Genomic DNA, 117,525 nt, shown 5'->3' with positions numbered 1-117,525 from the left:
ATAAAGAAGATCAGTTGTTTTATATTTTGTATCTATTTTGGAGCTATTGATATTTCTTTTATTTTTATTAGTTGCTTCTCTTTATGTATAATCTCAAAAGATCTTTGTAGAAATAATACATTTGACATAAGTACTTTTTTAATTTTATTTTTCAATTGCACAAATTTTAAAAGATTCTAAAAAGTAAATTTTTAGATACTTGCTCTTAAAAAATAGCTTTGCTGGTATACAAATGCCAGTTTCTTTAATTTATTATTATTATTTTTGTAACTTATTAGATGGCTTTTTGGCACACTTTACAAAAATTATCTTATTAGCTATCTTTACAACTATCTTTGTAATCTTTTCAATAAACTTTCAAATTAGAATTTCAACATGTGTTTTAGAAGACTCCTTGATAATGTTATTAATAGAAATATGGAAAGAATAAAAATAACAATAGGTTTAATAATTATTATGATATTCTTTGATATTGATTGCAATTATTTATTATCTAACTCAAGTAGGGTATTTGTAATATTATAAGATGCTCAAAAGAAGATGTCCCTAGTATATGCCCTTTTAAGATATTTAAAGAATCTATTACAAATATACTTTTATTTTATTTTTTCTTAAATTTCTAAATCCATATATCTTATCTTAATTACTTATATATTGTAATTAATAATTAGTGCCATATCCAATAACTCATAGATTGCTACAAAAGAATAATTAAATTAAATTTTAATTAAAATTTAAATTAATATTAATCAAATATTTAAAAATATAGTATAGATATATTCACAAAGTATTACAAGATCATAATACAAGTTAATATCATCTATCAACCAAACACTACACAATAAGGCTTTATAATATATATATATGTGTGGTTGGTGATTCATAGATATCTATTCTACTATAAATTTTATTAATTGATATTGCACATATTAATAAAATATTTGATAAAATTTTAATTCTTTGGATAAATTTGCACACTTTTCATAATTTACAAGCTTGTTGTTAACATATTTTTTACAAAGTATCAATATATAGATGTAACACCTCTCTACATGTACATTGTACTCTATCTACTTATAATTTATTCTATATATAATTAAAGATAGTTTGTAATTTTTTTTTCTTTAATTTGATAATAATAATAATATTTTTTAATATATTTTTTGTAATAGTGGATTTTCTAATACCATTAAAATATTAAATGCCAATATAAATGTGTTCTCAATAGTAGATAAGAAAAATATTGAAAATGATATTAATAAAGCCTCTTATATTATTAATCTTTGATTCTTAACATGCATCATTATTTAATATTTTGTACTTCATTAAAGTTAAAGATTCTATATTGGATCTTCTTAGCAAAGGCTATACTAGTGAATTCTAAAAAAAAATTGTCTACTTAATTTTTTATATATAATTGGATTATTTATTTATTTATTTTGATAGACATTATTTTAGAAGACAAATTCTTAGCAATCTACATCCTATTGGCAAAGGATTAGATTAGATGTCTCAACATTATTGCCAACTTTCTTCTTGATGGTCCTTTTATTATAAGTTTATCTTTGATATTAACATCAACATTGTTGTAGAATTATTAATGAAGAATAAAATTTTAGTAATTATACTAATAAATATAAAATAAAATTTTTACATATTTATTTTATTAATAAAAATTATAGAAACTTGGATATTATATGCCTTATAAGAATCATGGTTATATGTGATTATGTTAATGTTGTAGATAGGTTCTTTTTATCATTGTGCTTGACCTCTTAGTAATACTCTCTAATTTATTAATTGAAGCTTCTTTAATATACATAGTTCTTTTTTTTACTCTTCTAAGCTATCTTTACTTTTATCCTCTAAATATCAAAGTAAATCCTCTCCATCATACAAGTCTTAGCCTCTTTAAAAATCTACAAATATTTATTAATATCTTTAAATAAAAATTATAATAATTCACCAAATCCATATATTTTTCTTTTAAATACAATTTATGGTATAAATCAAGGTTTAATATGTATATATGGTGCTTTGTAATATATATATTTTTACTTATAATTTTATTTTTTATTTTATAGATATCTATAGAAATAAATATATACTTTATTCAATAAATTTTTAGTAGGAGATTTCTAAATTAGACAAAATTTCACTATTAAATCTAGTAGTAATCTTCTTTAATATTAAATATCTCTTTTTTTAATATTAATATCTTCTATATATCTTTGTACGATGTTCATTTTTATTACTACTATTAAAACATCAAGAGCCTCCATGTATTTGAAATCCAAATATTTTAACATTATTAACTTAGTTTATATATTAATAAAGATATTTTAATAATATATATAATTACTTATAATTATAATTAGTACCAACATCTATTATAGATATTTTAAAAAATAAATTTTATTATTTTTAAATATTCTTTAATAATTAAAAAAAACTAAAAAATAAAATTATAATCTTGAAAAATAATCTTAAAATTTTTAAGTTCTAGAAATTGCTAAAATATAATTTTTCTAAAGAATCTAATGGTGGATCTTTAATATATATATATATATATATATATATATATTAGTTATTTAATATATATATATATATATATATATATTAGTTATTTAATATATATATATATATATATATATATATATTAGTTATTTAATATATATATATATATATATTATTTATTTAATATATATATATTAGTTATTTTAATATATATATATTAGTTATTTTAATATATATATATTAAACAAATAGTTTAAATATCTAATATATATATAACTAATAACTAATATATATATATATATATATATATATTAAACAAATATTTTAAATATCTAGTTTATCTTTAATATATATATTCATTAATAATCTGATTTTTAAAATATTAGTGCATTAAAAATAAATAGGACAAGATTAATTTAGCAATAGTTGGTAGTTGCTTTATGCAACAATGATTAAATCTCATCTAGTTTATCTTAAATAATATACATATAATTTTAACTTTGATGAAAATAATAGTTACTTATAATTCCTATATAATGTAATTATAAAATCAAGCATTTTAATTTATAATTGTATTTCAAAAAATATTTTTTTGTATAATTTTTGTTAAAATTAATAAAAGAAAGCAAAAATAATTAAGGATCTACAAATATATAGATTTTTTTTATTAGAAGAGATTACATTATTTTTTAGCAACTATATTTGATGCATGTGCCTTAGTAAATTAACATGCATTATATATTTTTTTAATATAATCTATCTTTATATCACACTAAAGAATAATGTTTTTGAAATTGATATTATTATAAATCACATTTCTTCTAAATTAATACTAATATCAATCATATGTTCATTTTTTCATCAATTGAATAAATTAATAAAATTATTATTTGTTAATTTAAAACTTGTTGTTTATTGAAGAAATAGAACTTTGAAGTAATAATATATAGTATCAACAAGGTTGGATACAAAAAGAATATGGAACAAGATAAATCTCACTTCTAATATTTATTATTTATATATGCTGGTTGCTACTTTAATAGATACCTTTGATTTTTTGATGAATACATTCATCCAACATTCTATTAAGACTATCCATAGATATCTTATTCATTATAAAGATATGTCTTTAGCATATCTTTTATACCTCTAAGATCTTTTGTTCATTCATTTATCTTATTTCTTATTCTTATCACATACCAAGAGCCAACTCTTTGAACATTAGTAACTTACATAAGATAATATCTTCTATAAGATAATTTATTTTTCTTTTATTTTTACTTATTTATTTTAATACTTTCACTTTGGTATTAATCAAAGTATTTCAATCCTGATGCCTTTGTCAACATACAATGTCTATCATTTATTAATGTCTTTTTTAACAAATTAGCAAGCATGTCTTCTATTATACAATACTTCATATCAATCATTTTCATTCAATCTTCTCTCTATGAAAAGACAAATGTCAATATTTTTGATCCTTGAATAATAATTTGGATTCTTTACAAAAGCAAGACATCTTTAATTGTCACACTGCATTGGAGTTGCTTCTAATTGCATTACTCTAATGTCCTCTCATAATTTTCTTAGCTACATTGCTTTTATTACATCATGGCTTGCTATCATGTACTTTATATCTATTATAGACTTTACAATTGTTGGTTGTTTCTTGTAATTTTGTAAAATAATTCCTCTTCCAATAAAAAACACATATCTCATTGTTGACCTTTTATCATTTGCATGTCCAGTCCAATCCACAATACAATAATTATGTAAAATAATGTTATCACTTCTAAGGCACAACTTGAAATACAAAATATTTTTTAAATACTTCATGATCTTTTTAATAGTTGCTCAGTAGATTGATCAAATCTTTGATATGTATTGATTCACAATACTTACTACATATACAACATCCATCCATTGTACTAACCATTATATATATATATATATATATATATATATATATATAAAATGAACCTACTATTGCCTTATATGGAACACCTTATATTTCACATTTGAGTTGAATAAATTCTTCATTTGTGAGCTTCATCAATCTCAAATTAGCCTCCAAAGGTGTCCTAACATTCTTAAATTTCTTTATGTTGAATCGTTTCAATATATCTTTAATGTACTTGCTTTGGCTCATTGCAATAGTCTTTTCAATATAATTTCTCATAAATTCTACTTCTAAATAATAGTGAAGCTTTTCCAAATCACTCATCTTATATTCTTTTTTTTACTTTGCTTTCAACCAATCTATCATCTTTAAGGTAGAGTGTAAAGAATAGAGGTTTATTTTATAATGACTTGAATCTTCAAGAATCCATTAAAATACTTTGACATATACTCACTTCTATTTTTTGTGTATAATATTTTGATCTTGCGCTCATATTGTTACTTTAGAAGTACCTTAAACTCCTTAAACCTTGAAAAATACTCATTCTTGGCTTCAAAAATATAAATCCATATTTTTCTTAAGAAATCATCAATAAATATGAAAAATTAGCTTATTCATCTACTTATTGGCATCTTCATTAGTCTACAATCATTAGAATACATAATCTCCAATAATTTATTAATATATATTGTAAGTCCTCTTGGAATTGAAGCCTTTTGTTGTTTATCTTGTATACAACCTTCACAAACAAATAGCATGACATTGTAGCTGAATTGACTAAAATCCAAGTTATTTATTATAGATTAATGCTTCTTCATACTTTTGATATTCAAATGACTAAATTATTGATGCCAAATTCCAAACTTATCTTCAACTTATGCAAATTCAACAAATGCTGCTACTTCAACTCTATTGATTTTTTTTTCAATTGATGAAATAAATGTTGCCATCTCTAAAGCCTTTAATAATATTTGATTTGCTCAATATCTTTATAAAATATTTATTCATATCAAATTGAACCTTATAACCATGTGATATAAGTTTATTCATTGAAAGGAGGTTTTTCTTCATTTTTGGTATATATAAGATTTTTTTCAATCTAATCTTCTTGATTTAATCCTTTACAACAATTTCTACTACAATGGACCTAATTTTAATAGCTTGTACTATGCCATCATTTCTAAGCCTAATTTTTGTTATTGAAATTACTTCATAAGCGTCTAATAAAAAATTATATGATATCATGTATTTAATAGCACTCAAATCTATAATCTACTTAGCAATGGCATCTATAGAGGTTCTTTTACTTATTATAAAAGTATAATTTTTTCATTTCTACTAAAATTATTATAAGTATTATTTACATTCTTTCTATCTTTTTTCTCAACTTTGTAGCATTTTTTTACAAAACAACTTGATTTTCTATAAATATAGTAATTTGTTATATAATTTTTTGAACTATTATATTAATAAAAAAACTATTTTTATCTTATCTTAAAAATAGAGCCAATTCATTGATTTGAAGCTTCTTACCTTTTTTCTTAATTACTTCGTGGACAAATCTTGATGTGACATAATCCAATGTAAGTTCTATCATTTTGATGGATTCTTTAAACAAGATTGGATTATTTCTAAGATCTAAGATCTTTCTAATCTATAGCAATGTAAATTCTATCACAATGTAGAATCACGTACATCAAAATAAAATTGAAAAAAACTAAATAAAATGGAACATAAAAGATAGAATAAAGTAAAAAAAAATAGAAAAAAATTTAACAAAAAATTCAAAATCAAACTTTATTAAGAAAATAGTGACCAAAACCATACTTAATTAGATATCCAAATGGCCTTGGCCAATCCTATTTATACTTTGTCTAACCATCTTAGAATTTTTTAAAATGTTTTTAATAATGAATCTTACTTAGATAACTATCTTAAATCTTTTTTTAGAATATTCTATAATAGATTCTATATAGACCACCAACCTAGATTCAATTCTAAAAACCTTTTAAATATAGCTCCTATTACCTATTTCTATACATCAACACTACAAATATCTTATATATACCATGTTACAATTAATCTCCTTCTATTAATACAAAATAATCTCATTTTGCTGTTGTAGTATTTCCAAATTATTTCTTGATAATAAGTGAGGCTCTTTGCAGGTTTTTACGTTGTATCATAGATGAGATAAACTTTTCAAAGGACTTTGTACTGAAATTGTGGATGTCTATTGCCAAAATGAAGGTAATAATGCTCCAAAATGTTGTCCACTTCATACTCTTATTGGTCATCAATCATAATTGATGGTGGTGGTGGTAGTTGATATTGATTCAAAAAGTACTTTGACTCAATATGAAACTCCTTAAATTACAAAATTTAAAAGATCAGATGGATTTGAATGTGTGGTAAAAGCTTGAAGGGATATGCAACATCATAAACTAATACAAAAATTAGGAAAGGTCCAACCCACCAAAGTGCCAACTCATAGATTTGAATTGATGTAGTAAATGGAAGGTTGACATTAGAAAATAATACTTGATCACCTTCTTAGAAGATCCTATGTTATTAGTGGTTATCTGCATAATGCTTCTATTGATTTTGAGCAATCAAAAAATAGTACCATTGTCATATTATAACACGACTATATGGTGAAAGATGATAATATGGATCTTATTATAGAAGAGCCAAGTTAAAATAAAAGGTAGAAAAATATGGATAAAAGATAGGAAGGTAGTAAAACTTTTAGTAGTAATGCTGCCTTTTTTTAAAAAATAGCTTCTACTTACTTTGTAGGGCCAAAAATAAGGCAAAATAAGATAGATTGGAAAAGTAAATGATGTAGACATCTTTAAGAGAAATTTGAAAGTAAATTCTAATAAAAATTACTTAAAAAAACTAGATGTTGATACCCAGAGAGGGCCGGTTATGAACCAGGGTCGAAATCAGACCCTAAGGCATAAAACCAAGTCTCAACGACGACTTCGGGACTCTTTGGCAGATTAGAGAATGGAATTTGAGAGAAGATTGAATAAAATTCCTATGGACGTTGATTTTGGATGATTTGGAGTTGATATGACTTTGTAAGAGCTTTGCAAAGTCAAGGTTTGTTTTAGATGACTTGGGTTTTATGAAATAAAATAGGGTTTACGTTTTGGATGATTTCAAGAGTTTTGTAGTAGATCTACATGTGAAATTTTGTGGATTTATGGTTTTAGTTGTCTTTAATATGTATTGTAAATTTGAGCTCGATCTAACAATTCAATTGAGGAATATTGAGGTTTAAGTGGGTCAAGATCTCAGAAAGTAGAATTTTAGGTCTAGTGGGGATTTTTAAGATTTCTTACAATCTACTAGTTGGATTGGAGTGAAACTTATGTGAGAGGATATTAGACTTGGTTTTCTATATGTATGAGAATTTTGAGATCAATCGAATGATGCAAAGGAGAGATATTGGCTTTGAAAGATTGGCATTAAGATTAGAGAAGGAGATCGGCCAATATGCGAGCACATTTTTGAGGTTATCGTCAATTTTGTAACTCCGATCCTTATCAAATTTTTTTTTCTTGTTTTTAACTTATTTTTTTAGAAGTGCGCATAATTTGAGTTAAGATCAATGGTTAATTCATTAGTTATTGAGGTTTAAATCTGTTATAGGAATTACTAGGGTTTGGTTTAGGGTTTGGTTAAGATTTGGTTTAGGATTTAGGATTTGGATTAGGATTTGGTTTAGGATTTAGGATTTGGATTAGGATTTGATTTAGGATTTAGGGTTTAATTTAGGGTTTAGAGTTTAGAATTTATTTAAGATTTAGGATTTTGATAAGGATTTGATTTAGAATTTTGGATTTGATTAGGATTTGGTTTAGGATTTAAGGTTTGGTTAGGGTTTAATTTAGGGTTTAGGATTTGATTAGGTTTTGATTTAGAATTTGGTTGGGATTTGGTTTAAGGTTTGTTTAGGGTTTGATTTAGGATTTAGGATTTTATTAGGATTTAAGATCTAATTAGTTTTGGCCTAAAGTTTAAATGAAGTTTAATAGGATTTTAATTAGAATTAAATTAAGATTGAATTGAGATGTATTTGAGTGATATTTGTGATCTTTCTAATATTTCTTTAAGAATTCTTATTATTTGTTTGAAATTTCTTTGAGGTTTTTTTTGAATTTGATTAATCTTGCTTAACATTATTATGATCTAATTAGAGCATTATTAGTATTTTATTAGAATTAGGATTTTGTTATTGCAATTTCCATTCTTCCTTCCTTAGCGAGGTGCGCGAAGCATTCTCAAGCAAGACTTCATGTATTACGACATAGTTCATCCTATAAGGTTGTTGTAAGCTATTGTATAAACTTTTTTATTATCGAGTTGTTAGTATCAATGGGACAATAGGAAGTTGTTGGCATAATCAGATGATGACTGATATTAAAGAAGAATGATGAATGATCAATATTTATTTAAATATTATCATTATAAGCAAGCTCTAAAAACATCAAATATTTATCTTAATCATTATAATGAACTACCACAAATGCATATAACATATTATCTTAGATTTAATTTATACATTCTATTTGTCCATTTGTTTGAAAGTAGAAGGTTGTGAACATCACAAGCCATGTAGTAGCTTGAACAAAGCTTGTCAGAAACTTTTCCTAAAAAACAAATTCTAATTTGAAACAATGACATGAGACAATTCATGGTAATAAAAGACAATATTGAAGACCCATACAACTACAAGGGCATGAATATTAGAGTACATTACAACTAAGTGAAGTTGTTTCAAGAGTCAATCTACAAAGACACCAACCATGGTGAGATTGTGAGGTGTCTATGGCAAACATATATTGAGATGTATAGTCACATACTTTCAACATGCCATAGGTAGTAGAATTGGCTTCAATAATCTAGGAAGTGCTATGTTGAGTGCTTTATTATGTTGGCATGACTTACAAGAGCACACAAAAGCTCAAATATCATGATCCAAACTTACCAAAAATCATGTCCTTGAGATTCATTAGAGGTCTTCTCATGCCCTAGATGTTTAGATATTGGAATGTGATGTCTTTCTTCAAGTATACATGTTTGGAATATAGCATCATTAGATATATAAATATGCTTCTTGAAATAGAGCAAGCCATCATGAAAATAATAATCTCAATGTTATATATTGTTGTCCACCTCCAATCAATCAATAATCATCTTAAAATAAGCATCCCAATGCATAGCATCTTTTCATTTCACTCTTCTAATTAAATTTGAAATAACATTATTAATAGTAGTGACTTCTATCTTATCTTTTAATTTGAGCTTCAAATCTAGTCTACATGATAAGGTGTCTAACATAGTGTGTTATTGCCTTTGCTTGTATTTAAGCTATATGTCAAAGAACCATAATTATTCGTTCCAACAATGATATCTTGATTTCATATTTTCTAAATATAAATTATGTAATAAGGACCGATAGTCAGTTTGAATAATTACTAGCTTCTCCAATAGATAGTATTGCCACACCTTTGTAGCATATACAATTACTTCTTGTTCTTGATCATATGCACAATAATTGTACTTTGTCCTTCTGAGCTTATGTAATTTATATGCCATAAGTTAAAAGCCCCTACCATAGTCTTAATAAAAAACCATGCCAATAGCAAAGTCAAAAGCATCAATATTAAGTGTACATAGAAGATTGAGATCATATAATTACAATATTGGAGCAGTAATGTGTGCTTCCTTCAACTGATCAAAGGCCCTTTTTTGTTCTAGTTTCTATTCAAATAGAACATTCATCTCGAATAGGCTTTTCAGTGAGGCAGTAATGTGTGCAAATTACCAAACAAAATGATAATAATATGCAACAAGGCCTAAGAATGAGTAGACTTTAAAAGCATTCTTGAAAGTTGGCCAATCTTCTACCACTTTTATCTTATATTATTCTATACACATGCCTTCAAAAGATACAACATGCTCCAAAAACGTGACCTTTGTCTTCTAAAATTTATACTTTGATTGCTTATAATAAAATCAACTATCTTCTAGCTAGTGCAACACTTTCTATAGATGTTGCTCATGCTCCTCAGAAGTTTTACTATATACTAAGATATCATTGATGAAGATAACGACATATTTATTCAAAAGATCTTGAAATAATTTGTTCATGTGATCGATAAAAGAGGCTAGAGTATTGATGAGGCCAAAAGATAAAACAAGCCATTCAAAATGTCCATAGTGTTTACAAAAGACTGTCTTTTTTATATCTTCTTTTACAATAGATGCTTGCTAGTAGCTACTCCAAAGATCCAATTTCTTGAAGATAATTGCACCTTGAAGTTGGTCAAAAAGATCATCTATATGTAAAAGTAGATATGTATTCTTGACAGTTTGCTTATTGAAGCCTTGATAGTTAATGCAAAGCTAAAATCTACCATCTTTTTTAAGTGTAAAGAATATAAGTGCTTTTCATGGTGACATGTTTTTTTGAATGAGGTCTTTTTTTAAGAATTTGTCTAATGATTTTTGTAGCTCTTTAAGTTCATTTGTTGCTAGGCAATAAATTGACTAACTTGCTAGTTTGGTCCCATGTAATAATTCTATTTGGAAAGAGGTACCTCAATTAGATGGCATGATATTAGATAAGTCGATTGAAAAGACATCCTAATATTCATGTATAGAGTAGCTCTGTCTTTTTTATTCCTATGACTATCTTTCCTACCACTAAGGTAAGATTTGAAACTACTATATATACGAGTTGCTTATGCTATATTTTCTTTTTTATAAAGGCCATCACTATAAGTATATCTTTAATTATAGATCATTTTTTATCTTAGATAATGTGAAGGTACAAAGAGTCACCTTGCATCTATTATTTTTGAAGGAGATTGTCCTTGCTAGCTAATTAACTTGCTTATTTTCTACCTTTAGTCCTGGCATACTAAAGATAATGTCATATTTTAGCTTTTATTTATTTTAAACTTCTTTCTTAAGGCATATGTGTCACTCAACTTCAAGGTTTCTTCTTCAGATATCTCATCAATATGTTCTTTTGGTCATTTGTTAGGTATATATTCTCACTTTTGATCACTTTAGTTTTAATCCTAAGTTGATTGGTAAACTTAATCAAAATGCAATTTTTTATAGAATTCCAATCCATAAGTACTTGATATGAATGTCCTCTTAATCGACTCGTTAGATATATCAGTCGATTTTTTTGATAGTTATCCAAAGCCATGCTATTTATCTTTGAGAGACAATGGCTATTCTTAATACTGTGTCAAGGATAAGAACTCGATGAAAAAGTAATTCAGACAAGTGAGCCTTCACTCAAAGAAAGGTAACAAAATATAAATAAACAAGTATGTATATTGAAAGAGAAACTGGAATGGCTATTGTCAAAGACTAGAAAATATGAAGACTCTTGAAACTAGACTGGAAACAAGAAAGGAGTTGACAAGAGTGAAGAAGGCTTCACTCTTGTTTCTATATATACTATCTAACTAGAGGCTATATGGCGACATTCTATAAGACTTCCAATATGTGTTGACTTTGTAAAACACATGCCTTGACTTACAAGGCAAGTTTTTCTATGTGTGGGCCATATTGTTAGCTTGGTCTTCAAGCTAACAACATGTGTAGCACATGGCCAACTTATTGACCACGTTTCTAATCCAAAAAGTCAATTAAAGACACATATAAAGTTAAAGTAGTGTCTATGAAGCTTCTAGGAAGCTATCATATTAAATACTATAGAATTAACTTACTTTTATCTACTTTTACTTACTTCTATTTATTTATGTATGTAATTACTGGCTTACATGAGTATGTCCGTGATATTATCTCCCTTTTTAGGGAAGAGTTCCACGAGGAGCGGTCATCATATGTTGAGAAAATCTATGATGTCACGAATTGTATTCACCACATACTCTAATCTTTGTTCTCTTCAAAGATGGTTGATAGGGCCTCTCAACCATCGGTAGTGTCCCATACCAGGGTAGAAAGACCACCCAATTATTTGATCATTGTTGAGACCTTTATAACTTCCTTCGAATAGAACATTTGGAACACCATCAGGAGTTGTTCCTATCTCTAACAAAATCACCAAACATCGGGAGTCCCTTCCCAAGTCGTGATACCAAATGCATTGTATCTCGCCATCTATTCGAGGAAGAACATGTCATTCTTGAAGATCTTCATCTTGATTGCATTGACTTGAAGGCTGTGACAATTATAATATCTCGTCCAATAGGTCAACAAATGAAGGTTCTTTAGTTGAATCCATTGGTTGTTGGTTTTCCATCTCTTGAGCGTCACAACTACAAAGAAGCTACAAAAAAGGATTGAAAGTAGAATATTATCTTGCCTAGATGTTCTTTCTTTTATAAAGAAAGTTTTCATGTTGATTTTGATGGATGTCGTCAATGAAAAGCCTCCACTGCCTTTGCTGCATTTGTAAGATTATTTACTGGCTCTCATGTGCATTCACTAATATCATATCCGCACCAATGGACAAGATATTCTAATTTATTTTGGCGTCGCCTTGAATCTAAGACTTCTTCTACTTCAAATTCTTCATTATTGTCCACTTTTATAGGAGGAGGTGGAGCTTGTCATCTTCTTGGTATGTCCACTTTTATATGAGGAGATGGAGCTTGTTGTCTTCTTTGTATGCCTACTGTCTTGTATGGTTCAAGAAGAGACATGTGGAATACTAGATGGATTTTCATTGACTCTGATAGATGTAAACGATATGCAACTGGATTGATTTGTACAGAAATAGAAAATGGTCCAAGCCTTCGATAGTCCAACTTGTCACAAGAACAAGTGGTCTTGATATTACGATGAAGTAGCCATACTTTTTCACCTAAGTGGAATGGTGGTTGTTCCTTTCGATAGACATCCGCATTGACCTTTTGTTATTCTTGAGCTTCTTTTAACTGTGCCTTCATCATTGCATGTAGCTCTAAAAAATGAATTGCCAAATCTTTCGCAGTAGGATTATCAATTTTTGAAAAGTCAAAAGTATCATGTCGTAGATGATAACCATAATTAGCAAAGAAAGGTGTTTGTTTTGTAGAAAAATGTACTGTGTTATTGTAAGCAAACTTTGCCAATGGTAAAAGAGTTGTCCAATCATCTTGTTGGTAATTAATGATACATCTTAAATATTACTCCAAAACTTGATTAACATGCCCCGTTTGTCCATCAGTTTGAGGATGGAATATCAAAGATAGTTTTATATCCACTTTTAGAATCTTGAAAAGAATCCGCCAAAATCTTGATACAAATTGAGTTTCGCTATCTGATATAATATCCTTGGGTAATCCATGATAGCGATAAATATTGTTAAGAAAGAGATTAACTATTTCTTTACCAGTGATACATTTTGTACATAGTACAAAATGTGCCATTTTAGTAAAATGATCTACTATCACAAATATAGAGTCATAAGAGCCTGAAATTGGAAGATCTATCATGAAGTCCATAGAAGCAGAAGACCATGGTTCTTCTGGAATGGGTAATAGCTGAAGAAGTCCAAAAAGTCCATGATGAGGAGTTTTTAATCTTGAGCAAACATCACATGATTGTACAAAATCTTTGACTGCCTTCCACATTTGAGGCCACCAAAAATCCATAGATATCAGCTCTAAAGTCTTATTGTATCTAAAATGTCCTGCTATCGAAAAATCGTGATGAGCTTGAAGAACACGTAAACGTGTTTCTCGTTCTAGAACATATAGGCGTCCTTCGAAATAGAATAGGTTGTTTTTGAACTTGAATTTAGAGGGATCATGAAATTTAAAAGAATTATTCTTAATATCATGAATAAGAGGCTTTGAAGCCATACTTAACTAGATTTGCTTGAGAAAAGTAGAATCAACAGTCAATGTTGATTTTATTGCTCGAAGATGAAATTGCTCTAAATTCAAGAGAACCATTCTTTGTTGCACAAAAGCTCTATCTCCTTCTTTTGGTGCAAGATAAGAACGTTTAGACAAGGCATCAAACAAATTTTGTTGTTTTCTTGGCCGATAAGTGATGTTGAACTCAAATCTTGATAAAGATATTTTCCAACGAGCTTGACGATAATTTAATACACATGTTGATATCAAATACTCGAGGTTCTTGTGATCCGTATATACAGTGACTGGATTGGAAGCGCCTTCTAGATAATATTGCCATTCTAGAAAAGAATCCACAATTGTAAGAAGTTCTTTGTCATGGATCTCATAATTGATTTCTACTGTTGAGAATTTTTTTGAATGAAAGGCTACTGGATGAAGTTTATCATTTATTCCTATTTGTAACAAAACTGCACCCAGAGCAAAGTCTGATGCATTTGTTTCCATAAAGAACGCTTTGGAAAAATCAACACGATACAAGATTGGTGCAGAAACAAACCCTGTCTTCAAAGATTCAAAAGCAACTTCCACTTCTTCATTCCATTGGAGTTTGTCTTTTATAAGTCAAACATATAAGTGGAGTTGCAACTCGAGAGAAGTCTTTGATGAAGATTCGATAGTAGTTGGCAAATCCCAAAAAGCATTAGACATCTTTTATCGTTTTTGGGATCTTCCAATCTATAATAGTTTGAACTTTCTTAAGATCCATCATAAGTCCATCATTTAAAATGATATAACCTAAGAAATCGACTTGAGTAGTATGAAATACACACTTTTCCAAACTTGGCATAGAGTCTTGCATCTCTTAATTTTTGTAACACATGACGAACATGAAGTTCATGTTCTTTTGGATTCTTAGAATAGATGAAGATATCGTCTAGATAACAGACCACAAAATTATCCAAAAACTCTCAAAAAATATCATTCATTAGATGTTGAAAAGCTGCCAGTGCATTTGTAAGTCCAAAAGGCTTGATGTTGTATTCAAAATGTCCATACCTAGTTTGAAACAAAGTCTTCCATTCATCTCTTTCTTTGATACGTACTTGATTGTATGCTCTTCAGAGATCTATTTTTGTATAGATCTTAGCATGATTCAACTCATTAAGAAGTCCAGATATTAAAGGTAGTAGATACCTGTTCTTGATGGTAATCTTGTTGAATCCTCGATAATCAACACACATCCGTAATGATTTATCTTTTTTCTTTACAAATAGAATTGGAGCTCCTGCCGAAGATTTAGAATGGTGTATGAAATTATTGGCTAGATTTTACTCCTTGAGTCAATCATCTCATTTTGTGATAAACTTTAGATTGGTCCGAATGGTGATTGTGCTCCTTCTTGAAGGTCAATTGAGCAATCATAGGAACGATGTTTCGGAATGTATCCGCATTCTTTTTATCAAATACATCTTGAAATTCTTGATATTGACTTGGAATGCCACGGGAAGTCTTTGCATTGTTAGAAACAGGTGTGGCATAAATAATATATGGTGATTCTTTTATAGCAGCATGCAAGAAAGCTTTTGCACCTATAAACACGAATTTATTTGAATTAGACTTATGACTCTCTACTTGATTAACTACACTGGTAGTTATACTTTTAGAGAAAGTAAGAGTTCGAGAAATCCAATCTATTTGAGGGTTATATTTTTCTAACCACGAAAAAACTAAAATGATTGGATTAGAGGGAGATCTAATGATATTAAATACTACACTTTTGGCTGACCATTGTAAGCAAGCTCGGATTCAAATACAATCACCAGTGAACGGTTATTCGATATCCTTCGTCGTCATCGTGGTGTAGGCGGTTCTTCATCTTGGGGTCGCCTTTGTGAGCTAGTCGGTTGAGATAATCTGACTGGCATAGTATCTATCTCTTGGCTATCCATATTAGAAGACCAAACTATGGCTACTGAAAAAATTCTATTTTATCTTGGAAAAAATAACTACATCAACTACGAATTTTGGTGTTGCTCTCCCCCTTTTTTATATTCTTGGGTGAGCAAGCTTCTGAAGGAAGCTATCGTCAAACCGGCTTAGGTTTATGAGGATGTTGTTGATGAAACTCCTGTACCTTTTATGATGCATTTGCGAGATTTTCAGCTAGCTCCCATGTTCGCTCATTAATGTCATAGCCGCACCAATGAACAAGATACTCCAACTTGCTCCACCTTCACCGTGAATCCAGTACCTTTTCAACCTCGTATTCCTTGTGGTTCTTGATCTCAATACTAGGTGGCAGACATTGTACTCTTCCAAGAAAAGATGACTCTCAATAAGGCTCCAATAGAGAAACATGAAAGACTGAATGTACCTTCATAGAAGCCGATAATTTCAGATGGTATGCCTCTGGATTGATTTGCTTCTGGATGATAAATGGTCCCAATCTTCGATAGTCCAACTTATCATATGGTCGCTTGGTCTTGATATTCCGTCGAAGAAGCCATACTTTATCTCCAATTTTGAAAGTAGGTACTTGATTCCGAAATCTATCTACAGACACCTTGTAGGATTATTGAGCGGATTGTAATTGAAGCTTCAATGTATTTTGAAGCTTTGATAGTTGTTTCGTAAATCCTTCAGCTGCTGGATTGTTATTTGTTGACGGACTCAATAAATCAAGCTTCGGATGATACCCATAGTTGGAAAAGAATGGTGTATATTGAGTGGACACATGGAGGATGTTGTTATATGCAAAATCGGCTAGCGACAGATATGTGGTCCAATCGTCTTGCTGATAGTTGATACTGCATCGTAAGTATTGTTCCAAGACTTGGTTCATCCATTCCATTTGGTCGTCAGTTTGAGGATGAAAAGTCAAAGAAAGCTTGATGTCCACCTTCAGTATCCCAAAGAGAGATCTCCAAAACTTTGACACGAACTGGGTTCCTCGATCTGATATGATATCATCTGGTAGTCCATGATATCGATACACATTATCGAGAAAGAGTCTTACTGTGACTTCACTGGATGATGTCTTCTTGCAAGGGACAAAGTGCACCATCTTTGTAAGCCGATCTACTACGACAAAGATGCTGTCAAATGAGTTCGATGATGGCAGGTCCATGATGAAGTCCATGGAAACTGAAGACCATGGTCGACGTGGAATTGGCAATGGCTGTAGGAGTCCATAAGGGCAATGCCGAGGATTCTTAGATCTTGAACAGATGTCGTAGGAGAGGACAAAATCTTTCACATCCTTCCACATTTGGGGCCACCAAAAATCTCGAGAAATAAGCTCCAAGGTCTTGTTGAATCCAAAATATCCAGCAGTTGGAAAATCGTGGCGAGATTGAAGAACTCGGAGTTGAGTTGGTCCTTTTGGGATATACAACCGCTCCTCAAAGTATAAAAGATCTCCCTCTACCTTGAATTTGTCGTCATTGGCACGTTGCTTGATATCAATGGCTATTGAATCTTTAATGGTCGCGGCACATACCTGATTTAAGAAGTCAGCATCAATTGGCACAATAGTAACGTAAAGCTGAAATTGCCTTGGCTTCAACAACGTTGTACATTATTGATCAAACGCTGCTTCTCCAGCCTTTGGTACAAGATACGATCTCCTCGATAAGGCATCAGATAGTCCTTCCTGCTTTCTAGGTCGATAAGTGATAACAAAATCAAACTTAGATAGCAACATACTCCATCGAGCTTGACGTCGATTTAAAACTCGAGCCGACATGAAATACTCCAAATTCTTGTGATCTATATATACGATCACTGGATATGCAGCTTCTTCAAGAAAATGATGCCATTCTTGGAAAGAATCCACTATAGCAAGAAGTTCCTTATTGTGGATCTCATAATTGATTTCGATAATAGAGAACTTTCGAGAATAGAATACAACCGGATGGAGCTTCTTGTCTTCTATCATTTGTAAAAGTACAGCTCCCAAAGCAAAATTCGAAGCATCAATTTTTAAATAAAAGGCCTTTGTAAAGTCTGGATGTGCCAAGATTGGAGCCGTAGTAAATGTGATTTTTAGGTCTTCAAATGCCTTCTCCGCTAGAGGTCCCCATTCCAGCTTATCCTTGCATGTCAACCGAGTGAGAGGAGCAGCAACTTGAGAGTAATTCTTGATGAAGATCCGATAGAAGTTGACAAAGCCAAGAAAGCATTGTACGTCTCTCACCGTCTTCGGAACCTCCCAAGACACGATTGCTTCCACCTTCTTGGAGTCCATCTTCAAGCCTTCCGTAGTCGCAACGAGCCTCAAAAACTCCATTTCTATTTAATGAAATAAATACTTCTCTAACTTGGCATATAGTCCTTACTCGTGTAGTTTCTCCAAGTCCAAACGAACGTGCTTTTCATGCTCTTCCTCATTTTTGGAGAATATTAGAATATCATCCTAATAGATGATAACAAAATCGTCAAGGTACTCTCGGAAAATATCATTCATCATATGTTGAAAGACCGTTGGAGCATTGATAAGACCAAAGGGCATGACATTATACTCAAAATGGCCATACCTTGTACGGAACGCTATCTTCCACTCATCTCCTTCCTTGATTCGTACGAGGTTGTAAGCTCCACTTAGATCAATTTTTGTAAAGATCCTTGCACGTCCAAGTTGTTCTAAGAGATCAGAAATCAAGGGTAATGGGTAACGATTCTTCTTTGTTACCTTGTTGAGGCCTCGATAGTCCACGCACATCCGCAACGAGCCATCTTTTTTCTTCACAAATAAGATGGGTGCTCCAGCTAACGATTTTGAATGATGGATGAAGTTCTTGGCTAGATTCTTGTCAATGTACTTCTGCAACTCCACCAACTCCATTTGCGATAGACTGTAGATTGGGCCAAAAGGCGGTTGTGCTCCTTCTTGCAAGTCTATGGCACAATCATATGGTCGGTGTTCCGGTAGCATGTCGACATTCTTCTTTTGAAACACATCTTTAAAATCCTTATATTGCTCAGGTATACTTGCTGTCGAGATCTTCTCCCTAGTAGTTGGAGTCATATAAATGACAAATGGTGTACCTTCCTTGGACGATCTTATAAATGCTCTTGCTCCAATGAATAAGGATTTTTCTATTCGAGATTTTCTACTAGGCTTGCTCTTGGGTGATTTTGTGGGAAAGGTCATCTTTTGCAACCTCCAATCTATGGATGGGTTATGCTTTTCCAACCCGGAAAGACCAAGAATAACAGGATTTGATGGGATTCTAATAATATTGAAAATAATATGACTACTATGGCCCTTAAACGTCACTTCTATAGGTTCTGATTTATGGGTGACACTACCAGACAATAAAGGTCCACCATCTATGACCTCAATGTGAACAGGTTTGGATTTTTGTACTAAAGGGATCTTATGATGCTTCGTAAATTCTTCGTCTAAGAAACAAGCAAATGCTCCTAAATCTAATAATGCTAATGTTCTCAGTTTCTGAGGGCCAATAAGCAAAGGGATTGTAAAACAAAGGGCAGGTTGAGCGGAAAGAAAGGAACCTGGTTGTTGTTGCGATGTTTCACTGTCCAGCCGTACGGTTCCTATTGTGGCTGGGCATCCTCGTTTTCCTGAATAAACGTGCCTTAGTCTTGATAATATGTCAATTTTGCTTCTTGGGACAGTTTCCAACTTTGTGGCCTTCTTCACCGCAATACAAGCATAGACCTTCCTCCATATGCTACTTTTTTTCTTTTAGAGTAAGGAATTTGACACGTACTGCATCAATTTGCATGTCTTTTACCTCTGAATGTGAATTCACGCTGCTTGCCGACATAGTTGGGGCGTGGCAAACCGTATGTTGTCTTGAACGTTGGTCTTGGCGGCGTTGGAATAGGTGGTTATCGTACTTCACAGCTTGGCTAATAGCTTCGTTGAACGTTTGTGGATCAGGAAGAGTTAACAGCAAATCCTTCACATCGTCTCTTAAATCTCAATAGAATTGATTCATCAACGCTTCTTCGTCCCAATTGATGTCGCATACTAATTTCTTGAAGTCCGATGTATAGACTGGTGTAGAGCGCATCCCTTTTCGTAGTGACCAGATCTTTGTTGTAGTCCATCAAACCTTATCGTGTTTACCAAATGCTTCCGCAAACGCCTCCAAAAAGGTTTCAAAGTTGTTTAGTATTGACGATCGTTTCTCAAACAAAGGAGCAAACCATGATAGAGCTTGCCCTGTAAGTAAGGTTCCAACAAGCCCAACACGTGACTCCTCCGTTGGATAGCGTTCGGACTGTAAAACTATTATCAACCTGATTTGGTTGAAGAATCCTCGAAACTTGGAACACGTACCATCGAACTTGTCCGGAAGGCTAACTTGGAGCTCCTTATGTTGTAGAACCAGCGGTGCTTCTCGAACCTGAGGCAAAGTTGCTTCTCCAAGTGCAGAAATTTGAGGCTGGTACAACCTAGATTGTGCCATCCCAAATGCTCCATCATTATGAAGCCTTGCCATGACTCCTTCAATCTCTGCAGTTCTTTGCGATAACGTAGTGAGGGTGTTCATGATAGCATCCAACTTGGACCCTGAACTTTTTGTCATGCTAATGTCTTGACCCTCGGCCATTCTAAGAGAAGGACAGAAATGACTCTACAAGAAGACAATATTGGTTTAGAAGAGGGTACTCCGCAACCTCTAAAATGCCTTAAGAGCTTTAAGAAAAGGGATAATCCACTCTCTCCAAGAAGAATAAGACTCCAATATTGTAACAAAAGAAATATCAGTTTAGAAGAGAATAATCCGCAACCTCTAAAATGCTAATACACTTCCAAGCAGAGGGGTAATCCACGCTCTAACAAAGAAGAAACTAGCTCTTATATCTAAAGTGAGTGAAATCTCGACAAACTATCACAGACACAGAAATACACACTTGAGATCTAACAAGAAGTTCAAGAAGAATTGACAAGAACTAGATTAATCAAATGAGAACAACTCCAGAGAGGTGAGCTAGAGCTCCAAGAGATGTATTATCTAGACTGAAGAACTCTTCAGCCTCGATTCCAATATATACTTCTATTTAGGAAGCTTCTCAAGTAACTTCTACCAACTAGGAAGCTTCTAAAAGATTCCAGAGACTTGTTTCTAGAAGGTTCTAGAAACTTATCTCTAGAAGATTCTAAGGACTATGTCCCTAATATCTTCTACCAACTAAGAAGCTTCTAGAAGGTTCCAGAGACTTGCTTCTAGAAGGTTCTAAAAACTTGTCTCTAGAAGGTTCTAAGGATTATGTCCCTAACATGTTGAGGTAGCTCTGATCATCTCTACATCTCCATTTTCTGTTATTCTTGTTCCTACTTCTGTTGGTGAATTAAGTTGATGCATCACAAGCATTAATTGCCTCAGTTGTTCTTGCATTTGTATCATTGTACTCTCCAATTTGATAATCTCTACTCTGGTAACACTTAGAAAAAAAAAATGTCTAATATTACTCAAGACGAGTAAGAGAACGAACTTGAGAACAAAGAAAAAACTAAAAATAATATATTTTTAAAAGAGGGTAATCCGCAACTCTTAATACGCTTATGTCTTATCAAGAAAAAAGGGTAATCCACTCTTAATCAAGAAAAGATAAAGCTGTAATATTGTAAGTGTACTCTTGTCAATCTATCAAGGACAAGAACTCGATGAAAAACAATTCATACAAGTGAGCCTTCACTCTAAGAAAGGTACCAAAATATAAATAAATAAGTATGTATATTGAAAGAGAAACTGGAATGGCTATTGCCAAAGACTAAAAAATATGAAGACTCTTGAAACTAGACTGGAAACAAGAAAGGAGTTGACAAGAGTGAAGAAGGCTTCACTCTTGTCTCTATATATACTATCTAACTAGGAGCTACCTGGCGACGTTCTATAGGACCTTCAATATGTGTTGACTTTGTAGGACATATGCCTTGACTTACAAGGAAAATTTTTCTACGTGTGGGCCACATTGTTAGCTTGATCTTCAAGCTAACAATATGTGTGGCACATGGCCAACTTGTTGACGATGTTTCTAATCCAAAAAGTCAATTAAAGACACGTATAAAGTCAAAGCAACGTCTATGAAGCTTCTAGAAAGCTTGTATACTAAATACTATAGAATTAATTTACTTTTATCTACTTTTACTTACTTTTACTTATTTGTATATGTAATTATTGGCTTACATAACTATGTCCTTGACATACTGACCCTCAGTACTTTTATTAAGAAGCCTTCTTTTCTTATTTCATTTTATTATCAACTTGACAAGTCTTAAGATTGTGAATCTACCTTAATTTGTTGGTGACTGAATTTTGGCATTTCAAAAAACTTCTAATTTAGTAGCCTTATTTTCAGAGATAGAAATATAATATCTTTTGTGCCAATATTTAACATCTTTGTGGTATTAGTGATCCTTGTAGGCCATCAATCTCTATCGGCATTGGTTATTGTGCCATAGTCTTAGATAGCAACATAAAACTTTGTGTGATAGATATGGCTCTATAATTTTTGAAATCTATAGCATTGATCTTCTCTGCAAACTTTATTGCCTCTTCAAATGTTCATAGATTTTTTAATTCCATCTTTTGCTAAACCACAAGTTTTAATTCTTGTACAAATCGATCTATCATCTTTACCTCTAAAACATTGTCAATTTAGAGACATAAGAATTTGAATTGAGAGACATAAACATGCACTAAACTAGATTGTATAACTTAGCCAACTAGTTGCTTAGTATCTTCTCTGCATTGATGGGCCAAAATTGACTCCTAAACTTTGCCTCAAACTCCTCTGAATGGCAAAATCTACCTTGAGCTCCATAGCTTTGAACTTCATATTGCCACCAAATAGCTACTACACCTCTCAAATAGTTAGTAGCACATATAATTTCTTTGGTGGTATTTGCCTAAGATAGTTGGAAGTATTGTCACATATTGAAGAGCCATTGGCATACATCTTCTTGCCTTGAAGTCCTAGAATATGTATTGGACTTACCTAATTTCAGTCTAGTAAATGTCAATCACCTTATTCTAGAGGCTTCTATTTGTCCTTGTAAAGTAGCTATCTACTCTAAGAGGTATTGTATTTGAATCTCCATCTAGCATTGCTTTGCCATATCTTCCATGTTCCAATTTCCTTACTGAACTCTACTACTATAATATCTTCTCTCTTTCTAGCTGATTTCTTAAAAGTAGCTTGTGATAGCTCCAAAATAATACTTAATGTGATCATAAAAATTAACCTTCAACTAAACGGTGGCTATCAACACACTACTAAAGAATAGACTAATACTTGCTATAATACTAATAAAATGGGATTGGATTATTTCTAAGATCTAAGATCCTTCTAATCTATAGAAATATAAATCCTATTATAGTATAGAATCATGTAGACCAAAACAAAATCAAATAAAATTAAATATAATAAAACATGAAAGGCAAAATAAAATAAAAGAAAATAGAATAAAATTGAATACAAAAGTAAAAAATTAAACTTTATTAAGAGAAAGAAACCAAAACCATACTTGATCAAATATCCAAGTGGCCTTGGTGAATCCTATTTATACTTTGTTCAACTACCTTAAAACTTTCTAGAATGTTTTTAATGGTAGATATTATCTAAATAACTAGCCTAAATCCTTTCTTGAATGTTCCATGGTGGATCCTTTATAAACTACTAATTTAGTTTCAATTTTGGAAACTTCTCAAACATAGCTCTCACTACCTATCTCTATATGTCAACACTACAAATATCTTATTCATATCCTCTCACAACTCCAATGCTATAATGAAATAGTTCTACAACTCTAGAAGGCTCCTGAGCAAAGTCAACACAGTGTCATTATCATCAATTGACTTAACAACAACTACTAGTTGATTTATAAGTGTTTTTATTTTATTTAAATGAGCCATAAAGTAATTTCTTTCTTTCATCTTTATTCTTAAGAACTCCCTTCTTTTTTATAAAATATAAGCAAAGTTTTTGTTTTGTAGATATTGCAAAAGTCTTCCATGCTTTTTTTGGTCAATTACAAGTAATTATATGTAAAAAGTTGGTATCATCAAGATTTATTGTGATTAATCTAAAAGCCTTTTTTTCATAATATTTTTAGTCTTTCTTTACCTTAATATCAACATTGTTGTTTGGAGGCTTGTCACTTTCATCAATAATATTTTAGATATCCAATGAAGCCAATAAAAAAAAATATTTTCTTCTTCCAATGGTAGAAGTTATAATCTTTAAAATTTTCAGTCACTCTCAAGGCCCCACCTTCAATTGAAGCCATGTCTTAAGAAAATAATATTAAAAAAAATCAAGAAAAGATGAGATAGAGCTTCCAAAATTAAGATAAAGATGTTGCTAATTTAAAAACCTAAAATACCTTCTTTAAGAATAAATCAATGATTTTACTCTTGAATCACTCTCAACTTCACTTATAAGACTACTCACAAGTCTTATATTTTATCTAAATCTCTTTTATAAGATTTATCACTTTTTAATCATATTTAATCTCACAAAACACCTCTTATTACTATAAGAAGATCTTTTAAGAACTTTAGTATATAAAAATATAATATTAGTATACAAATGATGTTATTTAATAAAAAAAGACAAAACTAGTATTCTAAAACAACATTCAAAGATATTTTATAATCTCCAAGATCATGTATATTGAAAGAAGACTAGACTATATCAAATACCCAAGACCCTTCTAATCCACAACAACATAAAGCTTCATCACAAAATATGACAAAACAGACTAGAACAAAATTAAACGGAATTAAACGAAATAAGATATGAAGGACAAAACTTGATAAATAGAAATAAAATAGAACAAAATTAAACAAAAAGATGTAAAATAAAATTTAACTTAGAGAAAAGATCTGAAGCCATACTTGATCAATTGTCCAAAAGGCCCTGGCCGATCCTATTTATATCTTGTCATACTGCCATGGACTTTTTGGAGTATTTTTAGGTGGTGGATTCCACCTAGATAACCACCTTGAGCCTTTTTAGAAGGTTCTTTGGTGGATCCCACCTAAATAACCATCTTAAACTCTTTCTAGAATGTTCCACAATAGATCCTACTTGGTCCACTAACTTAATCCCTATTTTGGCAACTTCCATGATTATAACTATCTATATAATTATCTTAGCTATACCCTATTATAGTTAATTCTTATCTACTAATACAAAATAACCTCGTTTTACTTTCGATGGTATCTTTGAATTGTCTCTTGATAATAAGTGAGATTTTGTACAGGTTCCTATGTTGCATTATGAATGGGATAACCTTTCCAAAGAACTTTGTACTAAAGTTGTGGATGTCCACTAGCACGACGAAAGAAGCAATGCTCTAAAATACTATCTATTTCATATTCTTGTTGGTTATCAATTACAATTGGTAGTGGTGGTGGTTGATGTCAATCTAAAAAGTGCTTTGGCTTGGTATGGAATTCCTTCAATTACAAAACATGGAAGAGTAGATAGACCTAAATATATGGCGGAAGCTTGAGGCGGTATGCAATATCAAAAATCATGGCATAAATGTAGAAAGATCTAAGCTGCTGAGGTATTAGTTTATGGATATAGATTGATGTAGCAAGTGGCAAGTTGGCATTGGAGAATAATATCTAATTATTCTTCCAAAAGGTCTTGTATTGCAAATGATTATTTACATATTTCTTTTATCAATTCTGTGTAGTAAAGATGTGATGTCGTACTTCTTATAAGGCCATTGTAAACTATTGTATAAATTCTTCCATAGTCTGATTATTTGTATCAATGGAACAATAGAGAGTTGTTAGCATAATCAAATATTGACGAATATTAAAAAAAAATAGTAAATGATCGGTACTTGCTTGAATACTATTATTATAAGTAAATTCGAAGGGCATTAAGTATTCATTTCAATCATTATAATGAATTGCCACAAATGCCCATAGCATATCCTCTAAGGTCCGATTTGTACACTTTGTTTGCCCATTTGTTTGGAGATGGAAGGCTATAGATATGATAAGTCGTTGTCATGATGTAACACGACTAATAGGTGAAAGAGTGTGGAAATTATTGTAATGTAGGAGATCTTAGTTCAAAGTATTAGAACAAATTATCTTAGAAATATAGTTAATAGTCAAAGGGGTAGTAAAACAAAAAGGTACCAATACTGCCTTTTAGAAAGGTGACTTCTGCTTACTTTGTAGGACCATAAATAAAGCAAAACAAAGTAGATTGAAAAAATAAATGATATTGGCATCTTTAGAAGAAAGTGAAGAGTAAATTCTAGTAATCTTTACTAAGAAAAATTGGATATTGATACTCGGAGAAGGCCGGTTATGAACCAAGGTCGAAATCAGACCCTGAGGCACAAAACTGAGTCTTGAAGACGACTTTGGGATTCTTTTGCAGATCGGAGAGTAGAATTTGATAGCAGATTGGATAAAGTTTCTATGAGCATTAATTTTGGATGATTTGGAGTTGTTATGACTTTGTAATAGCTTTAAAAAGTCAAGGTTTGTTTCAAATGACTTGGATTTTATGAAATAATATAGAATTTACGTTTTGGGTGATTTCAAGAGTTCTGTAATAGGTCTACAAATGAAATTTTGTGGGTTCATGGTTATAATTAAGTTTAATATGTATTGTGAATTTGAGTTTGATCTAACAATTGAATTGAGGGTTATTGAAGTTTAAGTAGGTCAAGGTCTCAAAAAGTAGAATTTTAGGTCTTGTGAGGATTTTTAAGATTTCTTGTAATTTAAAAGTTGGATTGGAATAAAATTTATTAGAATTACTATATATATGAAAAATTTGAAATCAATCGAATGGTGAAAAGGAGAGATATTGGCTCTGGAAGATTGGCATCAAGGTTGGAGAAGGAGGCCAGCCAATAATTGAGCACATTTTTGAGATTATCGTCAATTTGGTAATTTTGATCCCTTTCAAATTTTTTGTGCTTGTTTTTAACTTATTTTTTAAGAAGTATGCCAAATTTGAGTTAAGATCAACAGTTTATTCATTGATTATTGAGGTTTAAATCTGTTATAGGAATTACTAGGATTTGATTAGGGATTGGTTTAGGATTTAGAGTTTGGTTAGGATTTAATTTAGGATTAGGATTTTGTTAGCGTTTGATTTAGAGTTTAGGATTTGATTGAGGATTTGATTAGGATTTGGTTTAGGATTAGGATTTGATTTAGGTTTAGGATTTAGGGTTTGGTTTAGGGTTTGATTAGGGTTTGATTTAAGGTTTAGGATTTGGTTAGGATTTGGTTAGGATTTGATTTAGGATTTAGGATTTAGATTAGGATTTGATTTAGGATTTAGGATTTGATTTAGGATTTAGGATTTGATTAGGATTTGGTTTAGGATTTGGTTAGGATTTGATTTAGGATTTAGGATTTGGATTAGGATTTGATTTAGGATTTAGGATTTGATTAGGGTTTGATTTAGGATTTGGTTAGGATTTGATTTAGGATTTAAAATTTGGTTAGGATTTGATTTAGGATTTAGGATTTGGATTAGGGTTTGGTTAGGATTTAGTTAGGGTTTAATGTAGGATTTAGGATTTGATTTAGGATTTGGTTAGGATTTGGTTAGGGTTTAGTTTAGGATTTGATTTAAGTTTAGGATTTGGTTAGGGTTTGGTTTAGGATTTGGTTTAAGTTTAGGATTTGGTTAGGGTTTGGTTTAGGATTTAGTTGGAATTTGATTTAAGATTTATTTAGGATTTGGTTTAGGATTTAAGATTTGATTTAGGATTTAGGATTTTATTAGGATTTAGGATTTTATTAGGATTTAAGATTTAATTAATTTTGGCCAAAAGTTTGAATGAAATTCAATATGATTTTAACTAGAATTAAATTAATATTGAATTTAGATGTATTTGAGTGATATTTGTGATCATTCTAATATTTCTTTAAGAATTTTTATTATTTGTTTGAAATTTCTTTGAGTTTTTTTTTTTAATCTTGTTTAGCATTATTATGGTCTAATTAGAGTTTAGTTAGTATTCTATTATGGTTAGGATTTTGTTGTTGTAATTTCTATTCTACCTTCCACAACGAGATGTCTGAAGCATTCTCAAGCAAGACTTTATGTATTACGACATTGTGTGCTTAACATTTAGAACAAGGCTTGCAAAAAACTTCTTGTGAAGTGTGGATCTCAATTTGAAATGAGGACATAAGATAATCCATGGTGAAAAAATATGGTATCAAAGAAAACTCCTACAAGCATTGAGACATTAATATCCAAATGCATTGTGGCCAAGTGGAGTTGCTTCTAGAGTCGATTTAGAAAGACAACAACCACAATATGATTATGAGGCATCTGCAACTAATACGTAATGAGATCCATAGTCACCTACTCTCAATATGTCATAGGTAGCAGATTTGCCTGCAATAGTTAAGAGACACTGTATTGCATGTTTTGTTACGTTAACATGACTTGTAAGAGTATACAAAGGCTCAAATATCACAATCCAATCTTATCCAAAATCATGTCCTTGAGATCCATTCTAGAGTCTTCTCTTGTCTTAGATGTCTAGATATTGGGATATCATATCCTCTTGAAGTATGGGCATTTAAAGTTTAGCATTTTTGGGTACATAAATTTACTTTTTGAAATAGAGCAAGCCATTACTAAAAGTGTAATCTTAATATTGTGTATTGCCCACCTTTAGTCGATTGCTAACCATCTTAAAGTAAGCATCCTATTACATAGCTTCTTTCTATTCTACCTCTTTAGTTAGATTTGAAAGGATATTATTAATGGTAGCAACTTTTGTCTTTTCTTTTGATTTGTCTTTGAAGTCTGGTCTCCATAATAAATTCTCTAGTACAATATGTTGTTGCCCTTACTTATACTCAAGCTGGATATCAAAAAACAACAATTATTCTTTTTAATGATGATGCTACATCTTCATATTTTCTAGATGCAAATCATGTAGCAAGGATCGATGGTCAGTTCGAATAACCACTGATTTTTTCAATAGATAATGTCACCACATCTTTTTGGCATGTATAATTGTCAATTGCTCTCGATCACATGCAGAGTCATTACGCTCTGCTCTTTTGAGCTTGTGTAATTCATATGCCACAAATTGAAGGCCCCTACCAAAGTCTTGTTGAAGGACCACTCCAATAGCAAAGTCATAAGTATCAATGTCAAGCATATAAGGAAGGTTGGATTCATAGGATTGCGATATTGGAGCATTAATGTGTGCCTCTTTCAACTTATCAAAGGTATTTTGGTGCTCCAATTTCCATTCAAATAGGGCACTCTCTTCCAATAAGTTTATCAATGATCCAACAATGAGGGCAAATCGTTGAACAAAATGACAATAATATTTAGTAAGGCCTTAAAATGAGTAAATTTCGTAAGCATCATTGATTGTTGGCCAATCTTCCACTGCTTTTATCTTATCTTATTCTATATGCATGCCTTCAAAAGACACCACATGCCCCAAAAAGGTGACTTTTGATTTTTAAAGTTTACATTTTAATTGCTTGCAATAGAAGCGATTATCTTATAGCCAACACAATACTTCTCATAGGTGTTGCTTATGCTCTTCAGGGGTTTTACTATATACAAAGATATCATCAATAAAGATGACTATGTACTTATTTGAAAGGTCTTAAAAAAATCTATTTATTTAATCTATAAAAGAGGTTGGAGCATTAATAAGGCCAAAGGATAAAATCAGCCATTCAAAACATCCATAGCATATACAAAATGCCATGTTTTCTACATCTTTTTTTGCAATAGGTGCTTATCAATAGATATTCCAAAGATCCAATTTACTAAAGAAGGTCACATCTCAAAGTTGGTCAAAAAGATCATCCATGCATGGAAGTGGATATGCATTTTTAACAGTTTATTTATTGAGGCCTTAATAGTTGATGCAAATGCAAAGTCTACCATCTTTTTTGTGTGCAAAGAGTACAGGTGCTTCCCATGGTGATGTACTTTCTTGAATGATGATTTTATCTAATGTCTTTCATAGCTCTTCAAGTTCTTTTGGTGATAGGAGATAAATCGGTCGACTTATTACTTTGGCTCCAAGCAATAGTTCTATTTGAAAAGAGGCACCTCGATCAAGAGATATGCCACTAGATAGATTGATTGAAAAGACATCCTGATATTCTTGTATGAATTGTCCTACCTATTTTACTCCTTTGGCTATCTTTCCTACCACTGACGTAAGGTTTGGAACCACCAAATATATTGGTTGCTCATACTACAATTGCTTCTTCATGAGGGTTGTCTCTGTAAGTAAATCTTTGGTTGTAAATTTTCTTTCTTTTTCACTTAATGTGGAGGTACAAAGAGTCACTTTGAATCCTCTATTTTTAAAAGAAATTGACTTTATTATCCAATCAACTTGCTTATTTCTCATCTCTAGCCATAACAAATCAAAGATAACATCATACCTTAGCTTTATCACCTTGAATCTCTTTCTTAAGATGTAGGTGTTTGGCAATCTCAATGTTTCTTCTTCACGCATTTCATTCAATATGTTTTATTAGTCATTTGCAAGATATATATACTTCTTTCCTTGATTTTAATTTGAAATCGGCCGACAATTTCAATTGAGATGTAATTTTTTTGTAGAGCCATAATCTACAAGCACTCACTATGATTGCCCTCTTAATATCCCATTAAATGCTCCAGTCGACTCTTTTTATAGTTTTTTGAGGCTATGCCATTTGCCTCTGAAAGATAGTAATTATTCCGTATTACTTGGTAGTAGTCTTTGGTGCCTTTATTGGGGAGCTTTATTTTTCTTCTCTGACTCATTATTGGCTTGGTGAATTTTGAGACTATGAACTTGTTTTGTCTTACCAATATTTACAGTTTGATATTTTGAATAACTTCCAATTTTATAGCCTAGCTCCTAATAATAGAAATATAATCCTTTTTATACTAATATTTATCATCTTTGTAGTATCAATGATCCTTGTAAGGCATCAATCTCTATTTGTGTTGATTATTGTGTTGTAATATTAGATAGTGGCATAGGACTTCGTGATATAGGTCGTGCTCCTTGTTTTTTGAAGTCTGTAGTATTGACCCTCTCTACAATCCAAATTGCCTCTTCAAATATTTGTGGATTCTTTAGTTCTACTTCTCGTTGGATTCGAGGTTTCAAACCTCATAGAAATCAATCCATCATCTCTGCCTTTGAAACATTGCTAATTTGAAAATATAAGAACTTGAATCGGGAGATATAGTCTTGTATTGACCTAGCTTGTGTAAGATTTGCTAATTGATTGTATGTTATCTTTTCCATATTGATAGGCCAAAATTGATTCCTAAACTCACTCTTAAATTCCTTTCAGTCACAAAATCCACCTTGAGCTCCATAACTTTGAACTTGATGTCACTAGTAAATAGCTGTTGCATCTCTCAAATAGTTAGCTTTATATAATTCCTTCAATAATATTTGCCCCAGATAGTTGGAGGTATTGTCATATATTAAAGAGCCACTAATATACATCTTCTTGTCTTGAATTTCAAGAGTCTGTACTAGGCTTATTCAATTTCAACATAGTAGATATCAACTCTCTTATCCTCGAGGCTTCTATTTGCCATTGCAAAGTAGCTATCTGGCCTAAGAGGTATTGTATTTGAGCCTCGATATGAGATTGCTTTGCCATATCTCCCATACTATAATTTCTCCAATAGATCCCACTATAATAATACCCTTTCACCTCCTAATTATAAATATTGTAATATCCTTTCACCTCCTAATTATAAATATTGTAATATCCTTTCACCTCCTAATTATGAGAGAAGATTAGAGCCTAAATATAAAAATTTTAACTAGTAGGAGGCTTATTGGAAGAGATGAAAGCAATGCATAATTGGATGAAGGCAAGGAATGGGGATCTTTATTCCTATTGATCGAAAGCCATGCCCAATGGACTTCAAGGAGGTTGCCGGAGGCCTTATTAAAGATTAGGATTTTTCTTCTGAGGTAATTCGAGCTTTGGAGACTAAGGTCAGCAAGTTTAGGATTTTGGATATAATTTGGATGAAGATTTTAAGTGATTTTGAGTTTTTATGAAGAAGATATAGGTATTCAAAGTTAAGATATGAAAATTGTACCTACTATCATTCTTTGAAGCATAACATATGCGTATGGAAAGAAATGAAAGATCGACAACTAGAGTTGAAGAGAGAACTTTTTCAACTACACTTTTCATATACTATTTGATAACTTTGGAGTTTGGATGAAGAAGTTATAGAGGGTTGAAGTCAGTGCATCCAAATCAAAGGCAATAAGTAAGTGATTTTGTTCATAGTAATGGTTGGAGCCATATCTTGACTTTTTGAATGAATTTTGGGCTCAAATCCTTTAAAGAACGTAGATTATTGTATCAAGAAGCTATACATATAAATTTTGTGGTATTTTAGTTTTTAATTTGTGTAATATGAAGAAAATAGCATGCGAGAGTAAAAACTAGGATTTAAAGCTACTGTTAGGATTTTGGTGATATCTCAAGATCCGTAATGAATTTGTAGTTGAATTTTTTTATGGTAGTCTTTGAAAGTATATGAGTACTTCATGTAAAATTTTAGATTGTTTGGACTATCCGATCGTGAGATATAAGGTGTTGAAGCTCAAGAAATATTTTTGACAAGTATATATAAGGTTTTAAGATACTTTATCTTACATTTGGGTGTTTTTTTTTATACTTGGGCATATGTATTGATATAATTTTCCTAAAAGGGAAAATATTATATATATAAACTTGGTGCTTTTATATCTTAGATTTGATTGAACATTTAGTGGCAGCCAGAAGCTCAGCGCTTTCTTGAGGCAAATTCGGTCTACCTCAACAATGGTAATTGTTGCTCTAATAGATAACTTCTACACTTTGATGAATACATCCATTTAAGATTCTATTGAGACTATCCATAAATATCTTATCTACTATGACAATATACCTTGAGCATATCTTGTATATTCCTAAAATCTTTTATCCATTCATCTATCTTGTCTTTTGGTTGTATCACATACTAAAAACCAACTCTTTGGTTATTAACAATATATCTAAAATAATATCTTCCACAAAGTAATTTATTCTATTATTATTTCTATTTTCTTACTTTAATATTGTTGATATTATACATCTTCACAAACAATGTCTTCACACAATATTACCAATATACTAAAACATAATACATGATACAAAATATCTCATCAATCAAGCAAAAAACTTTGTACATATAACTTATTGTCCAAATGTGAAAAGGTGTAAAAAGAAACCAACAATGATGAATGAATTCTGATTTTTCTCAAATATTGAAAAGATAAGTGGAATTGCTATTTAAATAAGTGGGAGAAACAAGAAGCATGGACAACTAACAATTGATTACTTAGCAAGTGTCAAATAATAAATTATATACAAGCCAACTTTTTTGGAGTGAAGTTGCAATGTATACTTGGACCTTATGTTAATTTCTGGATTCTCCCTTAGGATTTCGATCACGTTGTTGCCTTAAGGCTCACCTAACCAAGATATTAATTTGATTAATAATCGAATGGTTTTGAAGTTGCCTCTGAAGGAAGAGCGAGCGCCACTGACGATTAAGATTACATGTCCTCTGCCCGAATCATCAGAGAGATGCTTAAGTCAACTGGCCTTCAAACACCAGAGGGCATGACTGTAAGATACCCACAATTCGAAATCAAGTTGCAAATCTAAGTCACAGGACTGTAAGTACCCTCAGCGATGCATTAAGTTGGTTACAATTTCTTTCGAAGTTGTAAGCCAAGTTAGATTCCAGTTTGGCTCAAGTTCCGCCTGCAGTGAAAGCATGCATTGCTGGGCAAGAATTTGCACACCACATGTACCTTGCCCAGCTCGTGAAAATATTCTGCTAGATTAATGGTTGAATACCACTCGAGTCTAGGTGCACAACTACAACTAGAAACGTACCTTGCAGAACCCAGCTGTGAACAAGTAGTGAGCACATTCAATCTCGTCTTCGGAAGCACTCTAATTTACCAGGTGCAGTGATTTGAGATTTTCTATCGAGGAACTTCACATCGTAGAAGTAGATTGTGAATCAATGCTGACAATGCAGGTCTGCTCGTACTGCTTGTTATCAACATTGGACCTCTGGGAGCTCTGTGCAGGCCTTGACGATGCTTCGGTAATTCTATTGCCGAGTAGATTGTAGATTCCGCTTGCATCCAAGGCTACAGTGTCCTCAGCCAAGGCTGCTTTTATTGCAGGATGCAAATATGCTCTTTCAAGAAAGCTTCTCACATCCAGGTTAGGTTCTAAAGTCCTTTCTAAATTATCCTTGGCTCGTGCTTCCTGACCAATATCAAATGGCAGAGTTTTAGAACCTTCGCATCGTGAGCAGAAAATGGCTTAAGTCATCACATAAGTACCTAAATTAAGTGTAACAGGACAAACTTTGAGCAGACACATATCAGAATACTGTAATGCCTTGAAAGTAAACCTATCAAGAAGAATTTAAAATGTAACTGTAGAATGCACCTGAAGTGGGTATTGGTCGAATGCAGGTCCATATCTATCCGTGCAGTACCAATGAAAGAATAAAGTCAGTACAGGCAAGGGTAGCAAGAGAGGTGTAGACGCTGCAGATCTTTTGATTGAGAAAAGACCTATCAGAGTGATATGGGTTATCAGAAGAGCCACGATTATGAATCGGTGTGCGAGCGGCCAAAATGCAGCAGAGCTTTCAAATTTTGGCACGTAAACGTTTATCACCTGCGGCGATAAGGAAGCTGGACTTAGTTGGTTCGAACGCAGAGTAGTAGAGTACAGATTAGTTCCTCAACAGTTGCAAGTAGTGAAAAACACTGGATATTCTATGAAACCTTTGACAGCGAAACATACATAGAACATGTTAAATAGAGTAGAAAATTCAGTGAAGAGAACATCCATTGTTAGAATTCTCCTGTAATGGTCCTCAAACAGAAGGCAAAAGTAATTTTGTCTATTAAATCAGGTTCTGATGAACTTTGTGTAATTTTCAACACCTAATAATGAAAATTTCTCCAAATGAAATGTGCAAATTATTAAAAATAAAATAAATAAAATAAAAAACATTCGAAGTCTAGTACATGTGACAGCTTCAGCATCAATGCAACATCCTAAAAATAGTAAAAACAGATCTTGAAGAAGGCAAGAACTCAGCATTCGCGTTCAATTTGCACCCTAGAAAATACGAGGTACCTGGTTCCGATATATGATGTATCCGAAGGCATAGAACACAATAATAAACGGCAGGATGAGAGGTGAAATGACCGAATATACGAGGCCAAGGAGAAAGTAAAGTCCCAATTTCGGAAGGACTGCATTGTATTGAAGTGTTGAAAATGCCATAGCATTATTTCTGTCCCTCTCTGTTTTTACTATCACCATATTCTGCAGATGATACCACATAAATGCCCCAAGTCGCAGTGCTTCAGCTGCAACAGTCGACCAACCGTCCACCATGATGTAAGTAATGAAAAATGTCGACTTCATTGGTATGGAACTTCCAAATGCCTTCGGGACCCTGGAAAAAGAAACTGTAAAATACTCCGATCAGTGTGAGCGTGTTACTCTGCAATCACCATGTGCTATATCTTCACATGAATAGTGAAGGGTAAAGCAAATTGCATAATTTTATCTAGAAGTAGATCTGTTCACTGTACAAAGAACAACTCATCAAGGAGACTGCAAAGATTCTGCACCTTATTGGAGAGTTTATGTACTGCTTCAGCTGCACAAATACAGAACCCACAATAACATTGCCGAAAAAAACGTTGACGACCATGACAATGAAGTACTTTGTAGCAGCACTCCTCATAATCTTAGAATATGAAACGCGGCCTTCAAATTTAGAGAGAAACATCATCAATTGGGGAAGAAAATGAAGCGACAGATTCAGTGAGAGGCCTGGTAAAAAGCCTTGGAGAACAGACCTTATAAAACTCCTGTGAGAATGACAGCATTGAGTTAATACTACGTTCTGAGCATAACCATTTATGACTTGCAGGATGAGGCAGAGAGGCAACTATATGATATTCATAATCTTAATACACGCTTCCGATTTACATTTCTTGTCCAGAAAACATGAAAGAGTGAGTAGATTACTGGTCGATGAGAGGCTTCAGAAAGTGAAAGTTCTTGTCCAAGGCATCCAAATTCGCCAGTGATTGAACGAATGTAATTGGGATCATGAAAAAGAACGCTATGAAGAATATAAGAAATCCAACGAGTAGACGTCGTGAGTTAAGCGCCATGTATGGTATGGATAAATTATCCCAACAGACATCCCGTGCTTCTGGAGCCCAATCCGTCAACCAGCAAGTTGAATCCTTGCTTTGTTGCGTTTGAGCACACACTGCAGCACCCCATCGTGAGTTGAACGACACGAAACCCGCCTTCATGACAAACTTCTCACTTGATAAAATGTGGCATTGCACTGTCTTTATCTGCCAAAGCGTATTGTATAACAAAAAGCACTTTATACCGTCTTGTGCATTGTATACTTATCTTTACTCAAATATTTGGTGCAGTAGTGTAAGATTCGAAAACAGGCACATATATGTTGGAAGCACCTAGAGCCGACACTATGAAATAAATTTCTTGCACAAAAATAGTATGCCACAAGTGATATCAGGGAGCAAGAGTGTGGAACCTCTTCAATAAGCCGATTATATTTAGAAGTGTAGAAGTCAATTGAATTTACTTTCTCTCCAACTATCCGAAGAAATCCTTTCTGGGTCACAGCATTCATAGATTTTTGTCAGAATTATTTTGCTTTGGAGAACATGGGCAATTGTCGTAGAAGCTGTTTATTTTGATAGGCTAATATCACATTATTCATTTAATCACGAGTAAAATACCAAGAAAATCAAAGATTTCGACCGGCAAAATTGTAGAAGATGTTACCCGAGTAGTTGGACACTGGGAACTTTGACTGCCGCCCTGCTGCTTCTGAAGATACTCAATCGTGTCCAAACATTTTTCCTTATCTTCTACTAGTAAAGATAAGTAATTTGCATCGTAAACAACCTGCAAAGGCCTAATATTGACAGACATCATGCTAATAATTTAAGGAGATCACCTTGCATTGGTACTAACGGCAACGAAAAATGTATGCTGCTCTTTAATCAGGAAAGACTTTAATTGTAAAAGACTTCCAACTCCAAGATGTGATGTAAGGAGGACCTGGTGGGTGATATAATGTTCTGAGTGATTTTCCTTGAAGAAGTTCTCGATCTGTTGACTGACTTTGATCTGTCCCACTCTAGGAACTTGCCTCACCAAAATCTGCATAATGTGCGCAGCTCATCAAAACAAGTTCTTCAAAAATCAAGAACACGAAGTCTTGTGCATGTTGCCAACCATTGTCTTACAGAAGATTGGGTTTTGAAGAGCATAACATTTTACGGACTGGCCAAGATCCAGAAACAGTAGAAATTGAACCAACAAAAGTGAATGATGACTAGCGCATTCAGGATATTGACATTACTGAAGAGAGTTTACTGTGAATTGATCAGGACGCCGTTTCTGAGCAGCAAGAAACTTGAATCGTAAACTTTCGACTTGTTCATATTCTTTGAAGAGCATCAAGCACGTCCAAGCAGTGTACATATAGGCTGCTAATAAGTGAGCCCAAAGCCTGCCCTGCGTGGGAACGATTTATCATTTTTCCGATGGCCTTCAATGAATTCTACCACGAGATTGTGAATATGGGCTTTCATCTGAAGCTCGGATGCCACAAATTTCCAAAGTGATGATGAGAACACAACATTCAACCACATTTCAAATACGTACCGTTTTGATTTGTCGTGGACATTTGCGATGGACATCATGTCGACAGTACTGTAGGCGAAGTTGGGATTGGATTTCTGATAGGACATGAGCTCATTATCTGTTTTGTTGATAGGAATCAACACGAAGCAACCCCACACCAACATCGGCGCAAACATCTTCAACCTGCACGAACCCATGGCGAACCTTGGCCAAAAGAGGCAACATTCTGTTCATTTACTTCGAATACAAATTATCCTTCTGTTAAATGTGAAAGCTTATTGTTACGCAATTGAAGCCAGAATCACTACTGTAACTACATCACTTAGGTTCTCATGACTTAAACCTGTCCAAAGTAACAGGCCAATGCTTGCACCTGTGTGTAGGCGTAATGTAGGCATTTGAGGTGACCGCCTTACGGCAAACTCTTTTTTAAAGACGAATTTGGAAAGGAGACAGTAGTTGTACCCTAAAAGAAACACTCGCAGAAGAACGGCAGAATCCAGGCCAGCATGCTCTATTAGTTCCATCTCTGGCATGCGGAGGGTCGTCCATATCCAATCCATGACATGAGCGTAGCTCTTAACGTTCAAATTCAAAAATCTACCAATAGGATTGGTGGTGCGACTAGCGGGATCGAACCCTCCTGCTGAACCAGCGCTTCGTTTATGAAGCTCTAAAAACCACTTTGGAAAGTACACACGAGCGTTCATAGGCTGATTCTTCAAAACAGCAAATGCAAGCAAGATTACAATTGAAGTAACAACATTGATCCATGCTGATGTCACCACATCCAGAGTATTTCCAGCCATCGATATACTATTCAGAGAGATTTTGATTCAATTTGAAGCATGTAAAAGAGGACAAGTGATGTCGACATCGGAATGCTTTCAGATATGATTCTTCTTATTGCAGTATAGGAGCTCCAATAGTGCTGACGCTTTGTGGTATTCTTTAATGTTGATGTTTTCAAAAGCCACTTCTGCAGCCTTTTGCGCCATTTTCCTCAAGAGGAGTAGAAGAATTTGTAACAGTGCCAGAAAACCATGAGTAATTGAATCGGACGCTCTGAGAGTTCATCGACATGTGATCTCTAAAGCCCCCTCCAATATCGTTAAGTCTCGAATCTATGCTGCCAGCATTCCCAGCAGAATCAAATGGAAGATTCAGAATCTGCGCTTCACCTGGTCAGAAAAAGCTCTAACCCCTACCAAAATCAACAATCAGAACCATACGCATACGATTCAATATGATCCCATGGAGAGCTCACCTGACGTTGGCCGAGACATTAACAGCACTAATAATCACACGCAACGTAATTACTGATCGTTCTGCCCTCTGTAAAAAACCGAACGGTATTACACCCTTGCGAATAAACATTTTGTAATTTACTGAGACACCAAATGACACTTCCTAACAAACACAAAAAAACAGGGAACACATCAAATAAGATAGATATCGCATTCTCACAAGCGATGCAACACCTTCGACAAGCATTTCAACGCCTATCCTATCCAACGCTGAGCAAGCAACGAAGCCTACACCCGATTATAATTACGAACATCATGGCTGCGATTTGCGATCACAGTTTGCTGCACAAAACGTCCTGTTCCAAATCAACGACGCTTGCTTAAGAAGACATAAAAAATTGCAGCCTGGACGGTTTCTTACGAACTCTCGTTTGTCTTGGTGAGTGAAGACATGCCGAATTCGAATCCATGACAAAGGTATGAACGAGAGGCAGGATTATGGCTGGCATTGTAACAAACATGACGAAGCAGAAAAAGAAGACGAAGAAAGGAGGCTGCTGCCCTAAACCAAGTGATACCGGGACTGGACGTTACCGAACCAAAACGTGGACGAACGTATACGTTCGTTCGTTAGTTTGACGGAGGTGCACGTTGTCAATATTGTCAACGAGAATCGTTGGCTGACTTCAAACGACGTTGACGAGAACTTGAGGACCGCCATGCCGGTTCTGCTCAGAATTTGTCGAGTTAGCTAGTTTGCTGGTGGACCTCATGTTGAAACACTTCCGATAGAATAGTAGTTTTCTTTGTTAAAGAAGAATATGTAAATAAATACATTATTTTAAAAATTATTATACATTATTATTATTTTTCATTCCACATCCACATGAATCCTTTAAAAAAACATGTTCCTTGACACCAGGTGGATACAAATTCGCACCATCAATCACCCTTTGAATCACTAGATAGTCCACATGCGATTTTTCTAGAGGTTTCCTCCATCCAAACTGTCTAATGCTCCCAATTGTTGGTGGATTTGGCAACAAAATAAACATCAGTTCAACATAAATACCCATTTCTAGTTCCTCTCAAAAGGAAGCGATCGATCGAACGAACGAACGACATTCCCAAGGTCATTCTAAAAGTTGAGCGCAGACGACAGTCCCGAGGTGATTTCGAAAAGGAGAGAGCGGCATTGCATCTCTCACCGATCTCTGGCAACAGGACTTGGATTCCAGCATTCCAGCGGGAACCGGAATCTCGCGAGGGTGGTCTTCGATGTTGCGGTGACAAACTCGTCGATGCTGTTTAGGAAGGCCAAAAGGGGATGCAATGTGTTGCGAACGTGTTGGAGTGGATGCGCGCCACAGTCTTGTGATCGCATGCGGTCTCCGAGGCCTGCTTCTGGCGGCGCCTCTCTGGGTCGGCCAGGGTGAGCGCTTCTGCTGCTGCTGCAAGTGTGGAAACAGCGCCGCCTCTCGTAACTGTCGGTCTGTACCGAAGTCAGTCCGCTCGGCTGATCCTAGAACCAGCTATGTGGCGACGACATGAACAATTATCCTCTTACTCTTCAACGAACCCACGCCCAGACATGCACTCCTCTTCAAGGTGCCCAGGGTACGGCGAAACGACAAGACGGTAAGAGAAGCTGCAGGTAGCAGATAGCAAACTGCACGAGTGCTAGGCTTGCACCAGCTCAAGGCACAATCCTGAGCCCACAAAATTCTTAGAATCACCTCTTCCCATCATATTTCTTTCTCCTTTCCACTACAACCAAGACTGCAGCTACGATTTTATCCCATCTCTTCTTCCCCACACCCTTATTCATTTTCACGCTCCCGAACTAAACTGTTGGGTTACAACACTCCATGGACTGCTGGAGCTAGGACCATGGTGGAAAATTGAAAAGCATACGGTCGTTGGTGGTGGAAGAACTGCATGCCATGTCGGCAGGCTGTGCTGGATGGACAGGGGTCCAATGCAACTACTTCCAGTTACAGGCAACGGCGAGTGGATGAACACCAGTTCAACGTAGATACATAGAAAACAGCAAACAAGGAAAGTATACGATAGGGAAATACGGAGAGTAATACGATACATAAACTTTTTCCTGCCTATTAAGTTCAGTTTGCAGGGTTTTGACAGAGGTTTAGAGGGGAGGGGGCGTGCCTGCGCGTCCGAATTAGGTTAGGCCCAAGGATTTTACAGATTCTCGCGTGTTTGTCACGTTGTGGAGCGATGGAGCGGTAGCGAGGACGTGTTAGTGATTGTGGACTGCGAGGAGTTGGGTGGGGTTATTCAGTTGTGGGGCGGGGGGCCGAAATCGGAGAAAAGATGCGGAATTTGGTGGTGATCAATGAGGTGCATGGGGTGGTGGAGGGTGACGATGACTCCAAGCTGCAAATCGCAGCTGCGGCTGTTGATGTTGACAATGGGCTCTTCTTTGTCGTTTCGCAATCTTCCGCACTCTTATGCTACTCTCTTTCTTCCTCCAAGGTACTCGTTTCTCTCCGTTGATTCACAATATTCGCGTACTTCGGGCAATTTCTTCACCTGATTCTGGGGTCTATGAAGTGTCCGGCTGGTTGTGCATCGTCATGTCAATTCTAAGGGTTAGGCAACTGTAGAACGTCGATCGGGCGCTAGACGTGACCTCCGTTAATGCAGCTTTAAGGGTTGATCAATGTGTTCTATTGGTGTGCGTGCTCGTTGGTTGACTTCAATTTGCGCAATCCAATCTCAATTTTGGAAACTAGATCATGCTTGTGTCTCCGCGTGTGACAATCGAAAGTAATCCACTTTACTTGGAATCTGGAGAAATCGTTTATTTATTTATTTATTTATTTTTATCTTCCTATCCCTCGTAGTAGTTCCTTACGTTAGGGTAGCTTATTTAGGGTTAAAGATTTTTATGCTTCAGTTTTACTGAATCTGTCTTAAGTTTTATTCCTGTAATTTCCCAACAGGTTGAATGGATTGTCACCTTGGACGAGGAGGGTGGACCTGTGGTAGCTATGGACTGGAGGGTGGAGGTCGAATCCGTTGTTATTGGCCGTTCCAGCGGACAGGTAAGTAAGGAGCATATTTTTCTTACAACAGATAATTTCGAGATTAATCCAGGTTGCCAATTTTTAGGCCTGATGTCAACTCTTCCATTCATGTCCCTGAAATTCAACTTGTTCATATCTCGAGTTTGGCTCAGATTCTAGCTTTTTCGGAACGCAGGTTGTTGAGGTTAGTGATTCTGGTCAAGAAGTGCAAGAGGTGGGTTCCTTAAAGGGAGGACTTCTGGCTATGGCAGCTAGTCCGGATGGTGAGCTCTTGCTTCTCGCTACTGGGTTTGGTCAACTCCTGGTTATGACTCAAGACTGGGATCTTCTGTATGAAGTCACTCTTGACGAGGGCCTCGCTGCTTCAGTAAGTTTTTGTCATTTTGATCCGTTCTTTTTTCGTGCACGTCCTTTTGGATTTTGGTCTCCTCTGTAGTCATGGCAAGAAACGCGCGAGCTTTCTGGAACACCTGTTTGCTAAACGTAGGTACCGTGTTAAATTTCATGGTTGCATGTAGGGTAGCGTGCAGCTAAGCTGGCGAGGGGATGGCAAATATTTTGCCACACTTGTGACAGGGAGCGGTGCCTCCACTGATTCGAGTCCGTTGAAGATCTGGGAAAGAGACACCGGAGCCTTGTACGCATCTGGAGAGAGCATTCCCTATTTGCAAACAGCGATGTCTTGGTGTCCCTCAGGGGCTCGCATTGGCACTGCGTGTATACAACCGAACAGCACAAGCCAACCCCTCATAATGTCTTTCGAGAAGAACGGTCTCAAGCGCGACAAATTTCAGCTGGAAGGTCCTCTGGACACGCATGTAAATTATCTCAAGTGGAACAGCAATTCTGAGCTTCTGGCTATGGTGATTACTACTAAAGATTGGACTGGCGTCCAGATCTGGAGCTGCAGCAATTTCCACTGGTACTTGAAACAGGAGCTACGGTTTCCAAGCACAGATGAACTGAACGTGTTGTGGGATCCTGAGGATCCAATGACACTAGTCTGCTGGACAGCCAGTGGGACCATCCGCACTCTTAAACTTGGATGGAAATCTGCAGTTCTAGACTCGAGCATTGCTCTGGTTATTAATGGCCTTAGCTTACTCGTGTCACCCCTTTCTCTTGCCCTCATCCCTCCGCCTATGTCACTCTTTACAATTACTTTCCAGGCCCCGGTACAGGTTGTGGCATTTTTGCAAGACCATGAACGCTGCTGTTTCATAGCTGCACGGCTCTCGGATAGCACGCTGAGTGTTGTGACTTTACCTGAGCTCAATGATTGGTTAGATCTTGATGGAATCAATCACACAGCGCATTCTATCTCTGTTCTCTCCGACTTGAAACAGAGCATAAGCGAGCTCCGGCACCTTACGTGGTTAAGTTCTGGGGCGCTACTGGGCGCCCTCTCAGTTCAACCGGGGTCTGACAAGGTTGGCATTTCCGGAAACTTCTCAGGAACTCAAAATGGGGTGTTTTTCCAAACTTATCCAGGAAGTAAGGAGATACTCGTCGAAGTTGATCTTGACATGGTAGCCTACAATCCTAGTCCAATTATGTCAGACGGTGTTCAAATACAGGGAGTACAGGAAACACCTGTAAAACAGGCGGTGATTAGTATCATCAAGAACAAGGCTCCTCTGTCGGATCAGAACGGAGACGCTTTTGTCCAACTAGGGGATGGCTCGATGTTGTTGTATTCTGAATCACAAGGGGCGTCGCAGTTCGGTAAAACTGTGATTGGGAAGTTTGCGAGGCCTTGTCCATGGACGAGTGTGCTGCAATCTGAGAATGGAGAAACTCTTCTCCTTGGACTCGATCAGAAGGGGAGTTTGGAGCTTCTGGGTCGCTGTGTTCTCTGCAGAGATTGCTCAAGCTTTGTTGTTCATACAGCAGCTGATTCTCGATCTCATCTTTTGTACACCACGCAGAGAGACTCAATGCATGTTGTCAGTTTGTCTGACCTCTCGTCCCTCTCGGAGGTGCAGTCTAAGCAGGAAGTTAACATGAAACCTGAAATTTCAGATGGGAGGAAGCCAAAAGGGGTTGGTTTCCAAGAAGAGAATCTGAAAGTGCGTCCCCTGTGGGAACGAGGGGCGAGGTTGGTTACAGCGTTAGGAGGTCATGACGTGGCTGTGATAGTGCAGACCATAAGGGGTAATTTGGAGACAGTATATCCACGGGGTCTTGTGCTAGGTGCAATCGCAGAAGCCTTGAAGAAAGGCGATTTTCGTGAGGCTATGGGATTAACTCGGAGGCATCATATTAATCTGAATGTATTAGTTGATTATGGAGGTTGGCGAAACTTTTGCGTGAAAGCTTCTGAGTTTGTCAAACAGGTGAGTTTTTCATTTTCATTTTTATTTTGATTTTTTTGCTCATATCAAGTCATTATGTCAAGTTTTGACGATGATGTGTCAGTGATAAGCATCGACCACAACTTAGTTATAAGTTTCATATTTCTTTGCTCTTTTGTGTTGATTTGTTACTGGTTCTCTGTTATGGTTTGCAGGTGGGTAAGTTAAACCACATCACTGAACTAGTGTACGCTCTAAATGAGGAAAACATCGTCGAAACCACGTACAAAAACTTACTACCTCCCTTCCCAGAACCACTAAGCCCTGCGGATGCTGCAACTGAATTGATGAAGTCTCAATTCACAGCCAACAAGGTGCAGACTGTTCTGAAATCTTTGAGATTAGGTGTAGAAAAAGAGATTCCTGTTAGTCCTGGAAAAGAGCTTTGCATCCTGGCCACGCTAGCTAAGAGCCGCCCACCAGAATTGAAAGAAGCTTTGCAACGAATCAAAAGTTTGCGTGAAGCAGAGCTGCAGGGAGAAGTTGCTGTAGAGCTGGAGGCAGTCGAAGAGACGGGAGAAAAGGGGAAGGTCATACTGAGTGCTGAGGCTGCATTGAAGCATTTGCTTTGGCTATCAGACGCAGATATTGTCTTTAAAGAAGCTCTAGGATTGTACGACTTGCACCTGGCGGCAATGGTTGCTTCTCATGCGCAAAGAGATCCAAAAGAATTCATTCCTCTTTTGAAAGAGTTAGAGGAAATGCCACCACACTTAATGCAATACAGCATTGACGTAAGGTATGTATTTACTATATCTACATTGATGTAGGGCATCGTAGATCTCTTCCGCTGCTGATTTGTTGGAATGTCGATTCGAAGGAGAATTGCCAGAGCTGTTTTGCTTATGGCAGCTTATTACGTTACCTACTTTCTGTACATTGTTTAGAAGTGCAAGAGTCTATCTGTTTCAGTAGAACCACAGGATGAGTCATGATGATTGCCAGTTAACGTACATGGTCCCGTCCATTTTGAAGATTGTTCTGATTTATTTGTAGGTTGGGTCATTATGAGAGCGCTCTGCAAAACCTTGCTCAAGGAGGGGAAGCCAACTTCAATGAATGCCTACAGTTGATGATGGATCATGCTGAGCTATTTCCACTTGGATTACATATTTTTAGAGAATCTAAAAATAGGCTTCCTGTTTTGGAAGCATGGGGAGATCATCTAATGCAACAAGAAAAGTTTGAGGATGCTGCGGCTGCTTACTGCTCTTGTAACAATCTTCAAAAGGCTCTGGGTTCATATAGAGCTGGTGGCTTATGGCGAGGAGTGATGACTATCGCAGGCCGGATGAACCTTTCTCGTGAGGAATGGACCTCACTTGCAAGTGATTTGGGAGAAGAGCTGCAGGCTATGGGCATGCCAGCTGAAGCTGCTTGCGTTGCCTTAGAGTATATCCATGATGTAGATTCTGGGGTTAGATTATTGCTAGAGGCCAGGGAGTGGATGGAAGCTGTCAGAGTATCTTCGTTATATGCTCGTGAAGATCTTTTATCCTCACTCATTGAATCAGCCGCTTTGGAGTGTGCAAGTGCCCTGATTGAAGAGTTTACAGAAGGTCTTGACAAGGTGAGGAAGTATCTTTTGCGTTATCAGACCGTCAGGCAGCGGCGGCTGGCGTTAGCAGCAAAGTTGAAAGCAGAGGAAGATGGAGAATGGGTGGATGATGATACAATTTCAGAAGCAAGCAGCCACCTTAGTAGTATGAGTGCATACTCCCATGGGTACAAACTGATACCTTTCTCTTGTTCCTGAAATTTTTACTCGGGAGGTTTATGATTATTTCAAGTCATTCACGAAGTCAAAAAGTACATGATCACGATTACGAGGTTTACATTTTGCGGCGAGTCTGGTAGTATTTACTTCTGTCATTCTTGTACAAAATTGAAGTCTCTCAATTGTTTGGTGTACTAATACTTGGAGCCTACCATTTACTCTCCAGGACGGCTGCTACAAGCAGTGTCACTACAGGGTCAGGGCGAGGAAGAAAGCAAAGTGTTCGATCCCAGAAAAAGGTCAAAGGGGGCCGAATTCGAGCTGGCAGGTGGGATACTTTACAAGGACTACTGCTAAGCATTACAAATGCTATAATTGTGATATTTGTACACTGCTTTCGTGCATGGTTGATTGTATCATGCTATTATTTTCATGAGTTCTTTTCAGATGGCATATGAAATCATTGCCATTTTATCTGGTATCTGACTCCTGTTTTTTCTAAATTTAACATGTTTTGAAAGGTGGGTGTTTCTATTGTACTTCGCATTCCTTGCGACATTATTTCTTCTGTTTTGGTTCAACGAGGTTGAGAAGAGTGCTGAATGGGGCTTCTTTTGCAGTGCTGGAGAGGAAGGAGGTCTTGTTGACTACATCAGAGGCATGGCAGTAAGTCCTCGGATGCTAGATGAAGTACGGAGGTTGCTGAGTGTGCTCGTTCTTCAAGGGCATTATTCTGTTGCACATCATGTTCAATCGTCATTAGTCGCATACCAAAATGATCAGAAGGTAGCGTTAGAGACAATGGAAAAGGATGCCGCAGATGACAATTTGCAAGCGGGGAATCCACCGTCTGCAAGTACTGCAGCAGTGAGCAAATCCTCGTCCCCAGCAATATGGAGATTGGCGGTGTTGGAGCCTCCAGATGGCGTTTGTATATAATGAGGTGTTAATTGGGTTCAGTTTGATTCTTGGCTTGTTAACCATTGTAATCCACCTCAACCTTAATTTAAGCATTTCTTTTCAGCGATGCTGCATTATCAAACAATGTCTCAGCTTCCTAACTCACGATTAAGCGCTCGTTTCATTGTTATAAACATTTCCAATCAAAGTTACTTGTAAGAATCTTATTGTTGTAGCACTACAGCGCTGGTGGGCATATTAAAAGCCTTTTGTCTGAATATATCACGTGATAAATCAGGACAACGTTGCTGATGAACTGGTCAGTAATGTCTCCGATACTCATCACGCTGTTGGCTATAAACAAACACCGGGAAAGATTCTTGAAATGGTACAGGCTGGAGAAAGTAGCATCGCGTACAATTTTGCACTTTTGATAGAAGAAACAGAAGTCCATGCATGGTTAGCTGTCTTAAAATGACATAAATAATCTTCTTCCTTCATTTATATTTACAACTGAACATTGAATTGTTACCATATTTGATCAAGCTTGAACCTGGCGCATTCAGAGTGCTCAATGGCCAACAACCCATACCCACGGTCGAAAGTCACACTAACGATCAGCCGCATGGTCACTTGTTGGAGGATTCCAAGTACGTCCTGCAGTTGCTGTCGATCAGATCAATGCATATTTTTGCCCGAAACAGTTTACAATTCTGATTAACTTGATCCAAAACTGGTCGCTCTACTGGCTTGCAGCTTCTACGTGGCGATGATACTGCATCAGTCAAGCATTCCGACCTCGTCAAACCAGTGCCTCTCGTCTGCACTGATCGTATTCCAATTACTAGGATGTTCACAGGTTAGACTACTGACTGACAAAAATTCCGCAAAAATCCGCAAAAATCCACACTTTATTCTTGAGATTTCCGACATATCTCAGTAATCAAATGATAAACTATGCTGTAAACTGTAAGAACATAATACGAATTCAGAATCTGGGCTAATTGCAAAGCATCAGCATGTCGGTCAAGAGCTTTGCAAGCTGCTGTCACAGGGCACTAAACAGTCAAGAAAATAATGCGGTCTTTTGTCGCGGTGTGCCAACGCTCTTGAAGGTGACTGAAGGAAACACTTCGCCAGCACCAAGAGTGCATATACACAATGAAGAAGGTGTACATATGTTTTTCTTTTTTCGGAGAATACACATGATCCGTAAGGTGGGCAGGACTTGTGAAAATGGGCTCACTTTCACCACACACTTTGATGCCACAACTGCACTGCTCCTCCACACAGCCTCCCTCCCTTTGTCGCAAAACTGCTCCGCAATCTATGCTGCTTGTCAGCTCATCGTATTGCCACTGTAACGAACTTCTAGCTAACCTTTTGCTGCAATTATTTGTACTTCATTAATCTGTCAATGGCATGCTCTGGAATTTGGATTTGGAGCCTGGGTCGGTGATATGGATTGTGAGTTAAAAATAATTTATCCTAGTATTTCTGACTTCATGCTTTAAGCCTTGACCGCAAGTTCATCCTCCCTACGCCTTAATTCTTCGGTTCTTTTTACTGCTAGTTCAAACGAAGATAGGCGGAATGCATGAGAGACTAAACCATCGCAGCAACGTAAGCTCCGACATATTTATGACGTTTAGGCGTATATTTAAGGCATTATTGTGCATGGCAATGGAATGATTCCGATGATCTTCCACTCCAATCACGTGCCTCTTCTACATCAGGTCCTACGAAGCGTACCCATGTCGGGCATTAATTTCATTGTAGTCACTATTAAAATCAAATTGTGCAGTGATCGTCAAGCTCCAGGACCTCAGGTCCACCGCGATTCTATCACGATCCTTTTCTACATTGTTTTGCGACCTGATGATACAGCTATTGTGGTCTCACTTAATTGGGTGATTATCATTCGGCCAGCAAAGACTTGTATGAGGTGAAAAGATTTGCAGAGTGGTGGCAGATGTCTAATTGCCGCGAAAAGAACAGCAGTACTTCAATGAAAGTAATAAGTGAATGTAATGTGGCTACCACAGATGATTATCAATCGTTCATTTTAGCCTGAGGTCCAACCAAGAGACCACACCAGTAGTGCAGGATTGGGTATCCAAATGCTTCCATGACCAGAAAAGATAGCTAGGGTGACATTCGCACCCATTCTCACACATTCCGTAGTGGGAAAACATCACTTCTATTCTTTCTATTTCGGACGATCACGAACTTCTATTATTTTTTTGGGCAATTCCCCACTTATTTGAATTAATCTCTCTTGTCAAGTAACGAAAACCACTTTGAAACCATACTTGTCTTTCTCACACAACGCTTAACGTGAGGGGACCTTCTGCAGTCTATTGTGGCATAGTCCGACAATGTTACAACGTGAAGTGTGAGATTTACTACGAAAAGAACAAGTCACCCCTACACTAAACAAAATTCCGGTCGCAGGTAGTTTTACAGCAGAATGAACATTAGATAACGGGTCACAGTGGTTATGACCACTCCCATGTCAAAGAATCGGATGCAACTTACCGCAAAAAAAAAGGTATCAAATAAAATAAAATAAAATAACGCAAAAGGACACAAAACACAACCGGAGCTTGTGCCTCACATGGGCGGACATTCCTACTCATATCACACCAGCGCTGTCGCCCACTAACCGCATTGATGCGACGCTGTAGACTGGTCTCAAGAATGTGCAAATCGTTGCGAGACGCACAGATCGCGGATGACAAAAGCCTATCGATTCCAAAACCACATGTAAGAAAGGAGACCGGCTTAGGGAGGGGATTCTTCGAGGCCGACGTCCTAGTGCCGACACGCGCATATAGAATATCCCATCGCATCTTCTGTGCCTCCGAAGCTGCGAAAGCTTCATCGACACACGAAATCCACCAAAGGTCGCAGTTGCAGAATTTTCGTCGCCTTCACAGTCTTCGAAACGGCGACGACGACGCTGCGAAAACAATCCAGCGCCGCTTCTCGTTTTCTTATTCTATTCTCTTGTGGTTTTGAAAAACTTTTAGGGCTTCCCGATACTTTTCAAATTTTTAAAATGTTTTTTCAGGGTTTTCGATACTTTTTTAGGGTTTAGGAATTGTTTTTTGGGGTTACAGCGTTGTGTGTAAATCTGAGTATATTGATCCCACAGTATGTTTTGATTTTTGATTTGATTTGATTTTATTATTATTTTGATGAAAGATTGGCTTACTAGTTGTTGTGTTTTAGATTGTGTTTTTTAAGGATTGTTTAAATTGTGGATTGGAAAAGCAACAAGTAGTGGTGATTTATTAATAGAATCAAAGTATTGTGGTTATGAATAAAAATAAAAATAAACACATGCAAATCTCCACAGCAAATCTAGAGAAAGTGCTTTTAAAATATTTCACAAAATGATTTGTAACAAATATCAAAATAAATTCAAAGTATTAGAGGACCTTATTACACAAAATGAAACTAACATAAATAATAGAAGGCTTTCTTTGATTCTTCACTTTTGGTTTCATGTGTAGCAACTAATAATTCTACATTTTTTACGATCATCACTTTAAGTGAGCTGTGGTTAAATCTTGACAAGCATTGAGTTCTTTTCAAAAGTTGTTAGAAGCTTAATTGAGGAGAAATAAAAAAAACATCAGTAATAATACTTGCATTATTATTTTTGGCATGTTGTAGTTGTGAGAATCAATAAAAATAAAAATAAAAATAACCAACATTTACATATAAATATGTTAAAAAAATTCTTGAGTCACACTTTACAATAGTATGGTTACAAAGAATATACATTCACATACGTACATGCAGAAAACGATACATACGAGCATGTACGAAATTAAAGTTAAAAGAAAAAGAAAAAGTAAAACTATACAAAGAAAGGCAAAAAACCGAGAGAAGGCAGTCGATCTGAGCAACAGTGTGGGATAAGTGGGTGCTCCTTAGGGCGCCACGTCGTTGCCTTTAAAGGTACTTTCTCCTGCCTTTCCCTTTTTTATTTGGCCCGCAATTTTTTTTCCCCCCTCTCGGTGTGCCTGTTGTCATTATAATCCTTTCACTTGTGCTGCCAAACAAACAGCCCATCTCTGTCACTGATTGAATCCCCACTAGAGGGAGAGTACAGTTTGCGGTCCCTAACAGCCCTGGTGATGAACCCTATCCACAACATGTGGGGCAGATGTATAAAAATATAAAACCAATATACAAATTTTTAAAGTATTATAGTTTCCCAATCAGAGAGGGATATATTACAAGAACAAGGGTCTGATTAATAAACTATCACACCAATTAAAATATAAAACTCCCAAAATATAAAATCTCATTACATTCTAGGCTTTACATGTTCATCATCCACCAAGGAAAATACAAAATATTGGATCTTAATTTTTAGGCAAAGTCTACAACGCCCAAATGTTTCCATTCATTGAAGATCTTGCCATTATTTTTGTGAGGGGTGTTGAAACAAAAATAAAATAAAGTAGAGTAAAAACCCAATGAATCAAACGATCTTTTGCAACAAACAATGGGATCTATTAAATGCGCATGTTCATTCATTTGCATTCCACATTATTGGAGTTTGGAGTGGAGTTGCCTTTCTCAAGTCCCTATTTTAGATATTTTTATAAAATCTTTTTGAGTGTCGTCTTCAAAAAAATTTGAGTTTGTGTGGAACTTTACATAGTCTATCATGAAGGCTAAGGTGCAACTAATTGATTTGTGGTGTACAATAGGGGTACAAAAATAGTCCTAAATAGTATAGGTAGCTTTATTTTAGATCAACCTACAATACATTTTGGAATATTCATACACCATCATGTAGCAATGTTGTTGTTGTTGTTGTTGTTGTTGTTGTTTTTTTTTTTTTTTAAATTTTTTATTCAACATAAATCCATTGGAAAAAATAAATAGTTGTAAAATTAAAAATAAACAAATCATTATGTAGTTATTTATTCATGTAATTACTACAATATGTTAGAAGTATGGTTTGTTTTTTTGTTTGATAAATGTTTTTGTTTTGCAATGAAGTTTATCCTTTACCATGTGATTATTTTTCTAAACTTATGCTTGTGGAAGAACAATAATAAATCAGGAGATATGTCAAGTATAAAGTGATACTAAATGCCCCATTTATCTTCAATTTTGCAGCATTTTAAAGCATGAATAGATTGTATGCAATTCCTTACATTATGCTATTCACTGTTTAAAACACTCAAATTTAAATAGAATAAATCCAGTGCATCATTGTAAAAAAGATGTTACTCATAAGAACAAAAACTACCTAATTGTGCTATATTCCTTATCATTTACATTTTACATATTTTTTTTAAAGGATAAGAAAAAACACCCCTTGGGATACTCAACAATAATTCTTGTACAATATGGGAGCCTTCTAGTATGGCTAGATATTTGAATAAGGTATATACTACATCTTATGCGGTCGGATACAGTCCTATGTTATATCCTTTGCTGATCTATTGAACCAACTTTTGATCACTCATCCAAGGTTTTGCAAATGTTGTTAGATAGCAAGGTTCATAATGAGGGTTTCCAACAAACTAGAAGTAATATCTTCCTCCAACGAACACAGGAAAATTTAAACGCCCGTAACTGCTTGTGGACTTCATGCAGTGATGGTTTCCTCGGAATTCGAAGGTCGTTTTATTCGGGGCAATGCCTCTGTGTTGGGCAGAAATTCTGAATCATCAAATGGTTTTTCGGCGTCGTGGAAGTATAGGCTGGTGACCGGACGCCTTGAAATGACCTTTGTTTTATAAGTTTGGCAAGCTCGTGTGCGCACATTTGTAGAACTTTGGAAGCTGTAGAGGTTCTCAAATTTATGGAAGCTGAGGAGGCTATGTTTCCTCCTCCGCGAGCGATTAGTTTTCCACTTCGTCTGTCCGTTTTTTGGGGGAAGTGCAGCGGATTTAACGATCTGTTAGCAATTTCATGTCTACAATTTGTCGCTCTGTTGTCTTGCTTTGCTAAATTTGGGGTTTTTAGTTCCAAAGATAGGTTTGGGCACACTAGTTAAGTCCCTTTGCTTCGCGGAGTGATCGTTCAACCCTGGATTGCGAGAAACAATGTGTGTGTGTGTTTAGTTTACGGGAATGATCCGCTTGTTTAGCCACATCGTATGACAAAATCGGCTGGTGCGAGTTCCCCAATTCGTAGAAATCCCATTCGCGTGATCGTTCTTTTATCGCTGTATTTATCGGAAGTATGGAGCACCGCTCAATTCTCTCAGACGACCAAGCAGGCATTCGCTCTTCCTCGCAAAGTTTCGGAAGCAGCTCAAATCTGCGCAATCATGGTGGAACCAACAGATCAATCGGATCTTTGGACACTAACTTTTCAGCAACCCCTCCTAAATCACGACGCACCCTTCGACAGACGCACAGCGCGCTCATTGGAGACCGGAGGGCTTATCCTCTACCTGATCCAAGGCAATTCGAGCTGCCCGGCGTTTCTGGCTCGTGGGATCCTACCAACGATATTCTCTACCCAATGCAGACTTTGATGCGCTTCTCCGAGAGAGAACGAGCGACGTCGCGAGACACCGTAGATGCAGTTTATAGTCCCCCTATGCAACGCCCCCTGGCAGTTATAGCGCAACACACCAGCATTCACGTGACTGACAAGCAACCAAACCCATCGCCATCACGATCATCGCCTGCCGGCAAATGTGTTTCCAAAATTTCTGTTGGCGATTCCGGTGAAGACAAGGTGACAGAATTCCTGCAAGAGCAGAAGCAGGACATTGACGCGAGGAAGACGACAGAGCTGGAGGTTCCGTCGGTGGGCACAGAGGTGCATGATACCGATTCGACCATTCAACCATCGAATTCGAAAGCGGTGGTGGTAGTGTATGATGGGGATAAGAAATTCTCGATTGCAGCTTTGGACATTGCAATCAGTGGCTATGCGACGTCTGAGGGCGACGCTATTGTCGTGGTGGCGTTCGTGGAACATATCTTGAGCCCAAGTGAGTTGTAGTGTGTTTTGTTTGTGTGAGGACCTCTGTGAAAGCAAAGGGCTTACGTAAAGTAGAAACGGCTTCTCGATTAGACTCAGCCAGCAATAGCACAATTGAAAATAGAATAAAAATCAGAACCAATTGGACCAGGGAGGGTGATGCAGAAGGTGCTTAGGATTCTGCGAATGGTAATTTTAAGGGAGGCAGATCATTCATTTTTTTTTTTTTTTTTTTTTTTTTTTTTTCTCTCTCTTGCAGTGGGTATGAAGATGGCAGCAGATACCCAGCAGTTCGGTGGCGTCAATGATGCGATCCTGAGCCAAACAATCTTCCAGAAAAGAGCGGAAATCGAGAGCAAGCTGAGAGACACTTCTCGCTATTGCCTAACGAAGAAGGTAGGAACTTGCACATTCATTCACGTCCCTGATTTCTATCAAGGGTTGATGCTTTTGCTGCAGAAATAGGTCCTCTGTGTTGCTCTCAGGAGGCTAAGCATTTCCAACGACCTCGTGTTTCTAAATGTGCCGATGTGGGAGCTGCAGATACGATTGGATGTGAAAGTGCTCCTTGGATTCAATGCTAAAGCGCTGGTTGTGAAGGAAATTTTAGCTTGTCAAGCCACATGCGTTATTTTTGACAAGTATGCTTTCCTTCACCTTCTTCCCATCCACAATGTCCTTGAGCTGAAACTCAAAACCCCTAGCACATACATTTCCACAACATGGATCATTTTCTTGTCCACAGCTTAACTGGTTTGTTGCGAAACCACCCAAGTCACCACAGGCGGCGTTTTCCATGAAGTAGCCTGAAATTCGGTAACACCTTGTCTTGTAGAAATGCAATGAAGCACCGGAATTATTACAAGGAGCACCTCACCTGTCAAGTTCTCAGGCTCCGCAGCGACGGTCGCAGGGTGGAGACCATTTCGCTGTTTGGCCAAGGGCTTGAGAAAACGGCTTCGATCACCTCGCACTGTTCCGACTCCTCCTCCGACTCCTCCATGAACTCCGAGCTGACCAGCTCTCCTTCACTGTGGTCGAAGATGAATCTCTTCGGCTCCAAGCGCAGCACCGTGCCGCTCCACCAAAGCACCATCAGCCACGGCTCCATCGTGAGCAGCAGCTCAAGAACCAGCTCCAACTTGGGATCCCCTCGACTCGTGCAGGAAGACGATGGAACTGTCGGTGAAGTGTTGGAAGAAAGCTACTCCTTCGACAGCCCCAAGCCAAACCCAGCTGAGACTTACGTGTATGTGGCCGCAGGATTGGAGAACTACAATCCTCACACAAGAAGTGGAGGAACTCTTCCAACGGCTTTGGCTGCATAGCCACCGTGAAGTCGACCCCATCACTTCAGGATCTGATCAGCAACGTGAGTGAGATCAGCTCTGTTGCGGTGCAGCTCACACAGTCGAGAACGCCCAGACTGTTTATGTCATTCGGAGCTTGTTATGCTCTAATTTCATCTTCTGAATGGTATTTGCATTCCAATTTAACTGTACTTAATTAATTAACCCAGCAGAAGTAGGAGTCGAGACACACACTGACGCATCCTGAGAAAGGTGAAGTAGCTGTGTTTTTGTTAGTTTCTTCTCGAGCTTGGTGGTGTTCTGATGAGGAGGCAATTGCTTGCTGATAGTGGAGTAGTTATTATGTGTGCACATTTGTGCTGCTAACAGGGGCTGGATGCTGAGATTCCATCACAGGAATCATGGAAAAAAACGGCATTGTGATTTTGTGTAACTTGAGCTTTTCTGTTCTGTTCGACACTGAAATGCTGCTGATTGTTTATTGATTTGGCTGCTACCTAGCTTGGAAAGATTATTTCAGTTGCCTATTTTCCATAATTTCTGCTTTTGGTTTCTGATTCCAAACGATGTTAATTATTATTATTATTGTTATTATTATTATTATTATTATTATTCATTTGGTCATAGCAACATGAATCATTGTTGAATTCATTTGGAAATTTACAGAAATTTGGTTTAAAGAAATATTGGCATGACGTTGCTGTTATTGTAATGAGCATGAATAGAGTATGGGAAATACAAGTTTTAGACAAATTTGTTGCAAGTTAGCAACACGCCGATCAATGCCTCCTCCCCCTTTCTTATTCATTTTATATTATTAATTTTCTGATTGGTGTGCATTTGAACTCCGGGAATAGTTCTTTTTACCCAATGTCATGGTATAACGTCCAATGGATTAAAGTTCAAGTGATCACATCTCACTCTTTTGGATTAGGGAACAATTGAAAAGATTTGGACATATTATTGTAAAAAATTGTGGTTTCGAATTTTCAAACCTTTATCATTTGTAGCTATTAATTTTTTTATGTTTTAGTTAATGTTTAATTTTTGATTTTGAGTTTCATGACGTGGTTTCAAATGGACACCTTCTCAAAAAAAGAAAATGGAGTATACATTTTTCTTATTCTTGTAGAAGTTGCATTATCTAGTGAATGTTTATATGCACCTTGTATCCTAATAATAGATTGTTCTCAAAGTTAATTCTCTAATTCATACTTTTTCTTTCATATTTCGAAATGAAGGAATAATCCACTAAGAAATGATTTAGTTAAGAACATTCTTTGAAGGAAATCTCAATCCCAATCCTTCTTAACATGAATGCATGTAGAATGGATATTTGGACAGATTTTACTGTAACATTGATTATATTGAAATCTTGTATCTTTAGTATTATGTAAATATCAATTCTTGCATATTAGTTATTTAGTATTAGTTCCAAATTTGTCTTTGTTACATCATGTGTTTCACAACAATATTTTATATATAATTTAAATTTCATATATATATATATATATATATATATATATGAAATTTATAGAAAACTTTAAAATCATTATATACCTTTGTAATATTTATAACATTTTTTTCTTTAATTGAAAAAATAAAAAATATTATTCTTAAATATATTTTTTCTAATATTATATATATAAGGAAATATATTATCATTCAATATTTTATACCTATTCTATATATACCTCTTTTGCAACTCCATTCTCCTCCTGTTACCAACAAGACATTCTCTTCTGTTTTGTGCAGCACAAAAAAGAATAAAAAAAATGAAAAAACAGTGACACTTATGCAACAGCAACATCAACAACATGGGAAAAGCCATAACTGAGTTGGAGAAATGCAAACCGTGCATTACAAGGCTTTTGATGACGATGAGACAAACACACAATAACCATGTTGACACGTCGCCATCGACAGCCGCAGTCCACTGCTCATGTCTTCACACGCACTCTTAATCAGTCCAAAGCTGCAATAATGCATCACTTTACACTCGCAGACACTGTTTCTGAGAGATCCAACATGACCCATGTCGTAGATCTAGAGTGGACAATGGTGATGAAGAAGCACAGTAAGATTGTGAATGGTTTCGGATCAGTCGCTGGTTCTTCATAATGCATTCAAGCGCGTCGTGAGGTGTCAATCAGTGTGTAGTGTCTCAGTGGATTTCACGTCGATGTCAACGTTGTCGAGTGTGTTTTACCCGGATAATTGTAGGCGTGTCTGTATCCAAGCCCCGGTGTTATGCTACCTGTCTGAACAAGCTCCCTTTCCCAGGTAACGTTCGATGATCGAACTGTAAGCTTCGTGATGCAACACGAGACGATCACAATCAGGAGAAGGTGGATTCGTCAGTTTAACCCGTAGAGTGGGATGTGATGAAAGCACCACTGGTGCAATAATGTATTGATGAATGTTAATTGATACAACAAAGGACGATCTCAGGTCTACTCAGAATAAATGAATGAATAAATGAAACTATTCTCAACAATACGAAGCTATCGGTTAGTCTAATGCACACGCATGCCTGATCACTCGTCAGGCGATCGGTCCGATGAGAAGGGAATAAGAGAAAGAGGCTTAAAGTCCGAGGTATACTTCAGCGGCGCACTAGGGTAGGGAAATTTCGTGAGCGGCACCCAAGTGTGACCTTGAATGAATTTATTAGCTTGATACCTGTTTGCTTCTTTGAGAGTTTTGATTTGCTTCAACCAGGGAACCCCGGAGTTCGGAAGGGCGCCGGGGCCTTTGCTCTCGAACTCGGCGAAGAAGGAGGTCTCCAAGCGGTAATCGGAAGCGTTCCACGGCATCCAGCCCTTGGGATCGACGTGGGCCCGGATTTTGGAGCGCAGCAGCACAGTGGTGAAGTATTCCTTCCATGGTCGGCCGAGGAATGTCTTGTATGTTTTGTAACTTTTGGGGAGTTCAGATGTTGCATCGAATGTGCAACTCTGGAATGAGTTGCATTGAATGTGCAACTCTGGAATGTGCAACTCAGAACCTCTGTCCATCTTGCCCTGCGCTGTGTACACGTTGGTTTGGCCCTCCATTGTGGACTTCTTGGCGGTGATGCGGCAGTTCTGGATCGCCGCGGCAGCGTTGCCGAAGATGAAGTCGATGGTGCCAAGGACTGTGCAGTCTCGGTAAAACTGGCGGTGGTTGTGAACGTAGAGGGTGTCCGGATAGCCATCGAAGGTGCATTGATAGAAGGCGGCCTGGTCGGCGCTCACTCGCATCGCGACGGCTTGACGGCCTTTAGATCCTGCTGTGTTGCAGACTTGGATACCTTTGGCCAAAATCCCCTGGCCTTCAACGACTGCAACACATACAATCCATGTCGAGGCATTAGTTCAATTGACTCTTCCAGACATAGTGCCGCAGTCACATGGGGATGATTTGGAAGAATGCTTACTCAATGTCGCGGACTTATAAGCCGTCACCCCTGAGGCAACAATCAGGCGGCCAGTGATGATGGTTTGCGTGGCGCCGTCGCCGAGAAACATGATATTAAAGTGGCTAGTCTTGAGGATGACCTGCTCATTGTAAGTGCCAGCCTTGATGTACATCACGTAGAGCGTCTCGCTTTTGGTCGGAGCTTTGTTCACCGCTTCTGTGATTGTCTTGAAGTCTCCGGAGCCGTTCCACGCAACTGTGACTTTGTAATGCCGTTTGCAGGCTTGGTTTGGAGCAGGTGGCGCCGTTGGTCCGTGCAAAGCCGTTAGGGGAAATCTTCAACAGTATCCTCCTCGGTAAGCAACGAGTCTTCGGTAAGCAGCCGACGGCGATGAAGATTGAATTGGGTGAGGTCCAAGCCAGAGGATTTAGCCCATGCGAGGAAGTCATTACCAAATGAAGCGTACGCATTAACAAACGACAGGGCGACGCTGAAAAGCTGCTTGGCCCTCTCCGTGGATAATTGAACGGAAGTGCTAATAGGCCCTCCGACCTCCTCCAACGCATCCATGCACGTCGTGTGGAACTCCATAGCTGCCGTCACGCGCGTTTTGATTTCGTCAAACGATGCAGCATCGACAGTTTTCAATTCCTCTAGGACAGCTTCGAGCACCGCCAACGCAGAGTTCAACGTATCCTCACAGACCTCCACAGCAGGCGCATTTTCAGGCGTTTCGGAGTTCTTGACACTCAAGCGCGTCTCCTCTATGCCGCTGGAGGCAGCAGCCACCGTGGTCGAGGTGTAAATCTTCGCGTCTGAGTGGGTGGAGTTTTTCAGTGTGTCGCTACAGGAGTCTGGATGTTGAGTGGCAGCGCACGCTGCCGTAACAGAGGAAGGTTGTGGGGCGGACTGGTGAATGGAGCCATCGTTGCTCGTCGTAGCATGGAGCACACACAATGCCGACCAGGACTAGAGCTAAGAGAGCACTAACATATTTGCGTCCTCTTGAAGTTCTCGAGAAATGCGCAGATTCCCCAACATACAACGCTGTCTCGTCCTCCCTGCTGTTCCACACCATCTTCGACACTGCTTTCAGGGTCCTTCGTGTCCCTGTCCCTCGTCTCTATGCAGTTTTCGCTCGTGCGCTTCAAAATCTAATGATGCCAACATTAACATGCAGAAGTATACGAGATGGGCAGAAACTCTTGTATAAACCTAATGTAAGTAGAAATGAACCCTTAAGTAGGATGCAATGGCTCACTTATCTTTTTAACACAACTCATTCACTCTTTTCGGAATTCAAAGGAAGGATCGTTACAGTGCGGCCGCATAGGACTCAGCCAAGAAGAGACTACACACACGAAGATTCAAGCCCTCACGCAGTAATCCACGGACATCTTTCTAACCATGCATCTGTTTGAAAAACCTTTGCAGAATGGCCAAGCATTCAAGCAATCCCAGTATTTCGAGACACACCTGCAATGCGTGGCAGCTTGCGACGACGATGGCGCAGGCAACGAACAACGCCTGCAGATACACCCACTAACCTTTCAGCAATAGGCAAACATGCAGCCTGTGCACAATTCTCCACTCATGGGTCCCTTCACGACCGTCTTCATACATGCAACTTCGACCAAGCGTGGACCTAACACTCCAACAACATTACTCGGTGCATACCTGCAACGCGGCCGGTTTACACGCACCATGCACCAGTGTTGCTAATCCAGCACCCCAAGCCCTCCGCCCAACCAATCGGGTGGGATTAGCACTACAAGCATCAACAACTCTCTACCACCTGGTGGTAATTTGGCAACAGTGGCGCTGGAGTTTGATGTGCTTCGTCCCGCGCGGTAGGCAGCCGGATACAGCGACGACTCATGTGTGTCTGTGCAATTAATTTCGGAGGAGAATCGCCGGGGCTACAGTGGAGCACTGTGACTAGGGGCTTCCGATGCGGAGCCTAAGTCTAAGTCTGATCCTGGTGCTCTAAGGTCTCACCTGCTCCCTCCCGCTTGCCTCAAAGCAGACCCTCTCTGCAGCCAGTGCTGAAATGCTACGTCATAAAGTCGCTCAGAGATGAGCGCCGCTGAGCTAGTGTCCAGCTTGATTCACACAATGGCATCAGTGGTGGATATAGTATCAACTAAACCACCCTCGCGCATCATCACCCACTGTAAATCTAGACATTCCCTCCAAGGTACAGGAATCGCCGGCAGGTATCACTCTAGCGTTCCGTAGCGAAAAAGTACACCCTAGCAGATTCCACGCCTTCAAACTGTCAATCGATGGTGGACAATCTCCCATCGACAACACGCGCAATCTCATCGCTATGAACGCGACCAACCTGCAGTCAAAGACAAACCAGATCATCGTTAATCCAAGTTACTCTTCGACGTCCATTTCTCGGTGATAGAAATGAGAAGTTTCACTGCTCCAACAATTATATACAACCGACCTTGAAATTGGAAAAGTGTCCGCATCAATCCTCGGAACAATAATATTTCGATACCATGCTCACAGAATATCGACACACAAGAAAAAGAAAATCGAAACCGAAATCACACTAGTTTTAGCTCACGTTACCCAGAATGTGGCATAACCACCGTCGAAGTGCAGCGGTTGAAGTGCCAGGTTGGGAGCATTTCTATCAGTTCCGTCGCTGAATGTGGTCATCGTCGATTAAAGAGAAAAACAAGGCTGCAACATCTGTTGGCGGTGAGGGAGTAATGAATCTGCGACAAAATGGTGTGTTGAATATGCTGTTAGAAACCCATCATTTACTGGTGTTTTTATTCACTGGATAAACTGTCAACTAACCTTCGATTCAACCCATGAAGGTGCTGTTTGGACAATCAGTACCAACACATGTGCCCGGAATTTACCCTCTGGCTGCCCCCCGATCAGCAACCATGTTTTGATTGAATATAATATTCTGGAATTTCTGAATTAGTCTCTTTTTCTTAGCAGTGCTCTTCCTATGCTTTTCTCCAGTCTAGTCGGTGTATATATGGATATGGGCGCGCTTATTGCCACATACGTTTTGACTCATGCCACATACAGTTCGACTGCTCCCACATCCTCTTGGCTGTGATTGGTCAATAACAATCTCAACCCTCCCAAACTAGTGTGACGTCACTAGCGTCTGCTTTGCATAATGCCCTGATGTATACCGCTCTGAGATGATCTCCAAATGTCTCTCGTTTCGCTGTCTACTTGGCAGTCGCCAATGGACAATTTTTCAAGTTTGATCTATGCCCAACTTGTTTGCAAGTGCAACATGTGCATTTCTTTTTCCTTTGTTTTCATGCCAACTCCACTTACTTGAATCCGGAGGGATAAAGTTGCAAGGATGTGTCTTTTTGATATGGTATCCTTTTTCTACATTCAACCTCTTACCAAACTTTAGGTACTTGTTGAGATAGTGCCTTGATCTCCTTCACTATTGCCATTTGTTGATGGTTGGACAAAGCAGTAAGGCCATCGGCTACTTGATCAAACAAAATGTATAGACTATTGCCTAGTTGTTGTGTTCCTTGCAGCCTCAGAACATGCAGCTTTGTAAGAACATGCAGCTTTGTAAGATACTAGTATAGGTGGATGTCATCTAGTTGCATTTTTTGCTTGTTAGCAAGCAATGCACGAAGTTTGTGCAAGCAAGGCAAATTTCACATGTTGGTGAAATCTTCCAAACATATATAGTTGTCTTTATTAAGCAATTGCCTAGCAATGACGGATCTTGCATGGATGATGATGGATCTTGCACAAAGAAAAATGTGACACTTTTTGATTCAACTCTTTAAAAGTTGAAGAAAATGAGAGGTCTTCATCTATTCTTATTGCCACTATACATTGTGTTCAACTAGGCAATTGTAAACAAAGAGATGAAGCTTCTTGCAACACAAAAGAAAATTATTTATACTTGTCAACATGTATTGCTTCAAAATGTGGTGTGCACTCTTTGCACAAGATATCACTTTGTTGCCAAATAGCAAATGTAGTCAATCCATGTACATCCATATATTTCTTTGAATGGATCAATTTACATTTCTTTAAGATTCTTTGTAATAACCTCATATTATACCTTTTAGAATATTATCCACACTTCTTAGAAATTAGCTTTCAACTTTGCAGAAACAATTGCTTTCCATTCTTTCATGAATGCAATCCAATTGTCTGCTACCAATTTTTCATGTAAAAAAATAACTTGCATTTCTTGATAATATTTTTCTTAATATACTTGATGCATAGAAATATTTGTACATTAGAAAAGTACATTTGGATACTTTTGATAAGAATTGGTCCCTTGTCAATAATAAATATTCTTGGAAAGTGATCTCTATAAAATAACTTTGTAATATATTCCATTTTGGTGAAATATAAGGTCTCATTTTTATTGATCATAAAGACAAATTCTACTAAGAACATTGTGTATATTGCAAAATGACTAACAATATGCAACAACAAAAGCTTTAATGCATTTGCCTTAGTATTGACAAGCAATACATCTATATGTGCCTACATCATATCAATAAAAGATGAATGCACAAAAAAATGTGAATTACTATCTTGATAATATTTAGAGAGGTTTCAATAATAAAACTTGGATTAAAAATAACTTACATCATTATGTCAATTAACATTTGTCCATCCAATTGTTTTTGAATTCTTAATTGTAAAATATTTTGTAACTTCTTCTTCAAAATAGAGAGATTATTGTACAAATTCTTCATATAAATATATATATATTTTATTAGAACCCTAAAATTGTATAAGTTGATAATAATCTTATTCATATGAGCATCAAACTTGAGATGTACAACATGCACAAATGTATTCACTAATGATTTTTAATTGTGATCTTCATAATCTACTTCAAACAATTAATTATCTTTACATATGTGGCCAATCATTTTAAATGAGAAATTTGAAATTCTACTACATGTAGTATATATTTATTTCTTTTCTATAAAGCCAAAACAATTGTAGTAGCTTATTTGGCAATTACATTTGTAATATACATGGAAGTAGCCATTTTATTGCTTATACAAGGCGTTTGTTAAAATGCTTATCTTTTATCAAAGGCAAAATAATTGAAGGTCTTTTCCATGGCTTCATGGGACAAAAACTTTATATCTACCAAGGCTATTAGAGCATAAAGATTGTGCTCACTAATTGCTAGCTTTGAAGTTGCTATTATTGCCAAAGCAAATTCCACCATAGTAGTTGCTCCAACTAACAATTCTTTAATTCTAATTCCAATTCCAACTCCAATATGGTTGTTGAGCATGTCTATGGCATGATGATTATTGAATGTACTAGCACATCCCAGTTGTAGAAGGATTTGCTTAAGGTTCTTGACTTGAGATCAAAGCAGTTATTGATTGCTATAGGAGAAGAAAAGAGAAATTTTATCTTGAAGTAAGCCACTTCAAGGCAATCCATCTATTTTGTTGGCAAGAATTGCTTGAACAACACAAAAAACATAAAACATATTGACAATGGTGAAGCACACAATAAAGTAGCTAGTAGAGCGGGAGACATTGAAGAGTATTGCAAAGCAACAAATGATGGAATATAAGACAAAAGCAAATACTGATGATGTTGGACTAGTTTGATAGGAGGTAAATTATTCATTGATCAATCATAGCAAAGAGGTTATGGCAGTGGCTAAACTATATGTAGCATGAGTCAATATATATGTGGCAACAAACTTGGCCTATTGATATATATTATTGTATTGGTGCCTTCTCATTTTAGCTATGTGATGTAATTATGGATTCTTCATAATATAAAATAATTGTTGTACACTCATTTTTTTTTTGGAATCTTGTTAGCCTATTAAATCTTCCAATTTATCCCATGATTTCTTTCTATCTCTTGTTATACAATTGAATATTTACAATGTCTTGTTGTTTCTTTTCTATTATTGCTTCATAGTACTATCTTTAAAGAATAAATATTTATAATATCTTCCTATTTTTTTCCATTATTTCTTTATAATTCTATTTTTTATAATTTGATAAAAAAAATTATTGGTCTAAAAAAATAAATATACTTATTTTATCAATTTTGATAATTTCTTTAATCTTGTATTTTTCTTACAAATTTCTTCTTCATTCATTGTATCTATACTTAAATACACCATTGCCATCTATATATATTTTAAACCAATTTATTCCATTTATAAGATCTTTCATACTTCTTTTATCTCTTATTGTGCAACTTAATAATTGAAATGTCCCACCAATGCTTTCATTATATCTTTCTACAATTGTACATTTTCTTTTCAAATATATGGCTACGAAATAGATGAGATGCATTATAATGACTATATGTTAAAAATTCTTTTGGTTTGAATTACAAGATATATATATATATATATATATATATATATTTTTGATCCCATTGGCTTTTTTAAATTTACATTTGAATCCAATCTAATGTATATCAATTTTGTATATCAATTATATGACACATCTTTTTATTCAATTTATATTTAAGAATTTTTTTATGTTTCTTTAAGAAAATATGTTATTTTTATTATTTTTATTTTATTTTTACTTATTTAAGTATTACTATAAAATATTTATTTTATAAACATTAAATAAACTATATTTGAAGATATATAAATAATAATTCTTACTTAAATATTTTTTATCAATTTCAAACAAAATATTTTTAAAATAATTTTTTTAAAAATAACATTGTTATTTTTGATTTTTTTAATACTTTATGATTGATTTTTAAATTATGAAGGAAAATTCTTTATATAATGCACCATTGTGCCTCTTATGATCTTTTCTATAATATTTTTTTCTTTCTACTATTATTATATTTATAAATAATCATCAATATTCTATCATTTATATTTATTATGTCATTGTTTTTCTATTAGCAATAAGATAAAGCAAAAATATTCATATTTATTTTTAAAAATCTTAAATATCAAAATAATCCTAGTATTCCAATCTAAAGTTCTTCTTCTTAACCAATATATTGCAAACCACTAGACTAATAATTAATTTATATTGAAAAATGGCTCATTTTTTTTTATCGTCTCAATTACTTTGCAATACTTTTATAAGCTCGAAAATTATTTATTTCTATTTTACCTCTATTTAACAAGCTCAAGGTTTTGAAATTAACGATTTTCATTAAATAAAAAAATCATGGTTGTAATTTAATTATTTTGGGAAGTTATACAAAATTAACAAAAATAGAAAATTATGATTAATTTCAAATAAAAAACTACGTACTCAATAGGCATAAATAAGAGTCAAAAATATTTCAAATTATATGTATATGTAAAATACTATATTATTGATTCTTTTAGTTTTTTTATTATATTTTTTTCTAGAATTTATTTTACTATTTTTTGCTAAAAACTTTATATTGCTTCTACTTATTATAAATATGTATTTTATTTTTTCTAAGTTAAAATTTATAGGGAACTTCCTTTCAATATAACCAATTATTCTTATGTAAGTTCAAAAAAAGGCCAAAAATACTAATCTGGTCTTTTTTTTTTGGCAATATCATTGAATAATACAATTATTAAGTAAAATAATGGATAAAGACCAAAATTCATAGGAAGAAAAAGAATAAAATAATTTATTATTTTTTAAATAAATTTATAGCTAGTCATTTGAGAATTATCAAAAATTGAACATTTTATCATATATTTTGTATTTAAAGGATTGTTGTTGTTGTTGTTTTTTTTTTTTTTTTTTTTTTTTTTATTGAATAATAAATGAGTCAAAATAAGATGGAATAAGTATAAAAGTGATGTAATTATCTCCAGAATAAAGTTAGGAGTAAGATCATGCTAAATTTATCACAATATGGTTAGATTGACATCAAAAAAGGGACCAGTTTTGAAATAGGATTAAAATCAGATCTATGGCTCAAATGCAAGCATATATGGCAAATAGAAGGTTCTTTTAGAAACTAGGAGGTGAGAGTAGAGAGTTTGTTTTGAAATTGTTGCAAAAATTTAAGATATGTACGATCATGATTTAAAAAATAATAATAAAGTAGTAAAAATACAGATTGTATAAACTATATAATATTAAAAAAATATTAATATATTTTTTTTTAGATTTTTTCAAATCTACAATTAATGTATGATTAATTTTTTTAAGTGCGTAATTGTATAAGCCAAAAATATGAAATTATTTTTATTTTTATAACATTCAAATAATACAATAGGAATATATTCAACTTCATAAATAAGAAAGTATTAGAATTGGATTAATCCATGTTAGTTGTCAATTATTAGATATCTAAAATATAAATAAGTAGATAGAAAATAAATATGAAAAAATGATACAAGACTTGATAGCCTAATCACAAATATAATTTAAGTAAAAGTTAATGGTTGAATCAAAAGAAAGAAAAAAAATAAACAAATAATCTATCAAAATATTCATTAAGCTTGAAGTTCAAAGCTAAAATATTTTTAATAGAATATATATTTAGATGTTTATATTGATAAATTTTAATTTTAATATTAATAATTTTAAATTGATGGATTTAGGTTATAAATTGATAGATTTTAAAGTTGATAGGTTAAGGTTTTGATCATTGCATATGTTGTTAATTAATTTAAATTATCTTTAAATTGTGAATACTAATTAATGCTTTTCTTCTTCTTATATTAAATCTTTGTTATAAATCCTTAGATTACTTTACTTCTATTTTTTCTTTATTTATTTTTCTCTTATATATTTTTAAAATATCAAATTACTATTTATAATAAATAAAATATTTCAAAATTAAATTCCTCATATGCACTAAAAAAATCTTTACTTCCTATTAAATCTAATATTTCTAATATAATATTTTTTCCTATTTTTTCCTATAAAAAATATACTTTCATTTTGCATAAATATTCTTTTAAAATATATAGTACTATTATGTTATTTAATATTTAATTGTTTCACAAAAAATTAAAGCATATTTTTAAAGAAATGAATTATAACAAAACTCTTAAGAAGCAAAACATTCTTGTAACACTTAAAAAGAAAAAGTAGACAAATCAAAGATTGATGTAAGATAGAAACTAGAATAGTTGTTATCAAATACAAAGAGAGTAGAGATTCTTGAACTAAGACAAGAACACAAGAAATGCATTGACAAGAAAGAGGAAGCCCTCATTCTTGCCTCTATATAAACTATCTAGTTAAAGATTATTATTTATAGAATATACTCATATTTATTTTAAAAATGATTTTCAATAAAAATTAAATAATTATTTAAATGACAATAAATAGATGTTTGAATTTATAATACGTTGAATAAAAATAAAAATTTTAAAATTTCTTTGCATGAGTAGTATATATATATATAACTAAATTATACATTTTTTAAACCAAAAGAAATGTAGATAAATAATCAATAAAATATCAAACCTTATTATTTTTGATAATTTTTACAATATTTTTTAATTTAAGTCCTTCCAATGACGAAACTTAAGTTCAATTAATATTGAAAATATAAAAATTAATATTTTATTTTTTAGGAATTTTTTAAATATAATAAACTAAAATTATAATATATTTTTTGTTAAAAAAATCCTATTATTGAAGCAATAAAAATTTGGTTATAACAAGTATAAAAAAAAACTTAAAGATAATAGAAGTTAATAAGATAAATACTATTTTTTATATGTTGGAATTAAAAAGGTTTTCTAAACCTAGATTAAATCTACAACAATTATTAGATTTTTAATATGGATCTAAAAACTTCTTCGAAAATATATTAAGAATTAAAATAACATTGTAAAGGTGTCTTAAAAAAATAAAAATAAAAATAAAAATAAAAATAAACTATTTTTTTAAAATAAAACATTATTAATTGCTAAAATCTACATAACATGGTTTTTTTTATATAAAAATCATTCTATTAAAAATACATCTAAATTACTTAATGTTTAAAAATTATATTTTAAAAAATAAATATGCCAAAATAAAGAAATTTTATTTAATATTTTAATAATTAATATAATTTAAAATTTTAAAGTTAGATATCTTTTATAAAAATAAATAATGACAAATTATACTTTGTTGATGAATTTTAAAAATATACATCTACTATCACCAATTTTCATAAGGTCAAATTTTAGCTTAGTTGGATTTGATTATTTTTATAAAGTAATTTATAATAATAATATTTACTTAAAATATTTAAATTAGGAAAAATAATTCTTTCCATATTTTTTTTAAAATTAAATTATATTAATATAGATTTTAGTAGTAAATAATAATAATACATTAAAAATATTAATTTATTAATTTATTCTATGATTTCTTTAAATTATTTATATTTTAAAAAAATTAATATATATATATATATATATATTTATATTTATAAATAATAAATATATATAAATTAAAAGAAATATAATTATAATTTAACATAGAATATTTTGATATTTATAATTTTATTTTAATTTTTAAAAATTAAATTAAGTTAATCATTTATAAGAATTAAAAAAAATATAATTCAATTTAATGATCTTATAAAATTATCAAAATTATAATATATAATAAAATTACAAAAGATGATGAATTGATAAATATTTAAGAATATTTTGGTTTTATGGATGAAGCATATTCTTTGCCATCTCTACAATGGTGCGATTTGCTCTTTCAGCAATTCCATTTTGTTGTAGAGTGTAAAGAATAGAGATTTGTCTTTCAATGCCTTAGATCTTCAAAAACTCATCAAAATACTTTAATATATATTCACATCTACTGTCCGTATACAACACTTTGATCTTGCACTCATATTGCTTTTCTACAAGTGCCTTAAATTCCTTAAACCTTGAAAAATATTCACTCTTAGCTTTAAAGATGTAAATCTACACTTTTCTTGAAAAATCATCAATAACTATAACAAAGTATCTTGTTCCTCCAATTGAAGGCATCTTTATTAATTTACCAACATAAAAATGTATAATCTCCAATAATTTGCTAGTGCATATTGCAACTCTATTTGAAAATGAATTCCTTTGTTGTTTGCCTTGTATACAACCTTCATAAGTAAGTGTCATGGCATTGTAATTGAATTGCCTAAGATCCAAGCTAATTACTATAGATTGGCATTCCTTCATACTTTTGGAATTCAAATGACAATTAAGTTTGGAATTTGGCATCAATAATTATTTTAGTTTCTAGCTTATATCAATCTTTGATTTATCTAATTTCTCTTTTTAAGTATCACAAGAATGTTTTGCATTTTAAATATTTTGTTATGATTCATGTCATTAAAAATATGCTTTAATTTTTTTATGAAATAATTAAATATTATATAAAATAAAAATAATATTTAGCATATAAAAATATAATATTAATGCACCAATGATGTAATTCAACAAAGTTTGTTAATCATTGGTGGACTTAGAATAGACTTAGAATATTTTTATAAGAAGAATGGTTGTTTTTGGGTTTGTGCAAGGACAGTTTAGGATAAGATCTATCGAATGGTTTAGGGACGTGACATGGTTTAAGGTATTTCAATGTTATCTATTGAATCAATTTCTATGCTTCTTCTTGAACATAATTTCTACTAAAATGATCCCTCCAAATACTAGTAATATAAAGAGGTAATGGAATATTGAATTCCATGATGATAAAACCAACAGCTTACAAGTTGCAAAACTTTTCCTATCCAAAGTTAATGCAACAAGTAAGAGCAATCATTTTGGTTTTGAGATATATGCAGTTCAAAGCATTTGACATGCTTTTCATTGGAAATCCATTTAAAATTGAAATGTCCCAATTTTCTTGTATACAAATATAAAATTAAGTGCTACAAATAATACTACAAATGATGCACTGATCATAGATAATAAGCTTCATGAAATGAAACAAAATAAAATGTCAAATTCCATATTCAACTGCATCCCAAATTCTTAAAAACTTCTTTTTACTCATCATGACTGCTTTCAAATTTGGATTGATATCTAGATAGATTTTATTCCATTTCTCTTGTGCACTTCTAAAAGATATGCTTGATAGGATAGGATCTAGCATGAGAGGCACATACATCTTATATCTAAGCATTATAGATGTTGTATAACTTTTTATTTTATTTTATTTATTTTTTTATTTGTAGTCTTATGAAGTGTCTAAATTAAGGTACTTAATTCCATGATCTGATGGAAAATAAGGAAAAATATTAGCAAAATTCAGCAAGACTAATGTAGTAAGTTAAGATTGAGGATTTTTATTTGTTGAAATTAATTATTCTTTGTTTAATTCAATTCATGCCATAGCAAACTTGATTGTAGAAATTTAACAGTAATACTAGATTGGTGATTAAGGCAACTTAATGGATACTTTGCCAAACAGTTTATAAAAAAACTTCTTAGGCCTCAAGAACTTGGCTTTTGATATCAAAGGTTGTTGGAAATTAGAAGTCATGGATAAAGTACGAGTCTTCTTTGTCTTTACAATACTATTTTTAAATTATGTCATATCATCCTTTAAGATAGAAAAGTCTTTGTGAAGTATGAAGCAACTTTTATTAAAAGCAAAAATATGTAAAATTGTGTGATTAGTGTGCACATTGATATTGACTAATATTGTCATTGAATTCTTTATCCATGAATATATGAATGATGCATGGCATCTCTTTAAGAATCAATCTTTCAGTTGCCAATGTCTAAACTTATTCATAAAATATCACTTGTAAATAATAGATAAAAAATCAATAAGTAATTTTTGAGGAATTAATTTATAAAATATTATCACATTTGAGATTTTTAATGTAAGGAAAAATATGTATATGACAAAAAAAATATCCTTAAATGCTTGAAATATAGTATGAAGAGAAGAATGCATATACCAAGTCAACCTTGTGGATCAACAACCATTAATTTCATATAGAGTACATACAAACATCTATAGACAATTTGTTGCAGTCCATCAATTTGTATATCTTTTTATTTTCTTTTATAGTGGATTGAAATATTTATACCAAATCACATCTATATTTATTATTGTATTTACTTTAATAAGTAGAAATAAGTAAAAATAAGTAGAATTATGTAGAAGGAAGTAAAACTATATAAAATAGATAACATCTTATTGAAGAGCTTTTAGAGTCGAAAAAGCTTTTTAGAAGCTTTATAAAGGATTAATAAATTAAAAATTTGTCCATTAAGTTGGCCACCTATTACATATATTAGCTACTTGTATCACAAGTTGGCAATGATGTACATATATTAGAAACTTATTCCACAAGTTAAACACATATCTTGTAGTAGGACATGCATGGTGTGGCCTATAGGATGTTGCCATACAGCTCTTGAGTTGGATAATATAGTGATTCAAAAAATTGTTTTAATGTTGACATATTTTGGAAAGAATGGTGTATTATAGATGAATTGTAGTGAATATTGACATGTGGTTTGTATAGCAAATAAAGTATTCTTTTACAACTACTAAATGAGCCCAAGTTCAAAAAAAATCTATTAAGTAATTGCAAAGTTATGACCAATCTAATTTGGAATAATATTGAAACAATTTTTGAGTGTGGTGTCTAATTTTTGGATTCTATCAATTACTTAATATTATAGAATTATATCATCATTAAATTTATTATAAAAATATTATTATTAATCTAATGATATTATTAATACTTATTAATAGTTATTAAAGTATCATTCTTAATTACAATTCCTTGCATAGACATACTCCAAATTACAATATTTTAGGACCTTCTAAAATCTACTAAAAATTTCTAGAACCTTCTAGATACTTGAAATATCTTTCCAATCTTTTAGAAAGTTCCATAGGCTTCTAGAAGCATCTTTAGATTTTTAGAAGCTTCTTTAAACTTCTAGAAACTTCTATAGAAAGTACCATAGACTTTTGTAACCTTCATTATAATATAAATAGGAGTCTTTGGAACCAATTTTGCTATCAATCTCATTCTTTGTCTTTAATCTTGAAATATTTCTTTACTAGATTCTCGTGTCTTTGACAATTTCTTAAACAACTATGAGACCTATTCCCACTCTCTCTAAGACAACATCACCTCTTTTCTTCTTCATTCTCAAAAATCTTATGGCAAAATTACTTTTAAACTTGGCTATAATAAAGTTACTATCTATAGGCTAGCAAAAAAGATCACTTTTAATAGAAAAAATCTTAAATTAGACAAACCAAAGAAGCTTATTGTAGCAAATGAAAGGACAATCATTTGCCAAATCAATACTAGAAAGTGTAAAGATACTATTGAGGTTGCTAAAAACCTTAACAATATTATTAGTAATCTTATGTCAACTCAAACCATTCAAAATGTTTTCAATAAATAGAATATGAAAGTTGTGGTGAAAAAAAAAGCCACTACTATCTACTTGCTATCAAAAATAATACTTAGATATTGCTCTGAAGTACAAGGAATGGACTATGGAGGATTGAAAGACAATTATTTGGTCAGATGAGACAAAAGTCAATAGATTTGGATCAAATGGTATATAGTGGTTTAAAAATAAAAGGATCAATCCTTGCTGAAAAAGAAGATTGAAAAAACAGTTAAGTATGGAGGTGGAAATATAATAGTATGGAGTTATATGGGATGGAATGGGGTTGAGAGGATGGCAGAAGTTGAAGAGAGGATGGATGCCAAGCAATTTGTAGAAATTCTTGAAAAAATCATACTTCTTAGGATTGAAGAATCTAGCATTTTGGAGGAGGAGGTGATTTTTTAGGAAGATAATGGCCTCAAGGATAATTCAAAACTAGCATCAAAGTAGTTTGATTATCATGGGATTAAAGTAATGGATTGGCTTGCTTAGTTTTCTAATCTTAATTCTATTGAACATCTTTGAAAGCACCTCAAATGCTAGGTCAACACCTAGAAGTTAAAACCAAAAGTATTTGGAAATATGGGAAAGAATAGCTACAGAATTAAATCATATTGAAGCAGTTTTGTGCCAAAAGTTAATAGAAAGTATGCTTAGGAGGTTGGAATCACTTATCAAGGCCAAAAGAGATCCTACAAAGTACTCATATGTAATTGGATACCACACTCAAAAAATTGTTTCAATACTATTCCAAATTGGATTTTTCATAGCTTCAAAATTACTTAATGGATTCTTTTCAATCTAGGCTTATTTGGTAGCTGTAAAAGATTACTTTATTTGCTATACAAACCACGTGTCATTATTCACTACAATTCATCTATAATACACCATTCTTTCTAAAATATGTCAATGTTGAATTTTTTTTTGACTTACTATATATATGAAGTTAAGAGTGAGGATAATAAAATATATATATATATATATATATATATATATATATATATATATATATATTGGTCATAATTCATACATATAATTTTGATAAGCTTCAAGGAATTACAAATTGATGATGGTTAATATTTACAAATATCTTTTTAAAATTTTTGTATATAATTTTTTTAAATAGATGTATTATAATTCATATTATTGTTAATTTAAAAATATAATTTATATGCTTATATATGACTTTATAATATTTTTATTAATATTCTTTACAAAGTTGAAGATTGCTTCATTTGCAATACAATTTGTATTTAAAAGTAGTTTCAATAAGGGTTAGTTTTTAGTACCAATAATACATTTTTGTTCTAAATAATCAAACCATAGATTAAATCTTTATCATATACAATATATGTTAGTAAAGATACTTTATAAAACTTAATCATGGTTATAAGAATAGATTTAGAAATTTTGATTTTATTATTTTTAAATATTTAATAATAAATAATTATAAAACATCAATTACTCAAAAATAAATTATTTTATAGATAATAAAATATCAAAATTTTGAATTTTATAAAAACTCAAATACCTAATTTATTAATTTTTGTCTCAGTTTTATATCTATTGACTTATTTATAAATACACATTATTTCTTTTTATGCAACTATTGTAATACAAAATCATCTTAGACATAAAAAATTCAAGGTTAATTGAATCATATAGGATTTATAAATTTAAAAATAATCTATATTTTATTCATGATTCAAATATTAAAATTATTGCAAAATTATGAATTATTAAATATCTAATTATAATGATTAAAATTTAAAAAATAATATAAAATATTATGTATAAGAAATAAATTATAGTTGAATTTTTTAAAATTTAAAAATTAACATATAAAAAATCTTTTGAATATGCATTACATTAAAATAAATAAAATAAATAAATAAGTAAATTATATATATTATGATTATATCAAGTTAAAAGTTTAAATTTATATTTATCTTTGTAAATTAAATATGTGATAAAATCTATTTTCTATATGTAAATAAATATTTTTATCAAAATTTATTTTTGAAGAAAATTATTGATTTAATTATTAAATGTAAAAATTCATGTAAAAATATTTAGATATAATTTAAAATGTATGTATTTACTTAGATGTAATAAAAAATTACTATTAGTTGTTTTCATGTTATAGTAATATTCTAAAAACTTATATTTTTTTATATTAGAAAATATATTTTTTAATATAATATATTTTTTAATAATATAAATATAATTAAAATCCTAAAAATAATAATATTTAAAATAATTTATTAAATTTAATATTTTTATGAAATATATTTATAAAAATTCTATAAGATTATTTTAATTAAAATTTTAATTATTATTTTTTAAATATATTTTTAATTATTTGGAATTATTTTATTATTATTTTTTATTTTATTTTATCATAATTTAAATTTTTATAAAAATATAGAATTATTAAATAAATAGATTTACATACTAGATACAAAAAATCATATATACTCCTTGAATATGCTAAAATATCAAGAATATCCTTACATTCTTTTTAATTGCAAATTTATCCTTGATGTTTTTTATAATAGAAAATTTATCCTTGAATATGATAAGATATCACCAATCTGACAAATGTACAACAATTGTTATGGTTCTTACCATCTTCCGGATTTGTGTGAATGATGTTAGGAGAAATCATTGCTATGTCAAATTCTTCAATCAAATACTTGCAAAAAGCAACATTATTCTCAAATCCAAAAAAGATATAATCTATCATGATGAAATAGATTTCTTTTGGTTCATTAACCTTAGACCTTATGCTCTTCAAATCTTTAAGAAGGATGTCTTTTTAAGCATTATGGCTTTTAATTAGTTTTGCAAAGAATGAATTAAGTGCTTGTAATGCTTTTATAGATGTTTATTAGAGTATTTTTGCAATTGCAAAGATTAAGTAAGAATGTGCCAAATGGATTCTCTGGGTCAGATATAGTAGTGCCACAACCCATTTAATTTTCCATCTTGTCAACGAGAATGTCTTGCCTAAGATATTCATTGTCATTGTCCTCTCATATATGCTATCTAGTGAAGACATTAACACATACTTTTCCTTGAAGACCAACTTATTGTAGGCCTCATCGTAAAAGACAAGGGTATCATATTTTTTTGCATAAAGATGCAATGAGCTACAACTCATGCTAAAGAAACACCTTACCTATAGGACAGAGAGGAGTATGCGCAAAAATTGCCCAAATTTTTGTTGAGAATGGTGTACAAGTCTCTTCTTTTGGCACATCAAAATTTGGAGCATACAACATAATTGTTTTTAAGATTGCACCAAACATGGACACAATTGCTTGGTAAGAATTGCAGAAAGGTTTAAAAATGATATAATCATCTTTGAAATTTACATTAAACTCCATTGAGGCAATTTCTGATAAATTAACCTAAAACAATAGCAACAATTGCCTGAGTATAGTCCAATATAACAATTACATGGATTTTTGGATTTATAGCAATGTTGTTTGTTTGTTTTGTTTTGTTTTGTTTTATTTTTTTGTTTTTGTTTTATTTATTTATTTTTTTTTCTTAAAGCTCTCTGCAATGACAATATTGAATTGTGATATACCAAAATCCCTCACATATTTATTCTTGCTACTATCTTGGATGACTTCAATTGCAACATTCTTTACAACTGCCAAAGTTGCTTAGCAACTTAAATCTAAAAACCAAAATATGATATAGAATTTTTTAAAAATAAATATGATGGTAATTTCCACTCACTCTTTCAACACCTTTGTAAGATATTTTTTAGATGCTGAGAAATTACAAGGAAAAATACCAAAAAAACAAGCCAAGATTTAATTGCAAGTAACAGCATAAAAGCATGTAATTAGAGCCTTATATGAAGACAAAAAAAAATAGAAGAATCTATAAGAATTACTATGCTTTTGTCAAATTAATAATAGTTTATTACATTTGAAGGTATATTTGCTATTATCAAAAATGATGGAATATTCTTGATATTTTAGCATAAAAAAATATATATATAATATTTTTCTTAGATAAAATTCTATGACTAATAATAAGTTATGATTTATTAAAGTTAAAAATTTACTAATTGATGTGAATAATTGTAAGAATAAAAATCATCCTATTCATATCTTACATCTATTTATAACTAGAAATTACAAAAAACTATAATTAAAACCTTTTTACTCTAAAAACTACCATATTTTATAATTTAATATGTATACAATTTCAATATACCATAAACTTCAAAAGTGCATAAAGACAAAGACAATCACTTGTTCAAAGCAATAATGATCATACTATAAATTATAATTATGAAAAATACATGTATTTAACTTATAAAACAATACTATAATATCATACAATACTTGATTTAAAGCTAAATATTATTGATATGATATATAAAACATGACTTAATTCAGTAAAACACATAATTTATGGTTGAACTGTATTTCCAAATTCTACTGATTACAAAACATTGTAATGACAATCAACCTGCACAGTTCAGAACAAAGTGGAAGGAACCTAGGTGTAAAGAGGCACTAGTACATCAAAAAAAGTGAGTTGATACCATAGCTGGTGCTATTTAACAGGAAGTGTGTCTAAATGAGGATGATACCTGATGCTCAGGTGCACTGCAAGGAAGCTAACCAGAAACTCCAGCAAACATCAGCTACAGAGTTGTAACTCAACACCAAGCCTCAAAGTCGGAGAACCCATTGCAACTATATTACAAACCGATATACATGTATGTATATATATATATATATATATGTGTGTGTGTGTGTGTACATGTAGTGAGAAAAACATTTTTACATAAAACTGCTCTGATCACAATCCAAAACTTCCTCACACCAGTGTCCATGCCTTCCTATACACAAAATAGATTACCTGTACCGTCTGACGATTTGAAGATCACTGCTCCTTTTCCAGCTGCATCTGGCGGTCAGTCAAGGGTACATACCGCACTTGGGTGTAATCCCACTGCTTCACCTCTCCTTGCATGTCTTTATCTATTACAACCAGATCCTGGAAAACGTCACCTACAGGTATGACCATTCGCCCTCCAGGCTTTAACTGCTCGATTAGAGCGGGTGGAATTGTTGGGGCAGCTGCTCCCACGTGAATAGCATCGTATGGCGCGAGATCTGGATACCCTTTTCTGCCATCTGCTTACATATCACTCAGTCAAGTGCTGCCAGAATGTGGTGGATATTGGCTACGAATAGTTTTCCGTGCGTCCATTCACAGGCCGTTTAATAGACTCACATAGTATGCCTAAATTCTGTTAAAATATCACAGATTATGACAATAAAAACTTACATTGAACTATCTAATACGAATATATTTCATTCCCCGGTAGTAGGCATAGAATTTCACTTGAACTGAACAATAGAATATTTTGTGAACACAATAACATCATACACTGCTTAACGAACAAACTTGCAAGCATCAATACCTCTTCTGAAAGTCAGCGGAAGACAAATTTAGTGATTATTATGTCGTTCTTGGAAGGTATACAATTACTAAAAAGCCAGAAAATGGGAAATAATTGTCATTTGCAAGAAATTCGCTCGAGTATTTTGTGAACTAAATGAGATCATTATGATCATGTAAAAGAATATGAGGGCCCTCCCAAACCTACCTCCAGTATGTAGTGAAAGGCTGTCAGAAGTTAGAAGATGTGCAGCATTGCACTTTTGCACGTTTTCTACCGATTTTTCAGTAAGCTCAGATATGTGCTCCACTCCAACAGCACGACCAGTTTCTCCAACTAAAAGAGCAAAGATTGCTGTCAAGTACCCAGAACCTGCACCCTGTATCTTATTAATCTTCGCAATCACAAAGAGGAAGACAGAATCTGAACTCAATGAAGCCAACTTCATGATCAGGAATCCAACAGACAAGTTCTGAGATGACTGGCAGTTTGCTCTTAGAGGCAATCTGCTAGAAAAGCAAGCGTGTAAACTTTTACCAAGATAAAGAACAGAAGACAACAAAGAGAAGGTGACATCAATCAATACCCTCACGAGCAGTGCAGTTACTGTTACATGAATTAATTCAGTATATGGAGGTGATCAAACCTGAACCGATGTCAAGAGCGCGCATGCCAGGCTGCAGATGGTCCTTAAGAAGTTCAAGGCATGCGGCGTGCATGTGCGGAGCGGATATTGTTGCATTATATCCTATTGGCGCAGGAGTGTCAAAGTAAGGATCGCCTACGCCAGCTGGAACAAAAAGCCCTCTGTCTATTTGCTCCATCACCTCTGCTACTCTCGAGGTAGTGATCGTCCCATTCTCTCGTAGACTATTCACCAGCCCCGTATTATCAATCGCGCGTCGTCTCCAGAAATACTGCATGTAGAAAAAACTCTTCATTACAGCGTACACAAGTCTCAAATACATCATGACAAAAACAATTTTGGGTTGGATAATTCAACCATCACTATTCAGAGATAACATCATAAAAGAAGAATCCAAAAACGCCTTTTGCTGTTATTTAAAAGACTAGAAAATAAATAAATAAAAATACACTTACACACAGGTGCACACGAATTATGAACATGAAATAAGAGTTATTGTGTATGAGATGAAGGGAAATGTCACAAAATTTGTCAAGGTTGGATTCATCATCACAGACTGCAATAAGTGATGACGGCATGAGACTATTAAAAAAGACAATTCACCAAAAAGAGCTTAGATCGACACTGTAACCAATATATTCTCATCATCGAGAAAACCTCAAGAAAGTGTTTTATAAATTAAACTGAAAGAGATAGGTGAACAGTGGAGTTGTCTTACATCCATTCGCCGAGAAATGTTCGCTTTCAAGGGTGTGCAGCTGTAGATGTGGGAAAGGACACAGTGTTGATGTGAAATGGATCGGCAAGCCAAAGCTTGCATTGACTCAAGTAGAACAGTAGCAACGATGAAGGCGCTCGGAGCAACAGTAGTTACGCCTGTAACCAAAGGATCAGCAATCCAAACCCACTGCATTGAGACTATATCTTATTCCATCTGAAAAGGCCAATCAAAAGTTGAAACTAATTCATGTTAAGCTTGAATTTGGTGAAACTTTAAATTCAGAGGGAACCCTGACACAAATTAAGTACGAACTGAATATAGAGTTTGCTCTATCATGTAATTTTCAATAATCAAACAGTTGGATCACTTGTCCGAAGCTAGATGTTAAAGTTAGAGCGTGAACACAGAAGATTACCTGATTTTATAGCACATGGGTACTGTGCAGGAAGCTTGGTATACCTCAACATCGACAGTGTCATAAGAATTGAAGTTACGCACTTCCTGGCAGCAGAGTGACATGTCGAACGATAATGAGCAGATGCGCTGAAATGGAGCAGACCAATAATAAATCACTGAGGCTTCAACTCGTTTAATTTAACCGATACTGTGATGCAAACCCACGAGCCATCGGAGAATCCGTGACAGAGGCTAGAAAGGGCGTGAATCACAATAACAAGAAACAAACAACGGAACTCAAAACCTGTACAACCACAAGCTCAAGCACGATAGCATCTACGGACATTGGTTCTCAGTTCACTTTATCGATGGCCGCCAGAAGACGAGTCTACAAATCACGTACTCCGCAAGAAACAAACCCAAAACTCAGAAAAAACAAAAAACGTTCCAAATCTCAAAGAAGGAATACCCATCACAAATTGAACAGCAACCGTAATCAGCTCCGATAAACTTAAAGATAATTCTAGAAGCGAATCCGGAATTGAGTTGCAACTGAGATTGAAGAAGTCACCAGTCAATTCAAGGTCACTCCCACCTGCACCCACAACTTGAAGGAGCCGCTACAATTTGCCCAACTGTGAACAACAAGGGATTAACCTGTTGCACTCAAGAAGCGATTTAAGAAGAGAGAGAGAGGTCGGTGTCCGCCTTTCATACTATGTCCCAGCGGACCCACTGGACTCCGCTCCACTTGTGAGCTGCGCAAGCATCCACTCCCATGCTTCTGCAGATTTGTGCACATGGCCAAGCTTGCTAATCCTAGCATTTCCATTTTCATACTCGGAACTCATATTTCTGGGTAGTTACTTGTTTACGTCTAATTGCAATTTTTGCTAAGTAGGATTAAGGATTCGACATGACATGAGAAATATATATCCTCCGAGAAGACATAAAAAATTACGCTCTGTTGACTCTTTGATTCTATGCAGTCAAATGTTCCATAATGATACATGGGTTTTGTAACGAACTCAATCGCTTGACGGTCGACGTTTCAGTAATTTGCAACGAATGGAAACGGCATTCTATATTATTTTATCATAAGATCTGATTAGTGGGTACGAGGATAAATTTCTAGGGCCACAAATTTTTTTCCTCTGAATTGGGACCACTTGGAAGAGACTACAAGAGGCCACAAGAAACCCACCAAGTTCGAGGGACCAGGCGCGCTGAATTGCCTACCCGGCCCGTTGAAATGCCGGGTGTTGTCGCCACGCCCCTTATCCGAGACGGAGGTGCGGAGAGCGTCTGCAGCCAGTATTGCAGAATCGAGGGATTGTGCTCGCGAAGTTGCGAATCGGGGATTGCTTGGAATCACAGGGCATGGTAACGATGGCAGCCTTGGCAGCCTTGGCGACAACATCGCTGGGTTCGAAGCTATCGCTAGGTTCGGCCATGAATGGCAACACCAAGCGGGCGCAGTCGAATGCTGCTGTACCCGTGGTGTCGAGCATGGTCGCGGGCCTGCTACGAGTTCATGCTGCGAAGGGGATTCAAGGGGGATTGAATTTCGCGAGGAGTGACAATAACCGCGTCCAAATTTTTGCGCGCCCTGAGTACCTCAAGCGGATCGAGACGAGTAAGAAGTATTATGCGATTGACCCTGAGAATGAATGTAAGGTTGTTGATATAGCCGCTGTTGTGGAGTGCAAGTGTACGTTTGTTGACGAGCCTTGATGTGGAATCATACGGCTGGCCTACCTTAGGGCTTTGAGCTCTCGGTTCCAAAGCTTCTACTTCTGCAGAGTGTAAACCCCGTTGCTTCCTCGTCTGGGTATTCCGAGATTTTGGTGATTGATTGGTTTTTTTTTTTTTTTTTTTTTTTTTTTATTGATTTTCTAATAATTTTCTATATAGAATTTTATCTTGGATTGGGAGCCGAAGGAAATCTCGTTTAGGCATGAGGGGTATGGTATGGAGGAGCTCGACCTGGCGTTCGGCTTGAAATTTATACAACATGGAGTTCTTCAAGCTTCTTAAAATATCTTCATCCGTTGGCGTCTTTCATGAGTGGAATTTTCTTAGGGGTGAATTGCAACTTCTTCTGAATGTGTTGGCCTTTCACTCTCTCCTGTAGGAGTCTTTCAAGAGGGAAACTTAGAGTCGAAGTGGCTGTGTACACAATTCGTACCAGTCTTAGAATTTCCACCCGTATCGTCGCATTGCGCTCTCTTTCTGCTCATCTGATTGTACAGATTTCTCAGTAGAAAAATTACATTGCCTATCAATGCCGGAGTGATCGAAGAGAATTCGATTCAACCAATGAAAACTTGTAACCTCTTCTAGGGTTATTGGTTTAAGGTGACGAAACTGGCTATAGCTCTTGGTCAAAGGCAGCCTGAAGGAACTTGGTGGTAACCCAGAACTCATTTGTTGGAAATTTCATTAGAATTTTTTTAAAGGTGGGCATTTATTTCAATCCTGCCTTTAAAACCCACATCGTGAGGGTTGACATTTGTCAAAAGGAAAGTCTTGTGCTTTCATTGAAGCTTTTATCATCTTTCTCTCACTTTGTAGAGGTCTTTCTCACTGACAATCGCGCAATCAAGCTGAAAGAATGTTGTCACTCGGAATTTCTTAAGAATTGAATTGATATTCTCGATGCGTTTCTCCTACATGGAGAGCTACCATTTCAGTGCTTGAGCATTCTCATTTTGATGGTGATGCGCGCTGCTTATTTTTGCTTATTTTTAATCTTTTTCTTGTTCTTTTTCTATCTTTCTGAGGCACTGAGAGGGTTGTCAGACACATCACATTTTACCATTTGGAGAGGAGCTCATGTTTTGAATTTGTTCTTACAGGAACTGCCGTGCAATCCGAAGAACGGCAAGCAGAAGAACTAGCGGAGGATAAGGAAGAGGCAGTATTTGAAGAGAATAGTTTATCAAAATGGCTTTACCCACCAGAGGAGGAGCTCCCCGATGATAAAGAGATGACCATCTTTGACCATTTAGAAGAGCTCAGGGAGAGACTTCTGGTTTCTGTTCTAGCGGTTGGGGCAGCTATTCTTGGTTGTTTCGTTTTTGCCAAGGATCTCATTGTACTTCTCGAAAAGCCTGTTTCTCCCCTTGGTGTTCGATTTTTGGCTCTCTCACCTGGCGAATATTTTTTCACCACTCTTAAGGTTAAACCCTCTACGATTCCTTCACGCTCTTTGTGGATTCTACCGATCCCAATTGCCTGGCCATTAATGTGCACCCCTCTGTACTGCAGGTGTCAGGTTATACTGGACTTCTCCTCGGCAGCCCCGTAATATTATATGAAATTATAGCGTTTGTTGTTCCTGGTTTAACTCGTAGCGAAAGGAAACTGCTGGGGCCCGTTGTGTTCGGATCCTCGTTCTTATTCTATGCAGGCCTGGCGTTCTCTTACTCAGTTCTTACTCCTGCAGCTCTCAACTTCTTCGTCAACTACGCAGAAGGGGTAGTTGAATCGCTTTGGTCTATCGACCAGTACTTCGAGTTCGTGTTGGTGCTCATGTTTAGTACTGGGTTATCCTTCCAGGTCAGACCCCACCTCCTTCCAACACTACATTATTCCCTTTATTTTCTGCTTGAAAGCATGGTGTTGTCAACTGAGTTCTCAAGCACATGTGAGTGCACCTGAGCAATTTTTTACTCCAGGAGTTGAGATTGATAGTTAGTTTCCTGGACTGTACAGGTGCCTGTAATTCAATTACTATTGGGGCAGACAGGGCTGATAACGGGGGACCAAATGCTGTCGGTGTGGAGATATGTTGTTGTTGGAGCTGTCGTTGCTGCGGCTATCTTGACTCCTTCCACTGACCCCTTGACGCAATGTCTACTGGCTGGACCATTAATTGGCCTCTACATGAGTGGCGCTCTTGCTGTGAAATTTCTGATTAACAGTAATGAGACCCCGAAACTAGAAGACTAGGAATCTGTAGTTATATTCACCCTTGTTCACCACACGGAGAACTTTTCTACCCATACTGAGAGTTTAAATTAATCAGCCAATGGCTCATGAAACTACTGTTGCTGAAGTTGTTCATGGAGAATGTTAGATGTGCTCTTTGACTTGAACAGTAAACCATCGTATGATGTAGTTGTAGCGCGGAGAAGACGAGGAAGTTCTGGTGTATAAGGAGCACAAGCTCAGTGTCTTCGCAGATTTTCAACATACTCTGAGGCGTTCAACTGAAATGCATTTTCTGGTCTAAACACTCGCTAACTCACCATGATTGCACGTTCTACTTCATAGTATGGTTCAGCCTAATCTGATCAATGGAGAAACATGTTGTCATGCGATAAACTCATCCATGAACATCTGCTCAGCAACTGTTTCAACAAATTCTGTCAATTCGGAAGCAACCTCGTTGACCACTTGATCAATAAGTTTGTCAGCTAACCTGCACAAGCACACCCAGTGAGCCTCAGAAGTTGCGATAGTAGCAGGAAAAAGTGCGCAAACTATCAGGGTATTCCACTAATAGATACTCCACCAACGCATACTACTTCACAATTGGAAAGTTACAGTAGGTGCAGACATTACAATCGATACAGTACAGAATATTCCTTGATGAAGGTTTCTCTCCGTAATCATATCTGCTGCAGTTGATCTATTCATCTAAGTCGATGAAGAGATTGCTACAACATCGCGGCCCATCAAACTGCAAAATAAGAAATGCATTCATGTACCTTTCAACCCCTTGCTGCACAGTAGAATCTGTCTGCGGCCCATCTTTTCTTATGTCAACTTCACACCCCCGATTTCGGATCTCATCAATGGGTCCCACTGGAAGTGTAATTGGGAATTTTCGCTGTGTATTTTCCTGGCGTGAACCACCCCCTTGAATGTCCAACTCTCTTGGTGTCTTGATCTGAGGCAAGAGGTAAGAAGCTGTTTCCTTGGATGTTTTGATCTGGTTCTGGTGGAGAGAATCCTGCCCAGGCTGGAATTCCGTAATTAACTCACAAACTTGATCTTGGGAATGTGTGATAATTGCGCATACTTGTTCCTCGCATCTTGTAGTGGGTTGCATTTTAACCCCGGACCGCTCCCTGTGATCAAATTTGATACCAAACAAAATAGAATTCGAACGTCTGGGCATTCTTAGTGCATGAAGCGCATTTTGCCCCGTTTTACTTTTGAAATGCCTTCCGACATTCAGTTGATTCTTACTTTCACAATTAGCGCCATAAATGCTGGATACATCTACCTTTTGGCATTGCTCGTCAGACTTCTCAGGCAACTTTCTGCTATTATTCCGTTTCTTCAGTTCATCAAGAGCACACAGATTAAGCAGTCTATCCATCTTCTGACAATGTTCGAGAACCTGCTGAGGTCTATCCACCCCCTGAGGATGTTCCTCTGCTTTCTTGATTTTAATTGACCTGCGACTGGATTTTGAATGTCGTTTAATAGTGTATCCGGTATATATTTTTCCAGGTGGGTACTTCCTTGTTATCTTCGCTAATTCCTCCTCCTTTTCACGCAGTAGTTTCAATTCAGACATGCTGTAAGGACGTCTGGTCACTGGCCACCACTCTGATTTCTTTCGGGCTTTGTCTTCCAGTGTCTCTAATAGGGTGTTCTCCCATTTTGTCGTGACAATGTGAGTTCCAGGATTATAGAATGTTAATTGCTGCAGATCTTTATATTCTGCTGTATGAAGTTTTTCAGGTGGCCACGACTCTACCGGCCTGCGAGTTCTAAAACCTGGAGAAAGCTGCTTTGGTTTCGATTTGCCATGAAGGGATTTAGCCACCTGAGATGAGTGCTTTGACATCGATGCTACAGAGTTCTCCCCTGCGCTTTCAAACCTTTTCTTATGAGAATGTTTATTACCTGTCCACAGCTCTGCTTCTTCGCGCAGTGAGGATGCACCTCTAAGCTTTCTGTTGTGGAGGGATTTAGTAGATTGAGCCTCGACTTGGCCCAGAGATTTCCTATGCACTTGTGACGTATTCAAAGTCGCAGCGTTGCATTGAAGATCCGAAAATTTTACTTGTTTTTGCTGGTCACTTCCCACACTGTGTGTGAGTTGTGATGATCTCGCTGTCAAGTCGTTAACTGATCCATCGGTTGGGGCTACCACTTCATCTGAAAGTGTCTTTTGCATTCGTTCCTCTGATAATCTCTGGAAATTGGGAGCATGTCGATCACATGTCAACTCCTCATCACAGCCTGTTTGGATTTCAGAATCTGGTATTGCCTCTGATTCCTTCGGGGTAAGCCACTTCTCCCGGAGTTCTTGTTCCTGAACATAACACCACCTTCAGAAATGCTTCAATCCAGCTATTTCGCAATTTGTGTCTAATATAGCTAAGGTGGCAACTTACAAATAGTTGAATAGTGCTAAAATATTGTTCCAAAGGCTCTGCCCATCGTTCAAGAACGTTTGCTGTCACGTGTCCCCGCAAAATGTCAATGTCCTCTTCTGCATGATGTGTTGTACATTCTTGCGTCGATGCAGTCTGTCGATTATTCAGAAAAGAGATTAATAACCTAAATCCGAGGTTCTTCAGCAGATGACAGAGCACAAGGGAAACTGCCACAAGAGACTAACAGATGCCAAGAGTTTGGTCATTCTCGATGGAGTCCAGGATATGGAATGTGGTTGCCATTTTGAAAGTTTCTTTAACTTTGTAGCAGAAACTGCTGCAGTTGCATTCAAAAGAATACCGTGATGTTGACTACAATTGAAATTGTATTAAGAATTAATACCTGTGACCAATGATCGACTAATGGCTCAAGATTGTCGCAGCTCTGATCTCGTACTTTGTGAGTGAGTTTTGAAGCTTTACCTGCAGTTCTTCGCCCCTGTATTCCAGCAACCCTGCATAAACCTTCTTCGAGAGGTTCTTGCATCACTTTAAGTAAATGATAATCTCAATGCAAAAAATCGTAAACATCGAATATGTTATTTCTAGAAATCAGCACCAGGTAGAGTATGCACATCTGGAAATCAACATTTCTCTGTTGAAAAATCGTTTGCCGTGCTTATTAAGTTATTGCAAATTAAACAGTATCAAGCTCACAGTAAGAGAGGCACTTACCATCTTCTATCTTTGTTTTGCCAAACTCTTCCTTCGGCCGGCCCGAAGAGTTGGTCAGCCGGCAGGAAGAATTAGGGGCCCATTCCCCATGAGAATTATCACGATTGGAGTTAAACCTCTCATCATCGCAAACCTTTTGTTTCACCTTTGAGGAATGCGTCCAATCTCTGAAGCTGCAGGGAACTTGATCTTCAATCGGGTGGGGCTTCGGAGCTCCGCAGCTACGTCTGAGTTGTGTGCCCTGATTATCTTTTGAGGAACGAGTCTCGTGATCAAATTTGAACCATGCAAGGATTGGCTCGCGTTTATCGACCTTAACTGGAACATCTTTTTGTACGACTTTCTTCTGCTTCCTGGCCGAACGTTTTGCCATGGCGTCGATCAATGGCCTCTGATGATCATCTTCCTGAAAACAAGTCCCACAAAATGTTGGTCGTGTGATTCCGGAATTGCTTTGAGATGCACATTTTTAAGTATGCAGTAGATTAGGTTACATACACTACACAACTCTGAATCGGAATTTTGCACAAAGAGGGGAGTTCGATAAGAACCGATTTCGAGGAGAAGCGGAGGTCATCACATTCTCTTCCACTCGAACGAACCAAATTATTAATATTCCGGCTGGAACAAGTTGGGTTTCTGTTCGCTGTTCTGCCATCGACATCTTTCTTCTTCCGTGACATCTTTTCTACCAGGGCCATTTTCACTCGAGATGGAGCTGGAGCTAATAAAGCTAAATCAGGTCTATGCTCAGCCAGCCATAGGTGACGCTCTATATCCCTATGAGCCACCATTGCTATGGACGAGAGTTCTCTAAACCTTTCCTCTACCTCCTCGCGCACCGCTCCAACCTTCCAATGACGCTGCATTGTTACATATCCTTCATGACAGGCTTTCTGATCTTCGTTGAGCAAACATATGCAGAATTCACGATTTGAATGTAATTTAGCATGTGTATTTCTTTTCACTACTGTTGCAATAGCTCCGCATTTTTCAGATTTCCTGCTCCCCAGCAGAATAACACCAGTTTTGAAATTATATGTCACGGCTCAGATCGCACTGCAGAAGAAATTTTTCGACACAATCACGAAAGAATCCAAAAGTTCATGACAGACGACTGTCTCTCTGTTTCAGACAACGCACACTCTGACCTCAAAATTGCATCGATTTGAATTCCACTTGAAGAAATCGCCACTTGTTCCCGTAGCGATAATTTTGGTGAACTTGTATGGCACCTCCAGAGGTATGATGCTAATACCCAATTTTGTAGCAACCTGTGCTAGAGGAGCCGAATATAACTTATACTTTTGAATGCAGTCTCTGTTGAAGGAAACCTAATCGTTTAGTACAGGCTTGCCACAAGATGGAAGATTCATCATGCTATGAGGTTTCATCCCGCGACAATATGACCGTAAACGACGGATTCCTGGATCCTGCGACGGATGAAGCAGTTCCGTAATTCACGTAGATGTATGGTGAATTTGTGCAGGAAGATGACAACTGACATACTTGCGTCATTTCGCTTTCGGTTGAGGTATTTCAAGGGAGGTTCTTCTTCAGATAGCAATTCACGGGAAGAAAAAGATTTAAGCATGACTTCCAAACGATTGCAAATCGGCGCGTGGAATCTGGTACTTCCCCTTCAAGTAAACCTAGTGTTGCATGATTCGCCATGATATGTGTAACAAAGCAACGTCACAAATCATATGACCAATTATCCTCAAACCAACATGAGTATTGCAGCAAGAAAAAGACTGTAGATGCAGTCAGATGGAACGTGGGTAAAGAGCAACTTCTTGAGCAGGTGAGGGACGCCCTCAGAATGCGAGGAGGGAATACAATACAAAGGCAATCCATCAAAGCTTAACTTGTATTATTTATACCAGCCTGTACGAAAAGTTTTACTCAATTTCCAAGTCCTCATCTTCAACAGAACTAGCATCGCTTAATCCATTCACATGCGTTGGTGGCAATTCCAAGCAGCTGGAGCCACTAAGTTCAACAGCATTTGTTGCTTGGGAGACTGTCTCGTCCTTGCTAGGTTCTAAATCAACTAATGGCTCAACCTCACCCTTGTCGCTCGTATCATCCACAATTAAAGGCTCCACTAGAACGTTTTTTGCAAATGTTACCACGGCTGGTCCTGCAGGATTCTCAGTGACAGGGTAGTCCTCCTCAGGTGGCCGACTCCAAAGATAACTCGTTGCGTCAACCCAACGGGGATGGACAAGAAAAACGTCGTGTTCCTTTGCCCACAGCGCTTGGTCTGTTCCCGGATCTAGAGCCACCACATGCGTGGTTGTGTGGTCGCAGAAGGTGCTGCATCGAGCTCCTAGCTCGGCCGGCAACTGCCAGAATGGGTGAATCTCTGGGCCTAAGACAACGTTGCACCCTGCAAGTAGCTTGGCACGAAGGCTACGGATGACCTGATAATATACATTAACAAAAACAACTATTACACCAGATGTAGTAAGATTCCCTAGAAACAGCAAATTACAAAAATCATGAAATAACAAAGAGCATTTAGATGAAGACAGTTGCTTCTTTTGCTTGTAATAGCTTCTGCCATTTTCAAAAGTGAACACATAGGAAAAGAGGAATACCAATCGAACATCAGAGGAATCAGACGAGAGCTTTCGCTTCTGGCTCTGCAAGGCAACTAAATTGTTAGAACCAAAGCTATAAGAGGCCAACTCCAAGACTGAAACTCATATTTTGGTTTTCACTGCAGTATGAGTATCAGTGAATTAATGACACGAAGTTGGGCTATGATCGTTCTTCCCCGTTCTTATCTCAGTCTTTTAACAGCAACGAAGAAGAGTGAAAGTTGCTTAAAAAAATATACCTTCCCGTTGAAATATTCATGGTGTATGGCACGCAATGTTTTGAGAGTTGTTGCAAGAGTGCCCTCAGTTTCGCTTTCATCTCTGTACAATTGAGCCAGAGAGGCCGAGTTTACACCGAATTGAGAACAGCTTGACGAAAAAAAGTGGTACCGTTCCATCAAGATCAAATTTGACTTATGACTGGGCCATACCTGCATACAAATAAAATAATATCTCCCTGTGAGAAAAAGAAATAACTGAACACATGAAAATTTATCTTAATTTTTAAAATCTTTTTAAATATTATTAAGATTAGATAAATAAACATCATCAACAGCACAATAACAGCGACAAGGACACCTGATTCGCTAGCTAACTTCCACATACTAAGCTGTATTAAGGCAGAGCAATACCGCTTCAGTGTCATCCAGAATCACTACTGCTGAATCTGCTCCAAGGACGACGTCAAGGTCCTTAGTATATCGCTTAGTACTGTCATTCTGAGAAATAATACGATCAGCGAAGAGTTGGCGAGTGGGATCCAGTAATTTAGCCATTTTCTTAGCATATTTCCGTTCACCCATAGTATATATGTACATCTCGTACAACTTGCTTGCCTCCTGTAAGAATTCATGTGCGAATGGCCTCAGCTTTGTCCACAGCCCTAACTTCGTCATCTGGTGTAAACTGCTCCCTCCCGCTTGCAGTTCACCTGCAATCCACGTCCTGCGGGAATTCATATCGTTGGGTACAAAAATCCACATTTCTACAGTAATACAGCATGCCAAATGGAAGCATCCCCAATCAAATTCCTAATTCAAGTGACTTTTCAGTCAGCCAATTGTCGTGCAGCAATAAATCTGGATGATGGTGAAGTTTGAATTACATACCAACAGGTACATCTGCAAAACGTGCAGAGTTAAGCACGGTGTGATCGAGATCAACAACGAGCAATAACTTTTTCGTTTTGTTGACCCGCCTAAGCTCAGCATTCCGCACACGAGATGCTTCCAATTCTGATACTTCCAAACCCTGAAATAGAATGCCAAGATTTTACATTAAGAAATACATAGATATCATAGTAAAAAATGATACATAAAAGATACATGATAACATCCATTACGAATACTGATTAGTAAACAGTGCAAATCTGTGCGGCATGTAGAACTCTATGATGTAACGAGCATGGTTTGCAAAATCATGCGAAAAGAACAAGCCAAGTCTAGCACTAACATATCCCTCAAATATAAATGGTCTAGTAAATCTAAAATATGTGGAAGTTGATGGAGCATTTAACGAGAGCATACCTCGTGGATATATCGCAGTCCCACATGAGTTGGGACCGGGTCATTTGTTGGTTCGGTGGACTTGCGCTCACCACATCGAATACAAACATTCCATATGAATCCTGGATGTGGAGGACAATGATTACTGGCTTCTGTGCCTGCTCAAGGATCCAATAAATTAGCATATTAAAAACAATACTTGAAAATTGCTAATCTTCTTCCTCCATTTTAACCAACAAGCATTAGAATTTCAACTATCTCTCTGAATGACTCTCATCGTCCACACAGACGAATCAAGGCATCTATGGACAGCTATACGCGAGGCAGAGATGGACACGACAAGTGACGTGAGGCATCATTCAAAAAAAGTCGCAGCAGTAGCATACCGAGAGCAGTACAGCGAAATACAGACATATGATTAACTGATGGAAAGACTTGCAAATCTTCTCTACGCAAAATAAATAATTAAATAATTCAAAACTAAAAAATTGTACCTGAATCGGGTGAAGGACCAGTCTCATTTTTACGCCTTCTTTTCAAGCTATCATCCCACAAAATCATCAAACAATTTAACAAGAACATCCCTAGGCATGGTATTGGAGACCAGATGAGTTCCCAATCTTGTGAGGAACGAAGCAGATCTATCAAGCGTGCAGATATTGCATCCTACAAAACAAGTAAGCAAGACTGCACCCAAATGATTGATAAATGAAGACTAATTTCGTGCCCACAGAAAACCATTTCGAAAAACACAATATTTGCTCAACCATCATTTCTTAACGACAATTGTAAGGCTATCACAGAATTGGCCTGTAATTGGGCAGCCCTCTTAGAACTTCACCTGGATTCCTCTAGATTATCCCCATCATTTTCAACAACTAATTGCGCTTCGGACTCATCATCATCATCAGCATCAATGTCAACATCGGATTCCTCTTCCTCCCCATTGGATTCTTCACTAGAATCATCCTCCTCATCAGAAGAGTCACCATCCTTGTCTGGTTCTGCTGACACCAAACCCCCGTCTTCCGGCCTGTCAGCCGTTGATTCCTCATGTACAAATAGCTCAGCGTCAAGCAAAGCTGCAAAATCACCACAACTGGATGATGGTGATAATGTCGCTGCCGGTGACTCCGACCCGTCTAAGCTCATCTCTCTTTCTCTTCCACCCTTTACCTTTAGACCTCCTTTTCCTCAAATCCCCTTCTTCAGAAGGAAATGTCACCCATCCTTCTCTATCAATTCTAACCTAAACAGAACCCCAATCCTGCCACGATGTTCATCACATGTTAGAAATATTTCCTCGTTCCCACAAGCAATAACTGTTTTTTCTTACCACCCTCAGTCCTCAATCATATGCAGAAAAACTAGTACTTTCTCAAACCTGAGAGATGCGGATGACAATAAAATGAAAACGTTCTAAGCCATAATAATACAACTACGCAACTAGTGGCTATAGACTCTGGAATAGACCAGGCACTGTGGCCAAAGGAACCAGTATTGTCATAACTCGGAATGTAAATTCAGAATCATGAACATACACACCCCAAGCATTGTCATCACCTAATCGTAAACCTATTGGCTTTTGCAATGCTTGCCTTCGAAGACTCCGCGGAATACCCACTCTTGTACCCAAGCTTCACAAATCAATTTAAGGTGCTGGAGACAGATGAGAATCAAAAAAACGCGGCGCTGGTGACAAACAGTGGCATTCTCACAAAGAAAAACAAAAAAAGGCAACGAAAGTATATATATATATATATATATATATATATATATATATATATATGTTAAACGTACTTAATTAGCGCAAGACGATCGGCAACAGAAATGTCCCCATCCTTTACGGTGTGGCTCGACAGCGGGTCCAGATCATCTACCAGTGCATACGCCATCTTTGCTCATTCGTCAAGAACCCTGAAATACAAAATCCATAAAATAACGATTAAAACACATAAAGAGCCAAACCGGAACTGGATACAGCAATTCCTCGGGTTCGTACCGCAAAACCCCAGCATGCCACAACCCAGCAATCAAACTGATATTTCTTCAACATGTAACAGTCAAACCTAAGTAAAACCTCTCATTGAAAACCTAAACCCTAGACCATTGCATCACTTGCCATTACTGCTACAACACTCCACACTTCATGTATACCGCAACCATCACTAGCTCTTCACGTCAAGTCGCAATCCAAACAATGTCCCCTAAAAATGCTTCCATAACTGCTACCAAATGGTGCGCCAGAAGTCTCCAGCCAACCTCCAATCAGCCTCGCATTAGAAATTCACTAGCTTATGAATGAGAACAATCTCCTAAAATACAATTTTCAAACATACTCCTAAAACCATAGCCACGATCTCTCTCGCACCGATTCTCTCAGCAGCCCATCCAAAACCATAAAAAATCTTTCGAGCTGTTCGATAACATTACAGACAGCCGAATTCAACCGAAATCCTTCGTTTCATGTTCTTTACAGTTGAAGTGCACGTGAGGGACAAACGAACAAACCAACCAACGAACGAACGAAAACCCTGGCGGACGAACAGACGGACAAACCCACGAGCGAACTGACGACGTCCATCGTCGTCAATGAAAGGGGAGGGGATCGAGGCGCAGTTTACTGTAGGAGTTGCAGTGTTTCGAGGGTTTTTTCAGGGTTTTCGTCGTTGAGGGACCAGCTGAGCGTGTGTATGAGCGCTGGATTTGGTGTTACCAGGCTCATAGCCTCTCTACAGCTTCGGAGTTGCCTGTCTGTCTGTCTGTCTGCACTACTGTTGAGTTGGGGTTTCGAAGCTGAGGCCAACATGGTGTCTGGGCCCGTGGTAAATGTGTATCCGCTGTCGAGTTATACGTTTGGCAGCAAGGAAGCCAAGATGGAGAAGGACACCTCTGTCGCCGATCGTCTTGCTCGCATGAAACAGAAGTGGGTTCCCTTTCATTCCGCTTCTTAACCTAATTCAGATCGCGTCGACGAGATCGTGGGTTTACTTTTTTAATGTTACGTTTTCAAGTGTGTCGGGTTGTTTATTTCTAATACTCTGTTTGGAAATTTGGGTTTGTGTGGGTTTTTTTTTTTGGGGGTGTTTGATTGGTTTATTTGTTTATTTAGCATTTCAATATTTAGTTTTAGTTTTGTATCTTTCTTTGTTTTTGTTTTTGTTTTTGTTTTTTATTTTTTATTTTTTATTTCTGATTTTCTAAAGGGTGCTTGAATTGAAGTTGGAGTTACAGTGAGGCGGCAAGGGTGTGTTCGCACTGTATCTTCTCGACTATGTTTCAATAATTTAAACGTAATGACACGGTAGCGGGTTCTGTGCAGTTACATGAAGGAAGGTATGCGGACAAGTGTGGAGGGGATTTTGCTGGTGAGTAGTGTTTTATGTGATAGTGGTATTTGTTTAAAGTTTTGGTCGTTGATACTTGATTGGACTGTACAATACCTTCTAATTTGCTACTTGGAGATATAGTTGTTTATCTGGTTCAAATGTGGGTCTTATTCTGATGTTTGTTTATGGTATTTTAGGTTCAAGAGCACAATCATCCTCATGTCTTATTGTTGCAAATTGGTAACACTTTCTTCAAGCTTCCTGGTGGGCGCCTAAAGACTGGGGAAAATGGTAAGATGATGTTGATTCCTACAGTTTCTGTGTTTATTGTTTTATGATGAGTGTTATCGAATCCTACCTCTCAACCGTGGTATGGTCTTATAAGGAATGTGGATGACGGGATGTTGCATTTTATTTTAAAATTAGTCTCTGCATTTTTCCTTAGACCTGCATATATCATTTACCTATTAATCAAGCTCTCGATCATATCTTTATTTCTTATTTTTGTAGTTTTGTAGGTGCAGTGCAATATCTTTATTCTTCTTGCTTTGCCTTGATTTGCTTTACTTTGTTTGTTTGTTTTTTTTTTTTCTCGATTTTATTTCATTTTATTTTATTTTAAATTATACTCTTTATGGTCATCCATCTCGCAACGTAGACCACATAGTCCTGTGATTTATCTTAAAGGTTGAGCGTTTGTGTAGAAATTGAGGGTCTCAAACGGAAGCTTACAAGCAAGCTTGCTCCAACAGCCTCTTCTATACAACCAGAGTGGCAGGTCAAGTATCCTCCATGTTATCCAAGTATATATGTAGAACCATTTCAATCCTGGCTTGAACATTGATTTCAAGGTAGCATCTTCTTTTACCTAATTGGAAGGTGATTTGCGCTGAGAATGCCTACTGCTTTGGGCTGCACAATGCTTGTTAGGGTTGCCCAACACATCATGCTTCTTTGATAAATTGGATGGTGGTGATGCAGATAGGAGAATGTGCCGCTATGTGGTGGCGCCCAAATTTTGAGACTTTGCTATACCCTTATCAACCTCCCCATATCACCAAACCCAAGGTGCGTTTTCTGGTTTGATACCTGAGGCGATTGTTGTATAATACAGATGCAGTAACTTCTTTTTCTTTTGAATTGTGAAGTCAAAATTTTATTGAAGCAGCTACGTTTTGGATTGTAGGAATGCAAAAAGTTGTTTGTAGTCTGCCTATCCGAGAGACAGTATTTCGCTGTTCCCAAGAACTTGAAACTTCTAGCAGTTCCTTTGTTTGAGCTCTACGACAACGTTCAGGTCAGTCAAGTAATGTAGGAATGTTAAAGGATAAAAATGTTTCTTTCCAATTCACCATCATTCATACAACGCTGGGGTGCTAGGCATCTTAGATTTTAACTGAGCTGATGTAATACTGGTTTTGTTGTTGTTTATTTGGGTTTTGATTTGCTATTCTGTTTGTTCTTTTGTGCCTTTTGTAAGATAAATAACTAGAAATATAGTCAATCCGTACTAGCTTTTTGATACAATGATTATTACCTTGCAGAGATACGGTCCTGTGATTTCTGCTATTCCTCAGCAGTTATCCAGGTTTAACTTCAACGCCATCAACAACTGATTTGTGGGCTATCTTCCATCTTTGCTTGGAATTTGCAAAATCGCAATGTTGTACAGATTCTCACTAGATTGTCCTCTGACCAATTCTCTCAAAGGAATACAGATTCCACGTTAACAATGTGGAATGTGGAGGGTATCGCTTTGGTTACTCCAAGCTTTAACGGACAATAACAGCATAGCGGTTGAACTGTTTAAATTATGAAGTATTGAGAAACTGGTACGGACATTGTTTTGACTCACGCTGGAGAAGAGCAGTATTGTGATTTTCGCACCTTGGGGTGGAATAATCGCGCTTAAAAAGAGCATCATTGTGATTTTTACAAACTTGTAGTTCCCCTTTCTCTCCCTTTGAGTCCACCGAAAGCAGCTGGCCTGTCGCCGATTTGGCAACAGGAAGTATGTATGATTATACCAATATCGCTTCAAGAGACTGGTCAGGTGTGTACACTTGCACTCTGGACTTCGTGAGTTGTGTAAAAATTCGTTGTAAAAGGGTCGTGCTGTATGCGTTTCATGAAGTTTTATGTTCCAGAGTAAATGTCGCTTTGTTTTCAAGTCAAATATATTGTTACTGTGCATTGATTATCGTCTTCTATTGCTAATTATGCTCTTCCAACTGCAGTATCATGATTGTCTGAAGCAATAAACTTTTTTGTACAGCTTTTTTAACATATAATTCCAAGATTAAAACATCAAATCGCAGTTGGCATAGAATTTGGCTACGGTTGGTGCATATAATTTGTTGTATAGAAAAATGGGTAACTTTTATTAAATTCAATTGTGGATAGTTAATGACGCATGATGTACTTTTGTGATACCAAACTGATTATTATTAATTATTATTATTAATTTTCCAATCTTTCATGAATAAATTGTGTAAGAAAGACCAAATAGTTATGTTATATAATAAGTCAAAATAGCTTTATTGGAATATCACAGAAGCATCATAGTATTTGTTTTGGTTAATTTTGTTTGTTTTTGCTTTGTCTTCATTGCTTCCTTTGTTGCCCCTTAATGTAGTAGCATTGATGGAAGAAAGAGGATCTATATTTTTTGGTGATAAAAGAACATCTATGCTCTTGTACTAATTGATTCATGATATATCCATTGCATAGTTTATTTGTCTATATTCAATTAGTCTCATTAAAATAATTTTTATAGCATAATGGTAGGTTCATACCTTAGATTTAAAAATAAATTTATCTCATTGAATCCATACTGTTCAAATATGCAATCTACATAATAAGGATAAAATGGTGGAAAATCTCTCAAAACAAATAGATAGATGGACAGAAGTTGAAAATCCACTTAAAGAGTTGGAAGTAAGAAGGTTAACATGTCAAATCAAGACACATTAATTTCACATAAAAAGAAGTATTAGGCATAGATGCCTATTAGATACTAGCTACTTGCGTGTTTATTATTGTTGATGAAATAACTAATATGATAATTTAAGAAGCTTCATCTCTCAATATGCAAATAATTCTATTTTTATAATTAATAGAAAAGATTTTGATATATTCATCTTAATTAAGATTATTTAAGAGTTCAGTCGAGCTTTTGATTTAAAAATAAATTGGTCTAAATTGGCTACATATTAGTAATACAAGAATATAATAAGTCTTACATAAACTAAAAAATTTGAATGGACATAAGTGTCTTCTAACAATCTAAAACAATCTTAGATAGATCATTTGGTTTATCAATAAGAACATTAAATATTTATAAGTTTTTAATTGATAAATTCAAATGCAAACTTAATTACTAGTACTCAATAAGATTTAGATTAGTTATGAGAGTTGTTATTGGCAATAACATCCTATTCTCATCTTTTTTTATATAAAGAGATATAACTATTTAAATATAAATTTCTTAAAAGTTCTTTAACATAAGACTATTTAGAATTTGTTGATCTTAAATTTTCTATTCTGCAAGCTATTGTTTCTTAAGCTTTAGTTATATTTCTTTAAATAGTACCTAAATATTCCTATTAAGGTTGATTGATTAGGAGGCTGTGATATCTATTGTATATGAATTATTTTTTTGTGAGTGATGGATGTCTCTATATCTTATTATGTTTATACTAGATATAGTTATGGCATAGGTGGATTATATGTTATCAAGTGTTGTAGAAGAAATACCTTACATGGAATTAGTTTTTACTTGGATTCATTTTTTTACAAAGCAAAGATGTTGTTGGTAGTCCAAATTTTCATAAACTTATTAATTAGGATTAATGATTTTTTTAGACTTTGTTTATATCAAAAGATTTTTTCAAACTTACATGCTAATTTGAATGGTTGATTTTCAAGCTTAATATAAGATTTATTCAAGATTGAATCTATCTTGATTCAATTCTTGCATGCATTTAACTATCCAAATGTTCCATATCATGTTGCTTTGTAGTATATTCTATATCATATTGTGTAAAATTTTGGTATTACTTGCTTTGTTCTATGAGGATTATTTTTAGGGACATAGTCCTTAGAACCTTCTAGAGACAAGTTTCTAGAACCTTCTAGAGACAAATTTCTAGAACCTTCTAGAGACAAGCTTCTAGAACCTTCTAGAAGCAAGTCTCTGGAACCTTCTAGAAGCTTCTTAGTTGGTAGAAGATGTTAGGGACATATTTCTTAGAACCTTCTAGAGATAAGTTTCTAGAACCTTCTAAAAGCAAGTCTCTGGAACCTTCTAGAAGCTTCCTAGTTGGTAGAAGTTGTTTGAGAAGCTTCCTAAATAGGAGTATATATTGGAATCGAGGCTGAAGAGTTCTTCAGTCTCGACAACACATCTCTTGGAGCTCTAGCTCACCTCTCTGGTGTTGTTTTTGTATTCATCTGATTAATCTAGTTCTTGCCAGTTCTTCTTGAACTTCTTGGTAGATATCAAGTCTGTATTTTGTGTCCGTCACAGTTTGTCGAGACTTCATTCACCTCAGATATCAGAGCTAGTTTCTTCTTTGTTAGAGTATGGATTACCCCTCTGCTTGGAAGTGTACTAGCACTTTAGAGGTTGTGGATTACCCTCCTCTAAACTGATACTTCTTTTGTTACAATATTGGAGTCTTATTCTTCTTGGAGAGAGTGGATAACTCTTTTTCTTGAAGCTCTTAAGGCATTTTAGAGGTTGCGAAGTATCCTCCTCTAAACCAATATTGTCTTCTTGTAGAGTCATTTCTGTCCTTCTCTTAGAATGGTCGAGGGCCAAGACATTAGTATGACGAAAAGTTTAGAGTCCAAGTTAGATGCTATCATGTATGCCCTCGCTACGTTATCGCAAAGAACTGCAGAGATTGAAGGAGTCGTGGCAAGGCTTCATAATGATGGAGCATTTGGGATGGCACAATCTAGGTTGCACCAGCCTCAAACTTCTACACTTGGAGAAGCAGCTTTACCTCAAGTTCGACAAGCACCGCTGGTTCTACAACATAAAGAACCCCTTGTTAGCCTTCCAGACAAGTTCGATAGTACACCTTCCAAGTTTTGAGGATTCGTCAACCAAATCAGGTTGATAACAGTTTTACAGTCCGAACGCTATCCAACGGAGGAGTCACGTGTTGGGCTTGTTGGAACCTTACTTACAAGACAAGCTCTATCATGGTTTGCTCTTTTGTTCGAGAAACGATCGTCCATACTAAACAACTTTGAAACCTTTTTGGACGCATTTGGGGAAGCATTTGGTGAACACGACAAGATTCGATGGACTACAACAAAGATCCGGTCACTACGACAAGAGATGCGTTCTACATCAGTCTATGCATCGGACTTCAGGCAATTAGCATGCGATATCAATTGGGATGAAGAAGCGTTAATGAGTCAATTCTATTAGGGTTTAAGGGACGATGTGAAGGATTTGCTGTTAACTCTTCCTAATCCACAAACGCTCAACGAAGCTATTAGCCAAGCTGTGAAGTACGATAATCGCCTATTCCAACGTCGCCAAGATCAACTTCAAGACAACATACGGTTTGCCACACCCCAACAATGTCGGCAAGCAGCGTGAATTCACATTCAGAGGTAGAAGACATGCAAATTGATGCGGTACGTGTCAAATCTCTTACTCTAGAAGAAAAAAAGCGGCGTATGGAGGAAGGTCTATGCTTGTATTGCGGTGAAGAAGGCCACAAAGTTGGAAACTGTCCCAAGAAGCAAAATCGACGTATTATCAAGACTAGGGGCGCGTTTATTCAGGAAAACGATGATGCCCAGCCACAATAGGAACCGTGCGGCTGGACAGTGAAATATCGCAACAACATCCAGGTTCCTTTCTTTCCGCTCAACCTGCCCTTTGTTTTACAATCCCTTTGCTTATTGGCCCTCAGAAACTGAGAACCTTAGCATTATTAGATTCAAGAGCATCTGCTTGTTTCTTAGACGAAGAATTTGCAAAGCGTCATAAGATCCCTTTAGTACAAAAATCCAAACCTGTCCACGTTGAAGTCATAGATGGACGACCTTTATTGTCTGGTAGTGTCACCCATGAATCAGAACCTATAGAAGTGATATTTAAGGACCATAGTAGTCATATTATTTTCAATATTATTAGAATCCCATCAAATCCTGTTATTCTTGGTCTTTCCTGGTTGGAAAAGCATAACCCATTGATAGATTGGAAGTTGCAGAAGGTGACCTTTCCCACAAAACCACCCAAGAGCAAGCCTAATAGAAAACCCCGAATAGAGAAATCCTTATTTATTGGAGCAAGAGCGTTTATAAGATTATCCAAGGGAGGCACACCGTTTGTCATTTATGCGGTTCCAACTACCGTGGAGAAGATCTCTACAGCAAGTATACCGGAGCAATATAAGGATTTTAAATACGTGTTTCAAAAGAAAAATGCCGACATGCTACCGGAACACAGACCATATGATTGCACCATAGACTTACAAGAAGGAGCACAACCACCTTTTGGCCCAATCTACAATCTATCGCAGATGGAGTTGGCGGAGTTGCGGAAGTACATCGACAAGAATCTAGCCAAGAACTTCATCCGTCATTCAAAATCGTCAACTGGAGCACCCATCTTATTTGTGAAGAAGAAAGATGATTCGTTGCGGATGTACGTGGACTATCGAGGCCTCAACAAGGTAACAAAGAAGAATCGTTATCCGTTACCCTTGATTTCTGGTCTCTTAGAACAACTTGGACGTGCAAGGATCTTTACAAAAATTGATCTAAGGGGAGCTTACAACCTCGTATGAATCAACGAAGGAGATGAGTGGAAGACAGCGTTCCGTATAAGGTATGGCCATTTTGAATATAATGTCATGCCCTTTGGTCTTACCAACGCTCCAGCGGTCTTTCAACATATGATGAATGACATTTTCCGAGAGTACCTTGATGATTTTGTTGTCATCTATTTGGATGATATTTTGATATTTTCCAAAAATGAGGAAGAGCATGAAAAACATGTTTGTTTGGTATTGAAAAAACTACGCGAGCGAGGACTATATGCCAAGTTGGAGAAGTGTTTATTTCACCAAATAGAGATGGAGTTTCTGGGGTTGAAGATTCAGTAGCCATTGATATTAAGCAACGTGCCAATGACGACAAGTTCAAGGTGGAGGGAGATCTTTTATACTTTGAAGAGCGGTTATATATCTCAAAAGGACCAGCACGACTTTGAGTTCTTCAATCTTGCCACGATTTTCTAGCTGCGGGACATTTTGGATTCAACAAGAACTTGGAGCTTATTTCTCGAGATTTTTGGTGGCCCCAAATGTGGAAGGATGTAAAAGATTTTGTCCTCTCCTGCGACATCTGTTCAAGATCCAAGAATCCTCGGCATCGCCCTTATGGACTCATACAGCCATTGTCGATTCCACGTCGACCATGGTCTTCAATTTCCATGGACTTCATCACGGACCTGCCATCATCGAACTTATTTGACAGCATCTTTGTCATGGTAGATCGGCTTACAAAAATGGCACACTTTATCTCTTGCAAGAAGACATCGTCCAGTGAAGTCACAGCAAGGCTCTTTCTCGATAATGTGTATCGATATCATGGACTACCAGATGATATCATATCAAATCGAGGAACCCAGTTCGTATCAAAGTTTTGGAGATCTCTCTTTGAGATAGAGAAGGTGGATATCAAGCTTTCTTCGACTTTTCATCCTCAAACTGACGGTCAAACGGAATGGGTGAATAAAGTCTTGGAACAATACTTACGATGCAGCATCAACTATCAGTAAGACGATTGGACCACATATCTGCTGCTAGCCGAGTTTGCATATAACAACACCCTCCATGCGTCGACTCAATACACACCATTCTTTTCTAACTATGGGTATCATCCAAAGCTTGATTTATTGAGTCCATCAACAAATAACAATCCAGCAGCTGAAGGATTTGCGAAACAACTATCAGAGCTTCAAAATACGTTGAAGCTTCAATTACAATCCACTCAAGAATCCTACAAGGCGTCTGCAGATAGATTTCGGAATCAAGCACCTACTTTCAAAATTGGAGATAAAGCATGGCTTCTTCGACGGAATATCAAGACCAAGCGACCATGTAATAAGTTGGATTGTCGAAGATTGCGACCATTTATCATCCAAAAGCAAATCAATCCAGTGGCGTACCGTCTGGAATTACCACTTTCTATGAAGGTACATCTAGTCTTTCATGTTTTTTTGTTGGAGCCTTATCGAGAGTCATCTTTTCCTGGAAGAGTGCAATGTCCGCCACCTAGTATTGAGATCGAGAACCACGAGGAATACGAGGTTGAAAAGGTGCTGGATTCTCGGCGAAGGTGGGGCAAGTTGGAGTATCTTATTCATTAGTGCGGCTACGACATTAATGAGCGAACGTGGGAGCCAGTTGAAAATCTCACCAATACGCCACAAAAGGTACAGGAGTGTCATCAACAACATCCTCATAAACCTAAGCCGGTTCGACAATAGCTTCTTTCTGAAGCTTGCTAATCAAAGAATATAAGAAAGGGGGAGAGCACCACCAAAATTCGTAGTTGATGTAGTTATTTTCTCCAAGATAAAATAGAATTTTTTCAGTAGCCATAGTTTGGTCTTCCGATATGGATAGCCAAGAGATAGATACTATGTCAGTCAGATTATCTCAACCAACTAGTTCACGAAGGCGACCCCGAGATGAAGAACCACCTCTACCACGACGACGATGGAGGATACCAAGTAACCGATCAATGGTGATTGTATTTGAGTCCGAGCTTGCTTACGATGGTCAACCAAAAGGCATATTTGCAGGACAATTTCACAATGAAGACACGGAAGTTCATGCTTGGTCAGAAGTTGAAGGAGTGGGCCACTACCGTTGGCTTCAAGGGCCGATGAACCACTTACCTCGTGAACAACAGTTGGAGTTCATAGCAGACGTTATGCGACAGATCTTCATTTTCTTGCGTTGGTACTGATTGAAAATATTGCTTCTCAGAGACCTCGAAGCTAAAGGAGGGGGTGATGTTAGGGACATAGTCCTTAGAACCTTCTAGAGACAAGTTTCTAGAACCTTTTAGAGACAAGTTTCTAGAACCTTCTAGAGACAAGCTTCTAGAACCTTCTAGAAGCAAGTCTCTAGAACCTTCTAGAAGCTTCTTAGTTGGTAGAAGATGTTAGGGACATAGTCCTTAGAACCTTCTAGAGATAAGTTTCTAGAACCTTCTAAAAGCAAGTCTCTGGAACCTTCTAGAAGCTTCCTAGTTGATAGAAGTTGCTTGAGAAGCTTCCTAAATAAGAGTATATATTGGAATCGAGGCTGAAGAGTTCTTCAGTCTCGACAACACATCTCTTGGAGCTCTAGCTCACCTCTCTGGTGTTGTTTTTGTATTCATCTGATTAATCTAGTTCTTGCCAGTTCTTCTTGAACTTCTTGATAGATATCAAGTCTGTATTTTGTGTCCGTGACAATTATTATTCAATATCTTTGGTACCTGCAACATTAGTCGCATTAAGAAGTGACGTCTAGTAGAAATCATATGTTTTATGTAGATGTACAGATTTGCAAAGAACTTGAAGATGTATTTAAGCTTCTACTATCTATAGGCATCAATTGTAGTTTTTATTTTTATATATAAATATAGTTTGTAGTTACTTTTTTATCCAATCTTACTTTACTACTTATAAATGAGAAGCCTTTTTACTAGCATAAGCTAGATCATGGCCAAATTTTTTTGAAGTAGCTATATATGCTACATCCATAGGATAACATGTTTGATTTGTTAGTTTTTATACCTATATAGTAGGAATTGTGTAACTTCTAGCATCATGTTGGGTTCTTCTGTTAAACCTATCTTATACTCATGTTTAGTAGTATAGCTAAAAAAACAAATTGTTAAAGAGTGCTAACTTTTTTCAAGTCTCAATCTTATCAATCTTATATAAGATCTATGATTGGAGTTATTTTAAAGAGCCAAACTTTAAAGTCTTAAAGTGATATGATTATAGAACTATACCTATCAATATCGTTAATAATAACTTAAACTTGTTCCATTGGTTCTATCAAGATTTGAGTCAATTTGGCATATTGTGTTATGAGCTCCGCTCTATTGTCTATCAAAATCTACCATTTTGCCACTATAGATTATGTACAAGATTGAATGGATCCTACAATTGTGTGATTATCCATTTTGCTAGTTATGGTATGAAGTCTCAAGTGAAATTATAATTTGTGATGCAATTAAGAATTATTAACTATTGTATATTCATAGATTTAAATTTATTACATGTTAATTATTTTAATGATTTTTAGTCTTGTATATCTTTCTATCAAATATCTTTTATATCAAATATCTTTTATATCAAATATTTTATTTATATCCCATGTTGTAAATATGGAGTGACGTTGTAATCCAAGATGCTCATTGTATTATTATCACATTGCCAAAGAATAGTTGCTTTAGTTTTTCTATGAGAGTTGTTGGTAGAATTTACATAAGGCTACTTCTTGTTTTGATCCAAGATCTTATTATGGCCTTCTAAAGTGGTATTATATCTAGCAATGCTTTGCAAGTATACATTATCAAGTGGTGGTCAACTAACCAACATTCTAAACTAGTGATCCATTTGTATTTTGTCATGTAGAAAATAAATAGTTTCCATATTTTAAAGCATGGTTTCAAGCCTCCCACTTATAGTTTCATTATGAGTGTATTTGCTTGTATTTAGAGGTTGAGAATCTTTAGTTCTCCTATTATTATAGATTCTATTACAACTTTCTATAAAACCTTAGCTTAGATAGTACCATCTATTACAAAGCTCTAAGTGTAATTTTATGTCAGGACTTAGAGATGTTTGATAGAATCACTCTTCTATTCTATTAGGCTCTCCAACTTATAACCATCTTCAACATTGGTTTTATTTTTGGAACTATTCAAGAGTTTTAATTTTTAAAACTATTCAAGAGTTTTAATTTTTAAAACTATTCAAGAGTTTTAATTTTTAAAACTATTCAAGAGTTTTAATTTTTAAAACTATTCAAGAGTTTTAAGTCTTCTAGTAAATTTATATTCTATCAAATATATATTATTGGAATATTATAATATATATAATTCAATTTTAGTTACACGATCATACTTTTTACTTGAGTAGTTTGTATAGTATTAAAATATGTTTGCTTTGTTTGTAGTTTTTTAATTATTTTAAATAAGATGACTTAGTCTTTCAATGTAATATAATCAATAAGATCTAAATGTCATTTTAATTCTTCATATTTGATTTTTTATTCACTTAGATTTTTAAATTTGTATTGAATAAAAAATATATTTAAAAAATTATATTCTATTTAATTGATTATGTTTCAATGACAATCAAAAAAAATATCATTAATTGGCTAATAAGATTGCTATTAAGATTCCTAAAAAGTTATTAAGAAATTTTGATAGGTTATATTTTTAAATTAATACATTTTTTAATATTTTTTTGTATCATATATATTTTGTACTCCATAGTAATAAAAAAATGTATTCTAAAAGATAGTCAAATTATCATTGATAAATTTTTTAGAAAATATAGATATATATATATATATATATATATATATATATATATATGCTTAAGCTAAAATCACATTCCAAGTTATTATATACACTTATTATGTCTATATACACATTCAAGTCTTTTGAATGATTCATCCAAATTATTTTTTTTATTTTTTTTTATTTTTTTTTGTCCTAACTTAAGCTCTAATTATCTTGTTTTTTATTATCTTCACATAGATTGTAGACTCTTCTTTTTTTTCTATTTTTCAAATATAAGTTATGCCTCTCTTCTTTGTCTTAGTATGGATCTTGGTGCCAATCCTCTTTATTTTGTTCTAGCATGAATCATAGTTTCCACCTTTTTTTCTTTATCCAAGTGCAAGTCTTCCATTTTTTTCCTATAACAAGCCAAAGGCAATGAAGAAGAAGTTGCATTATTAGATCAAAATTAGACAAGATGCAGAAGTTCACATAGCTTTGATGTCTCTTGAGTATTGTAAAATATTTAGTTATGGACTACCCACATATGGTTTTGAATATATGCAACAGATTTCTTTGAAATTACAATTGTCTATTCATGCCTCAATTTAGGATATTTGAAAGTCCCACTACATTAATACATTATAAGAATATAAATGAAGATTTGTTTGTCAATAGCTTAGCCACGTCAAGCATAAAATATATAAAAATAATATGTACTTATAAACTAAGCAAGTAACTTTTGAAGTGAGTTGTATGGACCTTCATTATCAAAGAAATCCTTAGCTACTATACATAGGTATATACAATGTGACTTGGTGTTCAATAACTCTGAAAAGCATGTTAAATCACATCCTATAGATCATCTTTGTTTGTTGGAGAAGTTTATATTAGAATAATATATAGCAACAACCATGTATATTTAAGCAAGATGGAAAAGGATTTAGAATTTAGATATCTTTGGTAGGACCTCAAAGCTACCATATCTGAGAATAAAGACCATATTGTGAAATATGCCTTTATTATAATCAAAAACAATAAGATTTAGAATTCATTGCTTCTTAATGTGTTTGTAGAAATAATGAAGGATGTTTAATTATATTTGACATAGAAAGTTAGGTTAGAAGGTTAAGACATGATTTGTTAGCAATCCTTTGTATGAGAAGAGAGCTTGTTCAGTTAGATACTAGTTTAGATGAAGGAAATAAAAGAGACATGCAAGTAATCTATCATAATAGGTGCCATAACATCTGCAACATCATCAAGGTGAAATATTAATTATTTTAAAGCAAAGCAAGGAAACATTCTCAAAAACAAGGAATCTTCTTTTTTTCAATCTTTGGTAAAGAAGAAGACTAAGACCTACATTGGGATAATGAAGAAAATAAATAGAACTAAGTTCCTCGCTAGGACAAGAAAAAGAGGCAGGATTTATATTAAGAGAATGAAGAGAGGGAGGAGCTAAGACTTATATCAAGGCAATGGGAAGAAAGAATAGTATCAAGATTCCAATTGAAATAAGAAAAAAAAATTGAATGAGCCAATCAAAAGCCTTGGATGTGTATATAGCAACTTGGGATGTGTTTGTAGGCAGATATATATATATATATATATATATATACACACACAAGAAAAGATTTTTTTTATTTTTTTTATTTTTTTTTGCTAACTATATTTTATGCATCTTTATTCAATTTATATTAATATATTACTAATTTATGTCAATATTCCTTTTTTAGAAAATATATCATAGATACCTTATATTAATATTATTAATATTATATCAATAAAAGATTAATAAAAGAAGTAGAATAATTCACTCACTTCTAAAACAAAATAAGAATAGTAATTCAGCTTTCTTATCAAATTTTCAAGTACATAAAATACAAAAAATCAAAACTTTAATACATTCTTATGTCACTTAAAAATAACAGATATTTATTCGATGGTAGTATAGTATTAAAAATGGAATGACTATTATCAAAGATAAAAAAATCTAAAGACTCTTGAAACAAGACTAAAAACAAGAAAGACATAGATAAGAATAAAAAAGGCCCTACTCTTCTTTCCATATATATTATATAACTAAAAGTTACATGGTGACGTTCTATGAAATTTCCAACACTTGTCTAACTTATAAGACAAATGTCTAACTTATAAGTCAAGTTTCCTATATGTTTTCCATAAGGTCAATTTATACCACAAGTTATCAACATGTGGAATACCCAACCAATTTGTTGGTCAAGTTTTCAACCTATCAATCACCTATAAATACATATAAAGTCAAATCTATGTCTATAAAGCTATTAAGAAGCTTTTCCATAAGATATTATCAAATTTACTTATTTCTAATTACTTCTATTTAACTCTTTTAATCTAGGTAAGTATATATATTTGAAATAATGGTAGATCAAGTGACAATGTCTATAGAGCTAGAGCAAATGAAGTATTTGGTATTTGCACAAGAAGATTTATCAAGTATGATTGAAGGATGAATATTAAAAACAAAGAATTCTATAATTGTATGTTGATTTTTTATAGAAGACTTTATTTGTTACTATGGTTGTATTTAAAAAATCATTGTATATAAGAGTAAATTGGATACAAAAGAGGCATTAGAATTCTTTGATAGAATAGAAATTAAATTGTTTTAACAATAGCATATAATCTACAAGATAATAGAAAAAATGAGCATAGACATATGTCCATTCTTAAAATATTAGCAAATTCTTTGTTTTTAACTATGAAAGTAGAATTGTTTGTTTATTGAGAGACGTAGCTTCTCAGATTGCTATGTTAATCATTTCCCCAACAGTAATGAATGATCAAGTAATTAGTGGGTATCCTTGCCTAATACCTCTTACTGTAGGAAATTGGTATTTCTTGTTAACCTTCTTACTTCCAACTCTTCAAGTGAATTTTCAACCTGTGTTATGTTGAGGAACTTGCAAGGTAAAGCGATGCAAGTCAATTCTCTGAATGATTTTGATGGAAAGGGATAATTAATTCCCATGCAAAGGCATGATTCTTGATCATGAAGTTAACGAGAATGCCCCCACTTACCCAAGAATCTATACCCTGGGATGAAAACTGTATTGACGGATAATTATATAAATTATTATGAACTGGCAAGTTTTGATGCAAGTGAGCATCGAGTTACTCTGTGGTTATTATAATCAAGAATGTAATTTTGGTCTTCATTAACTACTTGAGAAGATACCCACCTTTGAGCCGCCTAGAACTAATTATATGTATATAACATTAAACCCTATGTGTAACGCCCAACAATTTGGTGACTCGGATCTTTGTCCATGGTACACAAGATATCACTGACATTCATGAGCCTTAAATGGCAATGGCAATTTGTGAGATCTACCATTTTTATTTCTTGCAAATTAAAATTTAAAACATAAAACCAGTTTCTCTAACAGTAACATACGTAGTCCCATACAAACTCCGGATGCTTTTGAAAACTCTCAAATACAGTGCAGTTTTCAGTTCAAGCCAGGGAGGTTCATTGCAATTTGGTTCCCACCCATTCTGCAAAAACATGTTGCAGCACAAGGTAATGCAAAATCACAAAAACGGTTCGTGTATTCTGTAATCCGGTTGCATTGTACAGGATGGGGAAGATCACTCATGCCCCTTGAGAACATTTAAATCCAACAATTACCTCACTACGATATATGAACTGGGAAAGCTCTCTTAAATCAACTGAAAACTAATTTTGTCGAGCTAGAACTTCAACGTCTACATTTGACTGGACCAGCCATGCCAACCACATTGCGACTAGGAGCCAATTGTAGGTTACACCAGAAATAGTCTTGAAGATGTAGACGATGATCTGACTTCAAAAACTTGACAGAACTCGTTCCTAGATTTAGTAAGCACAAATAAGCTCAGACGTAAGACAAATACAAGGTCACTTTTTGTGCATATGTTAAAATTTTCAGGTGATGAGCACATGAGTTCTCCAAATGTTATACTCTATGAAAATTTTCCCGTGCAAATCGATGTCCCACGGAACAAGCCACTACCAAAATCGCAACCTGCGCAATAACATGGTGGATGAATCAGAATAATTGATAAGAAGAAACCTCATTGCGTTCACCACTCGAAGTAGTTCCTCCAATATCAAAGTGAACCAAGACATACAATCATCTTATTTCCACAAATTTGAAGCCACGATCCAACTGAATAGTTCTTTAAAACATAGCAGGTCATGTAAGCACGAACATAAGGTCATCAACTACGCATTTGCATGCTTTCGGCTGCATTTCAGAGGAAACCAGAAGAATTCGTTCAATCAAATTCTTACCAAAGCGAAAAAAATGACAAGAGTAATAATGCCTGCAACTCGCCCAGTTTTCTTTAAATCTTGCGCCACTCCACCCCTGGATCCCAAATCATTCGAGATAAGTTCAAATAAACAAGATATCCTTAAAATAAAGCAGGCAACCCTGACCAACTTGTGAAAATGAAATGACATCGCGCACAAGTAATGAGACAACTGCATATTTTGCACACAAAATAACAGACAATCCCCTGTTATAAGCTTCCAGCACTAGTCTCATGTTTAGCTAGAAACTTACTTGCAAGAATCACAGTCGTAACATTTTATCGACGCATCGTTCGAGTATCTTTGACAATCCGGATTAGCAGACAAAGGCACTGACGTTGTAGTGAAAGTACCACGACCAGACATGGCGTATCCACATCTGAGTTTAAATCAAGAATATAAATCACATGGTGAAAGACCAAACAGATGCAATGCGTTGTTGAAAAAAGTCTAAAAACTTAACTGGTCGTCAAGCACCATGACATTTTCAAAGAGAGAAAAAAGAGCATCGAACAGGTTGAGTAAATTCTTACTCTGCAGGAGGTCGACAGCAACCAGATTGTATCGGATCCAAGTTCGAGTAAGGATAATCTACAGGCTGCAACCATAAAACAATATCGCTTCAGAAAATTAATAACTATGAATCGTATTCTTACAAACTGTTCCTCTCTGAATTCCTCTCTGCAAAACTTTCAGATCGGTTGCAACTTCAAATCCCTCGCATTCAAAGTTTAAGGGGTTTCGGAACAAACCTCTCGAAAAACCATGGAGAAACAGTAGGGTCGATGATTAAGGAGACAAGCTTACCTTCAGCCTGTCGTACATCTTCATTTTCAACTTAATTAACATAGACATGATGTGGCTACTACAAAGAGTACAAAGAACATACCGAGATTTGATCAAATTTTGCACAGCTGTCGCTTGCAGCAATGACAGCCTTGATGTGATTCCAGTTTGAAACCCTGTTAAGCTGCAAATCATGAACAGCTCGTTCAAAGGCATGGGTAAATAACAAACATGGCACCAAAGATGGTCTATATTTTCAGAGAAATATACCTACAAGTTCTTTTTATGCCAAACTCGAAACACGAGTACTGAACACTCAAGGAAATGGCCGGCACCGAGTATTTGAAAACAAGAGATTCTAGGATTGCAGATTTTCCAGAAGATTTAGAATCGTTTGAAAAGCTTGCACAAATTACACAATAAGCTCCTAGTGAAAACTCTATGGTAAACATAAGGCGTACTGATCAAAGACTTACCCTATCTTGAACGTAGTTTGAGTAATCGCTCACTTTATACTCTTGAAAGCTGTGAAACACAAAAATACATGACCATGTACGCAGCAAAAAATTCAGAAAGTCATCAATCATAGAAACTGAAAACTGGGAAATGCTAAGCAAGATGAGCAGAATCCCGGATCGGTTCGTGACAGAATAAATGGACAATTCCAATGCCGAGCTGATCATTTATTTTCCTTAGGTGACATCACAAATGAGCTGTTTGCATTGAGTAAACAATGTCAGATTCGATGAGGAATGAGCACTTACGTTTGACCAGCAACTGCATAGCCACCTCCTTTGCTCGTTACAGCAAATCTGAAGCACCAAAGTACAAAATCATACAGATGCTATCTGACCACAAAGACATCACTGCGTACTTATGACTCTGGTACAACAAAACTTAGTAAATCCTTCCAGAAAAAGACGAAAAATAATGTCCTCGTGCTACAGGGGCTATGGGTACCATTCGTACCCAAGACAAACAAAGTCTGTACACAAAATAATATTCATTAACTTCGGATACTAATCCAAGTTACGGAAATGTTCAATGTCTACATGCTTTCTGATGCTTAGGCTCCTACAGGACATCCAAAAGCAGTCTAATGATCCCCAAAGATGAACACCAACTCACATGAATATTGTCAAAATTAGAAACCCGATAAGCGTCGCAAACGTCAACACCAGATACTGTATCAATTTGGTCAAGGAAACATCAAGCCAACACTCCCCACTAACATCACACGGAATCTCACTCAGCACTGAAATCCCATCTGAAAAAATAAAAATAAAAAGTTAAATAGTGTAAATATCCAATGAACTATGACTAAATTTCTCAAAGCTCGAGTATCAATCTTGCCCACGATCAAGAAGGATACGGTATACAAGATAGGTATAATTGCAAACCAGGAGCCGAAAAGACCCAGCACCGCTCTGCACATGCAAGATCACCTAACCACATCAGAAACACATGACACAACAACTCCCAATGTACGCATAGCAAAAGCGCAATAAAGTAGGCACCAGACGGAAACAGAAGTATATTATAATAAATAAAATCTGAAATTGGACATTGATTAACATAAAAAAATCACTTCTACATACAAAAATAAGAAAGAATAAAACAGAATGGTACACGACAGGGTATCATAATATTTTCTTCACGAAAAACTTACACAAGTAAAAAGAAAGCGCCAGCAAGAAATACTGGTACCGTCGCGTACTTCTCACAATCGCCAGGCCTCGTTGCTAGCCATATACCTAGTGATAGAAGGGCTATCGCAAGCAACTGCAATTCACTCGCAAGCGTTCAGGAGGTTGAAAACATTCACGATACTTTGCTTTTTCACATCAATCTCGACCCATGTGCAGTTGAATGGTACAACAATTGCCTAGCGAACAAAATCTCAAAACATCGCCTTCCTCTTTGGGACATGATAAATGGCACCATTCTAAATTACATTTTTTTCTCGCTGAGGTTGCAAGTCACATTGAACCAATGTTGGATAGGGTATATAGTCTACTAAGTTCATACACGTCGATTCGCACAGTTTATACGAAATGCAGAGAATAATCAAGACAATAGAGCGCTAAACACGATAGTACTGCTCCTAAACCCTATTCATGAAATTAAACTTCATCCAAGCATAGTGAACAGAGCTACTTACCACAGCCAGAGCATTAATCCCCTTGACAAAAGAGACAGTGTTACTGACTGGTTTTTCATCTTTAAGATACACATCGTCCATGACTCAAGCGGAGATGAAGATCCTAGAATGATAGATAGTGACCCTCCTTGCTCAGCTCCAGCGCGATCGAATGGGAAGGTTGAGTAGCACAAATCTGCATGAAATCAAAATCAGAATATGCTTTCATCAAGAAATCAATGAACAAGGTGCTACATTTTTACGCCGTTGACCAACAGTATCCCCCACAGATGCTGATAGATTGAGTCCAAGTTTTATGCGTGCTCTGTACGGGCATCCTGATGATTGCCTTATTCAGAAAACAAGTATCATCAACAATACTGACGAAATTTAAAAGTAGTGCGACATGTCTATAGAGACAGACGCTGGTGTGGTCGACACACTGAAGATCCTCAAGCGTCTCCGTCCAAGGAAATAACATGTTCACAAATGTCCAACTTAACTTCACTTCATGCGGGCCTAATTTGAGAAGCCGATGAAACAAGAGTGTTCAGACATAATCTACATGGTCAAAGGAGTCGGAACATAACACAACACTTAACGACGAGCTCACAGGAATACATCATTGACGTAGCAGTATATACTGCTAAAAGAGTTCAAAGGCTTCAATAACGCCAACCCAATTTCGTGAAGTAAAAAATTAAATCTACAACTCGAAAGCAGTCAGGTATTTATCAGCATTCAACACCTGTAAGCGATCAGTAGCTCGAGATAATCTAACAGAATGATCACTTGGATGGCAACAGTGTAATGCCGCATTAATGATCCAAGGGTCTTGCAGAAACCCACCACGAAAATAATGGACATGAGCGACTCTTAGTTCTAGCTGATAATCAATATGTTATGTTATCGTAACTTAACCAAGTGAAGCAACAATAATGCGTCAGAGGGGTGATTCTGGCACTAGTGTAACCTCTAATCTGGATTTGCTGATCCTTACAATCTCTTCATCAATAAAAAAAAGTCAAAGTTCAGGATAATCAAGAAAAAGGACGCTCTGAGATTTCCTTGTAACCACTGCATTCATTTGGGAGGCTTAAAGGAATTACGTAGAGAAAAACTTACAAAGTAGAGGTGAATTTGCAGCTCATCGAGCAAGATGTCAAACAATCAAACAGTCCCACTTTCGTTTCAGTGACGGTCAAGAAATTTCGTGCTAAACCCGTGATTAACATGCATCTACGAGACCGAGAATTTAAACTCGAGATAAAATCATGAATGAATGGAAGATGGGTACCTAGAATGACTGTATCTTTCAAAAGGATTAAGCACACTGAAACATCAACAAAAGTGGCTCACAGATGTTCGATTATGCTCAAAACATGATAGACTACCAAATAATCCCCATACTGTTGCAAGCTCAATCAACAGAATACCCGCAGAACGCGCACACTACTCAGCTTGACAATGCTGATTAACATCACCAGGGGCGGAAAGTAGACCAGCGCTCCTATAGTGAGCTACTAAACTCGCCAAGCAAGAAGAAAAAGAAAGACCATCGAAATCGAAAATCAATACACAAATATAAATAAATACAGACAGCAAAACCCGCCATCACTTAAATCTTCGATTTCAAGGGGTCAAGGATTTGGACATAGCTAACTGGAAACAGAGTGTCGAGATACCCCGACCTTCTACGCCATCTTCGTCACGAAACTAAACCACAGAAGCAGATTCAGGGACAAAATGGCTCATTCACGCAATCCAGCTTCCAAGAATCTCGAAACACACGAAAGCGAAGCGAAGCCTTCAGAGCAACTCTTAACACTTCCAGGGACGTTCCTAATCAAGGAGAGATTGCGTAATCCCCACACTAAACTCTACAACGAGCTGAAAACGCACCACGCTGAGCTTCAGCTCCCACCGCATTAGACACAACGACAGCGTTCCGTTGTCCTCATAAAATTGTCTCAACGCATGCAACTGGAGCATCAAATCCGGGGGCCTCACTGCAACCCTCGCAGCCTCAAGTACGCACACGCGAGAATCCACAGCCGCAATCACAATAGAAAATTGCGAAGAAAGGCCGCAACACATCGAGATCCACCGGCACTCCTGCAAAGCAAAACCAAGATCAGGCCCGCCAGCCGATCATGGCATTCGCCGGCCACCGGCCTCAACGAACGTCGTCACTTACTCAACGAAATCCCGCACTCTCTGGACGATTCCTGATTTTCCGTCGGATTGGGTGACCGAGGCCAACGAACGAACGAAAGAGCGGCTGGGGGATGACGATGATTTTCTCCGGCACGTTGCCGCGGTCAAAGGACCATTAATGGCACGTTTCCATCCACTCCTCCAGGATTCATCGACGATTCTCATTCGTCCACTATAAAGACCCAACTGTAAACTAATCGTGCTTAGTGTAAATTAAGCTTTAAGCACCGTGCTGTGAATAGCCACGTTGCAAGGGTTGTATTAGGTAAAATGCCCTTGGCATAGAGCCGTTAACTTTTTTATAAGCCCTCCTTGGTAGTTAAGCTTAAGGAGCTTGAAAGTAGCATATACCCAGCAGTTTCTTCTACAAGCTTGGGTTTCACAATACGGAACAGCAATTTCCCATGCTGGTGTGGTTTTGTAAGAAACCCTAATTCCTTGCATTATGTACCTGTTTTGACCTTGGGCACTATGCCTTGTTTGTAGATGCCAATGCTTGGGGGTCTCTCGTTAATTGAGGCTAAACCAGACAAGGAGGGAAAAAAAAAAAAAAAAAAAAAAAAAAAAAGGTGAAATAGTTTTGCAGCCGGTGCTAAGCTTTTTGAATCTGTGGCTTTTCAAATAAGCAAGACAGTAGTTTTGGAAGTATAGTTTTAGGTCACTTTAGAATCTATGAGTTAGAATGTGTTAAGTAACATAAGCATTTACTCTTGTCATATGGATAGAGGTGAGATTGAGGTAATTTTTAGATTTCCAATATTTCCCCTGATGCTTGCTTATCCATCCTTCAGCCATTTGCCCGTTCAGTTACATTTTAAGACAGTTTTAACTTTGTTACTGATATTTTAACCTTTTACACACAAATATCGACTCCGATAAATCTGTCATCTTGTATCTTTCACACTAGTAACAGTCACTCTGAAGAACACTTGACAATAATAACAATTCCAATAAACAAGAATTTTGCGTGGACGTCAAAAGGTTGCAAAATGCGTATAAAGTTCAGTGGTAATCCAAAGTGTTAATGATATTTTTAATCAAGTCTCGTTGAAAACCTGGCACATTGTTTGAGAACAGTTGCATAAATGTGAGGCTCCCATGTTGGGTATTGGGAATTGCGACTATTCTAATTGCACCATTGCCTGTTTTACTGGGTCCCGCTACCCTCAAAAAAAAGGGGGAAGTATCTATACGAACACTCCTACTTTTGAAAACTTATCCTGGCTGCTTTGCGAAAAAACAAAAAAGAACTGCATCCTGAAATGTGCTTGGACCTCTGCAGGAGAAAACATATAGGCTAGACCACGTCTCTTAATGAAGGTCAGTAGTTTGGACATATGCGCAACTGTGCACCTATGAAGCCTAGAGTGGGCCTGGAGAACAGTGCTCTTTACACAGTGGATGATTACCTGATTGCTTCGAAGCTCGCAGAATTGCTAAATATGGATATACGACGGTTGCTCTCCTGCGAGTCCTC

The 117,525-nt window shown here is 35.5% G+C and overlaps 9 protein-coding genes and 2 long non-coding RNA genes across 34 annotated transcripts; 6 read left to right on the top strand and 5 right to left on the bottom strand.

The window, feature by feature from the left end:
* Positions 1–33,558: 33,558 nt before the first annotated feature.
* On the bottom strand, positions 33,559–39,842 carry LOC112285336 (hyperosmolality-gated Ca2+ permeable channel 1.5). 6 transcript variants are annotated; one of them, XR_012218035.2, is made up of 14 exons: positions 39,708–39,842; positions 39,307–39,374; positions 38,505–39,168; positions 38,061–38,243; positions 37,770–37,905; positions 37,452–37,553; positions 37,173–37,295; positions 36,919–36,999; positions 36,372–36,712; positions 35,969–36,211; positions 35,466–35,790; positions 34,764–34,997; positions 34,194–34,577; positions 33,559–33,918 (listed from the first exon to the last, which is right to left on the bottom strand). XR_012218035.2 is itself a non-coding variant. In XM_090252320.1 (13 exons), the coding sequence occupies exons 3-13, from the start codon at positions 38,846–38,848 to the stop codon at positions 34,299–34,301; spliced, it is 2,391 nt and encodes a 796-aa protein (XP_090108446.1). In that variant the 5' UTR covers positions 38,849–39,168; positions 39,307–39,374; positions 39,708–39,842; the 3' UTR covers positions 33,988–34,298. The 6 variants fall into 6 exon arrangements, 5 of the variants coding, with proteins under 5 accessions (XP_090108446.1, XP_024381824.1, XP_073391827.1 ...); XM_090252320.1 differs by lacking the exon at positions 33,559–33,918 and having other exon boundaries at positions 33,988–34,577; XM_024526056.3 differs by lacking the exon at positions 33,559–33,918 and having other exon boundaries at positions 33,988–34,577; positions 38,061–38,222.
* Positions 39,843–41,416: 1,574 nt separating this feature from the next.
* LOC112285335 (elongator complex protein 1) lies at positions 41,417–47,452 on the top strand. The gene is made up of 8 exons (XM_024526049.3): positions 41,417–41,782; positions 42,253–42,354; positions 42,512–42,703; positions 42,855–44,672; positions 44,846–45,429; positions 45,687–46,415; positions 46,634–46,735; positions 47,028–47,452. Exons 1-8 carry the CDS (start codon positions 41,621–41,623, stop codon positions 47,344–47,346), a joined length of 4,008 nt encoding a protein of 1,335 aa, XP_024381817.1. The 5' UTR covers positions 41,417–41,620; the 3' UTR covers positions 47,347–47,452.
* Positions 47,453–53,376: 5,924 nt separating this feature from the next.
* LOC112285598 (uncharacterized) lies at positions 53,377–56,022 on the top strand. The gene is made up of 4 exons (XM_024526544.3): positions 53,377–54,289; positions 54,539–54,675; positions 54,823–54,920; positions 55,115–56,022. The coding sequence occupies exons 1-4, from the start codon at positions 53,527–53,529 to the stop codon at positions 55,605–55,607; spliced, it is 1,491 nt and encodes a 496-aa protein (XP_024382312.1). The 5' UTR covers positions 53,377–53,526; the 3' UTR covers positions 55,608–56,022.
* Positions 56,023–75,753: 19,731 nt separating this feature from the next.
* LOC149988422 (uncharacterized) lies at positions 75,754–78,070 on the top strand. Its single transcript, XR_016504378.1, has 3 exons — positions 75,754–76,629; positions 77,085–77,254; positions 77,933–78,070. It is a non-coding gene; the product is annotated as an uncharacterized LOC149988422 (long non-coding RNA).
* Positions 78,010–81,173, bottom strand: LOC112285833 (protein-L-isoaspartate O-methyltransferase). 8 transcript variants are annotated; one of them, XM_024527087.3, is made up of 6 exons: positions 80,973–81,173; positions 80,523–80,650; positions 80,105–80,262; positions 79,387–79,657; positions 78,948–79,112; positions 78,010–78,471 (listed from the first exon to the last, which is right to left on the bottom strand). In XM_024527087.3, the coding sequence occupies exons 2-6, from the start codon at positions 80,584–80,586 to the stop codon at positions 78,218–78,220; spliced, it is 912 nt and encodes a 303-aa protein (XP_024382855.1). In that variant the 5' UTR covers positions 80,587–80,650; positions 80,973–81,173; the 3' UTR covers positions 78,010–78,217. The 8 variants fall into 8 exon arrangements, with proteins under 8 accessions (XP_024382855.1, XP_024382853.1, XP_090108444.1 ...); XM_024527085.3 differs by having other exon boundaries at positions 80,523–80,608; XM_090252318.1 differs by having other exon boundaries at positions 80,523–80,755; positions 81,075–81,173.
* Positions 81,174–81,821: 648 nt separating this feature from the next.
* Positions 81,822–84,741, top strand: LOC112285832 (sec-independent protein translocase protein TATC, chloroplastic). Its single transcript, XM_024527081.3, has 4 exons — positions 81,822–82,139; positions 83,362–83,684; positions 83,774–84,064; positions 84,221–84,741. The coding sequence occupies exons 1-4, from the start codon at positions 81,884–81,886 to the stop codon at positions 84,455–84,457; spliced, it is 1,107 nt and encodes a 368-aa protein (XP_024382849.1). The 5' UTR covers positions 81,822–81,883; the 3' UTR covers positions 84,458–84,741.
* Positions 82,363–88,448, bottom strand: LOC112285830 (uncharacterized). Its single transcript, XM_024527063.3, has 6 exons — positions 88,131–88,448; positions 87,580–87,985; positions 87,248–87,369; positions 86,863–86,997; positions 85,219–86,780; positions 82,363–84,929 (listed from the first exon to the last, which is right to left on the bottom strand). The coding sequence occupies exons 1-6, from the start codon at positions 88,446–88,448 to the stop codon at positions 84,821–84,823; spliced, it is 2,652 nt and encodes an 883-aa protein (XP_024382831.1). The 3' UTR covers positions 82,363–84,820.
* LOC149988421 (uncharacterized) lies at positions 88,236–90,551 on the top strand. Its single transcript, XR_016504379.1, has 3 exons — positions 88,236–88,343; positions 88,633–88,822; positions 89,069–90,551. It is a non-coding gene; the product is annotated as an uncharacterized LOC149988421 (long non-coding RNA).
* On the bottom strand, positions 89,416–94,162 carry LOC112285831 (RNA polymerase II C-terminal domain phosphatase-like 4). 10 transcript variants are annotated; one of them, XM_024527073.3, is made up of 11 exons: positions 93,917–94,162; positions 93,491–93,607; positions 93,254–93,327; positions 92,532–92,957; positions 92,185–92,231; positions 91,712–91,848; positions 91,295–91,436; positions 90,818–91,116; positions 90,425–90,616; positions 90,183–90,227; positions 89,416–90,005 (listed from the first exon to the last, which is right to left on the bottom strand). In XM_024527073.3, the coding sequence occupies exons 4-11, from the start codon at positions 92,840–92,842 to the stop codon at positions 89,481–89,483; spliced, it is 1,698 nt and encodes a 565-aa protein (XP_024382841.1). In that variant the 5' UTR covers positions 92,843–92,957; positions 93,254–93,327; positions 93,491–93,607; positions 93,917–94,162; the 3' UTR covers positions 89,416–89,480. The 10 variants fall into 10 exon arrangements, with proteins under 10 accessions (XP_024382841.1, XP_024382843.1, XP_024382846.1 ...); XM_024527075.3 differs by having other exon boundaries at positions 93,923–94,162; XM_024527078.3 differs by having other exon boundaries at positions 94,062–94,159.
* Positions 94,163–94,358: 196 nt separating this feature from the next.
* On the top strand, positions 94,359–97,152 carry LOC112285835 (pre-mRNA cleavage factor Im 25 kDa subunit 2). Its single transcript, XM_024527092.3, has 7 exons — positions 94,359–94,616; positions 95,013–95,058; positions 95,217–95,310; positions 95,724–95,797; positions 96,001–96,087; positions 96,206–96,316; positions 96,564–97,152. The coding sequence occupies exons 1-7, from the start codon at positions 94,384–94,386 to the stop codon at positions 96,633–96,635; spliced, it is 717 nt and encodes a 238-aa protein (XP_024382860.1). The 5' UTR covers positions 94,359–94,383; the 3' UTR covers positions 96,636–97,152.
* A 12,980-nt stretch (positions 97,153–110,132) lies between these two features.
* Positions 110,133–115,818, bottom strand: LOC112285916 (tetraspanin-10). Of its 3 annotated transcripts, none has more exons than XM_024527299.3 (12): positions 114,957–115,818; positions 113,853–114,027; positions 113,361–113,473; positions 113,064–113,118; positions 112,820–112,875; positions 112,456–112,503; positions 112,168–112,216; positions 111,795–111,875; positions 111,439–111,503; positions 111,159–111,284; positions 110,885–110,960; positions 110,133–110,615 (listed from the first exon to the last, which is right to left on the bottom strand). In XM_024527299.3, the coding sequence occupies exons 2-12, from the start codon at positions 113,931–113,933 to the stop codon at positions 110,547–110,549; spliced, it is 819 nt and encodes a 272-aa protein (XP_024383067.1). In that variant the 5' UTR covers positions 113,934–114,027; positions 114,957–115,818; the 3' UTR covers positions 110,133–110,546. The 3 variants fall into 3 exon arrangements, with proteins under 3 accessions (XP_024383067.1, XP_024383066.1, XP_024383065.1); XM_024527298.3 differs by having other exon boundaries at positions 115,523–115,818; XM_024527297.3 differs by having other exon boundaries at positions 115,734–115,818.
* Positions 115,819–117,525: the final 1,707 nt, after the last annotated feature.

This window comes from Physcomitrium patens, chromosome 8 (assembly GCF_059467195.1).
Source record: "Physcomitrium patens ecotype Gransden chromosome 8, ASM5946719v1, whole genome shotgun sequence".
Classification (NCBI taxonomy): Eukaryota; Viridiplantae; Streptophyta; class Bryopsida; order Funariales; family Funariaceae; genus Physcomitrium; species Physcomitrium patens.
The sequence above is the reverse complement of the archived record's forward strand: the minus strand, read 5'-3'. Positions and strand labels throughout refer to the sequence as shown.

Bases quoted from the DNA above. Each gene is read 5' to 3' on its own strand.
- LOC112285336 (XM_090252320.1), bottom strand. From the start codon at position 38,848: ATGGCTGGAAATACTCTGGATGTGGTGACATCAGCATGGATCAATGTT. The intron at 37,554-37,769 runs GTAAACTCTCTT...CACATTATGCAG, and splicing joins GGCGTCCTGATCAATTCACA to ATTTTGGTGAGGCAAGTTCC. The intron at 37,000-37,172 runs GTAACATCTTCT...GCTGTGACCCAG, and splicing joins CCCAGTGTCCAACTACTCGG to AAAGGATTTCTTCGGATAGT.
- LOC112285335 (XM_024526049.3), top strand. From the start codon at position 41,621: ATGCGGAATTTGGTGGTGATCAATGAGGTGCATGGGGTGGTGGAGGGT. The intron at 42,355-42,511 runs GTAAGTAAGGAG...TTCGGAACGCAG, and splicing joins TTGGCCGTTCCAGCGGACAG to GTTGTTGAGGTTAGTGATTC. The intron at 44,673-44,845 runs GTGAGTTTTTCA...TATGGTTTGCAG, and splicing joins CTTCTGAGTTTGTCAAACAG to GTGGGTAAGTTAAACCACAT.
- LOC112285598 (XM_024526544.3), top strand. From the start codon at position 53,527: ATGGAGCACCGCTCAATTCTCTCAGACGACCAAGCAGGCATTCGCTCT. The intron at 54,290-54,538 runs GTGAGTTGTAGT...TCTCTCTTGCAG, and splicing joins GGAACATATCTTGAGCCCAA to TGGGTATGAAGATGGCAGCA. The intron at 54,676-54,822 runs GTAGGAACTTGC...TGGGAGCTGCAG, and splicing joins GCTATTGCCTAACGAAGAAG to ATACGATTGGATGTGAAAGT.
- LOC112285833 (XM_024527087.3), bottom strand. From the start codon at position 80,586: ATGACACTGTCGATGTTGAGGTATACCAAGCTTCCTGCACAGTACCCA. The intron at 80,263-80,522 runs GTAATCTTCTGT...CTTTGGTTACAG, and splicing joins CCCATGTGCTATAAAATCAG to GCGTAACTACTGTTGCTCCG. The intron at 79,113-79,386 runs GTTTGATCACCT...TACAGGGTGCAG, and splicing joins CGCTCTTGACATCGGTTCAG to GTTCTGGGTACTTGACAGCA.
- LOC112285832 (XM_024527081.3), top strand. From the start codon at position 81,884: ATGGTAACGATGGCAGCCTTGGCAGCCTTGGCGACAACATCGCTGGGT. The intron at 83,685-83,773 runs GTTAAACCCTCT...TCTGTACTGCAG, and splicing joins ATTTTTTCACCACTCTTAAG to GTGTCAGGTTATACTGGACT. The intron at 84,065-84,220 runs GTCAGACCCCAC...TGGACTGTACAG, and splicing joins GTACTGGGTTATCCTTCCAG to GTGCCTGTAATTCAATTACT.
- LOC112285830 (XM_024527063.3), bottom strand. From the start codon at position 88,448: ATGCAGCGTCATTGGAAGGTTGGAGCGGTGCGCGAGGAGGTAGAGGAA. The intron at 87,370-87,579 runs GTAAGTGCCTCT...CTCTCGAAGAAG, and splicing joins CAAAACAAAGATAGAAGATG to GTTTATGCAGGGTTGCTGGA. The intron at 86,781-86,862 runs GTAAGTTGCCAC...TGTTATGTTCAG, and splicing joins TTAGCACTATTCAACTATTT to GAACAAGAACTCCGGGAGAA.
- LOC112285831 (XM_024527064.3), bottom strand. From the start codon at position 92,842: ATGAGCTTAGACGGGTCGGAGTCACCGGCAGCGACATTATCACCATCA. The intron at 92,232-92,531 runs GTGAAGTTCTAA...GTGGGATGATAG, and splicing joins GATAATCTAGAGGAATCCAG to CTTGAAAAGAAGGCGTAAAA. The intron at 90,228-90,424 runs GTATATTTTTTT...GTTGCCTTGCAG, and splicing joins ATGAATATTTCAACGGGAAG to AGCCAGAAGCGAAAGCTCTC.
- LOC112285835 (XM_024527092.3), top strand. From the start codon at position 94,384: ATGAGCGCTGGATTTGGTGTTACCAGGCTCATAGCCTCTCTACAGCTT. The intron at 95,798-96,000 runs GTCAAGTATCCT...GTGGTGATGCAG, and splicing joins CTATACAACCAGAGTGGCAG to ATAGGAGAATGTGCCGCTAT. The intron at 96,088-96,205 runs GTGCGTTTTCTG...TTTGGATTGTAG, and splicing joins CCCATATCACCAAACCCAAG to GAATGCAAAAAGTTGTTTGT.
- LOC112285916 (XM_024527299.3), bottom strand. From the start codon at position 113,933: ATGGACGATGTGTATCTTAAAGATGAAAAACCAGTCAGTAACACTGTC. The intron at 112,876-113,063 runs GTATCCTTCTTG...AAATTGATACAG, and splicing joins TTATACCTATCTTGTATACC to TATCTGGTGTTGACGTTTGC. The intron at 111,504-111,794 runs GTATGTTCTTTG...TTATGGTTGCAG, and splicing joins CAAAATTTGATCAAATCTCG to CCTGTAGATTATCCTTACTC.